This window comes from Dromaius novaehollandiae, chromosome Z (assembly GCF_036370855.1).
Source record: "Dromaius novaehollandiae isolate bDroNov1 chromosome Z, bDroNov1.hap1, whole genome shotgun sequence".
In the NCBI taxonomy this organism is placed as follows: domain Eukaryota; kingdom Metazoa; phylum Chordata; class Aves; order Casuariiformes; family Dromaiidae; genus Dromaius; species Dromaius novaehollandiae.
In genome coordinates, this window is record NC_088132.1 from 27,916,824 (window position 1) to 28,061,002 (window position 144,179).

General features: G+C 39.8%; 1 protein-coding gene across 4 annotated transcripts; it reads left to right on the forward strand.

The window, feature by feature from the left end:
• Positions 1-13,098: 13,098 nt before the first annotated feature.
• On the forward strand, positions 13,099-115,739 carry LOC135325129 (transducin-like enhancer protein 4). 4 transcript variants are annotated; one of them, XM_064502739.1, is made up of 21 exons: positions 13,099-14,133; positions 14,407-14,504; positions 15,398-15,461; positions 16,840-16,884; positions 46,244-46,306; positions 56,260-56,334; positions 70,742-70,946; positions 71,355-71,371; positions 101,225-101,344; positions 101,895-101,948; positions 102,592-102,744; positions 103,996-104,128; positions 104,368-104,561; positions 104,752-104,828; positions 108,487-108,736; positions 109,818-110,065; positions 110,993-111,140; positions 111,699-111,849; positions 112,162-112,238; positions 114,033-114,473; positions 114,926-115,739. In XM_064502739.1, the coding sequence occupies exons 1-20, from the start codon at positions 14,089-14,091 to the stop codon at positions 114,138-114,140; spliced, it is 2,325 nt and encodes a 774-aa protein (XP_064358809.1). In that variant the 5' UTR covers positions 13,099-14,088; the 3' UTR covers positions 114,141-114,473; positions 114,926-115,739. The 4 variants fall into 4 exon arrangements, with proteins under 4 accessions (XP_064358809.1, XP_064358810.1, XP_064358811.1 ...); XM_064502740.1 differs by having other exon boundaries at positions 70,745-70,946; XM_064502741.1 differs by lacking the exon at positions 56,260-56,334.
• The last annotated feature ends 28,440 nt before the right edge of the window (positions 115,740-144,179 follow it).

Here is a 144,179-nt window from a genome sequence, read left to right on the forward strand (position 1 = left end):
ACCTTTACTGCACATGGTGATGTTCAAAGATGTTCCTTGTTTCCTGACAAGTTTAAGTATTGGCTGACACACCTCAATCTGGCTACAGCTGTCAACACGGGGATATCACTTCGAGGATTCAGGGACAAAACTAAGCATCCAGAGAACGTTTATTCCATCATCGGAGCAACTGAGGGATCTGAGGCACCTCTGTCTTAGCAATGCAGGTGTTCAGCTAGTTGCAAGTGTGGACTTAGAGGCTAACTGGGCAGCAAGATACAAGATGTAGATGTCTAAAAATCAAGATCCACGAATGTCTCTTCACAGGGTGCCAAACCTTTCATTGAATCTATGGCCAAAACTGTTTTGTAGATGTAGCTCTAGCACCGGACTTTTTAAAAATGAAGTTGATATAGTTTCATGACAAACAAGACTCCTGGAGCTGAGACTAATAAAAAAAATACCAAGTACTGCAAGACTGGAGATAAAATTGCAAGTGCTGAAAATATCATGCTGAAATTCTCACTGCCCCGAGCTCAGTGAGAAGTTTACTAAGGACCTGACAAGCTAAGGACTTCATGCTATGTTTTCAGCAGCAATATAAAACTTCAGCCTTGACCATATCTGTTCATTTCAGCCTATCTACTACAGCCCTGGAAACTTCTCAGCAGGGCTGTTTTTAAACTGGCATCAGAGTTTAAATACAGGTTGCTTAACTGCTGAAGAGCAGGCATGCCTATGTGTTTTTAAACATTTATGTCTGGCCACTGAAGCAGGCACTCCATTTAAATTAAAAGAGAAAGACCTATTTTCCAGAAAAACACAGCGACAACAGACAAGGAATGGGATCTAATATCTACCTTCCAGTAAGAACATGGGAGTTAACCCAAGGATCTTGGACATATTCCACTTCTAATAATTGCATTTTAGCTCACTAATTTCCCTCTGTAATTTCATACAGGTGGAGAATTCCAGTTTAGTCAGATGTAACTTCTCAGGTAGCTTCATTGGTATCAGCAAGTCAAGAATGAACATTTCTCCAAAGTTAGTCTTCTACTCTTCAACTGACATTTCTAAGATATAAATATTTTAATACACAGCAGTATTATCTTTGAACGAAAGAGTATATATGTGTTACTTTGAATAACAGAATATACATTATTCAGAGCACCACAAAAGGCTATGTGTAACATATACATAAAATGTATATTACTAACTTTCAGCAACATGCATATCTTTCAAAGCAAAGCCTGAACAGTTATCCTGAATTTTACTCTGTCATTTGAGTACCTTTTTTCTGATGCTCAATTTTTACTGAGTGCATTATGGACTTCTCCAGGGAGCAGAAAATGTGTTTTTTAACTAAACATAAAATGCTTTGATAAATCAAAACATTCAAATGAGATTGCTATTGGAAAAAAATCTATTCTGTTTTTAACTGAAGTTCTCTTTTTAGGATAATAATAAAACCCAATATCCCAAAAGGCTGAAACAAATTTTTATTCATTGTTGCCATGCCGCACACTTCCTACGAAACAAATTGTCATATCAAATGTAAATAACACATTCCCATCAGCTAATCAGAAAGAAGTAAAAAATTGCCCACAGCCTACTGAGCGATTGATATTTTAATGCAGTAATTAAAAAGAGCAGTGCCTTTCAAATACAAATATTTTACATCACAGATGTTCGGAGGCCTACGTGTTTACCTATTCAGCAGGAAACAAAGCAAATCTTAGCGCAAATGAATCACACAGCTTTCGAATATTGACCTCAGATAGTAAATATCAGACCCCTGCTTGGAATGGTGCTGGCTGAAACACCAGAGGAATGTTTTTGCCTAAAATACCTCTTCCTTGCTACATGTTACCTTATATTGTTTTAAATTACACCTTGGAATGTTATGGCTACGCAGAGATTTGTTTTTATGGAGATAACCCCCAAATCCCTACTTTAAAGTAAAAGCCTTATTTTTCAGCTTTCAAATACAGATTACAAGCTTGATACTGTAAGCCAATGTACACTGTTAAGCACTAACTATTGTCCGCAGCAGGCTGCTTGCAATTAATCCAGACTGTGGAAGATAAAATGTATGTTTCTATGTGCATTACTTATATACTGCATCGCAAAGGCTAACACACAGACATTAAAAGTAATATAGAGCAGGAGCCAGATCTTCATAAGATGTAAATCACAGTAGCCTCATTGCAGTTGGTTGAGGCATGATGATTTATACCACTATATGATTTAGCCTTGCATTACTGGGAGAAATAAAATAATTAAGTATGAACTACGAGAGTATGAGTCATGCATGTTAGCATTTTGAATGTTTAGATAGCTAAACAGAATTAGTTAATGTTTAGATAAGTAAAAGTACATGTGGATATTGAGAGATCTTTTGCCCCAAACTGACTTCCACAGAAATCCAAGTCCACCACCACTATCAGTGGGATGATAAATTCTTAGATCAGGAGATGATCTCAGCAAGTTTGAGAGAGATACCTAAATCATAAACCTAACAATCTGATAGAAGTCCTGCAAGGCATTTAGGCATCAACTTAATTTTAATCTAGTGACTAGCTCCATTGAATTAATAGTACAACTCATGGGCTCCAAGTTAAGCAAATGTTTAAAGCATTTTGGTGACTCAGTCACAACTATTAGATTAGAGCTTCTTGGGGCTGCTTCCCAGAGACTGCTAAATTTGTAGTTAGCGTGAGCCTAGAAGAAGTTGTGATGTTGGGGAAACCCCAGCAATTCTGTAAAAGCCAAGAGACACACAAATCTCATGGCTTTGCAGGGGTTCCTGAATTTGTGTGTACTAATCACAGAGCCTCTTACCGAAATACAATAAATAATTTACAGATTCCACAGCCTTGTACGAATATTAATTACAGCAAGTCTTATCACACTTCCTTATAGCAAAACTGAAAATAAATTGTCCAAAGTCAGGCAGTGAGTCAGTGGTGGAGCTGATCACACTTCTAATACCTGTTCTTACTCTCTGCTTTGATTTTGTGTCTAAATCAAAGGTCTGGACACTCTGTTAGACAAATCAGGCTCTGCGCTGAGGGTACTGCATTTAGCTAATCAGTCCTAGGAGGGGGAACTGAATTTTTTTCTTTTTTGGTGGGGGAGAGAGGGTTGTCTTTATTTTCTGGGGAGGACAGTAAGCTTAAAAACACACTCTGCACAAATTCATAGTTATGGAATTCCCTAAAGGTGAACAGCTAGGTTAGAAACAGCTTATGCGTACAAACACATTCCTCACAGCTCCAGAGTTAGTGATCACTCATGTACATCTCACTTAGGGGAGGCAACTCCCCCAGTTTAAATATGCCCCTAGTTTTCCTCTGTTACCAGAACTGCACATGTGCATCCGTATCTCTTCCTGCTTGAGACACTATTAATCCTGTGTCCTCATGAGTGCCTACAGGTTTCTCAGTACACGAGCTGGGAGCCCTAATATTTTATTCTATAAAAAAGCAGACTGAACATTAGCATCCAAAGCACTTCTTTATGAATTAATTAGCTTCACAGTGTTTGACCTCTTAACAAGAATGTGGTCTGTAATTTGAGGGTTATCATTAGCAGTCCCTATAAAACTGGTACAATAGATCTGTGAACACTGCCTCTAATACAGAACAATATTGTTAAAATTGTGCTTACTGTTTGTTTTTTTAACTGTGGGGAAAAGGAAATATATCAATTCCATTGAATGTCTCTAGTATGCATCTCCCCCTTGCTAGCTGGTATTGAGCAATTATAGAGCATTATTCATATTATCTGTTTGGTAAAGGCAATAGTAAAAGGTTGATGTAGAAAACAGGGATAATGTATTTTCATGAAATACCTCTGAAATTTGGTTGGTAGAAGGCTTTCATAAACTGCGGTTTCTTCTGGGTTACTGCATTAGGAATCTCAAAGCTTCCTCCAGTTAAGGTTAATTTATTGTTTGTAATAGCTCATATGCCTTAACAATGTAAAGAGCATTTCCCACAGACCGGTTAATAAGATGCAGCATAGAGAAAGGGCCAATGAATCTGTTTGTTACAGTCTACTTAGTGAAGCTATGGCTACAATACTCCACTGCTGAAGTCAGTGAAAAGACACCAGCACAACACAATCCAAGGAAAATGCAAGCTGATACAGCACAAAAGAGTCTTTGTCTAAGAGCTACAGAAATTTCCAGCAACTATCTGGACAAAAATGCAAGATAGAAGAGAATGTAATTAAATAACAAAACAAACCCAAACTAAAAGAGAATCATTATAAACCAGGACAAGGACACTTTGTTTTTAAGTGCACACAATGAATTTTAAAGATCTTTGTTCCGAAGGGGAAATAAAGTATTATGGAGGAGTGACACATTTGATGGATGGGTGGGTTCTGAAGAACCACATTATCAATTACTTTTTCTTGTTTGGCTCCAGTCCAGTAATTTTTATTTGAACAGGCCACATGCTAGCATGGTTTTGATTGCAGGAAGTGACTGACTGTTGTTAAAGGGGCTACTATTGCACTGACGATCCTAAGCTTTCCTCTTTCTACCCCTCCTCCGTCTGTTATGGCAAGCACTATTTCAGTTCTTACATGTGGGGGTGGGGGGGAAGGTATGTTTAGTAAACTGCTCCCTGTTTTGTTTTCAGCCAGCTCACATCCAGTTCAACCCAGTCTATATTGCAGTTGTTTAGAAAACAAACCCTTTGACTGCCCCTCTGAGTTTCCTTCCCAATCAGTTGGCCCCTCCGGGTCGTCTCCCTTTTCTCAGTTACACCAGCGTTCATCACTAAACCCCATGGAGTCGCTTCACTTGAGCTATGAGTAATTGGGGAGTAAATCCCCATTCGTTGTTCCCTTAAATCAACTTTGCAGAGTATTCGTGAGATTAGCTTATCAAAAGGATTAGGTATCAGGAACAAAATCTCATTGTTTACCTTTGAGACAGGTGTGGGTTAAAGAACTGCTGATAAAGTACCCGGAGTGGGGATCACTACACTATACCCGGCTGCAGAGATAGAAACCGTCCCTCAAGCAACAGTCAGTTCCTCTCTGCCTTCTTTAGCCGTGGCTTCATAAGATCTGTCCTCCAGTCCCCAGCGAAGGAAACTGCACGGTTTACGCTCAGTTTTCAACAAGATCAGACTGCGACCCTTACTATAAATCATACCTAGAACATAGGACAGATTCTCACTTCTCAAAGCCACTTTGCTCCACTCTAGGAGACGCATAGCAGCTTCATCCCATGGAAGATACTCTGGACTCCCCACGGGGCTCCTCCCTGGTACTGGGGGACAGGAGAGAAAAATGTGCCAAGGGCAAGAAGGGAAGATGATGATTTAATTCATGCCAGGAGAGTTCAGCTCTCAGCTCTCTAGACCCAGGTAAACTGGGATAAAGTAACCTCACACATTGCTTGGGTATAATCTGAGGACGTGACAATATTTTTCACATTGCTCAATATGTATATAATCCACAAAAGCCCAGTGTTGACCGTTTTCTGAAGAAATGACTGCTGTCTCCATGGATATTTCTACATCCACAGTTAGGGTCACTGTATGTTAATCCATTAAACACAGAAATAGAAGCACAGCACATTTCGTGGCTCTCAAAACCCATTTACTGTTTAAAAGTTTCAAAGCCGAAACATACCAAAAGTTCAAAACTGCCTGGACTCCAGTAAGACAGCAGGGAGTTTACACTGTAACTAATATATTTACTTAAAGCACATTCCTCCCTATTATTTTCATTCTGAATAATAACTGGAGAGAAATTATTCTTCCTATTCCTCAGGAACAAAAAATGTATTTAAGGAAAAACCCTGCTTGTTCATCAGCTGAAAGTTTTCCCCTGCTTTGGAAGAGCAAACATATATACAGCAGCTACTTGCTGAAATCGGTCTCTGCTAAGCACATAAATCTTTTTATATAACAACTCTGTGGCTACGAAAAGAGGTGTGTACATCTTATTCATGAATGTCGCTCCTAAGGAGGGAGTAAGGAAAAATAAAACTGTTTCACCATGCACAGAATCTAAACTTCTGATTACTACTGCACTTGCTGAGTCTGCAGTATAATAATAGCATGCAAGTCGACTTCAATATGTAATTGAAGATTAAAAAAGAAATGGTGTATTTACCCTTTTAGAGCAACCAGGAAATTTGCAGTATATGATGTGAAAAAGAGAAGTTCAAAATTTTATTTATACACTGAAAATAAGTTCAAAATCTTTTCTGAATTTTTGCCCTAGATAATATTTTTGTGCTTCTCACTTCACTCACTTTTGCCAAAGTAAAGAAACATTAATAGGGCCAATGTAAAAAACATTAAACTAAGGAAATATCACATTCATTTTCAATTATTTTTCTTTATTTTGACCTCTTACCTTTCCGTATGGCTTTCTTTATGCTAGTTAATGCACCTTGAACTTGTAAAATTTAATTGGTTTATATAGTGTTCCCTTGCATGATAAAATAAGTGGTTCTAATTGAAATCATCTGACAGTGTGAATTTCCAAAACAATGATATGTTCTCTTTTATCAATAGTATATGATGAAAATCCCCTTTTATCTTAATATTTGCCTAAAAAAATCCTAAAGTTCTGAAAAATGTGGGAAATTATTCATTGCACCTGAGAAATCTTGAGCCAAAAATGTAACTCCAAGCATTACATTTATTCAGTAATTAATATGCACTGGGGGCGAAACTGTGACTGTCATTAATGGTGCTGTGAGGGCACAGGACTGCCCCTGGGGTAGCAAGAGGACATGCTGAGCCCATTCTCCTTATCTTACAACACGGCTAGCAGACCCATCACACTGCAGTGAGCACTAAACCCCTGTTGTTAGGAAAGATGAAAGGCTGGGTAAAACAATAAGCCCACATGTTTTCAGAAAGTCGTCATTTCTTAGAGGGGTATCCTTGTTCTTGTCATACTGGGGGCAAATGCGTGGGAGGCTGTACTCTGTGAGCAGGTGACTTCTTCCATACTGTAACTCTGGCTTTCAGCAACTACATTTTCTTGTGCAACAATATGATTAATTTTTTGGAAGCTGAGAATACATTTGGATCCAATGCTGTGAATGAACTGGTTGACTTGATGTTACTGAGATTAACTTGGGCCCTATGCATAAAGTTTATTGAGAAATATTCCTGTATTCTCATTGGGGTTGCAATGTGTTATGTAGCTGGGTTATGACTATAAGGTATAATCATGTGAAAACACTTTGCTTAAGGCCAGATTTGTCAGATCTTGCCATACTTGTAATAGTTCCATGCATACGACAAGCTAGAATAATGTTTCTACAAAATCAGGGATAAATAGGTTTATGGCTACATCCATAATATTCTAGCTAGACCTTACAGAAAGCGAGGGGGTGACTACAGAGCACTCATATCTCAAATCTGATATTAAGGCATAAATGCAACTTTAGTGATGCACAGCCTTTTTACTAGACTTCTGGAAAGAAGGAAGTTTTCTTCCCAAAGGATTTTTCATGGTTTTCACAGAAACAAAATTATTCCTCACTGCTGGTTCATAGATTTCAGTGAGGAGTATGGCTTACGAAAAATGACTTTAATTTCAAATATCTGCCAAAGCCATTCTGCATTGCAAGAGTTTGCAGATCGAGCCTCTAGTGTACGATAGGCCCTAAATTGTTGACCTTTCAGCAGACAAAACTTCTGTTGACTTTAAAAGGGGTCTTCCTGCCACATGTCAACAAGTGAGCTGTAGATTTTTCTTGTAAGCAGAATTGTGTCATTGCAAGAAGTAAGGTTTGCATGTGATCTATCAATCAAGCATCCCTGCAGAAATGAACAAAATAAGACCATGAGTCCGAAACACCCACGCCTATAAAAGAACTAAATAAAATAGAACTTCAGTAATGTTAAAGCTAAAGAACAATGTAAAGGATTTATTAGAAAGAAGTTTGGAACACTCAGACTATTTTGCAAAGACTTTTTGTTTTGTGAAAGAGCTACATGTAAATTAATGTATGAATCACCATATTATTCATAGTACCATAAAAATCTCTTAATTTGCTTACTAACTACCACATACCCCTAAGATCGCTGACAACTAATTTAGAAAGTTGTACGTCAGAAGTGTTTTAAAAATGTCCTGAGATGAGGTTACTTGATAGCACTTGTAAAACACAAGAACATTAACCGAGTGTCATGCTGCTACATTCTCCTACCAGCAAAGCCTGGCTTAGCACCATAATTTAAAGTTTTAAACAATGAGAACTTGGTGCCAATTCAAGTGAAAACTTCAGTGAGTCTGTCTTTTTGTAAGCTGGTTACACAGTGCACTTCAATGTGTGGACTACCGTAAGATTTACTATGAGGCATTTTGAATTGACTGATTTATCAAAAAGCTTAACACCTTTATTTTTGTGAGTGTGTGTGTGTGCGAGAGAAAGTACATAGCTGACAAAGCATGGTGACCTAGTAGCTTGGTCCCCAAAATAAACTGCAGTAAGCTGCAGTGCTGGGCACAACTCTATTGGACTTGAGCTACTCTCATTCCAGGCAGGAAATCTGTGAGGTTACATACAAAGCGGCCTCAGGTTTGGGCGTTTTATTAAGGGTCCTCTGGCCCTGATAAATCTCTGTATTCAGTTTATGACTCGACTATAAAAAATCACCAAGTCTGAGAGTGAGTTACAAAAATCTTGGCATGAAAATAGTTTGTTTCTTTTACCTACCCTGTGAAATATGTATATAAACACATCGGTCCATTTAAAAACTTACAACTTAAATGTAATTAAAAATGGACTAGTTTAGAATTAATAGGTCTGAAATGACTGTTTGCTTTTCTTGATAATGGGAGAAAAAAAGTGGATGAGATATTTAGCAACCACTGGTTTCTCTACGATATTTCATAAGGGATTTTCTACGCCAGTCAGAACTCAATACACTTATTGTGCATATAAAAATGCCTAAATATTTCTTGCAGTTGATTCACTTGTGAGAAATCTTTAGCAAGATGTGTAAAACATTTAAAAACTACCTTCTCTACTTGCGAGATAATAGCTCAGGTTATATAACCTACCATAAAAGATTTTTCAAAAAAGAAGGAAAAAACAAGGAACTTTAAATACAAAACAATCTATATTTAAAGACCCATCAAGGTTGTGTCAGACGTGACAAAAGACAGGAAAATAGAATGACACTGCCATTCTGATCTCAATTCACATCACTTTAAAATGGCAAATTATGGAGCAGTTTCTGCTTCAACTTTGGAGTTTTATGGATCTTGCCAGAATGCTGCAAAACTCGATCATGATCATGCCAAAGGAAAAAAAAATGTGTACCTGCTTTACCTTATGCACCGTGATTATTCCATTAATTTAAGTATATACATACATACATCTTGCTAAAGCTTAGCAAAGCAAACTCTTCCTTGCTTAGCCACGCAAACTCACTGAAGAAGATGGGCAAGCAAGAGTGAATAGTGTTGTGTGGACACAGTTTGGATGAGCATTGCTGGTGAATCACTCCCCAAAGGAAGAAGAGGGGCTGCTTTGACCAAAGAGTTGTGTGTTTGCCTTTTAAGGTGTTCAATACACATGGTTTGGAGCTCTGCACCTCATGTCAAACTAATGCAGGGCTACAAAGAACAAAAAACCTGTTGTTAATTTCAGAATTTAATTTAATCAGATACGGTATTTATTTCATAACAAGACTAGTCCTCCTCCAGGCTTAGGATTTGATCCCAAAATTAGAGGCTGAGTCTGCCCAGTGCATTTTGAGAGATGCTTACAATGCTGCAGAATCGCAGAACTGTTCTGTTCTTACACTGCTCAACAAAGCTTGCATGCACACAGGTGATGGGCATTTAAGCATTTGCAGATTTGGCAGCTGTATTTCTGTATGTCAAGATTTGGTCCTCGCATATGATGAATGTCCTTATTCCAGAGGAGCTGAAGGTGCTCCACTGCCTAGCAAAGGATGCTCACAACCAGTCTTTTAAAAGCATTTTTGGTTCCGGAAGATTCAGACACACGACAAGTGGTATTATCAGAATAATACAGGTGCTTTTTGTCCACATCTTCAAATGTTATTTAGAGGCCTAAATCCCACAGGAATACAGATTCTGAAAATGTGAAAATTCCAGTGGAAATGAAACCTGCAAGTAGGACAAAGGCTCACTATTACAATGCCTCACGATACTTAACTTCTAGACGTTTTTTAGTCACAGAAAGACAAAAGATGAGAAGGCCACCTCTTGGTGCATTTCCCAGTGACTTTATTTGTTTAGGCAGAAATGACTTCAGCAGGAGAAATACGGAATGACAAAACACTCTAGATTCTAGTGGTTACAGCACTCACCACGTAGGAAGCAGATTTTGGTCACAAACCCTATTTCAAACCGAAGAGAAGAGGCATATCTATTCTGCGCTGCCTGCACCTCTGAGCCCTAGGCAACGGCAGAAGCTGGATGTCATGACCCCCTCTGTAAGCACCACCATTACCCTATTTACTGGCTGCTGGCCCAGTCCTTGCAGGTCAGGTAAGTAAGGGAAAACCTTGAGGGAACATCCCATCAAGGCCTCGAAGTGCTTAGAAGTTGCAGGCCTTAGCTGGAGAAAGGTGGGTGGTAAGGAGATTTTACTAGTAAAATAAAAATATTCATAATTTAGCTACCATTATTAGGGCACTGTTGCTGAGTGAAAGTTTTGAGACCATAAATTTAGAATATGGGCATCATACATGACTAAATGATTAAAACCACATCTAGACTATATTTGAAATGCAGGTTTAAACTGCAGCTCATCAGGCATAAAAACTGCTCGAAGGCAAATATCAGCCTCGGAGGCATGGAAAGGAAGAAAGTCTGAGCCTTTCCCTTGCAGGTGTGCCAATGCATGGTATCGTCTGCAATGAGGGTTGGCAGAAAAATTGTTCTGGGGTATTTTTAGGAAACAGCACTAGTAGGCGCAAATTGTATTACTGGCACTTAGGCTTTCGAAGTTATAGGCACCCTAGTGGCAGCAATGTAGACCTGCGACATGCAGGCCTTGGGAGGGAACACATTTGCGCGAGCCCACTCTCCAGCATGTGGACCGCAGGAGCCACTGAAGCCATAGCCTAACTGCCTGTAGGACTGGATATATCTATGCCTTTACATGGGTAATTTCCAGATACCTTTATTGCACCTTCAAATATCTGGCCCTTGGGATTGAGCAGTCCTTCTCTCTTTCGATGCTGATAGAAAAATGTTCTGTTGTATGTCAATGTACCTTCAGAATATATCGTTTAAAGGTCACATCTTTAAGCCTTACTCTTGTGAGTAGCTGAGAATAACATCCTTTCAGTGGAACCACTTCCAAGAGTGAAGATTTAGTCCCATAAGTAAAGCTAGTAGGAACAAGCCTTAAATTATAGTGCATTCAGTAACTATAAACATTATACATCTCAACCTGCCAAAGCCGTATTGTGGGACACCATGTAACTGGGCACAGAAGAAAAATAACAGTGCAGGAAGCTTTAAATGATGTGGGATTGCTTTCCCTGACATCAATAAGTATTTGTTTTATCGCCTCAGTTTCAGTGGCTTTGCATTTCAGATGTAAATAATTTAGAATAATACAGGATACAAGGTCTAAAGCGAGGCCTATCTCTGGTAACGCAGACTGCGGCGAGGTACAGCAATTGATGCACCAACACGGCGCTGAAGGGAAAGATGTCTGGCTTTCTGCAGGGTGGATGAGCCTCCCAACCAGCCAACGTGGTAAAAGATTCTCGAGTACTGCATGTTTGTCGTGCAAAATACAATGGGGTATTTTTTCTAAGATGCAGCGAGTCGAGCCGTTCTCCTCACAACGCAACCGTTTCATCAACGGCGACAAAAAGGCCGTAGGAGCACGCCGAAGGCTGCCCACGGCCCACGACGAAGAAAGCGGTTTAACGGGAGGCTGGATGCCTCCACGGCAGAGAAACGAGCCGTGGCGCCCGCCGGGGATGGGGCGCAAGAGGAGCGGGGCAGCGGCCGGGCCACCGCCTCCCCTCGCCCCGCCAGGTGCCCCGGAGGGATAAGCGCGGCCACGCTGCGGCGGCCGGGCTGCGCCCCTCCCCCCGCCGCCCGGAGGGGGCCGGCAACGGCTGCGGCGGCGACCGTTACGCGCGCGCTCGGCTCCCTCGCCCCGCCGGCACCGGCTGGGGGGGGCGAGAGGGGGCCGGCCACCGCGCACCGCGGGGAGCGCCGTGGGTGCTGCCCCTCCGCGCCATGGGGCCGGGGAAGCGAGGGGCGCCGGCCGGGCGCTGCCCGCCCCCCCGCTGCCCGCGCCCAGCGGCGCGGGGCCTCAGCCCCGTTCACAGGAAAATTATGCCAGCTCCAGCGGCGCGTAAAATTGATGTGAGCTGAAGGGAGCGGGATCAGCGCGATCCTCCCCCTCTTGTCTCAACAGGGGTTTCGGCACGTTACACAAGGCCGCGCTTGTCTCTTTAAGGAGACATTGCCCCCTAATTAGCGCGCGTCCCTCCCGGCGAGGGCGATACGGCGGCACCGGGGGGGGGGGGCGGGCCGCGGGGGGCCGCGGGCACCCCCCCGCTGCACCCTGCTCCCGCCGCGCCACCGCCCAGCGCACGGGATGCCGCGGGAGCGGCGGCGGCGACAGCCGACACCACCCCACGTTACTTTGATTGACAGCTGAACAAATGTTTCCCCTGTTCGAACGCCGGCGCTATGGAACGTCAGGAACTCAAAGCTCCACCTCGGGCGGCGGGGAAATGGTAGAGGAGAGGCGGAGGGGGGCGTGCCGCCGCCGCAGGAGCTGCCTGATTGGCTGCCACCCCGTGAAACGTTAGGTCCCCACGTGGGGGCCCGGGCCTGGGCCGCCCCCCCCCCGGACCTGTGTGCCCATTTGTCAGCGGCGAAATGATGGGCATTAATACAGAACGGCGATTAATGTGCAGCCGCCGCTGATTGGTCGTCGGCTACGCCCTTCATGGGCGGAGCGGCGGCGGATGCGCACGGGGGGAACGGGCGGCGCCGCAGTGCCTTGTGGGAGGAGTAGTCCTTGGCGCGGCGCCGTGGCCGCACGCAGGGGAGCCGCGGCCGGGATGAACTACAGCTCCCAGGCCGCCCTGCGGCCTTCCGGCTGCTGTGAATATGTATCAGAATGTTAATGATGTGCTGCTGCTAAATTTGGTCAAAGAAGTCACCTCGCCAGAGCGTGCTGTGGGAGCGTCGGGGAGCGGCAGCAGCGGCGGCGGCGGCGGCGGCGGCAGCGGCGGGCCGAGCCGAGCCGAGCCGGACCGCGCCGAGCTGATCCCATCCCATCCGTTCAGATCCGCGCGGCGCTGCTGGTGCTGCTGCTTCCAGTTCCCGGAGTTTCCGAAAGGCGAGGAGGAGGGAAAAAAAAGAAAAAAAATATAAATAAAGCAACCCGGACCGTATTTCTTTCATCCTTCTCTAAAAAAAAAAAAAAAAAAAAAAAAAGAAAAAGACTAAAAGAGGGGAAATGAAATCTGGCTGATAGGGAAGAGGAAAAACCCATCACAACAAAAGGTTACTGCACTTAAACCTCTGAAGACGCAAATACCGCGCGGGGGGAAGAGACAGGCGCAAAACCGACAGACAGCAAAACCTCAGCCCAGGAGGTGCTCTCTTCCTAGTAAAGAAAGGAGATTTTTGTTTCTTTTTTTTCGCTTTCTTCTTTTTTCCCCCCCGAACGCGTGTAGGAGGGATAACAGCCGAGACCAATAAAAGTTTGCAGAAGGGAAAAAACTGCGAGCGGGGATCCTCCGGGTGAGCCGCGCGCCGGTGCCGGCGGACGGGAGCTCCGTCCCTCCCTGCCCGCCGTCTCCTCGTCGCCCCGCTCCGCCGCCGCCGCCGCCCGGGGCTCGCAGCCCGCCCGCAGCGACCCGCCGCCTCGGGGACGCGGCCCGGCGCGGCCCTGCCCGGCCCGCGGAGCGCCCCCGGGGGATGTGGCAGCGGCCCCCGCGAGCCGGGGACGCCGCCGCCGCCGCTCCTCGCCGCCGCCGCGGGGGGTGCCCCGCCAGCCCCGGGGCGGCGGGGGCCGGGGCGCCCCTGCCCGCCGCCGCGCCGCTGCGGCCGCAGCCCATGAGCCCCGCTGCTCCGGCCGCCCGCTGACCGGCTTGGATGATTCGCGACCTGAGCAAGATGTACCCCCAGACCCGGCACCCGGTGAGTGCAGCGAGGGGACGGGGACGGCGGCGCCGCCGGCTTGGAGCCATTTTCTCATTGTTGTCCCCGGCGCCGCGGCGGCCTTTGCCTCCGCCGGGTCGCCCTCGCTCCGCTCCGGCGCGGTGCGGGCTTGGCCCCCAGGCGAAGGGCTCGGCCGCCGGGCCCGGGGCGACGCCTCACCCCGGCGCGGCCCGGCGCGGAGCCCCGGGGGGGCGGCGGGCAGGAGCGGGCGAGCGGGGGGCGATTAACCGACCCACTGTCGATCGCTTGCAGGCGCCTCACCAGCCAGCGCAGCCCTTTAAATTCACCATTTCCGAGTCCTGCGACCGGATTAAGGAGGAGTTCCAGTTCTTGCAGGCGCAGTACCACAGGTAACGGCCCCTCTTTACTTTCCGCGGGCCGCGTGGCGGCTCGGCGCCCGCTGCCCCCTCCGCTCCCGGCGTCGCGCGCCCCTAACGGTCCCCCGCGCCCCTAACGGTCCCCGCGGGACGGGACGGGCCGCCTCAGGGGGAGCGCCGCGGGGCGGGCGCCCGCCCCAGGCGGCTGGAAGCGCGTTTTCGATGTTTTTTGGCTTCCCACCGCACCCCGCCAGGCACTTATGGGGCGGCCGGGGGTCGTGGCCCGCTGTGCTGGCTGCGGGGGGCGGCGGTGCCGGCAGCTGCGCGGCGGCCCCGCAGTGACAAGCGGCTCTCGCAGGGCTCGAGCGCGCTCCCGCAAGCAAACAGCGGCCGGGGGGGGGGGGGGTTTGCCGCGGCATCCCTGAAACCGCCTTGCGATCCTGTCATCTATAACAGCCAAAAAACCAAACACCCCCCCCCCCCAACAACTTCTTGCTCCTTTAAGCAGCGATACGCGTTTGGTTCCTCTGTGGCTTGAATGAAAGCAAGAGGTGCTTCTAAAACTCAGATAAAAGCTCGGAGAACTAAATTACGGATTTGTAAGTGGCTTCCGAAGCTTTAGTGTTGTAGGTATGAACCAGTGTGTTCGCATTTTCTGTGAACCAGTGGGTTTCTTTTTTGTCAGAGAAAAACACTCTCTTTGCGTACTGTGTACAGCATGCTGGGGAGATGAGGATGTTGCGCGGTGTCTCTTGAGAGAGGAAAAGGACAAACCCCACCCTTAACTCCCAAGCAGGAGCTGGAATGTAGATTTATATTTGTTTGTTGGAGAAATGCTTGGAAAGGGGAGCAAACGTGTGCTTAGAAGAATGTCAGTTTTGCATTATGAAGTACTCATGCTTTTTTCTTTTTTTGGTCCTGAACAGTTTAAAGCTAGAATGTGAAAAACTGGCCAGTGAGAAGACAGAGATGCAGCGACATTATGTCATGGTAAGCAAGCTGCATAGCAAATTCAAAATGCTTATTGACTTGGTATACTGAAACTGAAATACGTTTGAATTGCTGGAGGCGAACAGAAAGATTATAGTAGTGCTGCTGTTGTTGAGGTTGTATCAGTGTTTCTATTATAAATCCTTAGTTTCAGGGGTTTATAACTTCTCTGTAGCTATTAGTTTCTACACGAAATCTGCTTTTTAATGTTTTAAGCAACTGGGGATATTTCTTCAAAAAGCTAACAAATTACTTGGTCAGCCCTTTAAAGGCATGCACAACTTCTTGAGTATATTTACGGATGATGTTCTCACTTTTGATGACTTCTCACAACTATCATATCTCCGTAAAGCAGTTCAGGATAATCCTTTTTCTATGGAGAAGTTGAATCAAAATCTTATATATATATGTGTATAAAGCTGAAGCCTATTTCCTAGAAGAACTATTTCTTCTCAGCTGCTGGCTCATTGTTTCCCTAAATTCAGAATGTCCGGGATCTGAGCTATGAAGGGGATTTCCTCAACGGTTGTGGCCTGTCTTGTTAAATAACTTCCATAGGGAGAAATCTCTAAATACATAATTGCACGATGGATCATGATGACTCCAGAGAAGCTCGTGCTGTCTGCTGTCTTGTGTGTCTATGAAGGATTAGCTGTTTTCCATATGTATGTGACAAATACCGTTCTTATATTTACAAAAACAGCGAATATCCTTGAAAAAGCTGTTTACCAAGAGCACAAGCAGATGTTGAGGCTCGCATTTGTCTTTTTCTGATGTGCTCAAGTCTTGGAGATTGGTGCTAATGTTGCACACTGAACCGAGTTCCCTTCGACACTGAGGCATATGTAACAGGAGATATTTAGAACAGAGTAGCTGCTCTGGCTCTACATTTCAATGCTCTTTCTTTTTTTGCGTCCCTGCAACTTAATTGTATCTTTTTTTGTGTTTTTAATTTAAAATATTGAATAACTGGTCTGTTAGACATCGCTGATTTATAATGTGTATCTGGTTTCAAGCACTTCGGGCATTTTTTGGCATCTTCAATGTGTGCTAGCGAATAAAATGTTTAGCCTTTTCTATGAGTTTTCTCTGCTTCTAATCTTTAACTCTGGTTGTGATTATTTTTCATGATTTTTTTGTTGTTGTCTGTCTTTTGCTTGTTTTATGGCTGTTTGTAAATTTGACAAGAAGCAATGTTGATGAAACAAAAAAGAAAAGGTTGCTATAAAATGTGCTTTGAAATTCCAGGGGCTTTTCAAGGCTAGTAAATGTTTAGTAGGTCTTTATGTCTTTATAGAGATGATGCTTGATTCAAAGTGAATTTTGGAATGACTTTGATGATTTCAAGTTCTAACAGAGCCATTTTCTTCTTTCTTAGTATTACGAGATGTCCTATGGGCTGAATATAGAGATGCATAAGCAGGTAAGCAAATATTTTGTTTTGTGTAAGAATGTTCTGTGTAGTTTCTCCCATCAGTCTTAAAACAGATGTGTATTCTGTGAAAGTTGATTTAATTGCATGCTTAAGTGCACTGGATGTTTTTTTCTGTTTTGCGGTGCCCTGAAACTTCCATCTTGTGTATGATGCAGAGCTCTACGTAGGTTGCTGTGTTGGCTCCCAGTTGTGTGTTACAGTGTTGACTTTCCACATGTAATCTCTCCACATGCAAGTGGTCTTACTACAAAGAGAGTACCTATGCGAGTAATATGGCTTGTAGCTTCAGATCTATCTAACCTCTAACATTTGAGGTTTACCTTTTGGAACGATAGCTACGTCATAAACATCTATGAAGTGTAAAGGGTTGTATATTTGTGTACAGAAAAAGACTGTTATCTTCAGCTAACTTGGACAGATTTGAGCTGGAACTGCAAAAGAAATTGAAGCACAGATATGTTCCTGTTTCCCACAAGCTACTGACTTGGACCTTCATCCAAAAATAGTGTCTTAGTTACTCAAGCTCTAAAGTGTAAATGAGCTTTCTACGAGGATGTTGGCGTGCTCAGTTTTGTGCCTTGAAGTCTAGCACTTAGGCCATGATTAGCAGGAAGGAGATTAGTCGGATGGAGCATGGTAGTGTAAATCAGAATTTCTTTTCAGTAATGTGTGTTTTTAACCTTCTTTAGAGGAGAATGAATTAAACATCTGACCTCTTTTCTGGTGAGGGAACTTTGTATATGAGGGAGTTTAATACTGACAACTCTAAATTAGCAAACGGTGGAGCAATTCGGCAGTGTTGCTGGGTAGTGTAAACTGCAGAAATAAAGAAATGACTGGATGGGAGAAGAAACCATCTTAAAATTGGTTTGTACGTGTTTCTGTTCAAAGTAAGAGATTTGGAACTTCTCTGGGTTGTGGAAATAGGATTTCTTTATCTTGTTGAGAGCAAACATGTAAGTCAAATGTTTTTTCTTGTTATTTATTGTATTTTGTATCCCATTAACATCCCAATGCCACAGTACTGATTAGGACCATTTGTGCTAGATGGTGTGCAAATATGAAGACAGCGGAATTTTCTGCCTCAAAGCATTTTTATCTGGAGCTCCAAACCTATGGAACTTTGTACATATACATTATTTTACAGACATACGTAGCCCTGTTGAGCTCAAACATACTATTCCTGAATGTGATATCTGCCCATAAAGACTCAACAAGTGTGTTTAACAGTCGAGGGTAAAAGACTGTTCCTCTAGCTGATCAGATTCTAATTATATGGTTACTCTCTGGACCTGATTCAGGTCACTGGTAGTAGTAGAAAGACTGTTCATTAACTCTCAAATGTTTTGGAGCTGTTCTCAAATGAATAGCTAGATTATTGCAGGTACTATTAAAAGAACCTAAAGCAGTAGATGCAAAAACAATTCATAAAGTCCAGAGTCCTTACAGGCCACCTATGCAGCAAATTATCATAGGCGTTTGAAGACAACTATTGCAGTCAAACTTGTTTGCATATCTACATACTCTGTTTTTACAGCAATTAGTTACTTGTAGACTTAAACTGACTCCACAAAATGCTGTATGTAGGACAAAGTCTATATGCATGTGAAATATGCAGTTGTATTGTTTTTGAGGGGAATACAAACAAAACCCTTTTAATTTTTAAATTCTAAATCGTTCAGAAACTACACAATTATGGTAGTGGAAACTTTAACTATTTAATTTCTCCAGAACATTGTTAATTACAAAGAAATGTGGGGATTACAAAGGACTGAGTTTTAATTAAACACTGTTTTCCAATACTGTTACTCTCGTGTATTTTACTCTCATGCAAAACACTTAAATACTTTCGTCAGACGTTGATGCGAATTAATTGCAAGTAAGAAACTTGTTTGCTATCATTCTTAAATCTGATGTTAGTTTTATATCTTTCATGTTTTCCCTTTGTTGCCACAGCATTTCTTTTTCCTTTCTCTTTTTGTTTGGCAACTGCAAAATATTTCCCATTTTACTTTAGGATCGCAGTGTTAAGGCCCAGTTTTTGTAAATGTAGTGTCGATTGTTTCATTTGATGTGTGTGAAGCTTTTTTAGCCTTCCACCTTAAATTCCCTTTTCTTCCTCCTCCTTGATCTTTGAATTATGCCTAGCTGAAATTGAGCGATTCACTTTTTTTTTTCTTTTTTTAAAAAAGCTTTGTAAATTCAATCATATCAAAAATCCTGAGGGCAGTTTATCACATTATGAAATACAGACAGCTCTGCAAACCACCTACTTATTATATTTTCTTTCTTTTTTTTTTTCACTTTTGCACAGAGGCATATCTGTCTTTATTTGTTTTTCTGGGCAGACAGCCTTGGTTCCTCTTAGGTTCTTTTCCAGATGTACTCACTGGATGCCCTTGTAATGGAAAGCAGGCAATAATGCAGTGAAGTTGCCCTTCGGCATAATTGGGCCTAGTTCTCAAGATCAGGTTAGGCTTATTCACTTATTAGTTTTGCGTCTCAAAGGGTTCAAGAGCAGGACTCCCTGGAGTCCTTGGAAGTACCCTGGTAATTGGTGGCCCTGATATTTGAAACCTTTGTATATTTTTCTGTTAAAGCTTCTGTTCTTCTTGGCTGCTCCCAGCCACAGAGTATTTATTTTTAGAGAAATTTTTCACTGGAACAGAAAATGATGGCTGTGATGGAGTCATGACTCTGTGACTTAGCAAATTGATAAAAGGATAAATGCACAGAGCAGTGATAGTGTGTGTGCATGTGTGTATTGGGGGGAGCAGGAGGAGGGATGAAGAGCGTTTCTCTTCCCACCCCTCATGTGATACTCATCATCAGTCATCCTGTGTTGATTTTGATAGAAGACTATTAAAGTGAAACCTATGGGGAATTTGTCATTCTGAAAGGAAAGCTAATGTAATTAGTACCAATTAAAGTACATTTAGTAAATTGGATTTAATCTTAATTAAGCCTGCATAATGTTGCCAATTTTTAACAATTATGTTTGAGAACATAATTAATTTAAATTTTGGTAACTGAGTAAATAACATTAGACTGGTAGAATTAGTCATTTGTATTTTTTAAAGACGTGTGGGGTATGTTGTGACATGTGGCGTTATAGTCTAAAATCTTAACCTAATTTTTGAAATTCTGGAGCAGGATCAAGGAAGCTTCAAAATAGACACATTCAAAAGAAAAGCCCAAAAGGTAGGGTTTGTGGGTTGCAGTATGAACAGATAGTTCCCTACAGCTTTAAATTTCAGTATTAGAATAAATGTGAGCGTTTGAATGAGCCTGGAAATGCTCATTTCTTACTGAGCTGCTTTTTTTAACGTTTGTTTTTAAGAGGCTCAGTGGATAGTTTATGAATGAATAGTTGATGCGCTGCTCTATGTTTCTAACACAGCGTTGCTACTTGCTGTTGTTGGTCATTTGGTTTAATTTCTGAAATGAGGCAGTTTTAATGTTATGGTAAACAGTTTATTTAAATTGCTGTAATCAAACACGCTTTCTGAAGGTTTTAATTCAGTATTGTAATTATCACTTAAAACAAGTGTCTGTATTTGGCTACAGACAACAGACATTTGTGAATGGGACTGATGGAGAACATAAATAGGATACAGCATTCACTTTTAATTTTGCTTATGTTTTTGGAGGTGGCAGACCGTAAATTGAGATTCTTTTTGGTTACACCTCTGTCTTTGAACTAATTGTCAGAGAAAAACTGTAGGATTTTAGCATTTTTGAGAGAAAGTTCAGATCTTCGAGAAGCTGGATATTAAAAAATAAATGAAAAGACTTTTTTTAATCACAGTAAGAAAACCCCCTGTTTCAGTCCAATCCATGTAAATTTTATTATGAGACTTGGGCAAGAACCATTTGAGTGCTGCTAAAATATTAATTGGATAGAAATGAAAGGGCTCTACTAGCTGATAGGATATCATAATCATAGCTGCAGTAGTCGATGGTAAATGATGATAAATGGCATTAGGAACCTTTTAGCAAACTGTAATAACTACGAGGAGGGAAGCGGTATGGATTTGCATTATATCTGATACCCTCTAGTACCAAGTGGATTGCCAATACTGCTTGTTTAGCATTTTCTAAGGGCAATAGGATATTGATTTCTGACTTACAAGGAACGGCTCTATTTTCACCATTGAAAAGTATTGCAGGTTGTTAAGAAGAAATTGACTTGAAGAGGCCTGACTGCTGCCCATCATGGAGCAAATAAAGCAAAACTGCCGAAGCATGGTGGAGCAGCGAGATGGGGCCCTCAGCAATTTGTTGCTATTAATTTACCATGCTCGACAGCAAATCAATCGGCATCTACTTCATCTGCTGGAGAAAATGCTGTCCAGGGCAGATAAAAGGCCCTGCGTGGTGCGGGGAATAGACTGGATTGGCCAAATGGAGGCTGCAGTTAATGTGTAAATAAGTGAAATCAAGGCCAGTGTTGCCAAGAAAGCTGTTTTTAATTAGGTTGAGGCCTTATAGTGAGCTATTTAAGAAAGTAGTATAGAGCTTGGAGAGTGAGGGGAGATTTATTGTTGACTGAGTTAATATATGGTTTGTATGACATCCCAGCCTTGAGTCTGCTTGCTTCTTGTGCCTTACTAAATTATTTTGGTAAAAAGGTAAAGATGGGAATCAATTTGTTTAATTTAGAGATGAGTTTTGACCATTTTTCATCTTCATGGCCATAAAATCCATATATCACAGAGAATTGGTCTGTGCATGTGCTAAATATGTAGCAGAAAAGTACTCTTCTTTTTTATGGCGAGGAACTGGACTCTGTGTGAATGAGTGTGTGAATGCACATATGTGTGGATGTCTCTCTCTCTCTCTCTCTCTCTTTTTTTTTTTTTTTTTTTTTTTTTTTTACGGCAGTCTGCAGTTGAATGTATACTGTCTTCCATTTGAAGAATAGCTGGAGACCCAGCTAAAATTATACGGGCTGAATGTGTTCTCCACTATAAACAGTAGGAAAGATTTAATAGAGATACAGGCAGTGGGTAGTCAGAACTGAACTGGGAAACTTCAAAATGAGAGAGATTAGAATTGAAATTTTGAAGACTGCAGCTTGTACAGGACTACTAAGGAGGGAGAGAAAAACAAGCGGCTTTTCTGTCAAAGTCACAAAATATAAAAAAAAGGTTGTCATATCAGTTTGACAACTGAGGCTTGTTTGTCGCAGTTTTAGGTTATTTAGCCTCTGAAACCAGCTGAATAGCTGAGAAGCTTATGAAAAGTTGGAGAATGTATTATTCTGCAGTTAAACCAAAAGCCTTTTGCCTTGTAATAACTGCTAAGTTCTGAAGTAAGATTCTGTGCACTTTTTTCATATTAGACAACCTTTCTGTGGAGAGAACTTGTTAATTACTGAGAAGTTTGCTGTTGCTACTTGTCTCCGAGATACTGTTGAAATAACCTTTCCCTCCACAACTGCAGAAGAACGTATATTAGGACAAGAACTTCCATTTCTTTCTGGTTTTGCTGTGCATAAGCAAACAAAATTGTCATTTTTTCCCCCACTTGTTTTGGCAATTCAGACAGATGCTTAAGACACAGGAAATAGCACAAAACATGCTGAGCAAACTTTTAAATTAAGACATATGCTCTGTTTTTACTGGCAAAGGGCTATACTCTACAGTGCTTAAACATAAAAACATTTTTCTGTCTTTGAAAGATGCTAATTGCCATGATGCTGCCTTACTGACTATGTTAGTTTATGGTTGTGCTTGTAATTACAGAGGGAGCTGATGGCGACCCTATGGCTAGGGTTGCCCAACACTTTCCATTATAGAAAAGGTTACGGCAAACATTTCTTGCAAGAAACTTTCTCCTTTATTGTTTGCAATAAGGGACATAGGTTGGGGATTGCTGCCAGGACTCCTTGGATAAATGGTGGGGGAGAGGAAAGGAAGGAGAGAAAGAGATAATGTGATCTGGGCCAGACTTTCCTTCACCCAGCTCCTCAACACTAAGAGGCCTCTGTTCTGCTTGGCACTGCCATTAGCTCCTCCTGTCAGCTAATACAGCTGGAAATGTAACTCTAGCATAAGATTCGTGCTGAAGAATCAAAACTTACCACCTGCAATAAATCTGACAGAGGAAAAGAGGGAAGCTATGCTATTAGATATAACAACATTTGCACCATTTTGTGTAATAACACTTTCTTTCCCTTTGGAGGCAAAAAAGAATTGCCTAGGATGTTCAGTGCAGGAAAAACATTAGTTAGCAGATAGGTTTCAAAGTGAGGTACTCAGATGCTAGGATGTCTGAGGTTTACGGTGATTTCTGTAAGCTTGGTCCTGCCCCATTGTGGATGTGTGCTATGGTGCAGTTTTTGGTTACACACTCACTGATCTCATTACCAGTTTTCCCAGAGGACTTCTCTCTGTGCACAGAATAGACATTAGGAGAGCAGAAATAAGGCTGTAGAGATAACTAAATCTGGCTTTAAAATGTTTGGCTGCTTGATTCTGCAACTGAAGTAACTTTTAATATAAGGATTCAGACATGTGAAATAATGGAGATTGTAAGTTCCTCAAGGCAGGGATTCTGCGTTACTTTTGATGCTGTACGTAGCGAAGGATGCTCTCGCTGGTCGGTCACTGTGCATACCATGCCATTGGTTCATTGCAACAAGGAAGTAGATTCTGTGACTCAAATACTAAGGTTGTAAAATGCTAGGAATTCAGTGTTGTCAATTTGGTCTTATTTTTGTTTTTCCATTTTAAATGAGAAGCTATGATGTGCTATTTGTGGAGGTACTAGAGAATTCGTTATGTCACAAACATGGGCCAGTTTGTGGACAGAGTGATTATAATTGCTACAGAAGTCACTTCTTTTGCTGTCTACAGATTGAGCAAATCTGTCATCACTGACTTTCAGAAAACCAACTTAGCCACAAGGCACAGAGGGAGCAGAACAAAGATGATAATGCGAAACAGAGGAAGTATAAATGGATACTTGCATTAACTAACTGATCACAGTGCTCTTGAGTATGGATAGGCTGGGCTTCAAGTACTCCCATTCTAGGAAAGAGATTCAATGTTTGAATGAAACAGTGGTCTTTATTTAAAATGTCAAAATTTGAAGAATTTTTAAGAATATCTATTTGTCTCTCTATTTTTTTTTACAGGTTTTATTTTAGTTCAAGATGACTTTTGCAATTTCACTGTTGACTTCAAGTACTTCTTAGGTAGAACATTTCCCTTATTGTTTGTCTTAGCGGTGATACAAACTCTATACTTAAGTGCAGTGGGAAGCATTTTGGCACATGATCAAGAACAGGTGTCTGTAACTTTTTTATATATATATTTATATATATAAATATATATTTTTAAATACAATTGAAATATGTCACAAATAGTAAGCATGTCACAAATAGTAAGTAGAACTCTTCTGGGTTGTGTCCATAGGATTTAGACATAAGGAATCATCTTTCCTAGCCCAGGACAGATATATAATGTTCTGGTATTGAACACTGTGATGTTATGGCTGAGATGTTTAAATGCACAGATGTCAGGCAAGTCAAAGTTATAGTCCCCACAGTAAACTTGAATTGGTCTCTTTATGGTTATGTATTTGTATGGTATGCTGTATTGCCAGTTCTAAGTGTTAAATCATGCCAGTCCCAGAAAATCATGAGATTGGCTTAAAATTAATCATGAGATAAAAAAATAAATGTGGGGTTCTTTTTATTTTCCTTTTAATTTTAAGCTGTCAAACTGCATTTGGCTTGCGCTGCTTAGTTTTTCCTCTAGCATTCTCCTATAATCACTTGTCTCTAGTAAAGAGATTCACAATAAAATCAAGGGAGCAGGGTATGTGATGTTAAAAATACGTGTATGGTTGGCACTTTTTGTCATAATTTCTTGTTCTCTGAAAATGTGTGAGGCATACTCTACTGAGAAAAAATAATACCAAATTAGAAGAAGTATATATTCTTTCTGTAATTGCTTGTTAAGTTTTTGTGGATTTATGTATCATGTGATGGTACAACCATGCTGGTGGTGATTCATTCCTCTTTGTGTGGTAGAAGGGGAACACAGGATGGAGTTTTGAGTGGAGGTCTTCTACCTTAGCCTGTTTCTTTTGGTCTGCTTAAATGGTTTCTACAGGATCTTATGCTGCCAGAGGTTTCTGACATTTGCTGGATGAGATTCAACTTCTTCAAAGGAGAAAAACCTTTCACTGTTATGTTTGGGATGTTGGACATTGGCAATGAGAATGTGTGCTTTTCTTTTTTCTTATATTTGCTCAAAAACCTCAGCAGAGCATCTCACAGTTGAGCAGAAGTCAAAAACTGTCCCATTCATGCTATAAAGAGCCTGCTGGGTCCTGCCACTAGACTTTGTTTGGTTTGCATCGTGTCGTGTGCTGCGTGCACATTGTGTATGTTCACTGAAAGCATTTCGTTTATAAGAACATTCCTTTCATCCATCTTAAATACAATAAATCTCTTCTCATTTATTTACTGTCTCCTTTTGGGACTGGATTCTCTTAGTGTCTCTTGTCTCTTTCTTTGGCTGTTTGGAGAGTTTGAAAATGCCAAATGCTCCTACAACCCCTGTCCTCACTTCCCCAGTAAAAGCAATATAAGCCCTAGGGCTGAGTCGCCAACAATATACTAACACCCGCTGCATTTGGTATATAAGGGGTATGGTAAGTCTGTGGTTAATCCATCAGCTGGGTTTCAATTACATGCATAGCCAGTGATACAGATTTATTGTTTCAGAAATAGACCTTTGGCAGCAAAGGGACCCCTTTCCCCCTGTCTTTTCGGAGTTTGAGCCCGAAATTAACAAATCAAAAGACAACAGGGCCAACATATGCTCTCTGCAAAAAAGACCCGAAGCTGGAAGGGAACTTGGATGATGGTGTGCTGATTTCAGTGTTTGGAAAATCTGAGTTGCAGGATGTTCTTCTGGACAGCCATTTGATGACCGAAGCCATAGCTCATCATGTTAACATAATGACATCATTTAAAATTAATCATAAGGCATACTGGAATGAATTTGTAGCCATGAGTTGAGGGAGAAGGTGGTGTTCTGATCACTCATTTTCTTCCTTCATGTCTCTTTGCTTCACGGCAGTAGAGGTAAAACCTTTTTTTGCTCGTTCTTCATGAAATGGATAGCTAAGTGTGGACTTCTAGGTTTATCAGTCTGGACATCCAGTTAATGCATCTGTCTCAGTAACTTTTGTCTGGTGGTCAAGGAATTACTCATGTTTAGCACTTGATTCAAATTTTAATTTCTAAAAATGGGGAGAAATTGAAGCAATCCAAACATGCTGTCACTGAGGAAAGTTTAATCTTTGGCAGCCACTTTTTCCCCATTTGTAACCTCTTCCGGGGACGAATTAAGAAGTTTTCAGCAGTGCTTCATGGCCAAAACACTTCTGGATTTCATTTTGAAAACACAGTGGAATTCTCTCCCCTATTAATACATGCAGGAAAGCCAAAATAACTGCAGTGCAGTTCAGCTAAGGGTTGTGGAAGGGAGCAAAGCTTGGACTCTTCCATGTTTGTCCACATGTTTTCATGAAAGCCACTTCACTAGGGGCTGCCCCAGGTCAGGTTCCTGTAAATAGCCTGAGAGGTTTCTCTGAGTGGCTTCCTGTCTGACTTCGGAGATTCCGGGTGGGATTTGAGGTGGATAAACCACTGTCCAGCTGCTTGACAGCCAAGAAGTCAGTGGCAACATGAACTCCACAAGGTCTTTTAATTCCAGTAGTTAGGCCAAACGGGACAGATACCTCTAAAAGCTGAAACCACCATGTATCTGTGTTCCACTGAATTTTTATGATAGCTGCAGAATGAGGAGGTGTGAATTCAGTACTCATTCTTCATGAAGTACTGAGGATCTGAAGAGAAAAATCAGTGTTGGTATTTGTGCTGTTTTGCGCTCTGGATGCTCACAAACATCTACTTTTGTGCTTTCTTGGATCTAGGGAGATGGTTATTTAATTTAAACCATATGACTGGAAAAATTAGCAGTTGTGATTAGCCAGACTCCGAGTATGTTCCTCCACACTTTCTGAAAGTCTCTTACCATTTCTCAGCGTTGATATTTACATGACAGAAGTGATGCAAGATTTCATTTGTTAACGTCCATTATTAGGTGAGAGACCCTAGAGAGTCACAAAATACTGATTAATATATATTTGGTGTGGAGAAAAGAACGCATACTCCAAATCTATGTCAGCTTTTCTAACAGGGTCCAGCAGTGCATTAACTGTTATGAAATTTTATCTGTCCTTATACATCAGAAGTTACAAGTAGATAACACTAAAGGTACTTCAATGCCTGTTACTGTGTTAGTTGTATTTGGAGATAAATGTTGGAAATGGGGGGGGGGGGGGGGGGCTGGCTCTGTGATAACATTTGGAGAGGGAAGGCAAGGAGATTAAGGCCTGCGCTGACCAAAAAGCATGTGCTAGACTTTTGGTTTAAGGGCGGAGGCAAAGAACAAGGAGCAATTGGAGGAAACCACTTAATTAATTAGTTTTCTTCTCACATCTCGTATTTCCCTGCAGTACCATTCACTCTGTATGACAACCATCCAGCTTCACAGTAGCCCCTTTGAAAGATGGCAACCTGCTGATGTGTGAGAGTCAACTACAACAGCACTACTGCCTGCTTGTTATAGTTTTATAAAGCATGTGACTTAATACAAAGCAGTTACCTCTTCTTAAAATATCAGTCCCTAGTGTCTGAACAGTGCAAAAAGATTGGAAAGACTTTGTGCGTAAAGTACACCCCATATGCTTGTATTAGTGTATTAACAAAGAAGAGCTTGTGTATTATTATACCTGGTTTAACCAGTAGACTTTCTATCCGAATTGCAAAAACCTGTTGTGGTGTGAACAGGTTGCTTATTTACAATTTCCGTTAGTACTTCTTCATTTCTGGCAAGAAGCTGTCTGTTTCTTTTCTCAGTCTTCTGCAAAACAAATGAAAAATCTGAGCACTGATATGAGACTCTTGCTTATTTGTTGCTCTAAAACAGCACTTGTGGAAGAGATGCTGACCTCTCCAAATGTCCTTTTTTCTTTCTTTCTTTCTTTTTTTTTTTTTAATGTGGGAAGTGTTTGCCATTTATTTGTCCATACGTAAATAGGAAGGTGTTACTCTTAGAGAGTAAGTAGCATATAAACTGTTGGTTTAATACAGTCAAGCGTAACATCCTTTTCCCTTTGCATCTCTCCATGGTCTTCTAGAGATGGCTGTAAGGGGAGACAGAGCTAATAATAGGTCTTTAAAGTGGACAACATGAAGACAAAGACATTTTCCATGCATCTCCAGAAAACATTAAACTCTCTCTCCCTCACAACTTTTTCTGGTTAATCTTTACTGATTGGAGACACCAAAATAATGTTTCCCATTTCAGTTGGCACCATGAGGTAAATGTTACAATTCTATGCCTGTGGCATCCTGAAAATTTCTGAGGAACAGTTTGTTTCTGGAGCTTTTTCTAAAACCCTGTTTGGCTGAAGATAACAGTTGTTCTTATTCTGAGTTTTGATGATGTACATAGAGATGTAAAGAACACCAGCACCACAATATTGTACAAGAATAGAGTCCCCATGAGGACACATGTGAGGTGGGTTTTTCTGAGGTTGTGGGTTTCCGTTTTCCGTTCAAGACATGTTTTGAATGTGCATACAAGATGCTTTTCAAACTAACAGTAGCAGCCTTGTTATCTCCCACTTTCAAACCCTACCTCTGTTACATAAGAGTTTCCTTTGAAGATACAAATGCCCAGCTTCATTGCATATGCAAACATTTTTTTTTTTGTCCCCAAATATACCTTTAGTAGAATGGACATATGTGCCGTATGGACATAAAAAAATATAATATTTTGTTCTCTCTCTAGATGCAATTTCTGTAGCTCTGTTTTCTGTCCGGAACTCAGGTGTGTTTCTTCTACAGCATTGATTTTAATAGCTGTTTCTGTGTGGATGAGAAGAATCTTGGGATAATCTTAGCTTACGCATTTTCAGAGAATAATACTGCTGTAAGTATGCACTGTATTAAGGGTTATGAGGTTTGTTTAAACCTGTGACAAACCTGGAGAACTTGAAAATCTGTAGACACAAGAAATACCTCTCAGAATTAATGTGAGGCAAAGCAGCAAGCTTCCAGGTAGGTGAGATTCAGCCATCAGGGTCTGATACTTGGGGAGATCCAGCTGTGAGTTTCTGTTCTGCCAAAGACTTCTGTGAGACCTTGGGCAACCTGCTTTGGCGGCTGTCCACAAAGAGATTGAAGCAACAATGTGGAAACTTTCGCACCACTTACCTTTGGGTCTGGCAGAATGAAGCTTACAATGCACCTGGAGAGTCAAGTGATTCGGGATGGATCCAAAGAAATACAGCACATACTGATGGTAGCAAACAGGGAAGAGTTGAGGTCAGGGGTGTGTCTTAAATCTAATACTGCTTGAGGGCTGAGCCACCTAACTGGATGCTGCCGGAAAATGCTGCCTTTGCTTGAGAGTTTCAGCTTAGAATCACTTTTTGAAGACTGGCAGATAAACTTTCTTTCACAATCTGAGCATAGTGCTGCTTTTTTTTTTTTTTTTTTTTTTAAAGTCAAAACTGGAGTAGACAACCTATCTGCTAGCCAGACCCACATTTCCCTTCTCCCAGGAGAATGTTGTAATGACTGGGAATATCCAGCAGAAGGCTGTTCACTTTGCATAGGATACTTTTACTGGCTTAGAACCAAGAGAGATGCATAGTCTGCCGTGACTTTGGGAAATCAGTGGCTGACTGAAAGGAGTTGTGCTGAGTTCCAGTCCCTGTCTCAAATCCATCTGTGTGTTTTAGCCCAGGGTTGTTTTTTCAGGTACAATGAATCTGAGTGGGGACTGAAACAGGGACTTTTTTGCTACAGCAGAAGAATTGGGACTACTCCCCCCCCCCCCCCCCCCCCAGAGTTCACAGTAGATGGGGCATTCTCCTGGGAGGTAGAAAGGAGAAGTAAAGCCAGAATTGAAGTCATGTATATAAAAGCTCTGATTAAACTCTTTAACCACTGTTACATAAATGTCTCTCTGTTTCCATCTTTTTTTTTGTTTTTAATGTGACTGCTCTTGTGTTTTATGTGGGAATAATTCTAGCAGGGATCCTCTGCCCCCTCAGGGAGATGGGTGGAGGAGCATCGTGTTGGATGGGGGTATTTGCCCAGGCTTAGTTGGATGCCAAAGTGTTTGGCTTTATCAAGCCAAAGACACTTTTGAACACGTCTACAAAGGGAACCCAGTGGGGAGCTTCAGTGCTGGAGATGGAGACTCTTATGTGCTTTTGGTGACTTCAGCATTTTGTCGTTTCCCCAAGTGGGTAGACAAGGGTGAGAAGATTGCAACATTGGATTTTAATGACTAAATCCTTTTGGTACTCCAGCCTTTGTGTTTGGCATGCCATGTTTTTGTTTTTTTAAGGTGCAAAAGTACGTTTAAGTATCTACAGTGGTGGGATAGGTGCCTTCTGTGCTTAGGCATTCTTGAAAATCTTCTTTAGCATTTATCTGTTACTGACTTTCTGCATGAGTAAGGTGTGTCATCTGCTTATGCGTCTTTAAAAATCCCATTACATGCCTTCTTGAGACTTCTGGTCTGGCCTTCACGGCCTCAGTTCTCTGTCAGAGATATTATTACATGAGAGCCGCTTAAAAGTGGCTGTGTTTATCTTTGTAGATTGTAAGATGCTTGGGGCAGGATGGTATTTCCCAAGACAGTTTTGTCGTGTTTTGCCTCCCGTGTTAATTCTGCTGTCTTCTCCATCCCAGCTGGCAATTAGCATGCTTCAGGGATGTCTCTCATAGTGGTAAAGCAGTCAATGCTTTAATTTGTATGAAGATTTGTCCCTAGTAATCTGTCTTCTCAGCCTCTGTTTTCTATCTGGAAAATGGGATAATATTATTTTCTTACCTTAACAGGATTTTTGGAAAAGAGGACTCTTCTTACCTTGTGATAATGCATCTCTTCCTTCTGAATGCCCCCAGCCTGGCCTGGGAGGGGGTCATGCCCAAACTTTAGGAAATGCCAGAGATGGGGCTTGAATACACAGTGGCTGCAGCACAGTGGGATCTTGATTCTCTGGTAAAAGCAATTATATTGTAAAGTTAAGGCAAATACCGGTTTCGTTTAACCCTTCTGTACCTCCTAGTTTAAGCACAATTAGTCTGGGATAAGCTGTTGGTGTCGATCTAAAGTACCTAGTTTCCCAGTCCCTTTTTTAACCTTATCTTAATTTCTACCTGCTCATTAGAATAAGAAGCTGTAACAGACTCTTGATTTTTTTATTGCAGAGGTTGGAAGGGGATATTGGCAATATGACTTGTGAAAAGATTAGGCAAACCTGCTTAGTATTAAATAGTGAGGATCACAGCTTTGGTTGAGTCTTCACTCCTGAGCATGTGAACACCCACACGTGTAAGAAACTGTAAATGTAATTTTGAGGATAAACAGAAGTTGGATTTTGGAAAAGAAATGCTAGTCTGAGAGCTGTCTTCAGTATAACATTGGAGAAAGGAGCCAGGAGCCTGGTTTTCTTATTAATTGTTTGGCATGTAAATGTTGTAACTGATCTTTTCAGAAATACTTGATGACATCTATATACACACACGCATGTTTTCTAATTAGATTGATAGGTTGTGAAATGTGTTGGTTTGAAGTTGAGTATTCTCTGTTGAAGCACTGCTGTGCTTTTCCACTTGGGTGAAGCAGTGGGATTTAGGAGGTAAAGTAGGTCAATTCCTTGACCTGATCATCACTTTGCCTTTCTCAGTTACCCTTCCAGAGAAGGGTGCTAATTTTGGAGGGAGAACAGCTGTGAATTTAGTAAGACTCTAATATCTCTCAACTTATAGTCTAGCCTAGTCGATAGAGGTGAAGAAAACCTAATTTACAACCAGATCAAATGAACTCTACTAAGGCTCTGCAATGCATATTGAGAGTAATTTTGTGTAGATTTAGGCTGCCTTGGTTGAAAATGGCATCTGCTTTTTAAACTTTGTTTATAGGTAGAGAGTTGAGGTGCGTGTTTGTGGGATTCAGGAGTGTGACCGAGGTACTCGCAGGCATTTCTCACCACCTTTGAACAAAGCTGCTCAGGTCCTGCTAGCTGAGCAGCCCAGGAGTCTGGAGGTCGGCAGGGTTTTTCTGTGCTGTGTATTTCTGCAGCTTCTTGGGCTATTTTGCAGCTGGTTTAAGGCAACTTCAGTTATCTGTATGTGAGCAGAAGTACCCTGTGATGGTAAAGTTGATGTGCCCTCTGTGGGTGTCTGCTTAAAAAATGAACTTTTTCTCTCATCTCTTTCCTTTGCCTTCGCCTACACAATGTGGTGTGTTACAGCAGTGAAAACTGAGTTTACTAATAAAGAAATCAGTCATTTTAAACTGGCTTCCCTTTATATTAAAGGTTAATCTCTTCCAACTTGCTCTTTTATATTCACTGAAGCCCGCACAAAGGAAATGCAGTCTGAGCTATCCACTAGTCATCAAACCTACTCCCCCTGCCCCCCGGCTTTTTCCGTTGTCTTTGTGAATAACAGATAGTGATTATTCACAAACAGGTTTACAAACAATCTGTAGGTAGTTCAGTGATTTTTTTTTTCAGGTTTCCGTTTATATATTCTGGCAAATTTCTAATGCAAGCAATAGCATAACTAAGTCTCTAATTGTCATGGGAAGCTACTGTTTATGAAAAGGAATAATTGTAATACTTTGCGCAAAACAGACACTTATAAACAAAAATAGATGCAGCCTTTGTGTATCTTTGTGGGTAAAAATATTAGGATTTGAATGAGTCTTTTTCATATAAACACTTGCCTCAAACCTGTCTGCTTAAAAGGGTGGCAGGATTACAGACTTCGCTAACTAAATACGGAATTAACAAGCCCAGAGACTGCATTTTGGTAAACCATAGAATTACTCCGTGGCAAAAAGCCACAGATCCATTAAAAAAAAAAAAAAAAAGAAAGGCACGGAAATGTGGTTTTGCTGTCTGTCACGCTGTCTGCTATAACTGAAAAAGCATACGTTGTTTTATGAGTTTTTTTTCATTTGCAGTTGTGACCACAGCATTTAGTTTCTTCATCAGATTGCTACCAAGCCTGTACACTCATCACTAATTTACAACAGTTTTTGTTCATTTATCATTTTAAATTCACTGTGTGATTGTGTATTGGTGATTTGGTTTACCAGATGATCTAATGCCTGGCTGCAAAGACAAGTCAAATGCTTGCAACTAAATCGATCTTGGTGCTAGCCCGAGAGGTGAAAAGGTTATGGGGTTGATTGCAGCACGGCTTGGTTGCGGGGTAGTGGAAGATGTGACACAGAGTGTCTTCCCATGCCGAGAAGTATCGGTATATGTCACAAGATGAGTAGCTTGCCCAGAGCGCTGCTGTGCGGTTTGCTCTCTTAACCCTGTTCTTGTTTCCTAACTTAGAGGAGGAAGGTGCTGAGTGTTCACAAAAAGTCTCACTCTAGTAGTTTTGGGTGTCTTACTTAGACTGTAGCTTTCTGTACCCTTCAAGCTGACAAAAGGTGGCCTCAATGCTGAAAGGGGGGTGATCCTGCCTTTTACATCCTCTGCGTTGACCCCATGGTGAATTAGGTCTGAGAATGGTGTTTATGTTAAAAATAACTTTTTTTGGGGGGGGGGGGGGGAGGTGTTAATTTGGCCAAGTTCCTTGCATGGTTCACCACATAGCCACAGAAATGCTGGTGGCGTAAGGGTGGGATGAAGAGGAGTAGCTGGAGAAGGGGACAGCCTCCTCAGTGGCAGTGCCACCTTTCAAGCCAGCTCAAAGTGCATGTGAAACTACAGCGAGAGCCTTTTCTCTGTCTCTAAAACAGAGGCAGTATTATTACTGGGAGCGCAATCCTTTTTTCTAATCCAGCTGGTTTTATGGCAGAATCATGGACACTGAATTGGACAAACCTTATTAAGGCACCCTCTTCGAGTGATGCCTTTTGTGATAACAAAATATGTCTGTGGAGGGGTGCGTTGATTTTATTCTCACACGGTGATGAAGGATGGTTAATCAGTTTGTATAGAACGGATTATTAACTCATTTCCATTTGCTTATGCTTGACCTACTATACATGTTCTAGATCTGTTTATTGAAGTTGATATATGCAGTACAATGAAGAGCACGCTTAGCATATAGGCATATCTTGAGCATTTCTTTGAAATTAATGCAGTTCATAGTATCTCTCCACACAAAGTGTGCCCTCACAGGGAGTTACAGCACTGGAAAAGGTTTTATGAAATGTATATGACATGTATTTCTCAAACAGAGAATTCTCCTTTAATCCATACCTCCTCTTCTACTTTTTATGGCATTTTCTTAAACTTTGTATATGGTTTCTTTAAAAAGTTTATTTTAAGTTGAAATCCCTCTTGTATGAAGAGTATTTGAAAACTTCAGTAATGCTGCTGTAGTTTAATGAAAAACATCATGTAGTGTTCCTTGACTCGGAGTCTGTCTTGGCAGGAGTTTTACTGGGGGAATGCCATTCAAATGAATTGAAAATCAAGATGTACTTAGTCTATTCAGCTGTCTTGGACAAGTGAATTTCCTGAATGTATTTCAGCATTCATGTCTTACAAATGTCTTAACATTTGCTTTGCAAATGTATCTCCTTAAGAAGGTTAAAAAGGGAATCGTAAACCACCTGATTATTTTAGATGTACTTCACAAGTGAAACTACCACTTGTTAAATATTCACATTTTGAAAGATAAAATTACCTGATTCTTTCCTTGTCCTCCTCCACTTAAAGGCAAAAATGGTGAGTGCTGCAGGAAACCAAGTTGCAGATAATGCTGAAATCCAGGTAGAGTTATTTTCAGCAGGGGTAGTTATGATTCACAATGATTGAGATTATGAGCTGTGACAATTTATATCAATATTTTCTCCTCAATAGGATTCAGAGCTATAGACTGTTATTTTGTTGTTGCTCGCTAAAATGCAACATTCTGCTACATGAAGAATCCTTTCCTGTTGAGCTAATAGTCACAGAGCATGTTTTACTTGAAAAATATGAATATGAATCAGTATCATTTGATTGGTGATAAGGATATGTGCAATGCTGGGACTTTTAGTGTTTTATTTTTGGATAAATATGCTCAGTTTGTCACCTCCAGGATATTGTCCCACTTAATCTGAGCTAACTATGTGCTAGAGAAAAGGAATTGGGATCCTGTCAGCATAAACAGTACTACATAAGGCCTGGGTAGCTCACCCATCCTTAGGGTGCTACAGTGGAAGCTCACAGCTGGTACTTCAGTGGAAATCTGGTATTGTCATCTCAAAACATGAAGTCATCAGTCAACATCTCAAGTTTAAACTTGCATTTAAATTTAGAGTAAAAGAAAATGTCCCCTGCTCATACACCTGTAGTGTTATAGATAACTTTCATATGTTTTTTTTGAATGTCAAATTTTCCTGTGTATGTTTAAAAAAAAAAAAAAATTCTCCAGCTGGGAAAGAGATAAATGTGTGGTAAATGAAATTTGACTCTCAGATAGTCACTTGGTTCCAGAAACTAGGATTTTACTTAGTACGAAGCATTTATTTATTTTCAAGAAAGAATTAACAGATATCATACTTTTACTTGGTTAAAATCCGGAGAGGGTAATATGCTTTATTTGAATTTGTGTCACTGCAAGGATCTAAAGTTGATGCTTGATTATAGCCTTGCTCTAAAATCTGCTGCACTATTCTTTTGTCTTTTTCTGGGATTTTTTTAAATTTTACTGTTGTGTGATGGGCTAAAAGGGGCACGGTTTTACTTATCAAATTATATCAAATATAGAAATGTGTTACCATAACTCAAGGGAATCACATCTGCATATTGTCCATTTTCATAATGCAAGAGGAAGATGCAACAGAAAAGGAGTTTTGTTTCCCTAGTGTATTTCCAGGAAAACTGGTCTAAATACGTATGTTTTGCTAGACTTTGATAGCTAGCCACCATATGGTACAAAATCACTGGTTGGGAAGCAGAGATGAGAGATTGATGGTTTGAAAATGAAACGTAACATAGTTTTTAAACAGTGCAAGAAGTCTTGTCACTAGACCTAACAAATCCACCAAATAGCTCCATGTGCTGATTCATAGTATCCAGTGTGCTGATTCATAGTATTTACCTTTCTTAGAAGAAAACACAATCAAATGTAATTATTGATGAATCTAACAGGCTGTGGGCTCCACCTCTCATGACTTGCAGGGTTGAGGCTTGAAGAGAAATAATAGCATAATTTCTGATGCAGAAAGGATGATTACTGGCCTCCAGATCAATCTGGAGGAAAATAAATTGAGTTTGCTAGTCACATTGCTTTTCCTGTTTTTATGGGGGACTTTTGGTTGCCCTTTATACAAGTTATTGATTACCTTTACCTAGTTCTCTAAAAGCTGGAACAACACTTGCTGGAGAAAGTACAATTTCTTCTTTTTTGTCTGGAGAAGAGCAGAATACAATGTGATAATATTGGTTGCCATGTTTTTTTGCAAGCTTCGAGATTGAAACAATTCGACCTTGTACATGTAACTGGAAGTCTGGCACAATCTTCATAGTTCTCAACCTGGATAATATACATCTTCTCAGTGATTAACATTTGGAGCAGTATGTAAGCACTGTAACCATAATATAAAGAATAGATGTCGGATAATGGGCCTGTAGCCACCTTTGGATCTTGCTTTTTGTGTATTCGTAAATGAAAACTTGAAGTGCCAGTGGGAATCAGAAGTGACAGTTTGGCACTACCACCCATGTTTTGTAGGGGAAAATAACTTTAGTATTTCTTTTCTGGTAACATTTAAGAACAGCATCGGCACCCCTCTTTCCAAAGTGCTACTATGTATGTAAATTTTCTTAGTATGTTTACTTCTAGGTTTCAGCTGCTAGAGATTTTCAGCTTTTGATGAAATGCAGGCTCCCTAATTTTTTTCCAAGGCTTTTAGACACCTCAAGGTAAATGCAAGTCTACTGAGAATAGTTTCCGACTCTGTCACCTTTTCTTGGTTTTTTACAATGCACATATTGAAACTACTCATCTGCAGTATTTCGCTTTGACTGCTGTTACTTCTATCACCAAAAACCAGAGTGTGACCTTCTAGTGTAAATAAATAGGGGACTTATTGCATCCAATTAAATTTAAACTGTATGTTTTATGGCATGTTTACCATACAGTAAAAACATGCTATACGTATAGCTGTAAGGATGGGTTCAGACTGACTCATTGTGTCATTTCCAGTAGGCGTAGAAGAACTGTGATCAGAGGCTTCGGAGGGATATGTGAGGGGAAGAATCAAGTAGTAAGAGAGCAGTGATTGTGCATGTGCAGCTGCATTTCTGTTTTTATGGGCAAAGACGGGAAATTCTGACCTACATGCAGTTACGACACAGGCAAAAAAACCTGAGCTCGAAACAGAAGCTGCCTTACTGTGATACCACAATTTTATGTACACCCCCTCCCCTTTTTTTTTAAACTATGGAGCCAGATTTCTCCAGTTCATAGAGATGGAAACTGCTCATCCCTATGAGGCCATATTTCACAAAATATGTGTTGCTATGAAATACACTGAGGATTGCTGGTAAGTGACAGGCAGTACTTAGGAGGACTATGGAGCTGTTCTTATGGCTCTCCTGAAACACGACATCCCTTGGCAGTGTCCACTTTTTCCTTGTTTTTGTCTGCTTTTTTGAGCAAGCGTTTCCTGCTACGTTAGTGAAAGGCAAATTGAAGCCAGTTTCTGCTGTTTAAATTCCATTTGCAGCCCCTCTGGATGATCTGTTGGTGCATATGACAGTGGCGTAAGGCAGACTATAGCTCACTGCTTGGTGGCAGCTGGAAGAACTGAGGGTGTATGTGAAAATCCAGGCTATGCATTTCTATGTCCCTACTTGCTGGTAGGAATAGATATTTAAATAAGTGTTGACTTCCTCAAGTGACAGGTTTGAAGTGCGTTTGTATGTCACCTTACTTGATTTGCTCTTTATTGTCTTAATCATGAATGATATGAATGATTCAATATGTATCTTTTCTTACTCAATTGATCTTCACGTGGTTCTTGAGACCTTAAATAAAAGCCTTGTCTTATCGGTTGACTTCAGCAGCCCACAGATTGGGATGTGCATTAGCAAATTGATTCTGAAAATTCTGCCACTCCAGCTTATTGCTCGTGTTGCTGTCTGCAGCACTCTGTGCACAATAAGAGTCTAAATTAATTTATAAAAGGATGAGTATCCAGTTTACAGTACTTGAATTTAACCGGGATGTTTATCGAGAAGGTTGATAGCAAACTAAGGTGGAGAAGGTACCTGTGTTTATTTGACAGAGTCTGATGGTCACGCTTCATTCAGCTCTCCTGTGCATTGCTCATTGTATAGAACTAAAAATTCAGTCTCCTTAGCCTGAGCAATTGGTTTATTGAAGAAACTGTTTTCTCACTAGAGAACTTTCCCGCCTTCTGTGTGACTGTAAGACTTTGTGGCTCAGTTTTCAGACAGCATCCCTCTATGGCTGAAGAGAAATTTTATATTCAGGGCTTGCAATATTTTCTTCAGTTCTGTAGAACTGGAGTAAGCACTTCACAACAACAGTCTGTGATTAAAACAAAACATATTCTTCTTTCTGAAAGAAGAGTTAATTTTCTGTGAATACTCAAATTAGCTTTTTTGCTTGTTTTATTCAGAATCTTAGTATGTCTCATACAGTGTAGTAATCTTTTTTGTTCTCACTAATTTGTGAAATGCTTTTTTAGATATTATGGGTGTGTGCATGTGTTCTTGGTAAGCACTTAATAAACTAGATTGATCTTTTTGGTAAGGGCTGCATTGTGTAAAACAAATTAAACCTGAAATAACAGTTGTTTCAGATTATTTTTCTGAAAGTGTAATTGCATATATTTTTTCCTACTGGCTGCTGAAATGGGTTTCCCAATAGTGTTTTATTATTCTGTTTTATTTCAACAATGCATATATAGTAGTTTTGTTTCCATTCCGCTGACAGACCTACAGCCTCCAGTGGTAATTCTTTACCAGCAATTTTTTATAATTGTAATAACTATGTAACTTTATGAAATACAGTGGAAATATTTTCCTAAAGTTCACATACCATAAATAAAATCCCAATTTTGTTTTTTCTCTGCTAAAAAGGAGTGCAAATGGAGATTTTTAAGCAAGAAATTGACTCTGAACTCCCTATATATTAGAGCATTTCTGAGTATTTTAATATCTGAAGTTTATATGACTCTTGCTTCTGTTTTCAGCCCCAGTTGTGCTTAGAATTCAGACATATGCTGAAATACTTATCAAAGCACTTAAGCATATTCTCATATTTTACTGTGTGTTTAAGTCTCCAATTTTAGCTGCGTGCAACAAGAGTAAGTTAAATTAAACTCCTAAGTGCCATCTTCAAAGGGATTGAGGAGTCTAATAGTCTGTCCACATGCTCCCTTATATATACAGTGTGGCTGTTGCTCTGCAGTAGTTGTCTCATGGACACTCTTACCCCAAGGACCAGCCTGTGCTGAAAGTGTGTTCAGGGGCTGGGTTATCTCACGGGAACTTTTGTGTAGCCTTGCCCTCAGGCTTGTCCTTGGAAAACGTTTCAAGAATTCCTAAGTTTTTATAGGCACTTACATATTTAAAGGTCAGATTTTGAAAGATACTTATCTGCGTATTTAGGTAATTAAATACCATTTAAGCATCGCTTCCTAATTGCTTTGGTCAATAAGATTTTGTTAGCTGAATCATGGACTTGAGCAGTCATTCTTGTATTATTTTCCTTCAGTGATGGTGAGGGACTACTGTTAGATACAAATCTTCATTTCTTTATCAGGACTGGATTCTGGCACAATTATTTTATTGTTGTCTCCTTATATGCATAACAAAACATAACAGAAAAGTTATTAACATTGTAGTTGATAAATATTTATTTTATTTTATTTTTTTAAAGCAACCAGATAAATGGTTATGGAAAGAGCTTAATGTTAAAATAGCGTCTATCGTAGATGTCTCTCAAAGGATGCAGACAATACAGGCCTATGTTAGATACCATAAATAGTAAGACAATTCTAGCTCAAGGCTTTGCTGCCTGCCCCTCCCTCATCTTTTCTGGTTGAATGTTGGTGAGTTTTTATGCAAAACCAAACATCTTATTTGTTTAGGGAAAGGAGAGTAATAGAAGTGTCGATGTTTGTTAACATATTTGACAAACTATGGCAGCAAAAGCAATCCTTTTTATATTTTGGCATGAACAATTGCCCTTTTATTGGGCCATTAATGCTGTTTCAGAGCATCATGCTGCATCCACAGGCAATAATTTAGCAGCTGTTTATCAGGAGCTTTCATAAAGCTTTGAATAGTATTATAACATTCAGTAACCCTAACAACAGCATTTCAGAATCTGTGCCGGTTTAAATGGGATATCTGTGAATGTAGTTGTTCAGGGATGCGTGACCCACATAACCTATAAATTTGATTGGAAGTTACAGTGCTGGCATAGGCTGATGGATAGCAGATTAGAGCCCTGATTAACCATGTGATTCGCAGGCTGGGAATATATTGTCCTAAGAAAGATTCATCAGATGCAATCAGAATTTCAAGTGGTCAGATGAAATTCAAATGTGCTGTGTGCTTTTTTTTTTTCCTTGTGCTTTTCTTCTTAGGTTGCCCTCTGTTATTTATTTATTTATTTTATTTCCAAAGCTGAAAAATACTTCTTTGATGAATCTGCTCCTCACCCTAAAGCTGTCTGTCTGTTATTCATCAGAAAGCAGGTCGCAGTTCAGTGAGCAGAAGAAAAGATTTTAATAGAAGCTGTGCCAAGGGCTGTAATGCATCATTTTAGGGCCCTAATTACATTACAATGACAAATATCAATGGTGACAACGGCAATAACCTACATCCTTTAATGGCTATGCTGGAAAAGGAGTTTGGGCGCTGCGCCATTAGATTAGACTCGGTTTCAAAACATAGGCCATTAGAAGTGTGTGTCCACAGTATTATTGGCCGATAACTGAAGCCCAGTGGAAAGGCCTGTAAATAAATGATGCCTCTCAAAAGCTTGGTCCCATGGGACAAAAGAGGCAAAATTAGATGACCGTGGAAGCAGCAGTGTTTCCGAGGCAACTTTAGCTTTCAATGTGAGGAATTGGCTGCCTGATTTTATGAAATCATACTTTTTCCTTCTCCTGCCAATTAGGTTGATCATGAAAACCCCATTGGCATGACATTTAAAAGAAAAGATCTTAAACTAGTTTTTGAATGTAGGTTTTAAAACACAAAATAAAATACGCATCTACATTGATGCAGATTTTTATTTTGCATGTTATGCAAAGAAGAGTGCAGTAGGAGTTTTAAGGCTGGATCTAATGGCAGTAAGAGGCCTCCTGCGATACTAACCTACATTTTCAGAGTCTCCACCTTCAGGCTTTAGGATGGCCTAGCTAGACGCCTGTGCTAAGCTAGTGTCAGATGATTTAATGGTATTTGGTAATAAACAGTTAAGCATGTTGCTGTTGTATTATTCCCTAAAGTTCATTGCAGAAAATGTTGCAGTGTCAAGACAGAGAATACTTTGTATTTATTTCATGTAAATACCTGGTTTAAGACTTTTTGCATTTGATTATTTTATCATATTCAGCAGAAAATACGCAAAAGGTATGTTTTGGTTCTTGAGCTGTTATGTTTTGGCATCATTAATTTAATACCTAATACTAAGCAAGGTTATGAGGGATACATTCTAGCATCACAGAATTTTTGTTAACTGTTACATTCTGTGCCACTAGTACTGTTTATTGAAGACAGTATTCCTGGTGCAAGGCTGGCAGTATCCTCAGGCAGTCCTACTACTGAACAAGTTATCACGTAACGGGATACTTAAAATAATAGGCATTCGCTTAAAGCTGCCTTATACCTTTTCTGTTTAGCTATTCAACTGTATAGGGAGCATCAGAAGACTTTTGTGTTTTAGTTGCATGGCTTTATTTTCCAGGTGTTCTCTGCTGTGCAGAGAGGCATTCTGAATTCTGAAATCAAGTTAGTCTTTTTTCTCCTTCCTCTGATAATCTGCTAAGTCTTATAGGTTGGCACATGTATTGTGTGAATATATAGTTTGGCCATGCTACTTACTTTAAATTCCTGTTGATGGTTAAAGAAACAAATTCCTTGGCATGAAATTATTATTCAGAGAAATTATTTCTATGACAACTTAAAGGAAAGAAGCAAATCCCCCTTAACATTTTGCGAGCTGCTTTGGACATCTCATTTCAGACCCCAAAACTGGGCTTCCTTCTGCTACTTGAGTTCTGCATGGGTGCAGCATCTCTCTGGGGTATCAGAATGGTTACTGCCTGTAAGAAGGGTTGACTTTGCAAGGCTTTTGGTGCGTATGACAACAGCTTATAAGAGCACGAGGTAGCCTTAACATAAACCTTGAACCTACGTGAACTTTGGACTGGAAACTGTACCTTACTTTGATTTTTTTTCTTTCCTGATCTAAGTAAACTTGAAGTCTTACCAGAATAACTTCAGGCTTTAGAGGGTTAATGATAAGGAGCTAATCCTTTTCAGAATATTTGCAAGACTGAAATTATTAAGGCTTTTATACTTGATTATTCAAGAGTAGCTCAGTGTCTTGCTTTTAGTTTTCAAAATCTGTTCTGGCAATACAGAGAGCCCCCTAAGATAATGTTCTGAGGATGTTCAACTGCAATTGCCAGGCTGAGGCATGGCGGCCTATAAGATTAGTAAAGTAGTGGATAGTGTATCCTTTCTGAAGTGTCTTTAACTCCGGGAGACCAATGGAGACAAGATATTTTAAGGTTTCAGTATGCAGAACTGTTAACATCCTTCCTAGCGTTGGTGCACATACGCGGTGTTTTCCTTCTTGCCTTCCTGTTGACTGTTGTCTCCGGCAATAGGTAGTACGTGTCTCAGTCCTGTTGAGTCTGTTAGCTAAGTACGGCCACTCAAGTCAAATGATTTTCTTCTTTCTGACTGCCTGTGAGCTGCGGCAGAGTCTGATTGCAGCCCAACATTGCTGTAGAGGAGGGACCTGCTTTGTGGAAGGTGAAATGCCCTGCTCAGTGCCAATATTTTGGTTTGCTGTTCATCAGATGTGTGTCTCATGACTGCTCAGGCAGCTGCACCCTGGAATAGTGCGTAACACTTCTTGCTGCTTTCCTTTTTCCTTATGCTTTTCTTGCCCAGGCCTTGTAGTCATCTTTTTGCTCTGCAAAGTGACTGTAGTCCCTGAAATTACTGTAAATTTTATCAAAGTGTGGTGCCACTGGGGGTGACAAAATAGAACTGTACACACAGCCACCAAACTAAGAATGGATGTTTGTTGTTGGGGAAGATAAAGACAATTTTAAAAAAGAAATAGTGTTAACACATAGTTCTGAATAGCAAGGGTTTCTTAGTTCTCTTCTGACTGGCCTAGTGGGGTCCCTTTCAACTAGCTAAGAAATGCTGCTGAGGGATGTCTCAGCATCTCTTGAAGCCATTAGCAAACCCTTTTCTTCTGTATACACTGCATAAGAGCTGGGTGCTATTTTGATCGGTTCATTTTTCTGCGTACAACATGAAAAGACTTTCACTGTTTTGTATTCCGGTCGGATTAATACCGAAAAGTTTATTAAAGTTGTAAAACTGTTGATATTTGATCACCTGTTTTCAGTTGCTTGTAAGTTTTTGGAACACACTTTTTAGCCTGACATTTCCCAGGCTCTGAATCTGCCTGAGGTAAATTCTGTAGAAATATTGAGTAAAAATATTTCAACCTCTCTTTTGCCATAAGAAGAGTAGGAGAGACATGCACTACTTTGGAGGGAACGGGGAGTGATTAAAAAAACCACACACCCTTATCATAGCTGAAATGTGGTGTTGAATGTTGAAATTCAGTATGAACGTAAACCTTAATTGAGGAGAAATGCCTTAAAGTATTTTGGATATAATTGTTTTGTTGACTAAGCTGTGTTCTAGCAGAACTGGAAATTATGGACTCGATGCAGGGTTCAGTGAAATTTTACAGCTTGTGTTACTTAGGAGGTCTCCTGAGTCACATCAGGAGGTCTGATAAGACAATTGTGATAGTCGCTTCTGGCCTTAAAACGTATCAGTCTACAAACTTTTTAAAATTGCATTCTAAGCATTTGCATTGCACTTTATACGAGTTTTAATTTTAGTTCCTCAATAGTGCAGTAAAGCTATCCAAGCTAACATAGCTGTGGTGAAAAGTGTTCTTCTGCTGAGTATGGACTGAGGCAAAGGCACACCAGAAACCTTTGGTTACTACATAAGCTGACTTCAGCAGCTATATAGGAGTTGGGTAAGGTTGCTACATGCATTTTAAAGATGTGTAGGAGGAGTTGTTTTGTAGCAGAAGAAAGCATGATAGGCCCTTTATTACAAAGGATGTTCTGTGGAACATTCATCTTCAAATGATTTGTCGAGGACAGAAGATGATAGATGCTGTGTTAAATGGTGGGCTAAAGGGAGCTCTGCCCAAACCAGGAGGTTGCTTTGGAGCTTTCTCTTCGTTTGGAAAAGCCTTGAAGAGCAGGAAGTGTAGTTTCCTCTTTGGTTTTAAGGCCCTCAAGAGATTCCTTTTAAAAAATAGTAGCATGGCTGAGACCCAAAATTTGGAAATGCTTAAATTAATGTTGCTTGAACAACTGCAGTACGGCTTCTTTGGAGCTTTGTATTGTATTACGGTCTACAATTCCATAATCAAATATTGTTGCTCAAATAATGCAATATTAGATCATGCAGCCTCTCTTGCTGAAGCTTAGACACACATCTTATAGTTCTCTGTACTGCTTTATATAACAAACAGCTCATAAATCTCAGTATAAAATAGTATAGTACATGCTGTTTTTTTAAAAGGGTATCTAAGTTTTACACTGTAGACTATCTGATATAGGCATATGTAGACCTTTGAAATTAGCAGGTAATTAAGCATTGTGATGAACTGAATCTATTCCCAAGTGTCACTTAAGATGCCTACGCTGCTGAATAAACAGAAAGTGTATGGTAGATGAACAATGAAAATGTATTAAAATGCATACCTTTAATGAGACAGGAGCTTGCATAAGCAGTCAAGACCAGTGAGGAGGTACTGGGACAGTGTAACATTGAAATTGCTATATAAATGACCTACAGGAGTTTAAATGGATTTCAAAGAAATCAAGAAATTGTATTGTTTGAGAAAGTATGTGTGTGTTAGCTCAAGTGTATCACAGTACGCACAAGGGGGCAGAGTTAGTTTCACATGTACCCTTAGCTCTAGCATACCATGTCTTCTGGTTATGTAGCTGTGTAAAGTAATATTTTTTGAACATAGATTTGTTTTACATGTAGTTCTCGCCTTTTTACTGCTTTTCTGAGCCTTTCTGTTATATAGGTACGTTTCTAGGGGTTTGTCATTTAAAAGGCTATGCAGCAAAAATGCTGGAAAGGTGGCTGATAAAAGAAGGAAGCCTAAATTGCACAAGTTTGTATGTACATCTTTGTCATACAGTTAGTGACTTCAAGAAGAGCATACTGTCCTACCATATAATGAGGAACTGACTCAGGTTTTAATTTATTATAAGAAATTCTATGTGGCTGTAATTCTTGTGTTATCTCTCCAAATCTCTTCTGGCTCTATTGAGATTTGCAGATTAGATATACAGAATAAGTATTGATCTGCAATATGAAAATAAAAAGTTGTATATGGACCATTCCTTATCACACTAGCCATGTGAAAGTAACTAATATTAAGCTTGGGTTGGATAATAGCAAAAATATTAAACAAGAGTACAATATTTTTTCTAAAATGTGTGGTAAAAATGATTATCAGTGATGTTGCCAATTGTGTTGCTAATGGCCTCATGATACACAGTGTTAGTATGGAAGTTATTAGTTTATTTGTTCCATTCACTTACACTTATGTTGTTTTAATTTGAAGTGGTCCTATTTTTTGCCTCATAGGAGAAAGTTTAGTGTGGTACATAGTATCATTTTTTTTGTTCTTTTTACATCTGAAGACTTAGAGAAGAATAAATGTGCTTGATTTCCTAAGGAAAATGAACTTTTCTTTGTGTCACATGGAACTTCTAAACTGTATTTTTATAAGAAAAACCTTTTTACCCAGAAATGATTAACAGTAGCTGTTATGTTTTGTTGAATTGGTCTCCAAATGCTTCTGTTATTTTTATAATCTATCCTGGCTAGAGGATGACTAGAGATGAAAACAAACAAATCTGTGTTCTGTGTTCATGGGTGACATTTGAGAATTTATATAATTACACTTTTTTCTTCTTGTCACTTGCAGGCAGAAATTGTCAAGAGGCTGAATGCTATATGTGCACAAGTCATTCCCTTTCTATCCCAAGAGGTAAGGTATTAGTTTGTACTGGTACTGATCTAAACAATTGTCTTATCATATCTGTTACAAAAGTAGGACTATGTGTTGAGACTGTTTCCTTATGAATCTCTTGGCGCTTGTAGATGACTTTCCACTGTGCTGTTTTCTTTGTAACTTCATTATCTTCTCCAGGTCCATTATAATATCATTTAAATATATTTATTTAATGGAGCGTGTTGTAATGTGCTAAGCAAAATTTTAGTTGTTTAAATAGTTTGCTCTCATGTACAAATGCAGTGTTGCTCAGAATTATGACCTTGTCAATCTGGAATCAGAAGATAGCTTGCAAAAACGCTAGAAAGGCATGATTTGTGCTACATTCTTGGCAGTGGGCTTTAAAGTTCAGCAGAAACTTCTGTGTTGGTCTGTTGAGTAGTGCTTGCTTAACCCAACATACTACTGCAGCCTTCTTTCTGCCTTTTTTCCCCTCTCTCCATCCCAGATTACTTACTACGTTAAAGCCTTTAAAATTTCCTGTGTATTTGGGGAATATAGACAGAAGATTAAAGCTTGCTGTGAGCTAATTTCTCTAAGCACTAATTTTCTCAAAATTACGATTTTTGGGTATTATCTTGAGAGCACTGTAGATACTTTGAGGGGAACTGGGATTTGGGGGAGTTCGTCGGTGCTAGCGAGGGAGTCCTCTGAGGCATGTGCAAAGAAAAATGAAAGTGTGGTTCACGAAAGGAGACCTCAGGTGCATAGCAGCTTCCCCACCCTACTGGAGGGAAGGGATTGGAAAGTGGGGGCTGCTGGTACATGCTGGCATGCATCTATGTAAGGTGTGATTTCATTTCAGTAGAGTCAGTAGCCAAGAGGCCAAAGCTATAAGCTGTATTTCTTTGTAGTGCATCCATAAAACATTGTATCCCTGCCTGAGAATATGCTAGGACTCCTTCTCTCACCTTTTCAATTGTTCCATAAAGTGTCATTGCTTTTCAAGTACAATACCAGTACAAACTACTGGTTTGTAGTTTGCTCATCCTGCTATGTACCAGAGGCCGCATGTTTGATATTAGTGTTCAGCTAATGCTCTGAATGCACGTGTGTGTCTATGTGTTTTTGAAACTATGAGAATAACACTGCCAAGGCTAGACCCTGACATTGTTCACATATGCTGTGGTACTCCTTGCTTATAAAGATGGGTTTGTGGAAACTAAACGGTGTGTAACGATCTATACCAAGCATCTCTAGCTATGTTGCTGGAGGACTGGAGTTCAAGTCCTGCCCGAATCTAAAATGAAAATCTGTTGATTGTTTTGTACTTTGCTACAGAAATGCTATACATCTAGTTATTGGGGCTTTTTGTTGTCATTCAGCAATAGCACAGCATATAAAAATGAGGTGTAAAACTGATTCATCCTCATGAGCACTAAATGACACAATGTTGAAACAAAGGCAGGAGTGAGTACTTGGCAGGCAAAGCTCTGAGCTTGGCAAAGGCATAGGATTGGCATTTCCATGACAGTGTCATCTTTTCTAGAGTACGTGGTGCAGTATTTAGAAACTTTGCACCAGTTTACTGCTACTGATAGCGATATCGCTATTTTCAGCTGCAAACCTACAGAAATCTTCATTTCACTACACAAATCACATTATTCTGTTTTTTATACTTCCACAAAGCTAGCCCATGTTTTCTCTTAGGGTAGGTATGTTTCTTGCCCATTAGACAAGCAAAAGGGGTTACATGAGCTTAGAATTAGAATGTATTTGAAGGGAAAATGTTTCATTTACAATGCCTGGCAGATTTGGCCTTTGATTTTGAAAATCTTAGCCTCCACCCTCTCAGGGTGCTCGTGTGGAATTAAAAAAGAAAAGGTAATAAGTTTGGGGGGGGGGGGGTAGTTTTAATGTTGTCTGATTCAGACAAGCACAGATTCTCTCCTTTTTCTCCGCTCCATATGCCTTGTGCTCTCTTGTCCCTGGAGCTGAATGACCATGGAGTCATTCTCCTGAAAGCTAATATTGGTACATTTTAAGTGCCTGCATTGAAGGCAGGAGGCATTGTGAAGGCTGCACATCATATTTCTCAATTTTTTTTCAGTCAGGGAGAATCTCTCTTTTGGGGTTCCCATACAAAAACTAGTGAACTATGAGCCAAGGGCCCTGATTGCTGTTTAACAACCTCCTGGCCGTGAAGCTAGGCATGGGGAGCAATTTAAAAATAATTATGAACTTAACCTTTGCAGCAGATTCTCATTAATATGCTTATTTTAAGAACTATGTAGTTAGACAACTGAGATGATCCAGATGGTAAATCTACAAAATGATGATGCCCTGCTTCTGTTACGGGCACAGTACCTCCCAGGGAAGGCTCAAGCACACCAAGTTCAGTGTGCTTAATGACTGCTGTTTACTTTGTTAGATTTTTAGATCAGACCTTTGAATTAAGCCGTTTTAGAGCTGAAAATGAGCTCTTGTCTAATTTCCGTGCTAGTGGACCTCTGCTTTTTAAAACCTTGGCCCACGAAGTTTCCTTCACCTGTTCACACGTCTCATTCTTTTGCATTTAGCAAGCATTAGAGCTTCTTCTGTGTGTGTGCTGTCATAGTGTCAGAGCTCTATCAGGCTACAAAGGAAATGGAGAGTTCAGAAAAAGTTCACGACTTCAGCATTTTCATGTGCATCTACAAAGAGAAAAGGGAACACTTCCAAAAAGTTGGTGTACGCGTTTGTTTTGCATGGAGGCAAGTGTGTTTTTTAGCTCATTTAGTGAGAGGGGATAGACAGGACAGAGGGTTTGAAAGGGAAAGCATAAAAAAAAAACTTTTAAAATGTCCTAGCAGTGCCACTGATTATAGCAGTTTTCATATTGGGGTTAAGAAAATTGTGGTAGTTGTATGGCCTCCATTAGTAGCAACACTTACTTAAATCAGGTTGTATTGGCATATGCTGATGAGGCAAAAGAAAACTGATCTCCAGTTTTGAATATTCTGCTAGTCTTGGTTTCTATCTAATTTCTGCCTTTAAAAAGTAAGTGTCTTAATGGAAGCCTCTTTATTTCATCATCTAGACTAATAGAGAATTGAATTGCAGCATGCTTTTGCTGTTTATGCATTTTGCATACAGTCTGATTGTGGAACAGTGGCTGAAAAATGTGATCAGGCTCCTTTGTAGTGTGCCTGAGGGGAAAAAAGAACAGAATACAGCAGTTACATGCACCGATGGCAACATTATTACCTCATCGTAGCACCAGGTTAACTTGTCTTATTGCTTGTTAACTTTGTAAGGAATCAATGGCTTGTGATAACTCACTCAGAAGTAAGAAATTGTGGCCAAAATCACGTGAGATCTCATGAAAAGATTGCGATTATAATATGTCACCATGTACTACGTGCTTTGTTTCAGGGGCAATTCAGTAAAGTGTTTAGAAAGTTCTCTACTTGCAGGGCTTCGGTCAGTTTTACTGTGCTGTCCATTACCAAAGTTTATGTTGAAAATAAAGTTTCTGACCTGCCTAAATACACAGTTAAATGGTGCCCTGTTTTCATGTTGACTCCAACTTGGGGGGCAAGACTGTATTAAAAAAAAAAAAGGCAAGCTTCCCATTTTGAGATGAAAGAATGACTTTGTGGTCAAGGCATGAGATGGACCTTGGGGCCGAACTGCGTTCAGTTTCTGCCACTGTTACAGACTTCCTGTGTTGCAACAGTCGTTTGCCACCTCTGCGCGATGTTGTGAGATATCAGCGTGCTTGAACTACTTCCTATTGTGTAAGGGAGTTGGGGGGTGTCTACACGTGTCTAGGTGAAGACTTGGAGGTTGTTAGTGCTCAGTTAACTTGATTTTTGCCTACCGAAACCAGTACAGATAACAAAACAACATATATAACTGGTATGGGTACAGAGACTTCACACCATCTAATGATGTAGCCAGTGAGACGCAATTCAGTTTGGGTTTGACGCTGTGGATTATGCCTCTGCTATTTTTTCTAATTTCTCAGCAGAGTTTATCAGTTACAGCAAAACGCGACACTCGTATAACCCTGCAGCCTTTGAGTCGAGGCTGGTTCCTGCCTGGCCAACACAGTGGACATGGGTGGGTGCAAACTGGCTAGCTTTGTTTAACCCTGCTGGCATGCCTTGAGTGCCAGAAGACCTTAGGTACCTCGTGTGCTTGGTAGTCACGTTTGTTTGGTGTGACCAGAGATGTTCATATATCACAGTTACTTTCTTTTCAGTAAATATTGACTGTTTTTATACTCATGCAGACACATGCAAGCTGGTTGATTTAGAGCTAACAGTGTAGTTGTGGCAACCCGGAGCTCAGCACAAGCTGCTTGAGAAGCCAGATAAATGTTTGTGGGATCATTCCCTGGCAACTTCCATGCCCCACTGTCAGCATTAGGCAGACCAGAGGAGTATACAAGAAACTTCTTCTGAAGGTGCATGTTCCCCTCCAACTGCCAGTGAACCTGCTAAAAACAAGCTAGAAAGCTTGCTCTTTAATAGGGAACTTCAGCTTCTTATGCAAAATAAGGTGGTGAAATGTACTTAGAAGTACCATAAGATGTCTAACACATGCACACGCGCATGCACTCCCTCTCCCCCCTCCCCCCCCCAAAGGGAACGCTTCTGTTACCATATACAGTTGGGGCTTTTCCTGGCAAACACTTACTATTGGTGGATGGTGGATGGTTTCCCTTCTGCAAGATAAATATGGGCTGTAATGCGTTTCCTCTTCGGTGTATGTACATTCCCTAAAGGTGCTTGTAAAGTTGTGTAACTTTGGATGAAGAGGTGAGATCCGTTACATTGAAGCAGAGCACGAGTCATTCCACATTGTTCAGAAGGAAGCATTCGTTGGTCTGATATGTGAGAGGCTGAAAAGGCCTCCCGCAAAAAAAGCTTCTCCTCCATCTTTGATTTTCCCAGGACTAGGTCTGAAGTAGTACGTAAGGAAGCTGTCAGAAGTCTGTAATCCTACCATGGAAGGCATCTTATTAGCAATTTATGCATATATTGCTAGTAGTTTTCTTACTGTTTATGAAATGGTTATTATATCTTGTCTGAGTTACAGTGCCTGAATTCAGTGACCCTGCTGGTCCCTTTTAGTTTTCTAAGTGTGTGCTGTACTCCACTGTAAATGTGTTTTTGCTCTTTGGTTCTCACTAGTGTTTTTGGCACTGCTTCATTTTATTATGCTGTCTCCTAGATCAGTGACACTGCTGCATTTCCTAAGTAAGACCTGGTCTGTACTTCCTCTGAACAGATAATGCAACAACAAAATAATGTGAATAAGACATAGGAAAATCTCCTTGCTTCTGCAATGTGAATTTTTTAGTGAGTTTTGCGTTGGATCTCATTAGTGGTGCTGGAAAAGGGCTGAAATTAGATGTTTTTAACGCCGACTTCTGTGCATGTGTGTGTAGGGGGGGATTTCTACTGCTCTGTTGCTGTCAGCACAGCTCCCCTGTCACTGGAAACAGCAGGGAGCTCTGAAATAGTATAAAAAGCCCAGGTATTTTCCACCGTACTGCAATGTATGTGCTGGAGTCAGGGCTAGATGATAGACCATATGGTGAAACAATGTGATGGTGAAAACGCCTACATCCTTCTTGTGGTCTCTGCTGTAGCTACCCCCCATGAGACTGAAAGGAGGATATTTCCAGTGCAAGGCTAATGCAGACACCACTCTTTAGAGAAAACTGAAAGGGATGAAGAGAAGACACAGGGAAGAAGTTAAAAAGGAGAAATGATACTAGTCTGCGTGACGGGCAGGGCAGGGCATTGAGTTCATCACCCCAGCCTGTTTGATGCAATGCAATACTGTCTTCTTGTATATGAAGAAAATTGGTTTGTCTTTCCTTTGTGCATACGGAAGAAGGCTAGTATTAAAGCGTGTGTGAAAGCCGCAACCCTGTGTCTGCATGCTTTTACTTGGATGGGAAAAAAAGTACTATTTTTTTTTTCCAATTTTCACTTGACTATAAATCTTTACTTGATCACTTGATGGGCAGGCTGTTGGATGCTGTTTGGTTTTTAACATAATGCTGTTTGTTATTAGAGCGTCTGCAGGAGAAGACATTTAAGCACACGCTAAGAAGAAATCAATTCTTTAATATACATGTGGTTTAGGCTAGCCAGCTGGCATCCTATTCAACGTCTGTGTTTCCTTCCGTTTGTGTGTTGGTTTCTTTCTTTCTTTCTTTCTTTCTTTTTTCTTTTTTTTTTTTGATTATGCTGGATCCTTGGGGTTCTATCATGTTCCTTCTCGTTTGCCCTACATACAGGGCTCTCTATCCATTATTGGAGTTGTAATCAATAAAATGGAGCCCGATTGCACTTAAAAAGGCTCAAATGAGTACCATGGCCAAAAAGGTGCAAGGGTAGCCATGAAGCTCCTTTGGAAGCTTGTATTTTCTTCAAACTCTGCCACACTATCCTTCACAACTGGAGAGGGAGAAGGAGGTGTAGTACCTTGCTGTGCAGTGCGATTATTCTGTTTTCATTTATTTTAATGCATTGGTGTGTGTTAGTTGCACGTGTGACTGGAGGTAGCTTCTGGGTCATTCAGGCCAGACCCTCAGTGGGGTTTCAGGAGAGTTCAGACGGAGCCTGCCCAGATCCTGTTGCAGTGCTGAGGTGGAAATGACAGAGAGGCTAATTACAGACCATCTATTTTGGGTGTTTTGCATACTGTGCTCCTGATTGATGTTAAAGCAGCTGGCAATAGGAGAGTTTTAATTGTCTCTGCCATACCTAAGGAAGGTTCACTGTCATAAGGCTCACGAGTTTTTTGCTCTATGAAGCCTTGATCCCAAACCTGTTAGAATCAATGAAAGATGCCTCATGTGACTGCTTAGGGAATTTGTGTCTTACTAGGCCTGCTCAGAGTTTATTTATAAGCTATATATGTAAAAAAAAAAAAATCTTAAAGTGAAATTTTTGAGTACTCGACCCTTCCACTTTTTCTTCCCCTCACTTGGGAAGGAAATATTTTTCCCAAATACTCCTTGGAGCCATCCATTATATGCTCGTTGAAAAGGAAAGAAAACCATATAAACAGTTGTGGCGTTGGCTTATTTTTCCAAAACTTGGATGAAAATTGGAGTTACTTCTACAATAACTTAATTTTCAGGTCAGCCTTCTGTAGGTTTCTAAAGTTCTTTTTTTTTCTTTTTTTTTTCTTCTTCTGCCCATTGCCCTGGGAACAGTATTTAAATAAATCAGTACTGGAATTGGAAAACAGAATGATTACAAAGAAATATCACAAGATAGATTGTTTTCTTTACCTCAGTGCAGAAGGCATTGTCTAGGAAATGGTAGGGAATGCAAAGATGACTAAACCTCTCGGTCAATGAAATGTATTTATTTATTTCTTTATTTTTGGATGACACAATCAAAAATGCTGTGACCCATTTTTTGGTGTAATTTACCACCACCAGAAAATGATGGTGTGACCTTTTGATTGCCTTCTTGCTGTTTAAAGCAGTGTGTCACAGATAGGGCTTTCAGCTACATAATTGATGTAAGCTGCACCTGTCCTTATCGTGTGATGATCTGGAGATGATAGCGCGTGATCAGGAACTTGAGGCTTAAGTATTGTAATTTCCTTTTTACTGGTTATCCATGATGGTAACAAACCACTGCATTTTTTTTCTTTCTTTTTTTTTTTTTCCAAATGCCAAGAACACATTTGCTCATATTCAGCCTGCATTTTGTTCTTTACATTGGCTGCTTATAAGTGACAGATTTGGTTTACGTTAGTACTGTTGCTTTAGAAAACTCTAAATGGGACTGCTGTGATTCTGTTTGCAACAGTGTGTTATTTGCTCTCCTGGCATCTCCTTCATTTAATTTTTCTTTGCTTAAAAACAAACAAACCTTAAAACCATTTTCTTCCTTCCAGAAGTGTTTCTAAATTACCTCCTTCATTGTTCTTATTTATCCTTTTTTGTTGTTGTTGAGGTCAGCATTTCCGTTAGTTAAAGATGGATTTTTTAGGCTTGCTTCTCCTCACCCTGAGAGCTTTTATGGGAGAGAATTTATAAGTGAAAATGCCATTTTTGTTTGTGTGTTGCAGATTCTGGGCCCTTTTAGTACAGAGCAGGGGAAGGCAGTAAGAACTGATATATCTGAGAGTGCCAGACCCCTGAGCTCGCAGGGCCCTTCCTTATGACTCTCCTCTCCCAGCTCACTGTTGCTTAGAAAGCATTTCTGCTGCTCTTTAGGCATTCTGCCTTGGAGGAAGTCCTAAGGATTTGGGTTCCCTTCTTATTTTATGTTGTCCCTGAGACTGTAGTATGGTCTGCCCACAGATTCCTATAGCTGGGCCCTGCTGACCTCTCTCACAGCAGATCGGAAGTTTTCTGCTTCCTCCCTTATTCTACATGCCAATTACCAAAAAAACCCCCCCACCCACAGTGATAATAATCAACATGTATGGGACCGATGTGTAACTCCAGACGTGTTTGCTTGTCAGAAGCTGAAAACATAACTCTGAGTTGCACAGTTAGCATAGGTTACGCCCTTAGTTATCGTATGATAATATGAGCTGGTCAAGGTTTAGTCATCAGCTGGCCGTGATAGGAGAGGGGGGAAGTTTTCTTTTTTTCTGGAGAGATGTCCATGTGAAAAACCAGGAGTTTTGCTTGCTTGCCGTTTACATGCAAGTATTTCACCTTGTGGCATCGAGCAGTAGAGGTAGAGCCTGCGCACACAGTGCTGTCTCTGGGGAGGGCAAAGCAGGGGGCAGCTGTATCCCATGAGCTGAGGGCTCTCTGGGTTCATCTGCCCCATTCGAACCAGCAGCCATGGGCCCAAAACCTGGGCTTCGTGTTTAGGAGGCCTTAACAAGATGCCCTCAGCCCCTTTCTTAGCTCTGCGCTGAAGAAAATCTAGACAGGAGTTTACAAACGCAGTACAGTGCTGGCATTTCACCATTTCCCTTTCTATTAGAGCATGAAGGCCCCGTTATAGTTTCAGCACCTCTTACTCTAGGCAAAAGCTCATGCTTTACTTGTTCAACCTATGGCGATAGATCAGAGGTGACTCACTCCCCGTACAGTTCGTACAAGCTACTGCAGTTCTCCCCGACATCCCCTTCGCCCCCTTGCACCAGTTTGTCATCCGCAATCCAGCTTCGGCAAGGCTACCTGTACAGACAAATTTGCCACCGGCAGAGCTCCACAGGCATGGCTCCCAAAGCACAGATGTGGGGGCAAGATTAGGAACTTACTTGATTTGCAGTTGATGCTTTCAACTAAATATCAATCAGTTCTCAGCGTGCAGCAATTTTGAATTGACTACAGGAATACAGTATCACTCAAACTGAGATAATGTAACCACTGAAGCTTGTAAACTGTGTTGTTAATTAGACCATGTGTTTTTGATGGACTTTTTTAAGCTCTTAAAATTTACATGTTGGGGATTGAAATAATTAGTTCTCTTTCACGTGTTTGACAGAATTGTGAATGGCATTTTAAATTTTATTCCTATGGTTGAACTGCTTTGAAATGTATCAAGAAGGAGAATCTACATATGCTTCAGTGATGTGGGCACCATGTGGCTTTTGAAAATACATATCTTTCTTTTTTAGTATGCTTTTTTCTTTTTTTTTTTTTGCCTCAAAAAGTTTCTGTAGCTGTAAGAAAAGTGGCCTGCATTTTAAGGTGGCATATAAATTCAAGCACGCACTGTGCTGATGAACCAAAGGAAGGCAGTTCCCCCTTATACCCAGGTTGTAAAATAGCTCTTTTTGGGAACAGGGTATATAATTCCTGGCAAGTAATGGCATGAATAAAATCTGCCCCTCACCTGCTACCCTTGCACATCAACACAGAATTTGACTGTCTGTTAGAGAACAATTATTTCAAGCCCTGTATGTGATTGAAAAGCAAAAAATAAAATAAGGGAAAAAAATCTGTGCTTAATAATTTAGAAAACAAATAATTTTATTCTGTTTCTGATCTTCATTTATAGCACCAGCAACAAGTGGTGCAGGCTGTGGAACGTGCCAAGCAAGTGACCATGGCAGAACTGAACGCAATCATTGGGGTATGTGGTCTTTCTGTTTTAGCTGTAATAGTGTTTGTAATTAGCTTTCTTTTCCTTTCTTTCTTTCATGAACTCATTTCCATCCAGTGGGCAAAGTTGGTGGGCGGTGGTGAAGTTCGGTAGCTTGATCTTTATAAACGCCGATTACTGCCTGGAAACTTTTACACTGTGCGCTGTGCTGAGAAGACCGATGGAGTATTGTCTGTGTTGTGTCCATTCCCCCAGGATGAGTGGATATCTGTTTTTTATTTTGTTGTGCTTTTTAAGGGACATCGTGACTGCGTGCCAGTCTGCTTCTGCAGCCTCTTTCACAGGTAGCCTTCAAATGACACTGTGCTTTACCAAGGGTTTTTTACCCCTCACTGCTGCCCATGCAGTTTTCTGTATGGTGGCCAGGGACCATAAACAACCACAACATTTTTTCTTGTTACATAAAAAAAAAAAAATTTAGTTGATTAAAAAAAAAAAAAAAAAAAGGAAAAACAACCCTTCACTAGCGTGGTCATAGGTGCTCTGCTCCCAGTTGCCTAAAATCACAGGTGTGTGGAGCCCCTCTTGTAAAAAGACTTTGCTAGCAGTCATGTTGGCTCGGTGTGGAAGTCCTGCGAGGTTTATGGGCATGGGCAGCCCTAGTGTGTTTACATTTTATGGCTGCAGAGGGAAGGAATAATAAGGAAGCCTTGGCTGTTCGCACTACATAAAATAAAGGTGAGAAGTCAGAGCTTAATAGCACATTATTCACATGTATAATTATGCAGCTGGTGCAAGCAGTTGTTTAAGTTATTCTAATGAAGATGCTACAACTGTACTTCCCTTATTCTGCCCCCTCCCAAATGCTTTTTCTTTTGTGTATAGATTATACATTAAAGTCTTTTTCTTTTTTTTATTCAGTGTATCAAACACACTTTGAAATGCTAATTATTCCATTTACTTTCATTAAAATTCAAATTGCTGAGTGAAGATGTGGATAAGGGTCGCCGAATAATCAATCTCAAGTGAAGATATTGCTTCAATTATGCCTCTGTCTTTTAACAAGGAAATCAGGACTCTCTGATCATTGCTGACAGTAGTGGAGAGCCATGGTCTGATTGTAGCTTGTTTTTAATAGGCTGTCTCTAACTCTATTTTGTATCCCTCTGACCACAAGAAAACACTGGTAGTCAATTAGAAGATATAAATGGAAAAGAGTAACCTTTATTTCCTCTGAAGTGCCCGTTAGAAAGAAGGGGGTGAATCAGAGCGAGTCGTGTAGAATCATGAATAACATTTGTTGTATGTCTTTTACGCTCCAGTGGGGAGAGTGGGAGATGAATAATTTCCCAATTAGTTTTCATTACCTAACCAAAAATATTGCCTGCTATTAACATTCTTTGCATAAAATAAGTTGCTAAAGGTTGGCTTCTTTGGTAAAGAATTTCTTCTATATATGTGCTGCATGTACGTATGTAGTGTTTGTGAGTATATGCACGTACATGTGTGTGTGCATGTGTGCAGGCATGAATAAGAGCACTATATCGTGTGTTTGTGTACATTTTTGTTATTTACCATTACATGTGTTAGAGGGACGTCAAAAAGTCATTTGCTTTCTAGCAGAGAACAAGCTCATTGATGTAGAACGTGTGATGTTCGAGATACTGCATATTGCACTTTTTATTTAAAGTTTGTCCTGCTGTCATGAACCACTGAAATACACAGAATAAACATAAACAGAGTAGACCCTTGTCTGGGAGCCTGGCATGGATATCCGTCAGTTGGTCCTCCCCCACCAGGCAGAAGTAAACTTTCCATTTTGTCTGTTGCTGCCTGCATTATCTTTTCAAGTCGATTGAGATTCTGTTGCTTCAAATTTTCATAATACCTGAGTTTTGTGCGTGCGTGCATTAAAAACCGATAGCTCTGACCTCCCTCAGAAGAGTGATGTTTAACTTAACTCTGCTTCCTGTTTTTGCTCTCCTCTTCTGTACTGGCTTGGGAAATGCTGTGCAGGTCTCTCTCTAGTTTTAGACAAACAGCAACAATACTGGCCGAAAAATTCGTGTTCATCAAGTTGAAATCATTATGTAAGAGAAGTAATCTAATTCAATCTTTAAGAGATTTATTGGAAAAAATGAATAAATAGGATAGCAAAGTATCAGAAGAGCTTAAGTTCTAGCTGCATGAATACTCACGATAATTTTATATCTGCGCTTGAACAAAGAGAGAATTTAGAAACAGAAAACGTGGCACGGACCTAGAAAAATCTTGTCATACTTGTCAAAATGAATAGCAATAAAGAAAACAAAGAACATAATTAGAAATTACTGCTTTTTTAATATTGCTAATTATGTTCTTTGTCATAAATTGTTTTGCAGTTTGCTAAGTCTGACAGAGTTTGTGTTCTTGTAACACTGCTGTTTTAAAAGCTTCTAATATTCGTTTGCTCTTTACAGTTTTTTTTAATATATCTTTTAATCATTAAGTGTGATATCAGAAGAAAACAGAAGCAGTACTGTAGTTTGAGGTTTCTAAAATAACTGTAGCTTAAATTTTTCTGTGGTTTTGGGGAGGCCTGTTCAGTTTGCCTCGCTCATGTTCATCCTCTTTAGTTTGAATGGAGGAGTCCTTGGTTAGAATTAAAAATTGGTTTTATCAGAGCAGAATATGGCACAAGAAAAAATAGAATGTGCACAAATCATGTCTCTCTTTGTGTCTCACATATATATTTTTATACGAATGTACTCTGATTTAACGGAATCTGATGAAGCACCTTTTTAGCTTTGCAGTATTATTCTATCTTCATTGGTAAATGAACCAAATCACTGATCCATGCAGTTTAAATGCAAAATACTGAAGTGAGCCTGGAACCTGGAGAGACTGCTTGTTCTCTTGACAATAAACTAGTTGTGTTTAATGGAATGAAACACAGTTATAATGACTTCTTTCACAGGTCATGTTCAGTTTAAAACTGTTGACAGACTGAAACAAGTTAAATATATAATCTATCGTCTTGAGAGATAGGGGGAGAAAAACTAAAGCAAAACTATATATCACAAGCATATACTGCAAGAAGATTGTAAATCTGCAGGCATTCAGACTTTGCATTTGATATTTGCCCTGTAGTGCTGTGTTGTACAGCGTTCTTGCTCTACATGATTTGTAGCACAGGTTCTGTGGTGCTCCTTTCCAGGTTGGCTGCAGGGGGATGAGCAATATTATGCATCCAGTTGATCTTGTCATGTGTCAGAGCCTCAGTGTTTTTAAATTAGAAACTGCAAGATCACACTGTTGGAACAATACACAAATTGTAGCCTTAAATCAGTAATATGATCTAATTAGGATTGATGTTTTCATTTCCTGTATTATTAAATTGAGTCATCTAACTCTCTTAAAATTTTTTCCCTTTTTTTTTAGCCATTATACTATATAATCGGAACATGCTGTTGAATGTGGTTATGTTTTAATAAGGGAACCAGGGAATTAACTTGCAACTTTACAAGAATTTTATCAGCCTGTTTTTTTTTTCCCTGTTTAAAATAGTCAGTTTTCGACTGCAGTTAGGCAGTAAGACAGAAATGAAGGCTACTGCTTGTGTGCCTGTTCATCACACACAGAGAGATAAATGTACCAAAAACTTAAGAACAGGTATGTGATGGTGTTCAAAGAAAATGCAGTTTAGCACAAGAAATGCTGAACCTCAATTTTTAGCAGTGACATTTTAATGATAGGAAGCCTGCAAAATTATTTGCCATCAATTGTGAAGGCAATAACAAGCCTTGGTGGTTTTTCACACTCTCTGTGTTAAGTGCTTTCAGAATGACAGCGTAAACTGTGTTAGAGAACTCCAAGGAAGTAAAACTGATTAAAATGTTCATGCTTGAATGGTGCTGATGGAATAGTTCATTTGGACTTTCTCTACCTCCTGCAGCTCAAGCTGAAATATTAAAATTCAGTGGATTTAAATCTCTCTCCCCTCAGCTCAGGAAAAAAACATTACATTTTAATAGGTTTTAAACTCATAATTCACTGGTTTGGAGAAGCACTATTAAATCTATTTAAATATCACTTGTATTACTAAGGAAATGATTTAAATGATTTTGCCTTTGCCATTCTATACATTTGAGTGGAAAAAAGGGCTTTGGTTTAATTTTTAAGCATTTTGTTTTATTATGTCAGTTTTATTATCTTCTTTAAAAATAAGCAAATGGAGTTACTGGAAGAAAGGACTCCTTCTGTACTGTGACATATAATTATCAAGCTATAAAGTTTCTTCTTTAATACGCTGCTGTCAAAATTTCTGTGCTGTGTTTGAGGCTGAAGCACTAGTTTGTCCCATCTTGGAAGGTGTATTTTTTTGTGTGTTTTTAAGTGAGTAGTCCATTTCTATAGAAGCGAAGAACAATGCCTCTTAAAAAAACAAAATGTCATCCTTTATACATTCGCAGATGTGCGAACCTTAGAAAGTAGCGTGGTGCAGATAAGTGCACACAAATTCTAAGAAAAATTTAGCATCAGTGCATGCTGTTATTCCCGTGGTGCCAGGGGTCCAGAGCACCTGCCACTAAATGCTAAGGCGTTTTTTTGCATTGGTGCTTAACATATAGAATTTTTGCCGCTTCATGCAGAGTGGATGCTTTCTGCCTTACATGTCTGCTTACTCTTGTCTGAGGAAGAGAAGATTTTTTGGTCAAACCACGGTAGTTGGGGAGAACAGATTTGCAGCTGATATTGCTGGTTATAACTTGAGAGAGGAAAGCTGAGGATCTGGCCCTGAAGCTTTACAAGGAGAGGGGATGCGCTTTCCCATCTGATGCCAAGTGCCTAGACAGACTGTTTAATAGATGGAGGTGTAGGAAAAGTTTTTCCTGGGTTAATTGTGAATATTTTAATTCCACTTTGTATAGTAAAGTCTTTCTGCCAAATGTGCACATTTGAAAATGAGAGCTTCAGAGAGGATGAGGAGGTGCAGTAAAATTGGTAAAAGTGTTGTAGCATGGGTGCAGCCGTCACTTATCTCTCAGGCTCTTCGGTATTGTTTGATCAAAGGCTGCAGTTCTCTGAAGCCGAGGTTGGAGCTTAAAGGCTATAAAACAAATTGGCCACCTGCTGTATATTGTACACAGATTGCTATAGTGGGAAGGTGGCAGAGGAGGTTGACTTAATGGGTCTTTGCTTTGAGTTGTGTTTATTTGCACTGTGTGCCTAAAGAAATATTGAAATTCATTCCTCCCTGTTTAATTACTCTTATTTATTGTTTGAATATTGCGAGTGGGTGATGATTTTTTTTTTTTGACAGTATCTAATCCCTGAAATTGAATTGTAGAAGGAATTGTAGATGTAAAAGGCTTTTGGATGAATACTTTGTTTTCAGTTATTCATCTGAAGTCTGGCTAAGTTAGACTATGCTTTGGGTGGAGGAGATGTTTCATGGGTTTTTTTTCCTTCTCCCCTCATTCCCAGGTGTCAGCTTTAGAGTGAGCTTTACAGTGAGGCCTGATTTAAAGAAGTCCCTTCCATATGCAGCATTATCCTGAACTCAGAAAAGCTGACACGAGGCACACAAGGTCTTTTTAAGGATTTTTGAGCAAAGTAATGAGAATGTAAATAATTTGGGGTTCCATACTTACTGGAAAACTGCACTGAATGTGGATTGTAAGTGCTCTTGCTACGTTTGGAATGAGTTGCCACTATCTTCCTCCTTACACAAGCTGTTGTAGCTACTGAATTTATATTGGTCTATCACTGTAGGAGCAGTCAGTAACATGTTGCAGTGCGAAGCGCAGAGCACTTACTCCATCCCACTGCCAATACGCTGATGCCAGAGGCCTTGCACGTTATGCTTAAATCAGTGCATATGACATGAGTGTTAAAACTCACATTCAGGGGACCGAGCTTCTGCCTTCATATTTTGAAGGTCCTCCAAGCCCTGACACCACAGCTATGTGACCACCATACTTTTTTCTTGAATTGGGATTAGTCACTGCATATACGAGGAGTCCTGTGGAGAGTTTCCTTCATTCTATAACATCAATGCATGCTGCAGTATTTTCTGACTTTTTGCACACTCTCATTTTGCGTGCAGGAGAGAAAGAGGAGAAAACACTGTTGCCAAGGTGGTCTGTACTCCAGTATATGGAAGCTGTCTCCAACCAAATACAGATTTGTCATACCCCATCGAACTCTTAGTCTGTTAGGTATTATATATTTCCTTCAGTAGTGACCTTATGCTGGTGCTTCAGAAGAAAAAGAAAAGTCTATGAAGGCCCTCTTTGGCTGTGAAAGTATTGGGAAGTCTAGGAGTTTCCTGCAAACACTTCACTGAAAAATTAGCAGTGTCTATGTGTTCAGTGGAAATGCGGTCTGTTTTATTTAAATATCCTTACCATACAGTACAGACTAAAGTTGTTATTATGTCCTGGTTTCATACCACAGGGTTCTGAAATCACCGCTAAACAGGGTTTTATAGTTGTCATTTAGACAACAACATTTTGTAGGCTGTTGTTGACAGCCATGAGTGTGGACCAAATCTCCCTACAGCAGATCAGTTAAACTTTTGCTTAACTTCAGGTACATGGGTAGGTCTTTTGGTGTCTTCAGTCTTACACATACGGTAAAGTGAGGGCATTAGCGCTTTACTGGGATGATGTCTAAAATATTGCATAAGGAAAATATTTACAGATGTTAAGCTAGTCTGGGAAGAAGGAATTTAAGAAAACTTTAATCTTTAAATTGTCTGAGATTTTTAAATGTTTGACTTGTGTTGGTGAGACAATTCTTTGCATATTGTTTGAAGGACTTCTCACAGACATTGCCTTACTATATAAATGCATCACAAGCACTGATGAATTTATTCCAGTAATCCATTTCTGAAACAAAGGAAGTACTGCTTTCCCCATTTTACAGGAGAGGATGAGGCACACTGAACAAGTGCACAAGAGCTGTGACTTAAGTTGAGATTATTTGATCCCAGTTAAGACCTTGCTTCATCCAAGTTGCTGTAACTGGGAAACTGCACTAAGGCCAAAAAAAAAAATCTTTAAGTTTTGATTATTTGACTAATGAGTACTGCATTAAAGAGATTAAACATGAGTGGTGCTCCTAGTGATAAGGAAACAAAGCTCTCATCAAATCTGGTTGGCAAGAGGTATTTGGATCTGCATATCCTAGCACCAAGTTCTGTTCTGGAATGGATCTGCTCACCACCAAAAAGAGCGGGCATTGCAGTGGCATGCATAGGTGCGGAGCTGTATCAGAAATACCCTGTTAGCTTCTCAGCACAGTGCAAGCAAATGTCTTTACAGGTACAGAATGGATTGAAAAGAAAGGATCAATGCCAGTTAACCAGTTTTTTATGGTAAAGACAGACAGTTTGCTGAAATTCAGCACAGTGGGTACTTGTGTACTGTAAGCATTGCAAAATATAACGTTAGCACTTAAAGAATTTTGGAGACTGGGCTTATCCATAAAGCCATCCAAAAATGTGGCTTACTATGGATTGAGTTTTAAAAGATGCATTAAACAAATCCATGTTTGAAATGCATATTACACACTTATGCAAAGACTATGTGGCTCTTGTTGATGACACTTCATGATAAAATTTAGATTAAATTACTGTCATCATAATAAAAGCTCAGGTGATAGAACTGCCTGTAGTTTTACAACTTAGGCCTGTGTGATCAGTGGCATTACTGAACCTTCCTCGTAGCTTTTAACAGTTGTACTATTTGACTCAGATGGTAGTTTTGTCACCTTTTGGTCGTGTTTATATAGCCCAGGGAAACTTTTTCACATGAGGACCCTAGAAGAAGGTGGTCTAAGCATGCTCCAAAGTGTAGAGATTATTCTCCTCGTCTAACCATAAAGAATAGAACCAAGATTTGCAGAGTCACAGTGGACAGTGTTGTCGTGCTTCCAGTCCAGATGAGAGACAGTCTCTCCCCAGCGTCCAGGGGTAGGACATGAATGGAGCAGTTGGGTAAATTAGGCATTTCAACCAACGTGCACCTGTCTAGGGGCATTTTTTGCCATCAGTCCGTCTGCATATAAATGCAGATGACCCATTGCTGCCATCGTTATTCTTTTCTCTGTATTGGCCTATGTAGAAATGTCTTGAAGTGCAGATCTGATATGTGTGGTGGTTGTGAGGTCCCCAGTGCTCTGCACGGTAGGACCTTCAGCACAGCTAAATTTGGCACTTTCTCCCTTCTCTTGCAGAAGAAATGATTTTTTTTTTTTTTTTTTTTTTTTGGTTAGCTAGCGGGTTGTTGTGGGGGGGGGAGGGAGAGAAGAGAGCTTTAAGTGGAATGATTTATGCAAGCATTTCTGCCTTTTATTAAGTGATAATAGAAAGTGGTTCTAAAGAGCCTAATTCTTCCTCCTTCCCCTCCCAGGGTGAAAATGTTTGAAATAGAGAGGAGTCTTGCGAGAAGCACAGTGAACTACTGAACTTCCAGATTCTGGAAAAAAAAAAAAAAAAGCACTTGGCATTTTGCAAACGACTATATTCTTCAGTAAAATGCTGGCCTCTTTTATCAGGTCTTTTCTATCATGATGCTTTTATTTCCTTCCCGCCCCCCTCCCCCCCCCCTTTTTGTCCTCTCTGTGGCTGTTTCACTGAGTGAAAAACAGTCGTAAGCGGGGGGGAGGAAGGACAAATGGTGAAACATGTATCCTGACAGATAGTCCTATATATATGATTAAGGATGGAAATGTTCTCTGCATATATCGCCTTTCAGGCCACAGTGTGATTCTGGAGTTGATTTCTGTGCCTGGATCACTTAAAAGATCTTGGAGGCAATTTGTAGAGATCCGATTCTGATAGTTTCTTTGTTATTTATGTGGGAGTGCTAAATGCTCACCTTCTGATTAATGACAGCCATTGATTTTCCCTTCCCCCCATAGCTTTCGCTACCTAGCTTGCTTTCCTCCTGTAGAATCGACATCCTCAAAGACAGAAATTCCTGGTTCACGGAGAATAAGAACCTTGACATTTGCTTTTTTTTTTATTATTTGTCTTTATTCTTTCTTTCCTTTTTTGTAGTTTTTAACTCTTTTTCCAGATTTTCTCTTACGCATGCAGTCATTCCCCTTTGTGAAGAGAAATGCAATCTGTGCTTTCCAGCAGATTAGCTGCATGTGAGTGTTTAGCGTACCCACCAAGCTTTAATACCATCCTTTCACACCAAGCGCGCTCATTTGCAGATGATCACTCTCGAAGAGTGACCTTAAGGATAGTAGGCTGCTCCACCCTACCACCAAGGTACTGCAGTATCTTTATGGCAAACCGATCCTATGATATATAGGCATGTAGCTCCAAGACCGTTTAACTAGAGGAGCTACTGCATGAGTCTCTTTGTAGACTCTTGCCATGTCTTAACATCGGAAAAATCTGTTTTGTGACATTGTGCCAGTAGAGAGAGAACTGTGTGAAGAGGAAAATAGTGCTTATTGTGTCAGGTGGTGCAAACAGGCATGTTATTCAAAAACGCATATAGCCCTAAACACACCCTTATCTGTGTGTGCCAAAGTACTTTCCTTTCTGTTGTTTTTCGCCCTGATCTTTGAACCAGGTATTGACATTGTGTACTCCTGAGCCACTGTTTTTCTCTCTTTTTCCTCTTCATCTTGGTTGCTGTTTTGTGTGTCCTATTTTACTAAAGATTCACTCTGAGCAATCAATCGCTTCCCCCCAAAAAATTCATGGAGCAATTTAATCCAGTTATTTTGGGGGTCCCCCCTGCAGCAGTATTGCAGGTACATGTAGTACGCACGTCCTTGTAGATCTAAAATATGTTTTTGAAAGATTAGTTTGTTAACATTAGATATGCCTTCAGGTTACAGGAGTATGTTCACGTTGTTTGGATAATGGCTGTGAGCTTTCAGGGTCTATAAGGGGAAAAGTAGTAGATTACTGTGACACAGAGCCGCTTGGAAAGTATCCAGTAAAAACTTGAATCTTTTCCAGGAAAATAGGCTTTGAATGTGCTGACTCAGAGAGCATTAGAAGCTAATTTTTTAGTGGGTTTATTGTGACATTTTACTTTAAATTTGATCTCTTAAGATGTGTGGAGAAAAGAATTAAACTAAGCATCAATATTTAGAATTGCAGTTGTGAAAATTAGTGATACTCAGATAAGAACCTTTCGCAAAGCATTTCTACCCATTTGTTTAGCCAAGACATTGGGAGTTAGTTGTTTTACCCTGTGTTACTATAGAATATATAGAAGAGTACTGAGAAAATTAAAGAACAGTTTACTAGCAAACAGATGTTATCTCTTATTTGATATATATGTTAATAAGTTTTGGAAGTTTTACTTCAGTTTTGATACTGTGCTGATTTTAAAAAGCGTTTTTGTAAACTTATTACAAAAAATACATTTTTTAGCTTCTTTCTGATTTCTGAGATTACCCTTGCTTTTATATTTTTGCCTCTTGGACGTTTCTTAAAAACATTGCAATCCAATAGCATTGTGTAGGATGCGTTTCTTGGTAGCTAACTGTTGCTGTTTTCATTTTTGAATAGTTTAAAGCCTGTGTACTGCCTTCACAAGTTATGCACTGATCCTGAAAGCACATGCCTGCTTGATTTTAAGCATACTGTGTACCGTAGTCAACTGTGCTAGGATTGTCTAAAGTTAACCACACGCTAAGTGTTCATAAATGACATGAGTAAGGATAGTACATTAAAAAGCGGAGAGGGGGCAGAAAAAGGGAAAAGCGTTACAGCAAAATCAAAAAATTTCATGGTTGCTCAGTTGGCTCACTTTCAGGCTTTCCTTGCAAGTTTTTAAATTGTATCAGATTTTATGATCTCCTAAATTCATTATATAGGCAGAAACAGGTGTAAACTTTCTTCCATAGCAGAATATTTCTGTTTGGGGAGAATAGCTGACAGTGTAAAACCGGCTGTCTTACTGCTCTGTATCTCTTTCATTTTGAGAACTACAGAGGGTACTACATTTCCTAGCACTTTGTAGCGCTAACCTGATGCCCAGTGGACAAGATAGTACCCCATATTTTTCTGACTTTTTCTATAATGAAGCAGCTGTGTACAGGTCACCCTGCAAGCTGATATTCCCTGATGACATGTCTGGGCAGTGAAGAAGCCAAACCAAGCTGTGAATGTTGTGAGAATTTGAATGTAGTAATGGATTTCGAAGGAGAGGTCTGGAAATGGCAGTTGGAGATGAGCTATCGCTTTCTATCTCTGCCACCTTGAATGCATGTGTTAGCGAATGATGCTTAATTATGTGACCATGCTACTGTTTTCTTTTTTCTCCCCCCTCTCTCTCTTTTCATGATTACTGCCAGCTTTGTCCCCACAGTGGGTTGTACTCTGAGGGAAAAAGTCTGCCCAGTGTTTCATTTGGCTTGCCTTCATTTTATTTTTGGACCAATGTCTCCCTTTTGCCATACAACGTTGTGTATCATGTTAGAGGAGGTTATGATCCTTCCTTGCACCAATGCAATCATCATTCACAATCCTCCTCTTGGTAAACTTATAGTCCCATTCTAGTCCCATTCAAAATGAATGACTTTCAGGAGTCCCATCAGTTTGTCCGTGTGTCTCTGGTTTTATATGCAGGCATCTTGGGCAATAATGGAATTTTGCATGCTGTTTAGATTTATTTAACAATTTAGTTTTCATACCAGGGTGGTTTTTCTTCGTATGTGTGTGTGTGTGTGTCTGTCTCTCTCTTTCTAAATCAACCCAAATATCTGCCATGCCAGTGAATGACAATTTCGTGGCAGTGGGGACCATGTTCTTTCCAGATGTCAAGTTCCCATCACCTTGCATAGAAGAGCCTGATCTTTTCATAAAAGCTTGTGTGTATGGTTTTCCATAGCAGAAAGACTGTGGGTTTGTGTTTCTTTTTTTTTATTTATTTTGTTTTGTTTTTTCCTCTCTTCACTTATTTTTAGTGTTCTGCAGTTCAACTTGCAGGGAAAATGCATCAGTTCTTGGCCAGGAGAGTTTGGGTCAAACATGATATTATGGGTGATCTCAAGCTGCAAGGCACTGTCAAGCCTAGGTGTCATCACACACAGTACTCATAGCATCCATATTATTAATGTTAACGTTGTTTGGTACATCAAAGTTAGTAAGACAGCAGCACAGGCTCTGCAAGCTATGTAGAGAAACTCCCAACACACAGCAGTCAAACAAGGATTGTATTGGTGATGCAGATTTTTTTATAGCTCTATGCAAACCGTCCTGTACCCGTAGAGGAGGTCAAATAATGCGAATTGTGTAGCTCAGTGGGCAGATCTGTGTAGCTTGTGCAGTACAGTGCCATGAGTGTCCCTTATCTTGCATCCTTGGATCAGTGGTGATACAGTTAATGATGGGAGCAGTGTGTCACTGCTAATATTCTCAGGCCCTTCTCAAAGCCAGTGCTTCAAGCCACTGGCAGATTCAGGCAGGCATCTTCTTGCTTTGGATTATAGCACGTTCGCAAACGGGAGCTGGAAATTCCATATTTAAAATGAAAATTGAGACTCCAGAACACAGGATGTTTTGTCCGTTTCTCTTCTTCCCCTGTTCCCTCTTCTCTGTTTCTCTCCTTCATGCCACCTACCCTGCTCCCTCCCCCAAATCCCACATGCCAGTTTGTTCTGTGGCTGTAAGGCAGCCCCATTAAGCCCCTGAAGCTAAACAATACACAGTTGGCTCTTGTTCCATTTTGTTGTAGTTAATTTTGAATTCTGAGCAATGAAGCATCCTTCCATAAGAGTATCAAACAAACAAAATGCGTTTGATACATTCTGCAAAAAGGGGAAACTACGAGGATGACATAGGCTCGCAGGCAGGGAAAGGACTGATTCTTTTCCACCTAGAAGAATCTCCTTTCTGTTTTGTTGTGTTTTTCTCCCCCTGCCCCTTCCTTCTTGATTGTTCCCCTCCTCTCCATGGCTTGGGGCTAAGTTGGATGACGTACACTTGACACTGGCATTCAGATTCCATAGTGTGGATTGTGTTTTGAAAAGTAAGGAAAGGATCTATACATTCATAGCAAGGTATTGAGAGATTGCATGTAATGTTTTGCACGAGCTGTGTATCATGTTGTGGGTGACTTGCATTCTTTTACTTTCAACTTAAATAAAAATTCATGCTAGGGAGAGAAGGAGAAAACCAAGTGAACAGCATACTGTTTTTTGATTAAAGAGCTGGGATGTGAGGTGGGAAATGAATTTGGATTCCACTGAAAAACAAATAAAAGTAGGACCTGAGCCTTCACAATTAGGAATTTACAATGGAATGTTTTTATGTAAAGTCAATTTTTATTTCTTTCTTATCCAAAGCCCTTTACGAAGACATGCGGGGGAGAGTAAAATCCTAGCAGACTTTTGATTTGATTTACCGTGAGTCTGGAGAAGTGACAGCTTAAAAACTAAAAGCAAGTTTTAAAGCTAGCAACTGTATGAGCAGCAGTTAGTTGGATGGTTAGTGGGCAAGCCTTAGACCTGAACAGATCTCTCTCGGGATATATTTAACCTAACTTTTTCTCCTGCTCATTTTTTTTTTCTGCCTTCCCATTCAACAGCAAGAAACAATCTACCTACTCCACAATGGTTAGTATAGCACAGAGCTTGATGCAGCCTTGGTTGAGGTCAAGCACTCCAATTCGAACCTCTCAAGGGCTTTCTGTATGTGTTGCCAGTGTACTGGTAAAAATGACTTTAAACTCTTGTCAGTGCAGTTACTGGTGCATGCATCACAGTCCCACTCAAATAAACCTGTCACAACACAGAGTCAGCAGCTAGAGAAGAGTACAAGGGCAGGCCTCTAGCTTTTCATTCGAGCATCACTAAACGTGCACAGAGTGCCCAATTATTTCAGCATTATTGAGCAAGCCTACAGGAGGACCCAAGCCTTGCTACATTAGATTTTCTTTAGTAATTTGCTCAAGTACCGCTGAGGACACTTAAAGGGCTTAAAACGGTGGCTGCAACCAGTTTCCTTTTCTGGATTGTTAATTCAGGTTTTCTCTTTCAAATTAACTCTCACTGCATGCTGTGCAGTAGCGCTGGGAGAACTGTTTAACACTAATTTTCTCAATTTTCAGCTTTTTTTTTTTTGCATTATATAACTGCTTTTATAGTTACATATGTTTTGATTAGACACGTACGTGGTGTGTTTCTGCTAGGAAGAATAAAATCTAATAGCTCTGTCAGAAGAATAAGAATTTCATCAAAACTGGAAAATTCCTTTACTTCAGTCTCTTATTTTTGTTGCTGTTTAATTCAGTGTGAGGTTCACAGATTGTATTTTGGACATTTTAAAAATGCCAGGATATTTGTGTGACCTTACATCTGTTTGGATCAATCAGGTGTATGGACTGATCTGATCAATTACATCTGATGTACGTGATCAGTTGGACAACCCCCTGCTCCCTGAACAAATTCAATATCTGCATTTCATTTTTCACAGCAGCAACAACTCCAGGCTCAGCATTTGTCTCATGGACATGGTCTCCCCGTGCCTCTCACCCCGCACCCCTCGGGCTTGCAGCCTCCTACCATCCCACCCATTGGCAGCAGCGCTGGCCTTCTGGCACTGTCTAGTGCACTGGGCGGGCAGTCCCACCTACCGATTAAAGATGAAAAGAAGCATCATGAAAACGATCACCAAAGAGGTAGGCGCTGCCAGATGTGTGCATGGCTTTGTTCATTTTTCTTTGCTTCTCTTTTTCTTGTCTTTTAAACACACCTCTTAAAAAAAATCGCAGGAACTCCTAGCTAATTGCTTCATATTTATTACCCAGTTGTAGTTGGAAAGTGCATTCAAATGGTAGAAATCAGGTTTTATAAATCTGGCTGTACAGTATTAATAATTAACTGTACAGAAAACTTAACATCTGTGCAATTTATTATTTAACAGACATCGTGATTCTTTCTTCCAAGTAGGATAAATGTGTAATTTTATGTAAACTAACTAGTACTTTTCTCTTTCTCTTTCCCCCCCCACCTCCCCATCCCCTGCTGCCGCTGCTGCCACCGCTTCCTCCTCCCTTCCTCGCCTGTTGTGGCTGTTCTGCTTGCAGACAGAGACTCCATCAAGGTAGGACTCCATTTCATAGGTGGAAGGAGGAACTTAAAAGAGCTGCACACTGCATTTTATTGAAGTATGAACTGGAATTGTGGAAAATGTCACAAACCGAAACTGGATTGTGACATGTGTGGTGTTTAGCAGAAATGTACACTATGTAATACGTCTAGAACATGGCTGATTATAGCATAAGTAGGACTGCACATGTCTTGCTATCCGATGATCACATCTTTGCTCATAGGCTGGCTCTTCAGAATTGAGGCCCTTCCTGTGCATGGGAAGGGAAGGCTGTTCTCTGTGCTTATGTGAGGTTATGAAATAGAAAGAATAGTTTTAAAATTTCAAAGACTGAAGCTGTAATTCTGATATATCCTAATAATATACTCTTAATGCAGATATAGCAAGATCAGTCACTCCCAGGAAGGAAGTAGAGTCCTATCCGCTATTGTTTTAGAAGCAGTTAGCTCAGTGGGAGAGGAAGGGTCTGTTATTTTCTAGTCCACAGAAGATGGCAATCACATTAAGGCTCTTGTATTCCACTCCCAAAAGTTAATTTCCAAACACTGAATGACTTTGTAATGTATGTACGTGCACCATCCTGTAAATGGTAATGTTTATGAAGAGACATAATATATAACTGTGGCTCATACAATTTGGAGCATTCTGTGATATATAGTACTGTGACTCAACGTATGTGCCCGGATGCTGGTCCGTACTTGAGCTGTCAAATTCTCATGGAGGCTTCCGTGGTTTTAATGCTGCAAGTGGAAGTGCATCTTCTCTCTGTCCTCTCCTAGCTTGTTCTGCTCTCCTAGCTGCCAGTGGCAGCTTGCCAAGTCACAGCAGACCTGGTTGTGGCCAGTTACACAGTTATCTATGTATTTCTGAGTAATTAGATATATTTATGGATCCAAGCTTGAACAGATCGCACAATTTTTAGGAGCATACGAGTAAGTCTTTTTAGGTGATGGTGAGTGTGAAATAAGAGATGCTTATCTCACGAAGAGTAAGACATGTGTGTCCAACTGACTGAACACTTGGAACCAATTTGTCAACTTTTCAATAATATTTTTTAGAAATAAGTAATTCATACTTGGTTAAATGGCAGAAGAGGTGTTAATTAAACAAAATCGGATGTGTATTTGACAAGATTACCATATAGTTGCCGGGAGGATGTTATGTGTGTGTCTGAGGTAGATTGGGCAGGAGGATGCTGCCCAGGGTTCGACCTTGCCCCAGCCCAGGGATCTGCCATCGTGCAGGCTTTGGTATGATGGGGGGTCCTTTGCTTTCCTGGCAGCTCCAGGTGGGGATACGTCCCGTATCCTTTGCCAGCATGTCTGTTCTGCCATCGGCAACTTTGCTGGGTCCCAGCAGAATGAAATTGAGCTGATTTTTGGCAGTTTTACTTCTACCTACCTGGCTCTGCATGAGAACCAGGAGCTGACAGAAACTGTCAGTTTTCACTGCGAGCTGCAAAGGCACCGAAGCTGTCTATCGGCAGACATAAGACAACAGCGCGTCGATTCTCACTTCAGCGTCTTTGTTGCGAGGGCTTGGCACTGGGAGCCTTGTTTTATGCAAACTGTGCACAGCTTAATGGTGATTTTCTTAGAACATCCCCTGTTCACCATGGACAAATAGGTCAGTATATTTTCCCACCTCCTGTGCCCAAACAAGCAAATAAAGGTAGGGCAGATCTCTAAATCTGAGAGTGTGAAATACCTGGTTTCCTTAGTGAGTCTGCATACCTGTATAGCTGGAACCACAAACATTTCACTCAATAAAGTGACTGAAGAGAGCTGTTAATACATAGGGTATTCTAATCACTATTTTCAAAGAAAATATGTTAGTCCTTTTCCTCTAATGACTGTGTGATATTGAGGTATTTATGCTGGCATGCATATTACAGGGAATATTTATAGCAAAAAGTTTGGTTTTGTTTAACTCATCTGCAGTTATTTAGAACAACTCAAATGCACAATTATGCCTACAGCTTTGGGGACTGAGAGGAAGGTGTGACTACTTTGTACCGATTTATTTTGAAACGGTAACTATAAATAGATGTTTGTCTTGTTCCGCGCTCAGGCTGTGAGTTGGATTATGTGTCAGCATATGGGGCTTGCAGCCAGCTTTGCAAGGTGAAATAGTTTGCTAATTTCCTTGAATGTTTTCAGTGATGCCCAGAGTAGCAGTTAGTCGCTTGTTCTATCGATCTGTCCTCCCTTAAGTGGCTTCTGGTTAAGAGAGGCTTTTTATGATTGTCTGCTGTGTGACTTGAGATGGTTTTTGTCAGCCAGAACGTGCCAGTTGCCAGCAGCTGGAGTCTGTGTGCTTGTATAAAATAATTTATTCATGCAGGATAATGCTCCTTAACATTTAACAGGTAATGAATGTGACATAAATTTCCTTCTTGCTTTTAATTTTTCCCTTTTCTCTTCTAATGTGCAAACAGGCAGCTCTGGTACTCTAAATAATAAGTAATTTTTGGCCATCTGTCAAAAGGAAATTTCAATACAAATTTAAATTAATGGTGCCTGAAATTTTTTATAGCTCCTCTAAAAGCCTCTAATGTGCAGAAAATTCTGAATCTGCTGGTAGTAATTAGTGTAGCATGTAATGAGGATATGGGCAACGTTATACAGTCCCAGTGTAACGTTTTGATATGGTAGCAAAATTTTGATTTATACAAGGTTGTGGCTAGGTTTAATTGTGAGAGACACTTTAAAGTGTTTTCATGCTGATACAGATTATTAAGCAGGGAAGATCTTAAAATAGCTCATGAAGTGTGAATTTAGGCTTTGCTGTAGGATTCGGGTAATCATGGTACCCCACTCTCTGGTACGAAGAAAGTTCAACTGCAGTGTTCTGTTCCCCTCTTGTTGGAAATCTCTTGCCACTAATTCCAGTGCTTTTGACTTGTCAGGCAGTTTTCTTCATTAAACTTGGTGTCTCTAATTGTGCTTTTCTTGACCCTCCTTTTAGTTGAGCATGGGGGATGTAGGCAGCAGCTGATTCACCAGCACTCAAACTTGAGACTTGCCTCCGAGCAGGGGGACCGGCAGTACGAGATTAGCCCCTTCAGACGAGCAGGGAGTGCGGGTGACGGAAAGGGCTGTGTAACACTTCTTGCGTGCGCGATTTTACAGGCTCTTCAGGGAGCATGGTGGAAAACTCATTTGTGTCACTGCAGAGCGCTGAAGCCAAGAGCAGCGGTTGGAGCCACAAAGTGAGATAGGCTGACATCAAAAGCCAGTTCTTCGGGCACGGTCCTATTGCAGTTTATATCACCCTTCTAAACGCAGCATTTTCTGCCTGATAAAACAAACTGGGCTCGCTTCCTTCCAGACACCTCTCTGCAGTGAGCAGTTCGCTGCTGAAACCAAAGAGGGACCTTCCTGATATCATGAGATGTCCAGAAGCTACTGCTAAATAATAGATCAGCGTCAGCACAGCAGGGTCTGCGGAAGAAAGTGGTTTTGGGAGCTTTCTGATTTCTGTGTTGGGTTCATTCCTCAGAATCCTTTGCAAAGTTTGAAGTGTGGGAAAACTCTACGCCCTGTAAACTGGGTCACAGCCCTTCTCTTTGTACAGCTAGTAAGGCAGCACATCGGACAAAAGGAAGGGAAGGGGTGGCAAACACGAAGGCTTTTCTGAAAGTGTCTTAAGGGCTCTGAGGGAATACAGTGTGTTTAGACAGACAGACAAACAGCTCCGCAGTTAACTGTGTGGCTTTTCACAAAAGATTGTGTGACGCTTTTTCATAAGCAGTAAAACCTTATTTGTTCATTTTAAGATTATTCTTCCGTGGATTCTTACTTGCAAATCATGCTACTCAAGGATTTTTCCACCTCCCCTAAGACTTGTTGGTAAGAGACGTGTTGTTTGTCACAGCCCTGCTCCTCACCTACCCTCTCTGGGACAAGTTTGACAAAAGTTTCTCTGGTCCCTAACAAAGTCCATTCTGCAAAGACGTTAATCCTGTGAAGAAACTAAAGAAGCACTTTGTAGAAAAAAGTATAATCTGGCAGAAAGTAATTTAGCACTAGCAGTTTCTTCCTGTGACTCTTGCTGTCTGCAGTGACACCTGGAGCAAGGCATCCCCCTGACGCTACTTGAGTTGTGGGTCAATCAAGATAGATAATGAAGCTCTTAAAGTGTTTTCAGAAATTTCAGTCTTTCGAATCAGTGCCTTGTACAGAAGGTCGAACTCATGTAACTTTTTTCCACTTCTGCTGTTAAGTTAGTTCTATTGTTCGTTATACTCATCTGGTGCATCACCTTTTTTTCACTTGAATTGTGAATCACTTGCGACAAATCATGTCTGTAGTAAGGCACAGTGGAGACTGTGTTCATCTTGGTGTTGGGGCTTACTGTTTCTGCAGCAGTAAGAGCCCGTAATTACAAGCTGCGGTCTCATTGCAGGGATAAAATAGCCTGTTTGAGACTCCTGGAAAAAAGGCTCAGTGGAGAGGATAATTTTGCTTCTGATACGATGCATCGACTGTATTCATGCACGTTTTACTGGAATTTCTGCCCAGTATGTTAATTAACTAGGAAGAGTCTGTCAGGACAAATTAAAGTGCATTTAGCAGTAAGATTACTTTTGCCTTAATCTGTGTGAAGGGCAATAGTTATATAGATGTGGCAAATACAGTGAAAGTGGACTGATGTGATTCCTGTGTTCCGTTTAAATTTCTGTTGGCAGGTGCTCCAGTGCTTGCTAAAACCTGAGCCTGTCTCAGTTTAGCTCCTTAAGTTGGTAGCCACTATTGAATGTATAGGCCTCTGTTCATTAGTAGGTAAGTCACTCTTGCAGTTATAATTTGATATTTTTTTTTAAGTTTTATGAATATAATGCTTCTGGAAGGAACAAAGTAGTTTAAAATCAAAAAGTCCAAAAGATAGTATTGTACTTTTGGTATTACCAAATGCAATTACACTGCTGTGACTTGAATCTTTTCTGCTGGTAGAGGAAGACCATGTAAACGGACTTGATAGACCGCTGCAGACTTTGTCGAAATAGTCACGTTTCTTTAGAGTGAGACTTCCTCTAATGGCATGAGTCTCTCTCCAGATTTTACTACATCCAGTGTGTAGTTAAAGAAGCATGGTTATCTGTTACACATCCAAAGAAAGTTACAGATTTTATTTCTGATCATTTTACTATTTTGCTATGTTAGCACCACTCAGTTGAAAATCATTTCACGCATTTGTTAAAATTAAAACGTCTCACATTCACATCACGGATTGTGTGTATTTCTCCATATTAAAAACAAGGCAGTGCATGTATTTAGCTTTCTGTAGTGGTTGTTTTACGTTGAGCATGTTTGAACTAAACTTTGCTCCACAAGAGTTGTGTTTAGCTCTTCATGGGTGTTTTGGGGGCAGCATTATCAAAATATAATGAGTAACTTCTGTTGGCTTGCAATACAGTAATTTGTTCAGTATTAATTGATATCTGCCTTGGGGCATGTAAACCGTGCAGAATGTAACAGGTGTCCTAATTCCAGAAAATGTGTTGTAATTGTTTGTTTGTGGAACAGATGAATAAATATCTTTGGGGCATAGCTGGTCCTCAGGTGGTGAACGTGAGTGGATTAACGATGTGATCGGGTGAGACATGCTTGTTTGTTGCAGGCTCGTCCAGTAAGTGTCTGCTGAAGCAGAACAAATATTAATTAGCAGGGTCCTGTTTGTTGTCTTGGTCTATCTTATAGAGACAAATTTTTGGCTTTTTTTTAATAAACTTTTCGTGGGTAGATGTGTAGCAAGTCATTCGAGTCTCTGTTTTCAACAGATTTTTAAAACATGGACCTGAACCCTGGGTAAATATCTCCCTGGTAATTTTTTTTTTCCTTATTTTTTCTTAAACCTCAGTTTACATTTCTTTTTTTCTTTCCTTCAGTGTCACATCATTTGCCTTTTTAATAAGGTCGCCTGGGAATTTTAATTTAGTGTAGAGTATTCCTATGAAAGTAACGGCATGTACTGCAATCTCAAAGAATTAGCTGCTCCTGCCATTTTGGATGGCTTCACCTCTCCTACACAATAACTTTTTTCCTGTTCCTGTATATGAGTTGTACACCAGCCTTACCTTGCCTGTTACCACAGGGTGACCCTTCTTCAGCAGCATGCCCACGTTTGGGCAAACTCCTACAGTGCGTCTCCCTATCAAACTTTGTTTTGCCACTCAGTGATTTAGAGTAACTCAAATATTCTCTCTCCAGATGCTCTCCTCACCCGGGAGGCAAACGCTTACATGGGTTGTAATTTCTAACCTGAGCAGTCATGTCTAATTATTTCCATGGCAACAGACAGTGGTGTTGAAAATATAGGCTTGTGACTTTGCCTCGTAGAGTAGGAAGAGGAAGTTTGCTGGGGTGAGGAGGTGAGTGGAAAGGTCTTCTCCAGCACAAAGTCTTCAGGAACGTAATAGCTGTGAGAAAAGGGCTAACGGAGGGAATGAATCTGTTTCTTGTCTTTCTTGATGATCTCCTTGTTGTAATGTAAGGGTGCAATTTTAATCATCCCTTGGATGCTGGCATTCGTGGTTTGCAAGAACTTATGGCAAATGTGGCTGGAGCAAAGTGCCTGCTTGCAGTTTGGGTTAAATACCTTTTAGTCTAAGTAATGAGAAAATAGGCAATAGTGATGACATTTTATCAAAGCCGGACACAAACTAGAAGGCTGTTTTCTGCTTTATAGATTTCTTTTGGCTTGGCGATACTTTTTTTTCCCCCCTGTACAGAGCAAGTACTGTTTTAATTTTAAATTGTCTTTTAAACCTTTAAGTTCAAAGTAATTTGGATCATCCCTTATTTTAATGCAAATTAATGAATTCATTGGGTATTCTAATTGTGTATTAAAAGAGAGAGAAAGAAAAAACAGATTTCCTTCTGAAATCAAAGGGTGGCTGAAATGTGTTGCAACTTTCTGTCTTCTGGCTAAAAGTCACTGAAAGCTAATAGTCGGTTAATACTTGTATTAAGTTGCTTTTGGTGCCTTTTCCCCACACTAGGAGAGAACTATATTCCCAGTTGGAGTGCTGTCGGTTTCTTAGGTTGATTTTAGAGGAAGTTGGAGGAAGTGAATGGTCTGACTGATTGATAAATTATTATGAGAGACTGATAAGTGCGCTGTGAATTACAAAATTTTAAACATGTTTTTGAGGGAAGTGTAATTATGCTGGCCAGAAGGAATCAGCCGTTGAGAGGAATTTGCAGGAAAGTTGCACCATATCTCCTCTCTCCAACACGGTTCTAATTAAGTCAAATAATTAATTAAATATCTGCAGCTCGATTAGCCTCTTTTACAAAGCAATTTGAAAAGTTCTGTGTTTTCTTGAGCGACATTTGGCCTTTTGAAGAACAAAAAATTGGAAATGGCTAATGTTTTTCAGCCAACTAAGGGAAGAAAATAAAAATGTCTCCATAGCAACAAAGCTTCTTTCTAGATGGTTTCCTAAGATATGCCTGAACTAGAAGCAGATGTCTGATTTGAGAATCTTGCCTCCTTCAATGTAAACAAATAACTTCTAGGCAGGTGTTGGAAATAATATGGAAATCCTATTAAGGGGCCCTGGGTTCCTGTCACTCAGGAAGCCCCTGCCACAAAAGGGTTGGTTGTCTGAATAAAAGAGACAGAGTAAATTCTCATTAGGCTTTAGCTTTTCCCAGGAAATGATTGTCTCTGCGTGTTCTTTCTCCTGTGAATCTGAATGTAAGCTGTTTCGTCTATTGATCTATTCTGCCAGCCCTCGCTTTCTCCCGCTCGCTTTTGGATTAACACTTGATATGTGCTGCTGCTCTAAGAGTTGTGACAATTGTGATTTTAACCCCCAACCCTCCATCTCCCTACCTCCTCTGATAAAACAACAAGTGAAAAAGAAACCAAACAAAACGCAACTTGGGCTGCGGTGTCGCAGGCCTGTTGAGAGAGAACAAGTTGGATTAAGGCGAGGACAGAAAATCAGTGATGGGGGAGGCGGAGCAGCAACGGCAGAGGTGGCTTATTGCTCCTGCTTGTTTGTGTGAATTTATAGATTATGTTGTAGTCCTTGACACTGTAACACGGAGCATTGCTTGAAAGAAGGGTTTTCCTTTCTCTTTTTTACAGGGACTGCAACTTTGGAAGGGTTTGATAAAGGTTCATGCTTTGCTTGATTACTGATGATACGCTTTGGGATGCAAAATGAGATTACAATTTTTTTTCTAACGTGGCTAGGAAGTCTGCGCTTTTTCTTTTTTCCTTTCTTTTGAAGTTACTGAGAAAACATGTTGTGTCTGCAGTTAATAATTTGTAATTCTAATGTATCGCTTGTGCTGCATTTGCACTTCATAACATCAGTTTTGGCCCCAAAGCCCATTGTGCTAAGCACTGTACAAACACAACGCTAGCATTTATTTACTCACGGCCCACAGGTGAAAACTTTAACAGAGGCCTTTCAGGGACGGACTCTTAGGATGTGTTTTCCAGCGTTTCTAGGTTGGAGACTGAGATCGTATTCCCTGCTCCTCGTCTCTGCTGCTTTTTTCTTTTTTTCATTTCTTTTTTTCTTTTTTTCATTTCTTTTTTTCTTTTTTCATTTCTTTTTTTCTTTCTTTTTTTTTTTTTTTTTTGATGCGCAAGATGTGCATAGTGATGCTCTTAATAATACTCAGAGGGTTAAATGTGGATAAACACAAAACAAGGCTCCTGAAAAGCCTCACTATTATCATGCAGCGTTTCTTGGACTATAGTCCCCGAGACGCACTTCATAAAGCCAATAAAGCGCACACTGGTGGTCTCCTGTTGCCCTAGCAACAGACCATAGGGCACAGTGTATGTGAAATGCATGAACATCTGTGAATTAATCTTTTTTAGTTTGTTCTTTTCTTGGCACTGATTGGGCCACTCCGGCTTGTGCTTGTGACATTGCGTGAGGAGGGATAAGCTGAAGAGTCCCCCTGGGCCCTGCCCTAAGTGGTTGGCAGAATGGAAAGTGAAGTGAGATTTATCCAGGCAGCGCTTTCAGTAGTTGAGGGATTTAGCCTGACAGCACTCTCGGTGGGATGTTATTAGCTTACTTTTGGCTGCGCAGGGAAATGAATAAAAATTTTTCTAGTAAATCTAGGCATTATTGGGTTTATTGGTCTGCCATGAAAAAATAATCTGAGGGGAAAATTGAAATAATCACTTGTGTTTATACTGCAATTTACTGGACTTTACCACTCCTATGGTTCACTCTCATTGGATTAGAGCGAAAATAAGAGAATAAAAATCGAGGGCTCGTTTGTCTCGGGGAAACCACAAAATGGGAGACGTATAACTAAAATCAGCGCCAACAACCGCCTCAATGAGAGGCCCGAGCATGACTGTATCGTAGAGGTTCAAAACTTGAGAGGCGATTTCTGTGAGAGGCCGTGATGAGCTGGAGAGTGTCTCCCCGCGTAATCACCCCGCGTGTCAGCGCGGAGGTAGTCAGCATCCAACTGTCCTCAGTCTGGAGGCACCGGGTCCCCTTCACCTCCCTGCCGGCCTCCTCCAGCCCATGGGCGCCCTGCGCTGCAGGTTTTGTGCTCAGCTCCTAATGTCAATACCAGCTGCTTGCTTGCGAACGCCTTGGCTCACCCGTGCCACCGTTTTCCACCGTCTCTCTGAGAGGACTGTAGGGGGAACACTGTGTATGTCATATAATCAGCTAATGCTGGATGCAATCAGTATTTTAATGAAGTATTGAAAGTGAAATGCCGCTTTAATCTGCTAATTGCATTAAGAGGACAACAGATTGCTCTGTATCGCTTCTTTTTGAGCTAGGAGCTTATCAAAGAATACTGAGGTGCTTTTAAGTGAGGTATTACAGCCAGTTGGACTTGTTTGCATACGAATATTAACAGGCACAGCTGTACCTCTGTTTTTCTGTCTCTGGAGAGGCAGTGAATGCAGCTGTGGGAGTTTCCTTAATGTGCACTTGTGAGTAAGTGGGGCTGAGGGGAGGGAGAACGGGAAAATTTCAACATGGTTTGTTCCTTTTTTTGTTTTTGTTTGTTTACAGGGTGAGTTGTCTGTTGTGGCTTGTCTGCAAGGCCAAAGAGTTCAGCGAAGCTGAAGTATTACACGTCACTATATTTTCGAAACAGGATAGAAAATATTTTCTTTGCAATATTAACCTTGGTAGGTCAAAGTAATTTAGCAGCTGGGCTTTATTGACGGCATCCTGTTTTGTGAGACTGGCGTGTGATGCAGGGGCACAGCACAGGTGGATGGAAGAAGAGCCAGGAGGGGTGTCTTTCGCTTGCAATTTCACCCAAAAGAAGGGTTGTTCATAGGGGCTGGTGTCAGCAGTCTGGCTCAGGCTGCAGACGGTACAGAACCTAGTGGCTACAGCAACACATTGCTTGGTCCTTTGCTCATTTTATTCTCACAACAGAGTGGCCAGACTACAGAGAAATCATTGTTCACATTGAATTAAAATGCAAGTGTTGATCTAAATAATAAGCATCACATGCCTTGTGATGTTACAGTGCCCAACGTTAGTAAATCATTGTGAATGGCTTGCTGTAATTATAACTCTGTGGTTATATTTCTTGTCTCTTCTTGCTATGCATTTGCTGAATTCATACCTGTTGATGCTATGTTTCCATCCCACCTCTGTTTTTCAGGGTTGCTTTTAAAATATCAAGCTGCGATTATTTTTTGCCTTAGAAGAAGCAAATACTTTTATATACCTTTTCCTTCCCTGCTTCAAGAAAGTAATTTCTTACAATGACCTGCAAATACAATTTTGTAAGTGAGCTTTGCTGTCCCATACTGCACAATGCAAGAGGAATTGTGCATCTGACTAATTTAAAAGTAAGCACTTGAAAATCAATTACCAATAAACCTTGTGGAGAGAGAGGTACCATTTTTTCTGCCCTTCCCTTGAAGTAAGGTATTATTCCCAGTGCCCTGTCAGTATACATAACTGGTATTACAGTAGCAAAGGCACCCAGCTTTTGACATAAAGACATCCTGTCTGGGGTCGGTTTCATGCCTTTATGAAAAGCACTGCATGCTCACCACCAGGGTACCCTAAAAGCTTTATGTCACACCACCAGGTGTTCGGAAGCAATTAAGCATTTAGCAGGCTGTCTGTAGGACTCTCACATGCTTCATGAAGGTTTTCTGGTGACTGTGTTGTCTCCAGCCATGGCAAAGGTTGGAAATGCCTTTTTCCATTCTTCTTCCTGCTCCATGGGATGAGGAATGGGAGATGCATCTGTGTGGCGTTTTCGCTCTTCCCTGTTCTTTTTAGAGTATTCAGCATAGGACTGTGCAGTTTTTCCCAGTTAACCTGTGCAAGTTGCAACCTGTTTGATACCAAATGCTTTCTGTGCTGTAATACCTCTTTGCTGTGTTTTTGATCCTTGTGGCCCCTAAGCCATTTACAAATAAAGCTAACTGACTATGCCAGTGAAGGCATTAGTCTTACTAATGCTGATGAACACACTTAGTATTGCATGCACTGGTAACTTAATTTATGATGGTAGATGTGACTGAAGTTGTCCACCAAGTAGAGCAGGCCTGAAATATGTAGGAACAGCTACCCTGACCACAAGGTGACAGAGCTGCAGCTGCTTAATAACCAATGTTTCATAATTGTTTTGGACTGGAAGAGGAAGAAAATTTTATTCGGTTGAAGATGGTTCTTTATGTTGACAACACAGAACTCCAGAGACCTTTACAGTGCGATCAATACTGTTCGTTTTACAAACAAAATACGATATGGATTTTAATTATAAAAACTAATATATGTGTTTTAATTTGACAGAATTTCTCTTACTCTTTTGCTGAATCTCAAAACTGCCAGGAATTCTCTTTGGAATACTAGATATTCAGCATGCTACTGTGGATGTCAAAAATAAAATATTTGTAAGTGTATTTGATACTGTGTTCTAGCTCAAAATATGTCTCTGTCCAACACTGAGCTGTGATGTATATGTAAACTGTTCTTAGAAAAAAACGGTTGTTCATATCCAGAGTTACTCTTGCCAATAGCAAGATTAAATCAAAGCAAGCACCACATGTTAACTACCTTATCCTTTTCATAAAGTTTAAAAATAATTTGTTAATGTAATTGTATAGTGATGACCAAAGCCAAGGAAAACAAGGAAATTAGCATCAGAAGATGGCTGCTTCCTCCACTAAAGAGAGAACTGATGTGAAAAATGTAATGTTTAGCACTTGCATTCTGCCTCCTAGGACTGGTTTATGCTGCTCTTTGAAAATGTAAACATCAACCCTCCCGAGACCTCTAGAGAAAAGCATGTGAATATTCATCTTATAGGTGAGGAGAAAGAACTGCTAAGGTGTGTGATTAGTAAGAGATAACATGAGAAGTCGAGACACAGATGTGGGGATAGAGAGACAGATGTGGGGATAAATGCATGTTTCCTCTTTGTGCCCACCTTACTAACTACTGCGCCTAGTTTTCTCTACATTTTACATATCCCCTGGAGATCAGTCTCTTTTACAACTTGCAGGAAAAAAAAAGAGGAAGAAAATTCATAGGCAGCAGCCTTGTTTATGCTGTAAAAAGATCAGGCAACTGATAGACCAGTGTGTACCTAACACTCTTATTTAAAAAATAAAAAAGAAACTTTTAGTCTCTATACAATGACAGCAGAAGCTTTGGCTAAAAAAAATCATGAATCCTCTGAACATTAAGCTTTTTAAGATTACAGGTTACCAGTGCCCACTGTTATGTCAGAATTTGTCTGATGTCTCCTTTTCTCCGGTCAGACATCTGGTAGTTCCTCGGAAATATTTGAAGAGCCATCATTTAGTAGTTTACATGGAAAGCCTTGAATAATTCACACAACAAATGATTAGGCGAGCGCTTGTCTATCTAACTGAATTATTCTGCATGTTTGCTGAAGCAGTAAAGCAGGAGAAAAGCATTTCCTTCTCTAGAGGGTTTACAGTGGTAGTATTGACCCACCTAGTTATTGGGTTTCAGCCTTTTGTTGACACTGTTGTAAATGAAAGCAGCCTGGACAGGCACTGAGCAGCTGGGCTGGATAATTGTGAAGGATTCATGCTTGTTGCTGTTACCCCCGGTGTTTGTAGTGGGTTGTTTGCTTTGACTTTTGTTGAACTGTTGACAAAAGCATTAGATACAAATGGGAACAAATAAAGTGGTGAGATGCCAGGAGGGCTTGGCAGTAATGGTGGTTTTCATTCTGACTTAAATGGGGAATGTCGACACTTATCTGAATGGGAAATGGAAGGTATGTTTAGTGTTTGTGTGCTTCCCCCTCCCCTTCCTCCTGTTTTCCATTCCTGTTAAATATGTTTTTGGCAAACACATGTGAATAAAAACGGAGCAGAGGCAATATCGCCATTGCCTTAACTCTTTGGCACTGCATTTTTTGAAGCTCTTTCTGACTGTGGGTGTCTTGCTGGGCAAATCTAGTTCCTGGCATGAAAGGATTAAGTATAAGAAGAGAAAAGAAAAAAAAGAAAAAGAGAGAGGGGGAGGCAGAAGGGGTAGAGTTGGGAGAAGGGAGGATTAGATAGAACAGTATACACTGAAGTAGTATAGCCAGCAAAATTGAAGTCATTTACTGGAACGCTTTTAATTTGGTTTAAACAAAATACTCTTTTGTATATTCAAATGGAGAGTAGCTCAGCTGTTGTGAAGCCAGAAAATTAATGGTATTTTTAGTGAAATAGCAAAAGCATGTCAACAGCATAGCTGTGGATGATAATGTTGGCATTTTATTCATGAGGAATTATCAATGCAGGTTACTGGACAACATAGTGTGACTGCAATGATTGAGCACAGGGGGGAAGCGGCTGTCCTTCTGTAAGATAATTTCATTTTGCATTTAGTCTTTCAGGAGGAGAGGAAGGAGCATTGAAAAACACGTATCTAAGATGTCTATCCATGTGCTTTCTGACTGCCAGGGTCTGACCTTTTTACCTCTGTCTGACTTATGGTTTTGTCACTCCTTTTTTGCCAGCTGTCCTTTCATCTTAAGTCAGTATTGAAGGATGTCAGAGAATGGAGGGAGAAGAACAGAGTAAGTTTAGGAAATCTTTGCTGAAAAAGTAGGTTTGGCCCTGGATAAGCTGCAAGCTTATTCTGGCCTTCTCAGGCTCTCAGTTTTGTCCCTGAACGTTGTTTGCTTGGGACCCTTAATGCATTTAATGCACTGTGAAAAACAGTTACCTTGGCTGGTCTTGGAGGAAGTTAGTATATGATCTGGAAAGTCTTATCACTTAGCAGGAAAGGTGCTTCATATTTGTTATTCCAGCTAGAGTTTTCTTGTAGCAATCAATCTCAGAGTGTGATGCAGGTCAACTGGAAAGTGGCAAATATAGTTCACAGGGTTGAAGTCACCACTACAATGAAACAAGAAACTGTGATTTTGTGTGGCTGTCTGAAAGCATACAAAGGTATTTCTTGCCTCTGCTTGTACTCTGTGTGTCTGGTAGTATCTGAGATGCCAGTAGGGGTTCAAAGCACCAGAGCTGTCTGATGCAGGAATTCTTGTCGCCTGCCTTCATGCAGTTTCAAGTTTTCCTAAAACAAAAATGCCACTGTAGCAAGGTAGTTTTGGCATTTATGGGTCCCACTTTGAGCAATCACCCATGAGTGGTTTTTTTGTTCTCCATTGTCCTCATTGCCATATTGTTCCTAGTCTCTTCACAATAACAACAAAAGGGCAGCACAAAGAGATAAGGAAGAAATTGCCTTTTACTGCTGCCATTACTAAGGCTTCTTGTAACATGCAGTATTTTTATTGTGCCAACCCAGAGCCCTGTGGACGTCAGCAAGGGGCATTTTGCCCAGGTGTTAAATACTGTGGGATCAGGGCCTGAATTTGTTATTAATCCTACAAATATTAAAAGAAAGTGAAGAAATATCAAGCTATTTCCAGCAAAGATGTACGGGGAGTGGTGTTACTGTAAATATCAGCTTGTGCATGATGAATCCCCAATTCTTTTCCTCTCTCTCATTAGGGAATACCCTGAACAATTCTGCAGGGGGCTCAAGAAATTCTCATAGCAAAATTCAACCTTGAGTGAAGGAAAAATGAGAAATTTCTGAAAGGTAGAGACTTACAGCCCAGTGAAAACAAATATATGCCATAATCATGTCTGCACAGCATTTGGGAAATCCAAGTACAATGCTCACAGATCTGTAAGAACGGCCCCCAAGCTGTGCTTCGCTAGGAGAAGGCAGAAGTTTCAGGCAGCTGGAACCTGGAAGTGGGAAAGTGCTTCTGGAAAGAATTTGCACTGGAGTAATGATAGTCATGAATGATTACAGCATTAAGAAGGAGAGAGATAAGTGCTGTATTACATAGACTGAGATTGGATTTGGGCTCGCTCAAAATCACGAAATGATTATGTATCACAGTGCAAGATTTCTTATATAGTCCGGTGTCAGATAGTAAGAAAATGCTAAACTGGCCAGGTAGAAATAAGAGCAGAGGTGGGACAGGGTGTTAAATAATGTGATGTAGGAAAGTGTAAAGTAATGAGATAGAAGTAGAAAAATGACAGAGAGATTATGCCCTAAATCAGTGATGCACAACATTCGGCACAGAAGGTCTTTACTGGCAACTTGCCCTAAGCCAGTGGGCTACACCTATTTTGCATGTAATTTACATTGGATTTTAATCAGATAAGCACACACCCTGTTTGTTTTTTTATTTATGGAGTGCGGTAAGTGCAAACACTGCCTAACACAATAAAAGACAACGTGTGCTTTATAGGCTGTAATAAAAGCAGTGATGAGGGGACGACTAGCTCTGTATTTTTGAAATCCGGTTATATCTCACAGATGGCTGTCTTTGAGATGGCCTTCTGCATGCTGAAGTACAGGTTTGAGTTTATTAGGCAGCTGCAGGTTTAGCTTTGTTCACATTTCAAATACATAAGGTTAGTTTTTGAAAAAAAAAATCATTCCAAAGACAGACTTCCAGATAATGGCTTTCCTGCTTAATTCTGTTACCCACAGGTAATGGGGGAGGGGAGGGGAGAGTTTTTTTTTTTTTTTTTCTTGAAATTTTGTTTGGGGTCTTAAGCTGTCACATCTCAGATATAGTGGGTTTAGCTTCTGTGAGTTTAGCTGATGACAATTTTGTATACAATGCAGAAGTGTTTCCTCTTTTACATTTCCTATGTTTGTGTGATATAGATTTATGCAGACTAAGAATGGGCTAAGATTATTACTTGCAAACATATTAGTTGCTGGACTTTAATATAGGCACACTATTACAATAATTGGATTGCTCTAGTTGTTTTTTTCCTGATGTAAGAAACACTGATTTTCTTTCTTTTTCCTGCCATATTTGTCCATTTCAGTCTAACGTATTTAACGAATCCATCCTCATAATACTGGAGTACCTCCAAATCTTTAATACATTAATCATCACAACAACCCTATAAGGGAAAGAAATGCTCTCTAGGCATGTGAAATTATCCCTATTTTACAGATAATGAACTGAGGCATGAAGAGGCTTAATTGACTTCACAAGATCAGACAAAAGAGCAGACTACTGAGCCTAGATTTCCCAAATATAAACGCAGTTTTCCATGCTTCCCAATTTTAGTTTCTTGCTCACATTACCTTATGATCCATTTCTATCTAATTCTTCCCTTTAAAACCTCTCAATGGATTTGAGTCCCATTCATGGCAAGTGAATCCATGCTTTTTCCTATCAGCTCATAGTGGGGTTAGTTTGCCAGCTATATCCTTTTGGGCTAATTAGTGTTTCAGCCAACTACCTAATCTCTATATGTTTTCCTGAAGAGAAGCTTTGTTTGAATGTTCATATTTACTGGGGGTTTTGATTACTTTGCTCTTTTGTGGGGTACAAATCCTTCGGTACGGCACAGGGCTGGAGACGTAGCAGAACTGGCGAGAACCCCCTGGGGTGCAGTTGGGAGAGTTGTGGCCAGGGGAGCACACACGGGGTATCTCTCTGACTCGCCCACCGCGGGCACCCCAGAGCTGGTGCTTGCCCATCTTGGCACTCATGCCCTAGCTGCTGCCCATCACATTTCCTCCGGCTTGGGGCTACGCTCGTGGGGCTGTGCTGCTTTTGCCTCTGGGGTGATGTGCCCAATGCAGGCTGGTGCCTGGCTCAAAGGCTCTCCATTTCCTCCCGTGCTGTTGCAGATGGAGCAGCCCCATCGATGGATGTGTGAATGTGATTTTGCTACAAATGAAATTGCCCTGTGGGCAGAGAGTGTAGGCACAGAAGAAGGATTTCCATCTGCAGGCTGGAGCTCTGGATACAATTGTGCCGGCTGTGAAAGAGCTTGTTAGATTTTCTCACTGTAAGGGCTCCATCTGGTGCTCTAGGTGTCTTTAAATGGGAATTTACATTTACTGTCAAACCCAAAGTCTACACACAATGAACAGTGATGAACTTATCAGTCTGAATGAATTCTGTAAGCCCTTCCTTCCCCTCCTCCCCTATAGCATATAAGACGGTGAAATAGAGGGGGATGGAGAGGTCATGTTCAGAAAGGAACAAATTTAGCCTCTAATGGTAGGAAGCAGTAACGAAGGCCCGCTTCAAGATTAAAGATTTTCCGACTTAGTGATTTGGGCAGTTTTTAACTCTTACTGAAGGCAGCCAAGGTGTTTTGCAAGGAGGCAGTCTCTTGCTCAAGCAGCCAGGGTCTTATTCGGTAAACAGCGTTCTGACTTACAACTCGGCTTCTTGAATTCCAGCTAGAAACTCGCTGGCAGCATTTTATGTGTTTTCTGCTGATGCCAAAGTCCAAGCTGGCATTTGCAGAGATCGTGATAATAGTCAAGTCTTGCATTAGCAAACATGGCTAGCTATTGGAAAATCTGCCTTGAAAAGCCATGTTTTTGCCAGCTTCTGAGGGGAAGAAATGTACTGACAAAAGTGCTGCAATCTGGGATTTAATAAAGTTTCTTATCTGAGAAACTCATTTTACAAATTAGAGCTGTGCGTCTTTATGTATGCCCCCAACTCTTTTCTTCTTGCCTTCTCATCATCTAGCTTCTTCAGTCTCATCTGGATCAATCCCGTCAAGCTGCTAATACTTATCTAGATTCTCACAACTCCAATAGTTCCTGCCAGTATGTGAAATCAAGTCGCTTGTTTAGATGCTCGTGAATACGGGGGTTGGTGTTTTAACCTACTCCACACAGAACTAAAAAAACGTTCCTCTCTGCTATTGCGTTAGCCAGAGTGCATCGTAGGTGGAGGAAATTTTCTGAATTGTGGTGACTTGAGAAGGCTTTTGCTTAACTCTGTAACTCCTGGGTTTATTGTGCTGCTTGGGCCTTTGATCTCCCTGTTCTTAATTGGCTCACGATGTGGTTATTACTTTGCAATCAGCAAGGAAAGTACCTTGCACTTGTCATTTTAATAAACTAGTTACGTGTCAGCTTCTCTAGAGGCATCCCAAACTGAAATAAACATCTTTCATTTTGCTTTATAAATAAATTTAAAAAGTGGTTTCCTAGACAACCTTGATGAAATGTCAACTTCTTCTCAGATCTAAGCCCACACCATAGGTATTGTTATCTCCATCCCTGCTGGGTAATTTGTACACTGCAAGTTTGTTTGGAAACATGCCTGTTGTTCTTTAAAATGTACTTAATGCTAGATTAGAGAACATAAGACTTTTTTTTTTTCTGTTTCTACAAGCTCATTTCTAAACCATTTAAAATAAAGAGCTTGAGCATGTATGGTATTTTAAAAACCTTTCACATGATGTTTTTGAAACAGATCAATTTCAGCATTAAAATGTTAGGAATTCAGCCAAGGAAAATTCAACTCAGGATTGTATAGCTATAATGATAATGTATTATACCCGTCCTCCTTGAAAATGATTGTAACAGTAGAGTTTAACCTAGTGAATTACATAATTTAGGAGCATTTGCCAGAATGCTGCTTTAGGGGGATTACTGTAGTCTTTCCTTAACAAAAGCAAAGGGAAAGATGGATCATTTTATGAAGTACTTAAATGAGAGAGAGCAGTCTTCACAAATTAGCTAAGATAACTCATTTGAATAGAACAGAAGGTCATGTGTGTGCATGCCAGTTACCACATTTAACTACTTGGCAGAGTGCAGGGGGAGTACAAGAGAGGGATTTTTTGCTTTTCCTCTCCTCTAGCGTGAATTAAAAATGTATTGGCTGCTCATTGCTAACATCAAAACATTTCCAAGTAGCCTGAAGTTAGTACTTGATTGTGCTTTTAACATTTAAAAAATTAACAGCATGACCTGTCTAATATAAATAATGAAAGGCCCAGCAAAATAAAAGCTACTGCTGCTTCTCTTGGCAAAGCTCTGAGATGTTCGCGCGTTTGTAATGCATCTGAAAATCTGGCAGAAGGATTGTGTGTTTTACTTTCTCAGTCTTCAAAGTAGGTGTTTTATGTATAATGTACCATTATATACTGATGTAAATGCTTTAAGGCTAATAGGAGAATCTGTGTTACCACCACTCCTCCATGAATTGCGCTTCCCAGCATCCTTGATTTAAAGAGCTGGTTTAGGGACAACTATTTTTGTAACAAGCTAAGGTCCTGATCAGGGATAGCACGTAGTAGGTGCCTAAGGATCAGCACATCCATACGTTCCTCTGATTTCTTCATCTACCTTGTGACTTCTCCGAAATCAATGTGTGTCCCTCAAATCTGGCACCCGCTTCAGTGCTTTCCTGAATAGGAAATAGGATAATTTCCTGAACAAGGGTCTTGGGAACACAAGTAAGTGAGTGTAGATGAAGTGAGGCAGATGTAATGGGCTTGAATGCTGTTTGGGCAGAGAGGCAAACAGTAGTGCTCAAAGGTTACTTTCTGGAAAATATTTTTATAGACAGTTGAGAGTGTGTTTTGGATCAGGATCCGCACAAACTGGAATTTGCTAATGCTTAATAGCACCTAGCCGTGTTTTACGCACCTGCCCAATTAACAGACTGGTCGGATAATTAATTCTGTTTTTGCTGGGTGCTTAGCAGTGACTCTGGCTTCCTGAATCATGTAAGGTACAGGAAAAGCATAAAATATATTGGGTCTTTAGAAGCCATGCAAGATCAGACAAGGGAGGAGATGAGCGAGTTGCTAGCTTTTTGGTTAATACCTGGGACAAACGTGAAACATGTTTCTTCTGACTGAAGCAATTTGGAAATGAAATGACTGTTTCTTTTCAATTCAGGGTGTTTGTTGTAATCGTGGGAGCTTTTGAAGTTCTTCCACCACTTCCCCACTGATCAGGTTAGGGAAAAATAGGATTTTTAAAAGGAGGGACAGAGACGAGTCAGTGTAGAAAGAGACGATTCGCTCTCTCCTTGAAATACTCAGTAAAAGTAATCATTTGCTCAGTTTTTGTACTGATTCCTAGGACATCTCTGCAGCAAGACAACTTTAAAATACTTTAAACAGGCAGAAGGAATGAAAATGAAAGTATTTTACCTCTCCCAAAGTTTTCATACATATGTGCACAGTGGAAGATAACACAAGTGTGAAAACTTAAACTGATGGATTTGCCATGGATATAACCTATGTTAGATCTAATCAGGACTGAAAATGTGGGGCACTGAGGCAAAGTAGCTGATCCGAACGTCTGTTGAAAGAATCTAAATGGAATTTCTTATGAGGCTGTCTTCAGGAATGATTTGTGTGGTTTTAAAGCAACAAAAAAGGCTAATTAGTGCTAGGTTATATCCATCTGGTCAAAATTAAGAATTAGATAGGGAATGTAAATCTCAGGAGAAAATTGTTAAGACCTATCACTTGAAAAGTGAATCCGCTTAGCTATCCCTGGAGAAGGTGAAGCTTAAAACTTGGTTGTTATTAGTTTGAAACCTTTAATATGGAAATTATGGGGGGTGTAGGTGTGTGTATTTTTGCCTTCTAACCTCTGTTGCTGGTACTGACGAGATTTTTATAACTCCTGTGCCTTGACAGCTGCGGGAAAGTGTTCACATTCAGCTTGGCACAGTGCCGTGCAGTCCATTTTAATCACTGTGCAAAGTGAAAGGATAACAGTTTTACTGTGGTACTCAGTCTGAAAAGAGGGCTCGAAGCAAAAGCTGGTTGTTCTTCACAGGGATTTCTTGATTTTTACAGATACTTTTTAACAAAGTGTAGCATACTGACACAGGCCTTTAATGGGCAGCATTCCCTCTTGAGTGTTTTCTTACTAGTCTAAAAGTACCCAAATTACCATGTATGTTTTGCTTAAATTCAGTTGCTGTGCAAATGCAATTAGTGTTAATATTCTGGAGACACGTTGGACGTTAGGGATTCTTTGTCTGTGTAGGTCTTCGTCTTTTGAAGAGTGCTCGCAGGCAGCAAGTGCTTTTCCTTGCCTTGTGGAGCACCGCTGAATCAAAGCCCGTAATACAGGCTGGTGGTTATCGTTCTATCTATCTTTCATGCTGGTGAGCCCACAATTAAATTGCTGCATTGAATGCTCCAGCTAGTTGAGCTTTTTCTCTTATCCTGTGATTGCGCGCTCTGGCGCGTGCTCTCTCTCTCTAGCTAACTCCCAATACTCCACTTGCCTCTTCTGTTTCTATTTTGCTGGAGCTGCTTGAACTGTCTCAGGTCTGTACTGAAGATCAGTAATTGGAACCCCAAATAAATATTTGAGGAGTGGAGAGGTGCAGTCCAGAATTTCCTTGGCACCATTCTGTTCTTCAGATTTCCAAAAATGATTGTTTACCCTCCATCCTTCTGCATCTACGCAACTCAGCATCCTTTGACCTCCCTGTTTCAGCATGTCTGATTTAAGTTAAAGTAACATTTAGGATTTTGTATGCTGTGATTACACAGGTTTGTCCTGGATTTGGGCATTTATTTTTTCAAATGCCAGCAGCAGACTTTTCTCTGTCTGGTAGCATTTCTGCACTTCCACTCCTTTCTTATTGCAGAGGGCTTATCTCTTCTGGCATCATTAGGGACAGGATTCCTTTGCAACTCGCCTGTGCCCCCAGGCTTGCTCACTGTATTGCCTACACCAGCTGCAATTTGTGCGTTAGCACCTTCTCGTAAATCTTTTCATTCTTTCCAAACTACCTGCCCCCTGCTCTTGTGTGCTGAATCAGGGGGGCTCAGTTTGGAGGCTGTTCAAATGGGAGGAGATCAGAGTGATGGAGTGAGGGGTGGTGAATGGTTGGCGGATTGGCTGGGTTGCTTTATGGATTATAAGGGAGGATGTTTGACAATGCCTGGGTTGTTCCCATCAGTTAAATTCAATATTTACGAGTTGGCAGATGTGGACAAGAGCAGATTTGATGGTAAATGTAATCTGTGAACTTTGAAGCTTCTGTAAACCTATCAGGAGCATTTAACTCCTTTCCCTGCCCCGTCTGTTTCTTTTACTTTTGTTCCTTCCTGCAACCAGGTCCTTTGTTCAGACTGTCTTGCTTACCAAAGGATGCTTGTTATTCCTGCTGCACTCCTTGATTTCACTACCTTCATGTGCTTGTGCTAAGATATCCTTTAACCTAAACCTGTCTTTGCTTTTTGTCTCACAGCTGTGCTCCTCTACGATTTCACTGCCTGTACTTAAGCAGCATCGTTTCTGCTCTCCATCCTCTGACCCTCACAGTATCAGTAGTGATTAGGCCTAATGTGTGCTATGTTCCTCAGTCAGTGATTACTGGAGAAGCTGTATTTTGAAGGATTTATTGTAAAAATCCATCTGTGAAGGGCTAGCCAGCAGCCCTCACCATTGCTTTAACCACCTACTTTCTTGCCACTGTGCACCTGTATGCCAGGAGGGGCCAGAGGAACAGTAGCACATGCTGGCAGAACTACACGCCAAAATTGCTAGGTATCCCTGACTTCTGCTGCGTAGCCTATGTAGCTTATAGCAAATTGGTAAGTGTATGTTGAAATACTTGACTGGATTTAGCATGCAAGCTGAAGTGGTTTATTGTTCGTTTTACCATTTTATAATGTCTAGACTCTGGTGCTTTTAATTAGCTTAGATTAAATGTCATAGTGGTACCACCAGGGCAAGCAGATCACCAGTGTAAATAGTTCGTATTGGTAGTTTTAAAGAAATTGCAAACGTAAATGTTATATATACACATATATGTACTTTTATTTAGGTGAAAGTTTTGAGGACATTGTGTTTAGGAGGCTAGCTGCTGAGCATGCACATTTTCTTTTTATTCTAGATTTTTTTTATGGCTGTTTAGTTCTTGCAGCAGCATTGCACATCTAGACTTTGATGTTTTATATGACACTCTTATCCACTAATTAACTTCATTAATTTTGCAATTAGTGAAGTTAATTAGTGGGTAAAAATGCTATATAAAACTTCAAAGTTTGCATTTTAATCATAGTTTGTATTAAAAATAATTATCACACCCTTGATTACTACACTCAGTCCAATTAGCTCAGACAGGGTCATGTGACATTAAAAATAACTTTGTTCTGTATCTTTTTGAGCTAGTTGGTAGCATTTTTCACCAACAATTACTGAGACTTTGTATGGTATCCGAAAATGCAGCTACAGGGAAAAGGCAATGAATGAGACAAATAATGTGATCTTGGTACGGCTGAGTGGAAGTTGTGTTTCTGTTTGGGTACATAGAGAAACAAGTTGCAAATAAGAGGTGAAAATACAGAAAAAGTTCACTGTGACCAGTGATATGTGTGGTGACAATACTTGGCTACCACGCTTGGATAATTCGGTGAGCCATTTCTGAAGAGCCGTGCTCCAAGCAGTGCTGCCTCCTGCTTGCATCCGTCAGTCTGCCGGTGACCTGCTGTACATATCTGAAAGGAAAGACATGATAAGGAAAATCCAGTTGTCTTAATGAGGAGAGCAAAGGGGAGATGTTGGTGAATCAAAGCAAATATCCCCAAATCGTTGAGACCAGAGCGGATACTGGGACTGTTTATAAATCAAAAAGCAAAAAGCATCAGTGTTAATGGAGGTATGGTTGACCTCAGGAATACACTCATCTGTAGAGCAGCCCACAAAATGTCACTCTTTCCCTCAGTTTAATAAATGTAATATACATGTATGTAAATGTATGTATACATACATGTAAATGCATTTACATGTATGTAAATGAATATATTTTCTTAAACAGAAGGCTGTTCCCTTACATTTAGATCCAATACTGAAGGTTTAGTATGTGGGAACTTTTTTTTCTCCTGGGTATGTAATGTGGGCACAGCAGACTGTTTTAGAATATTTTCAGCTGCCTCTAAAAAGAGAAGTTGGGCTGAAGGTGAAGCAGTAAATTTCATCATTTTACATATTGGGCAGGAGGGTCTCTTGGACTCATTTAACTGTCTCTCACCTCTCCTAAACTCAGTGGTGGTGGTATAGGATTTGGGCAAGCCTTTGCATTGCCCAAACCCTGCGGCCCAAATGTTTGTCGTCTGAGACCTGTGCGAAAGTGAGTATGTTTCTCCCTTTGCTTGATCTGATGCAAGGCCAGAGCCAAAGGGAAAGTATGTCTTTGCTCTGGGTCTGACGACCCACCTCTTGCGTACTGTCTGCAGCTCTGGTATCCGTATCTCAAGGATGACATATGGAGCTGGAAAAGGTACATGGAAAGGTGACTAAAACAGTCAAGGGAACGGAGCAGTTGCCTTACGAGGAGAGACTGAAAAGGCTGGATCTCTTCACTTTGGGGAGGAGAAGGCCGAGGGAGGATTTGCCTGAAGGTTACAAAATTGTAAGATGGTTGATGAGATGAATGCAGAACTGTATTCAATAAATCCTGCAGTACTAGATTTAGGGGACACTTGATGAAACTAGTAGGAAGCTGGGGTTTAAAACGGGTAAAAGAAAGTAGTCTTCACACAGATCTTCTGAAACTCATTCACATAAGAGGCTGTGGAGGCAAGGCACTTACCAGCAGCTTCAGAGAGGGATGAGATAAACCACAAGCACTGAGTCTACGGGCAGTTTCTAAAGGAAAAAGGCAGCGTGTGCCTCTAGTAGCTTTGATCCCACAGTTGTAGATGTGGGAGAGGCTGGAAGGAAATGGGCTGCCGCAAGTGGCCATCCTTGCATGCCCTCCTTAGAAGCCATCGCTGTTGCTGCTGCCGTCATATACAGGATGTGAGCCCAGATGGGCTGATGAGCTAACCCAGGAGCATGTTTCTTACGTTCTTTTCTGCTACCTGCCAAGTGGGAGCTTTCCCACCTCATACCCCTAGTTATTCATCAAAGCGATTTCAGTTTCACCCCTGACTTGTCAGAAGTAACAGCACTTCATTTTTTGTGTTTCCGATTGAAACATAAGGTTTTATCTCAAAGAGTTGAGAGCGCCAAGCCAAATTCTGGAGCCATGCCTGAATCTTAACTTTGGCTTTTATACTTCATGTATAACATTGGCACCAATCAACCAAGCAGCATTACTCTCAGGTCATTTCCATGTGATGCATATTGTATCCATTTTTATAGTTTCCTTTATACTTTCGACAGACTTTATAACAGCAGTAATGTCATTCAGATAATTATACTGTAATTGACCTTAGCGTTGAGCATCCTTGGCTTTTACAGCAGTTTGCGTAATACTTCAGGATGGTCAATTATCTCATAATTCCCACTTTGTTGGGAATTATTGTTTTAATTATTACGCTCCAAATACATCATTGTGGCAGAGTTGTAAAGTTACGCTAGGGAATGGTCATATTCGTGAATGCTTTAAAGAGTTACTAGCTTCATCGTGTGGGAGAGCTTTTCATCCTGTCATCTCTAGTCATTACTTTTAACAGTGATTTCATTTAATTATCACTTCATCTACCCAGGCCAGGTCTTCATCTGCAGGAGATACCATATAGGGAGTCAGGGCTTACAGGGTTTGAGAGTGGTTGGAAGGCTGCATGGTCTGACCGTGTTGTTTTTCTCTGCTGTGTTGCAGCGTGAGTCATCTATCTAAATGCAGGTAACTTTCAGTGGAAGTTGAGGTTAAAATGATTATAGTGATTCCTGGATTTTTCAAGAAATTTTAAGTATTAATTATCCCAAGTAGCCAGCATACTGATGTTTGCATTGCTACTGGTGAGAATTTTATGGCTGAATAAGAGGTTTATATTGTCATCTTTATGATAATTTAATTTGTGTGTGCCTGGCACCAGTATTCCACCTAGAGCAACTCCGGATGAATGCCGGAGAGAAAACACATCACTTTGTGAAAGTCTGAATGGTCTTTGTGATTTTTTTTTTTTTTTTTTAAACACTGTGCTCAACACTATACAAAATACAGAGTGAAGCATCGTGCTTCATGCTTTACAGTCTGGTGTAAAAGATCCTATATATTCAGCACTAGAAACTGTTTCACTTCCTAAGCAAATTATATGAACAAGGCAACATGCTCAGCCTTTCTATAAATGCATCCATTGAATAGGTTTTTGTCAGCATTTTGTGGTGTATTTGGCATGAATAAAAATGTTCTACCTAAGCAGAAAATGAAAACCTGGTACATTTTGCTAAAACTGAAGCTAAATATAACCCACTTTCACCAGAGAGTATTTGTTTTCCTGTGTTTTATCTAATTATTATATGTGAGCAAAATTGGTGTTGGTTAGTGGGAAAATGCTACTCTCTCTAGTAGATTAAAACATTTTATTGAAGAAAACATCAGTGTGGAAAGACTTTATTTCTGTATAAATTGTAATAGTTACTAAAATGAGAATTCTGGCCCATTAAGTTACAGCCTTTCAAGACATAATGCTGAATCACTTAATTTTTCTAAGTGGCTGTCCTCTTCCAGCTTCTTGAGGGCAGCTGTTAGGAGACCGCCACTGTTTTAATCGAGGAACAGAGCAAAGTTTGGCAGATAAATGCTGTGTTTTGATTGAGGTTTTTGTGTGAAGTTTGGGAACGTAGGTTTCTCTCTGGGAATACATAGAGTTACGTGCTCAGGGAGAGATTTGTGTGGGTACAGGCTTACATGTAGGAATCTGATGTCAGTGGAAACCATGATGTTCAGGTGTTTCTCACTTGAAAATCCATCCTTACAGCTGCTTACAGGCTGAACTGCTACTGTAAACCATAGTAGGAGCTCGGTGCGAATAATAATGTCCCTTGCACACTGGGGTTAGGTACATTAGAAGATCTAGACCATAGCTTTTTGGCTGAGCAGTACATGGCATCTTAGTATAAGAGATAATTTTAGATCTGTCAGCACCAGTCCCAGAGATCCCATGAAGTCAGAGATTTTTATATGGCAGATGCATTATATATTGGACAGAAAAAAAGCCACTATTGCAGGAGCGTTGCTGGGTAACTGCCGTGGCTGCCATGCAAGAAAAGGGAGAAAACAGTTAAAAGTGAGAATGCTTAATTTGTTCTGTAGTAATTGATGCTTTAGGCAAAATAATATTAGTCCTAGTACACTAGCCAAATTCCAGTTTGGGAAATGAAATTCTGCCTGCTTTCCCCACTCTGCTAATTTGACCCCTCTTCTCACCAGAAATCAATAGGCTAGCTGTCTGCGTTTTTCTTCTGATGTAGATGGGGCACCATAGCAAGATTTTTTCATATTGATACCAGGTCTGATCAGTCTTTGAAACAATAAAACCACTGAGCAGTAGGCATTGCCCCAGTGCCCAGTGTGGTGCTCATCCTTTATGTGCTAGTGATAATTAACTGCTTTATCATTCTAGTAGGGAGCTTTAATTTATTACTTTATTAAGCAGTGAAATCAAAGATTAAAGTGGTATCTATAGCATATAGCTAACTAGATTGTGAAAAATGAAACTGTGTGGTTTCAAATTTATGGAAATAAATATTTCTATTTAACTAAGTGCAGTAGTTTAATTCTTTAGACACTGCTCTAATTTGTAGTTTACTGATGATTATTTTTCTTTGTTTTAAGGCAAATTGCCTTCTGCATGGTGAAGTTGAGAAATAATGAATTGAATTCACATTACAAACTACTGCTTCCCAAATTGTAAATGAATATAAATGTAATAGGAGTGTACTGTTAAAATCTCTTGCAAAAGACTATGCTGTATCATTACGGTAAACAAATACATTTCTCAAGCCATCAGTTCATTTAACGTTGCCTTTCTACTTGGCCCTTATTTTAAGGGCTTCTGAGCCTACTGTCACCACTGTCTCCAAATGCCTTAACATGTGTTGTCTATTCAGAGCAAACAATAGCACTTTTATTTATTTTTTTACAGCATAATAGTTGCTTATAATGGCCTGCTTTAAATGTAAATCAGTGAACACATTTTAAGATGTATTTGTGCAGCAAAGGAAATCCTTGTCTACTCTTTTACAGTGTTGGAGAAGGCTGGAGGGAAATAGGAAAGACAAAGGCTGTATTCGGCACGAGCTTTGTTTTAAAATTTCCATTTCCCCTCAGCACTGTTAACAGTTGACAGTCAAAAATAGGCAAAAGATTTTTGCACTTGTTAGTCTGAACTGCTGTTAACAACAGTTGGAAGTTTTAGAGAAGTGACGTGGAGACCAGGACTTTGGTGCTCCAACGTGGAGAAAATGTTCTCTCATGACTCAAGCCACAGTGGCAGCTTAACTTCTGTGGTCAAGTGTTTTTGATCCTTACCAGAAGTTTGTGGTGCAGTAGGTCAAGGGAAAGAAGTAGTTCGGCAATAGAGATGGAGCAGAAGTTGCATTACGTAAATGTGAATTTCTTGGTCTGCATTCCTGGTAGCAGCTATACAATAAGTTTATGTGTGCACTTGAACCAAAAAACCAAATCAACGTGGAGTATTGTACGGTTTTATGTAAAACAACAGCTGTCCGCATGCATGGAAGAGATCCCCAGAACCAGTGTTTCTGGATTAGGGGGAAGGGCTGAAACCCAGCAGTAAGGACTTACTTCATTACTTGTTTTTACCCTCTTATATAGGGAAAATAGAGAGAGGGAAACAGTCAGCAGGGTTTCAATTGAGAATTATTTTCATCTTCCTTCCTGTCAGTCCTAATTCTGCAAAATGCCTGAACACTTCCCTACTCTGTACATTTAACCATTGACTTCAGTGTGAGATACATTTTAGCACATGCTTAAATGCTTTCTTGAATTAGGGCCAAAACCTGATGCTGCTGGTAGAATCAATCCTAAAGGAAACTTAGAATCTTTCATTTCTTCCTTGTTTGTGTATCAAGATGCAGATTCAACCAAGCTCTGGAAATAGGGTAACAGTTGATAAATACTGCCTTTCTGGTTTAAAGGAGTAGAGTAGAATTGTAGGACAGTGCACAAAGTACAAATGATCTTCTTTTCTCACCTGTCCCTTCAGCCTGTTCTGTAGTAACCGTTACTCAGGTAGGGCTGCAGAACAAGGACAGACTGCCAAAGCTGTTGCATTCCTGCCTACCGTTGGCACCAGCCTGCTTGTAATTGTACAGTGAGTTAGATGTTTGCCCCCGCTGCTTTCTCCTGTTGCAAGACTGTTCAGGACCTTGCTTCTCTCCTTGCTAGAAATCTTCTTTCAAGTGTTTGCTGGAGTGTGATTGACTTTGAACAATCTTTGTTGTTGTTCTTGATTTCCCACCCCCTGCCCCAGGAGGTCAGTATTGCATTAACCCTGCGTATTTATTGAGTAAACAAGCCAAAGCCAGGCCAACATACAGTATTTGTAAAATGGTCCAAGGTAGCTCTACTTTCATTCTATTAACACTGCAGATATCAACTATTCAATGAGCTGTTAATTGATATCCTTTATCTGTGTCTCTTGCAACGCATTGTGCACTCTCAACGTAAAAAAAATTGCTGGGTAGCTATCACTGATTAAAACCCAAAGTGCTATCCATCAGAACAACTTCAATGACATGAGGGGTTAAGTTGTATTGAGGCATAGCGACAAATGAACTGCTATTTCGAACGAGCATACGATGATGCTTTTTCTTTCTCTCTCTCTCTTTCCCACTTGTAACTGCAGAGCTCTTCTGTATCTCCATCAGCCAGTTTCAGAACAGCAGAAAAGCACAGAAACTCAACAGATTACTCTTCAGACAGTAAAAAACAGAAAACAGAAGAGAAGGAAATAGCAGCTCGTTATGTGAGTAAAACATTTACATTTTGCATTGCTGAACTTGTCGCCTCTGTAACTTTACCAATTTTCTACTGCATCCCTAATTTTAAATTTGCAGGTCCAATTTTAACAGGTACTTACTGTCTGCATCTATCGTTAGGCTGAGTGGAAGACTTAGGTGCTCAGGATTTATAGTATTTTTGACCATATAAATACAGAATGCCTGGAGGCAGGTGGCAAGCACTGAGCCTTTGGCTAGAACTTAGTAGCTCTGGAGTATGGCTTGGTTCTGCTTCTCAGTGCTGTGCGACTTTGCACAAGTGTTTTCATCCTCTGTCTTCGTTCACTTATGTGAAAACTGGGAAGAATGCTACAGCTGTGACATCTATTGAGAAGAAGCACTATAGGAGACCTAAATGTAATTTTATTACCACATAAAGCTAGGTAAAAGTAAAGGTTATATTGCATAACGGTGAGAAGCTTTATATTTCATCGGATTTTTTTCTTTGTACTTAAGTGACTTCATATATAATCAATTATTTATTTAATTTTTACACATTGTGATTTGTCATTGCAGGACAGTGATGGTGAAAAGAGTGATGACAACTTGGTAGTTGATGTTTCCAATGAGGTACGCATAATGCTATTTTGGTACCTTATAATAGCAAGGCGGGGCAGGTCTTCAGTGGTTTCCATGCATATTAGTTATGTGAATAAGCTTACAGTCTTTGCCTTCACAAAGGAGCTTGAAATTCCTGAGGGAATCCAGTCAGGTCTTCTTTCTGTAGAAAGCAAATCAGATCTGTAACACTTTTTTTCTACAAAAGAGCTTTTGTTTCTTGCACAAACCAAAAGTCTATTTTGAGATATTTGAAGCCAGCCCAGCACAGCAGATGAGATGCTGCTTGTAGTGCTATCTGTGTTTTCGTTCACTCTGGTATTGACTTCTTTTGTGGGCGTAATCAGGACTGCCAAGTACCTCAGTTTGCCACCTGAAAAATGAGAATCGCTAGCCTATTTGAATATTCAAAGGTTTTTAACATTATTTTTCATGGCTAATGGCATTCAATTTTAAGACCTTCTTTTAAAAAAAGTTTTCTTGGATTATCCACCTTGATTTTATAATTTTATCAGCTAAATCACTTACAGATTGAATGAACACGCCACCTTTTAGGACAGATCTTCACTCCAAAGTGTAAATTGCTAAAGACAAGCGTTAGTGGTTACTATGTTTATTTTTTTTCTTCCTACTAACCAATGCTGTTGATGTTTAGGATCCTTCCTCTCCCCGGGGAAGCCCAGCACACTCTCCACGGGAGAACGGCTTGGACAAGACTCGACTGCTGAAGAAAGATGCACCAATTAGTCCAGCATCTATTGCATCCTCCAGCAGTACTCCTTCCTCCAAATCCAAAGAACTTAGCCTTGTAAGTGCCTCTGAATGCTCTTCGCCTGTGATAATATAATGAAACACACGTTAACCAGATTTGTATCTAGGCACAATTTGGATTTCTAAAGCTATCAGTATCAGGTATGAAAAATCAGTATAAAATTCCTTTCATTTCTGTTTTCAGGAAATCTAATGAAATACCAAGGAGAAAGTGCATAGCCTTTTTTGGGATGGGGAAGAGGTTGTTTTAACCGGTGGTGTGGATAGATGATGGATGTTCTGTGCTGAGAGATGTTTTTCTCCTCCCCCATATGAAAAACTGTCATTCTGTGAATAAATAAGAGTACACAGGGGTTCCTTGAGCTGTTTTCTTGTGCTGTGGTTTATAGCAAATTCAGTTCCCTGCTTGGATGTGATTTGGTTGTTAGCTTTGTTTGAATTACCAGGCCATATACAACAACAATAATTTTTATTTTCTATCTAAAAAGTAATCTGTCATTTACAAGAGCCTTCCTTGACTTGCATCACAAATCACAATGCAAAAAAGAGCTGCCTGCAAGTCGGGGGTGTTCTTGCCTATCCTGTTTGTGGCTGTAGTTAATCACATTTCTGAGCTGCACCGTAACTCCGCTCGTAGTTCTTTGCAGGTCAGGGTACATGATTATTTAAAAGAAATAAAATAAAGTAAAATAAAACCCTAAAGTGATGGTAGTGCTCAGGAAAGGTGATGGAATGACAGGCTCAGACCCAGGAGTCAGCTGTCTGTCCGATGAACAAGCTTCTCACAAGAGTGGCACTGTGCAGTTCCTGACTTTACACTCATCGCTGTCTCCAACGTATGTTATCAGCACCACATATGGGGATGAGTTCTTGGTTGGCTGTGGGTTTTCTTTTGTTCTTCTTGTCCACCAGTCAGTGCTTCTCTCAGAAACTCATAATGTGAACAGGTCCACTATAAGCAGACGGAGACCACCAACAGATTTTGCATATGCTGCCAATATAATTGTCAGATGGTAATGATTTTCAGGCATTGACCTTATTCTGAACCATATTGTTGACCCAAATGAGGAAAGCTATGAAGGCTATAGTTAATTCCCAGAGCTATTCTATCCTTTTAAGTGTCTCTGCATGCTTCTCTTCATCGCCACTGACTATTAAAGCCAAAACCTGGGTTTCACTGATCACACCACACTCCATTTGTCATCTGCTCTCTTTCCAGCCACAATTTAAGAAGCCAAAAAGTAAGATAACTGATCAATTATCTTTCATTATCTTTTTTGATGATTAGAATGAGAAATCTACCACACCTGTATCTAAATCAAATACCCCAACTCCACGGACTGACGCTCCAACTCCAGGCAGTAATTCCACTCCCGGATTGAGGCCTGTGCCTGGCAAGCCCCCAGGTGTTGACCCACTAGGTTAGTATCAGTAAATTCAAAACTATATGAAACCATAGCCATTCATCCCTGAACAGTTTTCCTTTAAATCTACAGTGGCAAAGCTGTATATTACAGCCGCTTAAACTGAATGCTGAGCTGGTTCTTCAGCATTTTAACACAGCATTTCAATACGGCACATTTTTTTACTGCTTGCCAACTATATTTGATCTGTCTGTGTTCGACTGGCTGTGTAGCTTCTTTTTTTTGGCCCTCTATAGCTTCAGGTTTAAGGACGCCTATGGCAGTGCCATGTCCTTACCCAACTCCATTTGGGATTGTGCCACATGCTGGTATGAACGGTGAGCTGACCAGCCCAGGAGCTGCCTATGCTGGTCTACACAACATTTCCCCTCAAATGAGTGCAGCAGCCGCAGCAGCAGCAGCAGCCGCAGCTTATGGGAGATCTCCAGTGGTAAGCGTTTGCCATTAAGGCATTTGAGCATGAGAGCAGTTTATGTTAAATGTTTGACCTGCAGGGTTAAATCTGATTCAGTCTGTTTGTAAGTTGGGGAGTAGGCTTTGGAGAATATGGACTAAACTGTCTTCTTTTGTGTAACTCCATCTTTAATACAGCTTTTTGTTTTGCTTGGGGAAAACTGCAGGTTGGTTTTGATCCTCATCATCACATGCGAGTCCCAGGCATCCCTCCCAATCTCACAGGCATCCCAGGAGGAAAACCGTGAGTATCAAACATTCAACTTTAAAAGTTAATGATCTATTGAAGTTGTGTTCCCTTGCCAATTGAAATTCCCTTTAGCTACTGAAAATTATTGTAAGAATAAATATAGCCATTTAGCAAGGGAAGGAAAAACACTGTTCAGTTTTAAAATGGTATTTATAAATTTGTTTTGAAGACTAATTGCAGCCAACAAGTACTGGGTGGTATAAAATCAGAGGAGACAGTGATAAATGCAGAAGGGAGCTGAATTTCCCGGTGTTGCATGCTGAATCTGGCTGGTTGGTTTAATAAAGAAATGCAAAATGGAATGGGATCTCAGCTTTCCATCTCTGCCGTGCTCTGCCTCTCAGGTTAAGAAATAATTTCTTTGTTCACAAAAGCCTTGCAATCACTTGCAAACTTATCAGCTGCTATAAACAGCAGTGTGCAGAGAAAGGAACACTGAAATGTTTTGTTTGATTGAAAATGCTGGAAAGAATTATGGTATCATAATGTTCAAATTCATCCTTGATGGAACTGACCGTAAAAGGTGACCTACTCTACCAGACTTTGCTTGTTGTGAGCCTAGGAAAAAGAATTACACAGATGCGAAGAACACTCTACTTGCATTCCTCTTGAATTAGAGGGCAAAAAAAAAAAAAAAAACAGTGATGCAAACCCTATTGATCCAGATTCTGCATAAGGGCCCTCAAGTTCCACTTCTTGTGTGACACTCGCAAGAAACTGACCCACTAGTATAGGAGGGGTTGAAAGGCAGGGGATGTAGTTTGTGCCATTCCTTCTCTCTGTGTCTTATGTATGAATGTGTTTGTGGGGGAGGGAGTGGGCAGAATATTCACACACCTGCATGCGTGTGAATAAATGCATATGTTTGCCTGCCTATGCGCTTGCAGACACACAAGATTAATAAGACGTCATGGGAAAAGTGATCAGTGCTAGTTCCTGTAAGTTTCCTTACACGAATGTATCATACAAATCATAACCTACATCCCACTCTTTCAGACTTCACACATTGATTATCACCTCAGTTTGCTCTTCTGCTAGTTACTCTGCCCTGGCATATGGCTGAGTAAGATGATTTTGGGACTTGCTGTACAGTAGTTTCTAAGATCAGGTGTTTGGATTAAAAATTCTGCGGGGCAGAGATCTTCATTCTTCACGTGCAGTGGGTCCATAGAAATTTCCAGACATAATGGTCAAATAGTCTTAATGTTCAGGCTCATCCTTGGTGGATATAGTGGCCCAGAAAGGGTGACCTACTCTGCTAGGCTGTGCTTGTTGTGCCTTTAGAATGGAAAATTCTATGGATGTGGAGACCACCCTACTTGCATCCCCTTTGAGTCAGAGAGGGGGAAAAAATAAAATGATGTGGTGCAGACCGAAACCAAACCAGTCAAAGATCTGTTGCATCTCGAAGACTTCTGAACTGCATTGACGTACTGATGACTGTTTTAAAGGACAGTAGCAACTAAATGTTTGTCAGCTGTAGGAATTGAAACTTTTGAAATCTATGGTCATTTTATCATGATCACGTTGATTTCTTACGTGCAGTATTTTTCACTGTCATTTGGGATTGTTGCTCTCTCATTTACTCTTCCTCTTCCCTTAAGGCAAAAGTTGTGTAAATTCTCCACACTGTTGAGTGTTTGCTGAAATGGAACGAGCAGTGTGTGGCACATCAGGGATCTAGCTGCCTAATAACTCTCTCTCTAGTTTTGAGATGCATCAAAAAGTTGAGGACAGTACATTACCTACATAGAAGAGGTAGCTAATACAAAAAGAAGGAAAAAAAGGGTTCATCAGGTGTTTATAGTGTCAGATATTTGTAAGATATTTAGAATACTTCAAATCAGCAACAAGTAGAAGCAACAGTTAAATCACAGGTGCTGGTAGGGAATGATGAATAGGGCGAGACTAGTGTAGTCACAGATCACTCCAGAACTAAGCTTTCTTTTTGTAATTGTTCAAATATATTCCCTGTGTACTTTATAAGCATGGTAAAAATCATCCCTGTGGCTAATGAAAATATCATATATTAAGTGCTCAGCATGGCTCTGCAGAAAGTGACTGAAACTTTTTGCTGGAATTAGAAAGGATGATAAAAAAAGTTGCACTTGTTTTGTTATAGATTTCAGGTCACCACCTGCTTCTTCTTTTAGTACCTTTACTTCAGGAAAAGGAATTAAGGAGATAATGAAGAAGATCTTTCAGATTTCTGTAGTGATAATTGAACTCAAAATTTTATGCAGTATAGACAGTTTGCTGCTTCCTGAATGTGTTTAATGATTAAAAAAAAAAAAAAATGGAGGTTGACAATATGATCTGTCACTCAGACCTGCCAGAACAAGAAACAGAGGGCAGGATTAGGAGAGAGTGAAAAGCTGTGGGAGATAGGGCAGAAAGGTGAAAATGCAGTTGTATTTTATCCTGTTGAAAATTACTGCTCTAATATTAATGCAGTGTGAATCCTAAATAACAAATGAATTCTGAAGTCTGCCTTCTCCCATGGCTTTCAAGCAACAATTAAGGAAACAATCTTTCTAAGTATTCTGATAAAATGATATTTTTGTGAACTATTCTTATCCTCACCATTGTGACAATGGATTTTTCATTAGTACTGCTGTGATTTTTTTAGATCTAAGGAAATTAAAGCCTTCCATTAAGCATGCATTTGTATGTGTAGGTGAACCCTCTTATAAAGTTTGTGCTCTGTAATAGATGTGATGTGTCAGGGAGCATCTAAGAACAAGACGATCTCACAGCCTAAGTGTTCTCCCTGGAAAATATTTTGAGATGAAGCTGTTGATAGGTTATTCACAGGTGGCATAACTGGCAGTCACACAACACATTCTTTCTCAGTGAGAGTCCTGATTCTGGCAAGAGAAATTGGGATTTGCGTTTGTTGTGTCAGTTCTACAAAAAAAAAAAAAAAAAAAAAATCCCAGAAGGAGGAAAAATTACCAGTGTGTTTTTGCTAGTCTGTCGTATCAGATGTCAGCAAGCATGCCTTGAGGACTTAACTCCTTGACAGCAGCGATTTCGGTGCACCCTTACATACAGTGCAAGGCAGTTTCCCTTGAGCCATGTGGGACCCCTGGTACTTTGGGCAGCTTGGCAGCGCTCCAGCTCCCCCATGCTCGCTGAAGTTCACGCCTTAGAGTCAATAAGGGAACAACCAGATGTCCCCAGGCACTCGTCACCCCCTAATGTTCTGCAACAGCCAGCTTACTATTTCTGTCTTCCCAGGGGGCCCTGATCTGGTCTTCTTTCCCTTCTCTGTATGTGGTGTTCTCTCCATGCACTGGAGTTTGAAAATAGTGTCACGTATCTTTGCTCATGCCAGAAATCATAGCTGCGTGTGCTGTAAAAGCTCCTTTGGTTAGTAGATAGTCCTGGACTTGCCACATCCAAAGGAAGAGTACCCAAGTGTATGTTCTGATGTCCATACTTTAGATATCTAAGTAATTTTGTTCTTCAAATTAGTGTAAAAATTGCAAAAGGCAGCAGGTGCATAATGTGAGTTCCCACAGTGGAAAATAATAGGCTGTTGATCTGTATACACAAGTACCGCACACACATCTTGTTCTCTTTTCTTAAAGAGGCTTGAAGAACAACTTAAATCACTGTCCTTCTCTCCCCTTTCATTTTTTTTCTTCAGAGCATATTCATTTCACGTAAGCGCAGATGGTCAGATGCAGCCTGTACCTTTCCCTCCCGATGCCCTCATCGGTCCAGGAATCCCTCGCCATGCCCGTCAGATCAACACTCTGAACCATGGGGAAGTCGTGTGTGCGGTTACTATCAGCAACCCCACGAGACACGTGTACACGGGTGGGAAGGGCTGTGTCAAAGTGTGGGATATCAGCCACCCTGGCAACAAGAGCCCTGTCTCTCAGCTGGACTGCTTGGTAAGTGAACAGCTACATATGACGGTGGAAGAAGGTAGCAGGTTGTGTTAAGATGGAAATTGTGCTGTTAAGGTACAAAAAAAGCGGTGGCTATCTGAGTGCTGTCATTGGTATCAAAGCTTGATCCTCCATTTGTAATTTTGTTGTTTCTTCTAGAACTGAGTTTGAACTATGTTGCTCGTAGTACTTGTGCTTCTCTTCCCGCAATGAATCAAAACATCCTTAATATCCTAAAATTGTATTGGTGAGGGGAAAGATCAAAGACAGCACAGTGGATATTGTTTATAAACTTTGACATTTGTTGGCAATCTTAAAGCTTGATATCCTATCATGCTAAAAATTGCTGTCTTGCAGCTGTGTTCTCAGAGAATATTTGAAGCTTGTGTCACATATTTTCTGTCTTTGTATGTGTGAATGCATTGCCCTGTCTTAACGTGACAATTAAAAATATCCCTGGGTGTTATTCACAAATTATTTGAATGTGCTAACAAGATGAACCATTGTTAGCAGCTTTTTTAATGTCATTTACCAGTTCTTGGTAAGATGTTGCTTCTTGTTACAGAGGCTGTTAAATGAGAACTGTGCAGCACGTGTAGACATATAATGAATTGCTACACAAATTGCTACACAAATGAAGAAAATTGCCCAAATATTTTTCTCTGACATCTCCTAGATGGTGGCAGCAAGTCTCATTGCAACAGAGGGGGAGGTATGCAGGGAATTTGGTACTCTCCCATGCTGAGAGGTTAATGTGCTGAAATAAACAGAGTATGAAAATGTAACTTTCTACACAAGCTGTCGAATGCAGCTATCTTGAATTGTTTGGGGTTGGGTTCAGATCTTTGCATTTTGATGCTAATTAAGATTAAATATCTCTCACTACTGAATTTTGTAGATCAAGTTTAAGCACTTCCCTAATGTCATGTAATTTTCTGGCATTAATACACTTTATCATTGTCGTAAGTATAAATGGCTCATTAAAACCAGGAGGGAATACAATACTTTTATGGATTTCTGCTCTCATGTTAATGCTGTTTTCCTTTTCTCATGAGTAATCTCTTGATGGCTTCTGTCTCCACAGAACAGAGATAACTACATCCGTTCCTGCAGATTGCTCCCAGACGGCCGCACCCTGATTGTTGGTGGGGAAGCCAGCACGTTATCCATTTGGGACCTGGCAGCTCCAACTCCCCGGATTAAGGCAGAGCTGACATCTTCTGCTCCGGCTTGCTATGCCCTAGCTATCAGCCCTGATTCCAAGGTCTGCTTCTCTTGCTGTAGCGATGGGAACATTGCAGTGTGGGATCTGCATAACCAGACTTTAGTAAGGTAGGTCAACAGAACTGGGTCATCAGATTGTGAAGAATTAATTAGACATAGCGTTACATGCTCTTCTGGTTAAATACGCTCTTGTCTTAGTGGTGTCAACATAACTACTTTCAGTATTTCCTTGCTAGGCAATAACCATGGTAATATCTTGATAAGATTGTATGTGATTGTTTATAGGTTTTGAGACTCTCATAATTCCAGGCCCATCAAGCAGCCCCAGAACTATAATTGCCCAAGATCAGCTGGTGTTGACATTGCTGGGGGTTCTTTGAACAGATGGATTCCTTTGTTTCCATGCAGTACAATGTGCTCACATGCCATTCTCTTTAATCAGTGCTCTAGCAAGCATCTCTTGGGTAAACGTGTGTAGTTCACTTTATTGTACACTTCAACATCTTGAGAATGAGTTGCTGCTCTACACCAATATACAGATGCTAGGAGGCAGTAGTACAGAGCTTCTGCATACACTGCTGCACTGTGTAATATATTATTTCAATATTACATGTAAAGGTGGGCTTTTACCAGGTGATGCTCCCATTTTAGACTGCTCTGTTGTAAACCTTGCCATCTTAAAACAAGTGAATTTTGACTACTGTGCTGCATTCCTTCATGGGCAACATGGTATTTCCTGTCAAATGGTGGATATCACACAGTCAGCAGCAAAGATCCCCAGGATATCTGACCCTTAGTGTGTGCTTCTAAAAAACAAAATTAGTGCTCAGCTGTCTGACCTGATTGCTTCATAAATTCATCACAAAATTCACGTGGTTGTCTCAGGAATTTAATCTGAATTGCTCTTAGAGTCTGTGTTACAGTTGTCTTTAATGGATGTGTGTACAAGGCTGAAACAAAAATGAGGTATTTGAGTATGTGCTCAGAACTGACTGTTTCCAATGTAAGAATGTATCTTCTTTTTGGTACTTTCAGGCAATTTCAGGGCCACACAGATGGAGCCAGCTGTATTGACATTTCTAATGATGGCACTAAGCTCTGGACAGGAGGCTTGGACAATACAGTCAGATCCTGGGACCTCAGAGAAGGGAGACAGCTACAACAACATGACTTTACATCACAGGTTCAATCTCAGAAGCTTTGGCATGTTAAGAAAAATCTGTTGTGGTTTTCTAAAACACACACTTTTAAAAAGCAGACTCAAAGAGAACTCCAAAAGAATTTTTCACTTAGTCTCACACTCTTTTTTTTTAATGTGGCAGCTAAACATCTTTCTGGATTATGACTCTGTTTGACAGATTAGTACTTCTCCCATGAGAGCAGTGGAGAATCATTTTTGTAAAAGAATTGCCAGATTAAAGTGTTCCTGTGCACAATCTGTTACTATTTCTGTAGATCCTTGTTCAAAAATATTTTACAAAAATATTTTTAAATGCTGTCAGATAAGCTAGGACATTAACTTTTATAGCTTGATTCAGTGCTTTATTCTTACAGTTTTAATTGAGCTTTGTTTACATGAACTAATTTATCTTGATTACTATAGTAATTGGATTAGCATGTTTTTAAAACTGTAGCAGACCAAAATGTGTTTTTGCATAGTGTTAACAGTGTAGCAGGAGTCGGGTTTGAATATCTCAAGCTCATTCCTTACTGATTGAAGCATGTGCTGTGCTAATTCCAGATCTTCTCGCTGGGCTATTGTCCAACTGGTGAATGGTTGGCAGTAGGAATGGAGAACAGTAACGTCGAGGTGCTGCATGTTACTAAACCAGACAAGTATCAACTGCATCTTCATGAGAGCTGTGTGTTGTCACTCAAATTTGCTCACTGTGGTAAGCAAAGCTTTCTTTGCCAGTATTTTCTCTCGTGAGAAATTTATTCAATATCACCTTTTAATAAAAACAGAGAAATTTAAAAAACTAGATGTTAAGTATCAAAATTAAAAAAAAAAAAAATGACTGCATTTTAGCACAAACTGCTTATGTTGTGATCGAACGTCTTAGTTTAACTGGATGAAGACATGACTGTTTTTGGATATGGTTTTCATTAATGTGTGGATGAATTGCTTTAATGACTAATCTCTTTCTTGGGGTGCATTCTCTGAAGACAAAACACAACTGTAACATTTAAACAATCTGTTGCAGGCAAATGGTTTGTAAGCACTGGAAAAGATAACCTTCTTAATGCCTGGAGAACACCTTATGGAGCCAGTATATTCCAGGTAATAATCTCCTAAAAGCTATTTTCCACATTGCAGTGCAGTAGAGCTACACTTCTCAGGGTCTGCCATTAGCTTAAGGAGTTCTTAAATGGAAATTCTTGGATAATTACTATGTACCTTTAAGACTTTATCTGTAATTAAAGAGCGTACACTTTTGTCCGTACTAGCATTTTAATAATTTAGCTCTTACCATAAAGTAACCCTTTACTCTGAAATTATTTTTAATACCCTTCTTTCTGAGCCTGTATCTTTCTCACCTTCTCGTATGTATTGCTGTAATACAGCATCCAAGTCATGATTAGCTTAGTATTCATTGAAGGTCCAAAATGTAGTTAAAATAATGAAAGTCATATTCAAATGTTGAGGAGACAAATTAAGGCTAATGAGTGCTTTCTCACAGCTTGTGTGTTTGAAGTATGTGGATAAATAATATTAAGGTGTTATACCTTGTATTAACACTGGAAAGTCAGTAGATTAAACTGGTGGACTCTTGAGCTGAAGATTTGATCGTTATAGAGGAGTCCTATCAAACGTAACCGGAAGTCATAACCTTTCTCTAATCTTTAATCCCTCTATGCCCACTTTATTAGAACTTCACTGCCTTTATAAAAAGTGGGATTTTTGGGATATCCCTCTCTTCTTCCTCCTACCGTTACCTCTATGTTGGGAATTTTTTGAACTATGTTAATCCTGATGTTGTGGGTTAAAAGGTCAGGTCTCCACTACACTGAAAACTGTAATGTCTCTGCCTTTTGGGACAGTGCAGTTTGCTTTGGCATGAGAAATCTGAAGTCTGAGCTTTCTTAGTGGAAAGTATTCTGCAACAGCATCCCACGGAATGCCTGAATAATCCTTCCAAAAACATCTTCCTTAAAACTATGTAATTCCCCAGTGCAGCTTTCTTAATGAGGGGCAGAGAAAGAAACTGTTGTGCTGTGCAGTAGAGGTTTCTTTGCAGGAGCTGAGCATGATTGGGAGGTATTTAGTTCTTCCAGTGCAGGACAGAAAAGAAAGTGTGGGAATATATGTTATATAGAGAAAACATGCACTAAAACTGCAAGTAAAATGTGACAGCGTGCATGCATACGCGTCATCTCAGGAAAGATCCATCTCCATGTTGATAGAAAAGCTGGGGGAGATTAAGCTACCGTAACCTGTCTTCCATTCACCTGCTGCATGCTGTTGCTTATTGTACAGTGGTATCTTTTCATATTTGCATCCTCCCTGGGAATGTAAATTCCTTTGTGCAAGGTTTTTTTTCCTTTGGTGTTAGAGAAATACTGATAGGAGATGTAGTTGTTTCTTTGAAATCTCTTTTTTTGTGCTTACAAGTAGGTAGGGCTTTGTAGTGCTTCTCCATAAGGAATTCTAGTTTAAAACAGAAAAGAGAAGGAGGAAGAAGAAGAAGATGGCTTTTGATTCATTTTTATGCAAAGACTAGCTTATAAAATTTTAATAAATACTCATTTCTTGTAAAGTGTATAGAAGGGACTGCTTGTTTTTGTTTGATTGGTAGGTTATCTCTAGTTCCACAGTATTAAATAAAACATTCACTTCCTTTTCTGCTGCCCTTTTTTGTTGCCATAGAGCTTTAGGTGACAAATTTGGAGGAACAGCTTCATAACAAAAGCTGCCACCCTTTTAGTTTTTACTTTTGCTTTGAATTTACAGTGGTGATATTTAAATGAGTTTTCCCTTGCATTCCCTCTCTGTAAAATCTTCTGATTAATCTTCAAGTCCTTTTATGGATCGAAAAGAGTTAATTTATATATTTTTTTTCTTTTTTTCTTGTAGTCCAAAGAATCCTCATCTGTGCTTAGCTGTGATATCTCTGTGGATGACAAATACATTGTCACTGGCTCTGGGGACAAGAAGGCTACAGTCTACGAAGTTATTTATTAGAGGCAAATCTGAATGCAGACAAGACTCCTCGTAGCACTTTGCTGTATATTCCTTTTTTTTTTCTTTCCCAAACTGAGAACTTAAATGCTCATCACAGTTATGGAATTTATTTTTCCCCTTTTAACTTGCTGTTGAATTGTGAATGCTGATTAAGAACTTGTGATACCAAATCATCAGATATCTACTTGGAAGAAGATGGAATAAGCATACTTAACAGTGAACTTGACTCTTTAATTATGTATTATAGCTGTAATGTATTTATTTTGTTTAAAGAAGGCTTTCTAACAATGAACTGACTAAATAAAGCTGTCTGGCCCGGCTTTGGTTTGAAAGGTGCGTTGTATATTTTGTGGTTTTGCTGGTGGATGACAGGGATTGGGGAGAAGGATGTTGTGGAGATAGTAAAAGCTACACTGAATAGACTCATAGCTTCTAATTAAAAAAATGGGATTTGCTTAGTCTTATTCTTTGGTGAGGCCTCAAGGTATTATTACAGTATAATTATTTGGTGGGGAGGTGCTTTAGTTTAACTATTTTAGACAGGCTTGGAAATTTAGGAGATTGCAACATACAGCCAATGATTTACATGCCTGTGATGAATTGCAAGTTCAGTTCACATCTAAATTAAATAGCTTTTATGAGAATGTGCCAATTTATTTATTTCCAATGTCAGTAAAGCATCTTCTGATCATATTTGCTCTCAGTGTTTTTCTATTGATGAACGTAAAGCATTTTGGTGTCAATGTAGCTTTTTTAATATAACACCTCTCTCTGTTATATTGTAGAGAGAAGTACAATAAGTTGCCTCAAAGAATCACCTTTATTACTTCTGGACACTTTTGCCACGTTTCTTTGAAAAGGGAGATATGCGTCTTTGGGCAATTTTTCAATTACAAGAGATTACAAAAAATATTTGATATATTCATTGGAAACTGCACTGAAATAAGAACGGATTTCTACCAATATACAAACTACAAAAGCAAGGACCTCTGAGGTAGGATTAACAAGAGCACTCATTCTGAAGTACAGTAAAGGAGTAGATTCTCACTTGGGAAAGGACTTGCTTTGTTTGCCACCAGTTCAATCCAAGTATATGATTGGATGTCCCCCAAAATGGACGCAGGTGGAGCCATTGTGCCAGAGACATTGTGTTATCTTTTTATGTTGTTGTTGTTGCTGTTAAACTATGATCTGTGACATTTTTTTTTTTGAATGCTTTAAAAAAATCTTTAAGTCTGTGGATCTGCTGATGTACAGTGCCTTTGCTGCTATGGATCAAAATCAAAAGACCCTGTAGATAAATCTTACTGTATAAGTAGAAAATTACTTAATTTCATACTAGAAATGGATTGATGCTGCAAGTTAAAATGGACTGTTCATTGAAGTTCCAAATGTGGTAGCAAAAAATGGTGTCTTAAGTGCTTAGTGTTTGATGTCATTAACAGTTTCGTAATACTCTACAGTGTAGAAAGATTTTGATACTAAACTGTGTCATTGTACATAGTTCTAATGCATTGTATTGACCACCAGTACTTCTATAACGGTAGATTATTGTTTGTGCATTCAGACTTTTAAGCATTAAACATAAGTAACTTCTAAGATATATTTTTCTAAGTTTTTTCCTCACCCTCCCCATTCTTTTTGCACATGCTAATCTCTGTGTGCAGAATACAGTTCATTATGAGGTGAACTGGCATTCAGTCATAGAGCATGCCACTATGGATGTTTTGAGATTTTATCATTGAGAGGTAATGTGTGTTTTTACAAAAATTTTCCCGGCCAAATCAATGAATTTAGAATTTCTCAAGATATTTGACTGCAGTGTTTCTCAGCTCTCAGAGGCATCAGCCATGAGACTTCAGTCATACCGTCTAAGAGCTGCCAGCTCCCATTTGTGCATTTCTCATCTGATACAGTGTTTGTGTTATCTCATACCTCAGTGAGAGTGAAATTCGGAATAATTATTGCTCCACGGCCTGCCAAAGTACACAGAGCCCTGTGGGATATAGGGAGAGATGTTGCACTGGAATATAACACATGGGTTTCCTCATCAACTTGATATAAAACCTTTTAATGTCAGTAAAAAGATTTCTCTTGACTACAGTAGGGTTCAGATTAAGAACTTAACCCAGTTTCCATTTTGTTAAGGCACAGGTTAAAATGATTTAGGGGAAGCGAATTTAGTTCCCTATTCAAGGGGAAGAAAGTTGTGCTCTATGTAACGGGAGAAATGGAAATCAAAAAAACTAAATGGAATTGTAATTAAATCCTTTTCATGTAACCAATATCTGAAAAGTGACATTGTCCATGTTGGAAGCTCTTAGCCGTATTAGCCTGTCCTGTGAAGTGCCAACCCTTGGTCACCACTTGGTACATGAACTCCAGACTGAGAAATTTTGTATTTCTAAAGTACCAAAAGCAGACTTTGCCTGAGTAGGTCATTTATTTACCTGTACTGTGAATGCTTGGGTAATACTTGTTACGCAGACGAGCGTAGAGGAAAGTATTGAAGTTTTTTTCCCTCAGAGCTATCAAATTTCTTAGAATTATGGTGAAGAGGAATTTTCCAGATGTCTGCCAAAATAACAAATTTTCACTTATACAGAAACTCTCTGCTATTTAGAACAATAATATTTCATAAAGGTAAACATGGTACAGATGTTTTCTGTTATTTGTTACTCTTGGATGAACAGATATAATTTACCTGTTATAAATAGATTATTTTGGAGAGACCTATTTTCAAAGCCGTTCACAAATTTTAAAAGCTAGAGTATATTCCATTTGCTAACAAAAGAGCAACCACCTACTTAATGTTTGCAGAGGATATTGTATTTTTGTGAGGTAGTTCAGGCATAAGAGATTACTTCAAACCCCTAAAATAAAGCCTTCCTTTAAAAAGAATAACACATTGCATACTCCTGAATTTGTACTAAAGCTAGTTTTGACAGCAAAGTAATACACTTTTAAAGCAGTCTGCCATATATCTGCTTATTACTGTTTGTATTGATGGTTTGTAAACAGTCTAGGAAATTAAATGCCTTAATCCAGGATTACTGTGGTTGAATGTATAATCATCCTAATTTTCTCCCTTCAGGGTTCAGTGCAAATGAGAAGTAGTATAGAGTTACTTTCTTTTTTTCATCTAAGCACCCATCAGGTCACCTTCCCTTTTTCATTCTTTAATTTCTCTAGCCACTGCAGGGCACTTTTTTGTGTCTTGTGCAAAAATGTTTTTTTACAAATATTTTCTGCACCACAAACCTGTGACTGGCATTCTTCATCTTTAAGATGTAACCATTGCACTGTCTGTATGCCTTTTCAGCACCTGATGATTGTTTAATGCAATGATACATTGAGAAACCAATATCTTTCTAATCTTTCCAGCCTTTCTGACTGTCCAGTATAGACATGTTTAGGGGAAGCACTTTCCATCAAAATTGTATTTTCTAAAAATACACAATTTTAAATGATATTTCTCTTGCTTGCTTTCAGCCCAAGGTGATTTTTCTCTCCTGTTTCTTTTTAAACTACTCAGTTAAGTATGAAAAGGATGATTTTAGCAGCTGTGATTTTTCCATATGAGGGGTTTTTTTGGTCTGTATAGGAGTAGTTCAAATCATATTGTGTATTTGTTTTTACTGTGGTATCCAGAGCATATAAAATTCTTTCTCCTCCCTGAAATGTTGAAAATCTAGCTTGCTGTCTCTTGCATATGGGACCCAGTCAACCCATTTGGTTTTTCTGACAGTTTGGTCCTTTGAGCCCCTTCTGATTTTCTTCTAGCAGGTTTATTTGTGATCATCCTAACTGAAATCCTGATACGGCTAGCTTCTGCTCAAGGATTTATGCTCTGAAAGAAAGAAAAGGAAAAAAAATGTTAAATAAAATATAGTCAAGCTTTTGTGTGTACAGGAGTCAGGAAATTCAAAGCAGTAGCTTGGACTGCAACTGTTTCTCATTTGCATTGAATATGCTACATCTCTATTGCACCAAATTAATACTGAATACAGCAATAGAAAATACGCATAAGAGCATCAAGTATGGCTACTGTGAGAACTGACGCTTTGAATTTTTCAAAGAAAGTGCATGTTGAAAAGCTTGGCCATAGAACTGCACTTACGTGGGATATGTGGGAGGAGTGGTTACATCCAGTATTGGAAGAACTTTTCTCAAATTAACATTTTGTAGTGACCACAATGGTATTGAAGTAGCACGGGCAGAGTGGGCTTGATCTACACCTAACTGGTTCTGCCATATATTTACATGAGAATCCCCTTCCTGGGCATAGCAGGAGATGAATCCTGAAGTAGTGTGCTGCAGATCATCATCCTTGACAAGCTCTTAAATAATGCACCTGCAGTGTCTGCTTTTGAACCAAGAGTTACTGAACATAACCCTTGAGATTTCACGTTTCTTCCGGTATTTGGAGGACAGCATTTGCACCTCACAGCAAGAAATTTTTATGTCAAAACCAATAAGTGTTCTTACTCTTACCAAATGATTTTCTGTCCTGGTTACAAGGAAACAGTATTATAGTGTCTTTCTTTATTATTAAAAAAGGCGTAGTCTGACATTTACAGCATGTCCATAAACCTGCCATCAAGTGCAAGGAAGATCTTCTGGGGCCACTTAAACTCACGTGGATCTGTTCTAAAGTATTGTTGCATAAACACTTTTTTTTTTTTTTTCATGTTTTGGGGGATTAACCTATGATATCCTATGCATAATATACAAATCAAGGGAGAGACTGTCTAGTAGCTACTTCTGTATCTGTGGTTTGGACTTAGCTAATTACCTCAGTATCCTAAAATGCACCTGAAGGGTAAAATCAGTAAGTACAAATATTTAAGGATTTTTTAAAAAAAATCCCCTGTTCTATAGTAATTATATTGACCCAAACTGTCTTTTAATGTCATATCAAGGTAAGCATCAGTATTACACCTTCTTTTCATATTCAAATGAAGGGGTGGAGGAATTTAAAGCTAATCTTTATCTTTCAATCAAATCTGTTCTTTAAAAAAATACCCCAACGTTAGTGCTTGGAGGAGTAATTGCCTGGGTTGTACTATCATCATTCTTAAAGAATTTTATAAAAAATGTGCTGTGGAACAGTAATGCCATAAATGGGGATGAATGATATGGTTGCTAATGAAAAATTGGACTTTGAACAGTGCTATCGGCATTAAAAAGTCAGTGTGATTTGGTGATCATAGGTGTCACCTTATTTCACAAGCAACCAAAGTCTGGATTTTTTGGTGATACATTTTCAATGCATTTTGATGTCTTTCCGGTATGGGTTTTGGAAGTTTGCTGTTGTTTCTCAGTATCCTATAGTCAGAATGGTTATGGTGAAAAACGGAGGAATTCACCAAGTCTTCATGGATTTCAACAATTCTGTCTCAATATTTTACTGTAACTTAAGATTTGTTTGAGCCAGAGAACAGTACTTCAGTGATGAATAGGAGGCCAAGGTCGGAGGAAGGAGGTGCAAGGTAGAGTGGCTGCCCCACTTCTATTTCCAGGCTGTGCTTTCTGCTGTTTGGCATGTAGTGAAATGATTTGTACACGTCCTGTGTAAAGTGTTTCTGCATTCTTCTGGATGAAAGGCATTATCTAAATGCTACATATTCTTTATTTATAAAAATGTGTCACAGCTGAATTGAAATACAGAGAGACATTTTCTGTTGGGGAAAGGAAGAGGAGGACCTCTGAGGAACTGAGCATTTCAACCCCTCATCAAGCAAGATAAGTGTGCAAATGAGGCGGTTGCACAGCTGCTCTATAATCTGTCAGTCTTCTGCCCAATAGCTGGAAGCTGCTAATGGGGTGGGAAAAAATCCTAAAATACATGGTATAAAGATAATAGACTTCCTTGTGTTCCAACATGGCTTTAAGGCATTAGGTATGAAGTCCAATCCATGTGCCTTCTAAAATAAATGAACATGAATGCTTTTGTGATTTTAGCTATGGCTGGCTGGCTATTCAAAATTTTTTCATCTCACAGAGAATAGTGAAGTTGAAAGAATGAAGGAGTTTACCAGGCTTTCTCCCCTACAATACATGAAGCAATATTGTACAAAAAATTGTGCTTATTTTACAGTATGACCTCCTAGGTGTGGACTGCAATGTTAATATTTTCAATGAAAATATTTTTCCAAAGCAACATTACTGTCATCCTCATGTTTCCCTATGCACTCTTTTGCTTGATTTAAGAAGTTCACACCTCCCTTATAGACTAGCTTGTTTCATTTGCATCATTTTCCCCTCAGACCGTTCACAAGTAATCAGCATAGCTTCTCTGTATCATAGCATTTTTAATGACTTTATTCCATGACAAGGCTGCTATTTTCCCACTCCTTCCTCCCCCATTAAGAAAATTGTGGAAGTTGGTGCTCAGCGCTCAAGAGCTGCTGCAGCTTGTAGCTGGGTCCTGGTCTCCTGGGTCGCTCAAGGAATGAGAGTGGAAAGCACTCGCAGGATCTGGACGGCCGTAACAACTGCTGTGACAGCTGTTACAGGCTCATTTATGCCTCTTTATTCCTCTGAGCAGTCTTAAATAAATGGACATGATCCAAGCCGTCCTCTGTCTTGCTGACCCTTCTGCTTTACCAAGTTTCACAGATGCTCATCAGTTGGAAGTGACGAGGAGGAGAAGGACCTGGGAGTCCTAGCTGAGCACAGCACACCAGCGTGGTACGGCCATGAAAAAGACCAATGTGATCTAGGATGTGTCAGGAGAGGCATTTGCAGCAGAGATAGGGAAGTATTACTGCTATTATACAAGACACTGGCGAGACCTCATCTGGAAGAGTGAGTACAACTCTGGTCACCCATGTTCAAAAATACTTAATAGAAAATTAGACTGGTAGAAGGGCCTACTAGGAATACTGGAAAATCAAGGGAATGGAGGGCATTTCATATAAGAAGAGCTTGCTTTATTTAATCTAGCAAATGAAGACTGAGAGTAGATATGGATGTTTTCTGAAATGCTTTGTGTGTCTAATCTCCAAGGGACTTAAAGGTAATGCTGGCACAAAAAACAAGTGGGGGCAAAAGGTGTAGCCTGGAATTAGAAGATCCTGTTGGAGCAGGGGGAGGTTAGAGCAGCTTTCTAATCCAGCTTTGGGGTAGAAAAAAGCAAACTGCTTTTAGGATGGAATATGATACATTTATGAAAGAGTGTGTGTGTGATAATAGGGCACTGGAGTCCTCAGTATAGGCCTGGTAGCTCTCCCCAGTCCTTGCTACATGTTCAGATTGCACAAATACAAGGTGTATAATGGTGATGAAATGAACGGATGTTTATTTTGCAAAAAAGTTCGGTGTGAGGGAGGGAAAGGAGGAAGGTGGGAGAATTGGGTGGGAGAAGGAAGAGCTGTCAAACAGAAAGCATTCATTGGGAGTGTTTCTCTGCAGCTGAAAAATGAGTACTTCTCCCCGGACCTATTTATTGCAACACTGCTTACCTAAAAAGAATAGTTAAAAAGAAAGCCGCACATTATTCACCTTGTTTTAACCTACTTAAACTCACTAGGTTTGAACTCCATCAGCCCAGACAGGTTTCTTTTATGAGCCAAAGAGTTTGGATGTTTTTGTGCTTGGAGAGGCTGCAGGTGCTGCCGCTTTGTGCTGTCGACGGTCGTGTCCGTAGCACTTGGGCTCAGCGGGTATCTCCAGCTGCTGCGATGCAGGCTGATACCTGGAAGCTGCTCAGAACAAGAGCAAGGGAAGAGGGGAAGGTATTTTTTTTTGCCGCACAGAGGGGAGGCAGGATGATTACAGCTCTGGGCAGTCGGCCGTACTGGCTCCTGGTGTGCACTGTTGTGAGAGATGTGGCTTGAGGACAGGGATTGCTGAGGATCCCGTCACCACATCAGGAAGAGTAGAGGAAAATAGCATTACCAGCCCAATTGCTCTAAGGGAGACACAGGTAGCTTTCCCACACGAGGCTAAATCTCACCAGCCTTGTCTTCTAGATTGGGAGTTTTCTTAATGCCAGCAAAAGGAAAATTTCTGATATCCTCCTAGAAGTATTTATATACTTTGGGTTGGGCAAGGCTGCAGCTGGACAAATGTGAACATAAATGTACAGGCTTGATGGATCACCTTGAGAGTTGTTTTATATCTTCTAACTTGTTTTTTTCTTTTCTCAGACATAATATTTTCTTAAGCTGAACATCAGTCCACTGGAGAAATTATTATCCCATCATCCTGCATAGCTTTCCAAAGAACTTGTTTAATGTATAAATGTGCATGAATATCAACACAAGAATGTTGTGAGCTGAGTTTTGAGTGGCCCCACACCAGTTTTAGGTATGAAACAAAAGAAGTTTGATGCAGTTGAAGTTAGGCACATGATTGCTTTTGATGTTGAGATACACCAGATAGGTAGAGGGGCACCTAGAAGGGCACAAAAAAAGCAGATGGATTAATTTTCTTATGCTGAAAATAGCCACGGGGCTGATAGTAGCTAGCATACTCAAGAAATGAAACAAAACAAAACAAAAACACTCTGTTCTCCTGCACCATGAATATAAAAGAGACCATGCACCTGCGCTTGGTAGCTCCTGTGTAACTTTTTATTGCTCTGTTACCATGGCTTATGCGAGGAGACTTGCTGAAGACTGTTCTGGGGGGCCTAAAAGGATAATGTGAATACTGCTAGATATGTGGTAACACTTATTCCTGACATCCTTTAGAGCAGCTTCCCCTCAGGGAATAACCTGAAATAACTAGTGACATTTATATAGCACCTTTGTTCAGTGCACTTGATAAACCACAGGCACAGTCTAGGGAAAACTTTATTTATTGCTGAGCTCCAGCCATTGCTGGATTGGCAGGAAGCAGCTATTTAAGAGAGGAAGCATGCACATTAAAGAACAAATAACTTGCATTCATTTGAAAATGCGGAAGAGCTACATTTTGTCATTAGTAGGGATGTGATCTGTAATACACTTGTTCGTGTGAACAGGTTTTGATAATCCTTCATGACTCTCATCTCTGTTTCTGAACCCATGCTTTCCCACTGTGTGAGTAATATTTTGTGAGAAGGAAGGACAGGAAGTGATTGTGGAGCATTTAGGTTTCTCTTGCTGATCTCTTACTGAAGTAGTGGCCTGTTTTGATGGTACTAAAATATCTGAAACGTAAAGAACATGGCATTGTTCTTTTGTCCTCGCTTGGTGTTACATGACTGGGTACAGAGGGACTTCTGCTTCTGGGGTGTAAATACTGCATGGCTTTCACCCTGGTGTAATCCTGATTACTAAAATGTAGCCTTCTCCCACTGCATTCACCTGCAGCTCTATGACGTCCAGTTTGATGGGCATTACCATGCCAATGGTAATGGTATGAGAGTCAAGACCTTTACCTTCCCTAAAGGACCTGAAACTGTGGAGTGGATTTCTTGGGAGATGGGAGTATTTTGAATCCTCGCAAGGGCATTTCTCAATCATCTCCACCTTGCCTGCAATATGCCCTTCTTCTGAGCTATAATCATGGCAAGTCTTTCACAGAAGGGGCTTTGTCTGTTCTTTTCTATCCCTTTCTGATAATCTTCTTCCATTAAAAAGTAAATTTGATGAAGGCCCTTCAGCTTCTTGGTACAGATTTCCATTGTGTCCAACCAAAACACTACAGTAGTTTGGCAGCTTCTGGTTTTGCTGTACTTGCAGTTCAACCAAAAGTACAAGTGCTTTCATTGTTGTTTTCTCTTTCTGTAAAGACTGGCATGATTGAACAAGCGAATGTAAGAAAGTTTATTTCCTGAAGAATGTCACCGAATTTATTCAAAACTTGTGGCAGTCTTTCTACAATTGGAGGTGAAGGGAAATATTTTATTTTTCACCCTTTACCCAATACCTATGTGGTGCTCTAGCCTAGTGTAGGATCATGGCAACATATTCTTTAGGAGAAAAAGAAAAAAAAAGACTTTTTGTTCCAGGTTAACTGTTCAAGCCTCTCAGGGGTGTGACTCCATCACGGGATGTTAGCTGCATCCTTCTCTTGTCTGGCCCATCTGGATGAATGTCTTTCTACTATCAGAGTCTTTTTCCTTGGTTTTGAAACATGTCCTTGATAAAGTTAGTGGTCATCCTTATGTTCAGTTGTCTCTAGGACTGCAGATGCATCAAATTAGACAGTTACAATGTTAAAAAGAATACAGAACAACAAAAAAAGAAAAACTAGAAGAATGTTATCTCTCTCCCCTCAGAAAAACTCAGATAATGGAACCTAATTCATTTTTTAAATTGAAATTTATATTTTAAACAAATTTTCATCTGGAAGCTTTCTCATGACTCCAAATTAAATTTCTGCTGAAATGAAGATCTCCACTCCTGCATGAGTGCCCATATGGTTTCAGCAAGGAAGATACAGAAAGCCCAGGTTCAATTCCCTGCTCTTCTGAACACAGAGCAGGAGTTTGAACTCTTGATATTGCCAACATGGCAGGCTATTGATCCTAGCCATCAGATTATACATCTGCAGGTCTACCTTTTTCCTATCTCGCTTCCTAGCTTATAGCCCCATTTGGAGTTGGGGACTGGCTTATGATGTGTTTATGCAGTGCCTGGGCCTCTTGGAGATCTTCAGGCTTTACTAGAACTCCAGTAAAAGTCAGATTCTGGTTGCAGCTTTCCAGAGGGACCTTTAGGAGGCCCACGGTTCACTCTAGCTCTCTAAATCATTAGCCAATTTTTAGTTATAATAAACTTTCTCATCAATTAAATATTGTGGGTCTGGGTCTCCTCTTGCTGTCTGGGGGTTTAGGAGGCATAACAGCAATCCCTATTAATCCTATTATGAGCAAGCTAGAAGATCTTAAAAGCATATTTGACGCTGCTTTCTGTTACCTTGCGTGTGCCCACAGCTGTGACTGCAGTCACAGCAGGGAATATTAGACTGATGTTAATCATGTTCCTTTCTTCTGTAATGGTCATAATGGATCAATTATTCCACAGTGGTTAAATATTCCGATAATACCCTCCATTAATACCTATAAACATTTTTCTATGAAACTACTTTATTTTAGCTTAGGTTTTATCCATTATTAAAACATGATTGATAAATATGTTTCTTTATAAGACACTTTGATATCAATGGATTAAAAGTGGGAAGTTTGACTGTTATCTTTTACTTAGGGATTCATTTGTAAGCTACATAACATAGCGTTGCAGTGGATGATTATATAGAGAACAGAAACACATTTTTCACGTCTCTGCTTCAGGAAATTTGAGACCAAAAGACAGGCTAATGTGAAAACCTGACACATCTATAGAGAGCCCAGAACCCAGAAAGCTTGCACGTTGTGTCTCATTATGCAGTATCATGTGTAAAATGAGGTACCTCCCTGAGGGATATCATAATGCCTGTCATTTGGCATTTGCCTTGCACTGGGATCTTACTCTCAGGTGTACTAGTCTCTGAGGAGGGCTTAATGTAACATGGAAGCTTGGAGGAGTTTCCCAGGCAGACCAGGAACTTAAATATGAAGCCTACTGTGGGTCTCTAAGCAGCCTTCTAATAAATAATGATCACAACTGGAGTCTCATTTCTCCTTTTCCGAACCCAGATTCTAGATGCAGGGTTTTTGCCAGAAGAGTGTACTGCAGTTGAAAACCTTCTCTGGTCATTGCTATGTGAATAAAAGGTTTATTAGCAAGTGTTTAACTGCCCCCCCCCCCCTTTTTCTTTTCTTTTTTTTTTTTTTTCCTGAGTGCATCTTTGCTCATCAGGTAAAATAGCAGGTGTTGTTAGTTGCACAAATTTGGTGCTCATATGACACTTGGAGTCCAGTATATTTTCTATTTAGTGAGTTAGTGTAAAAGTGCCATTTTCTGTGGGTGGAGATGGTTAAAGGTCCTTGATGAGGAGTTGGGTAGCAGTTGGAAGGTGCTTCCATTGATGTCAGCTATTGGCATACTTGGCTGCGTTTCTATTCCAAAGACTGCTTTATAAGAAACTGGTAAAAATGTATTTGTTTTTATTACAGACACTGTTTATATGATGATATGAGGCCAAAATTGTGTCAATAGGCAAATATTGTGCAAAAAGGTAAAGGAAATGCTGAAGTTTGCCAGAAATGATGTTCCCTGAGATCTGCTGTCACTTGCAAAGAGTTTGAAACAGCCTTTTAGTAATCATAGGAAAATCTGTGATTGTTTACAGAGAAGAAGAGTTTGAAATGCTATTATTATAAATTATGTGTGGTGAGTAGCTACGTTAACGTTTGCAGTAAAACTCTTTGTCATGGTAAGAGAAAAGGAATATTTATAATTTTCTTAAAATGTATTTGGTTTTCAATAGACAAAAGTTGTTGAAGTTATTTTTCTGAAGAGAAGTGTATTTCTTGCAGTGGTTAAGCTGCTAGTAGCTATATAAAGATTGTTAGCCTAGTTGAGTGTTTTGCCTATCCAATGGTCCTTTCAGTTGTACGCAGATAAGCTAAAAATGAATGACCGGTATAAAGTAAGCATTTTATCTTGAACAAAAAAGCTATTAGTTTTATTATGTGTAGCTTATAGTTTCCATTGTCCGTTATGTTTTTCTGATGGTTTATTTATGGCTGAATTCTTGTTTTTTGTAAGTGAAGCATCACTTCATTAATATCAGCAGCACAAAGTTATGTGGGCCTTTCTAATCCGAGAAGTCAAGGTAAAACATGATTTTCTATATAAGTATGTGTAAATTTTGATGGACATGGGTTTTGGCTTGTGCAGTATCATCTCTGGGTGGCCTAGGTGTTAGCACGGATGTGTAGCTGATAGTCGAAGTAAGTGATGCTCCATGTTGTTCTGAGCAGAAGTTATGAAATCCTCCAAACGCTGTAGTCTCTTTTTAAAGGAGCAATCAGTTGTAATCTGCCTTGCTCTTTGCTGCAGGCATCCTTATTTTTTTGCAAGCTACTGCTATGAATGGTATTTCCTTCTGGAAAGGAATGTTTTGTTCCACTTTGTTTTGTTCTGCCTGTTTTTCCACAGGACACTGGTTTTACCCATACCCATATATCCATAAAATAGGATGGTGGGTATAACTGCGAAGCTCCTCCCCAGACGTCAGGGAGACCTCCGTGTAGCCTGTCGGTCCTGAGACTGCAACGCGAATTTATCCCAGGCAGCACAGTTATGCTGCTGGACAGTAAAAACGCGGTTGAAATTTGCTGTTGCTGCTTTTAGCAGCTGCCTGTTTGGGTCGGTGCTGACTGAGTGGTTGATGAGGTACCTGCCTCTGCTTGCCCCTCCTTCGCCTCTCATCTTCCAAAAAGAAATCTGCTATTTATTACTGAAGTAATTGACACAGTAACTGTTCTCTGCAAAATTCCTTCGAAATTAAAAATGAGCTGGAGCTCTCAAGTTGGGTTCTTTTACATAACACATAAAAGGTGACTATGTATACTAACAGAGTAGATGTGTTCACTCATTATGCTATAATTCATTTCATGTCCTATTGTGATGTGCCATTCTGTTTAATATCTGTAACTTGCTCAACTGAAGCACAAAAGTAGCAGAGCTGTAATGCAACCATCAAGAATTACACAGAATGATGTATTTTTCTTAAAAGGACAGTCCTCTGATTGCCATCTAATTTCACTAGGGCAAATTACCTTTTACTTCCATGTATTTTTGCCTAGGGCAAAAAAAAGCCTTGGGTGTAGGGCTGAGATTACAGTATACAAGTAGGCTTTATAGTTGTACTTTTAAACAACTTTGGTCATATGGCTCTGCAACTAATAGGGAGGTTAGGGAAATGGATTTTGCAAAGTGCTCTCTTGGAATTTTAATAAGAATAGTCAAAGAAAAAAAACTGTTTTCATCTTCACAGAACAAAAAATGGTCGAAAACTGACACCAAGCTTTGGTTTATTTGCTTTAGAAGCAAATGAAATGTGAAATACTATGTAGGTGGGAAAAATGATGATAAAAAACTTATTCCCATATAAACAATATGTTGCTGAAAAGAATGTTCAAAAATATAGTACATATGTAAATATGTATCTGCAAAAGCAAAGATACAAATGTGGAGACAGTTTTTGTTTATATGGACTATACCTATATACAGACAGTTTGGTCTGCACTCTCCAGAAAATACGTGAATGTTGAATTGCAATCAAGAGCAAGGAAAGATTCATAATTTAAAAATAATTATTATGGTAATTGGACCAGTTGGTAAGGACACAAGCAATCTTCAAGATAGTTCAATCTCTAAAACTAATTGCTGGGAAACACTTAAAACAGACAAAGCTCACAATTGAACAAGGAGCTCCTTGTTTAAGCCAAACAAAACCAGAATAGGATTATTCTGGTTATCGGTTCTTCTCTTTCTAATATCCAAAGAAAACTGTCAGCTGAATATGGTTATAAAGCTGATTTTCTCTCTTCAGTGTTCATTTCTTTAAATAAATACCCCAGACACTCCAAAATGGATGAAGGCCTGCAGACGATTCCCCTTGCAATATTATAAACAGTCGTTTTTTAACAGGGTTTTTAAATGTATTTTTTGTGGTGATGGGAGCAGGAGAAGACACACAGGAATGTGAATAACACTTCTCCAACAGATTTAGTAGAAGTATTTTTTCTCCAACAGAAAGAGAAAGGATAAATGCTGCTTATCTGATCTTGTTCCCTGAGAATTCTTGCCAAAGGCCTTAAAGAAGGCATTTTGAGGTTTTTTCAGCATTCAAACATCTACTTATTGATTATGATATGGTGTTTTGCTGTGTACACTCACCAGGAAGCTTCACCTGAAATGCTTTTAGGTCGAATAAAGCAATTCGCTGAGACCAAGAGCTAAGCCATGCAAAACCACACTTGTGGTACAAGTGGCTGTAGCTTGAGAGAATGAATTTTAGCTACAACTATGCTTATTAACAAATAGCTACAACTATGCTTCTTAACAAAAGGGTGGTTTATAAAATTTCTTGTCTTTTTCTTGTATGAGGATGATAGAAACCCTGATGCTGTGGGATGAGCTTGCATGGGTGGTGAAGAAATGCCAAGCAGTCCTTCCAAAATACGGAGTCACGTTTTGGAAGTCACACTGGGGTCCTGGTAACCTATTTTCTCAAAATTGCGAAAGTTGTGAGCATATAAGACTCTTCCCAGCTGCTACCAAGCACCAGGTCATGTGCTGCAGCAGCAATTTGCTTCTTGGCAGAGCAATAGGCAAGTGTAGAAGGTAATTTCTATCTCAAATTGCTCTTAATCGGTGGAGAAAGAATCTCTTTTGCCCTGCTCTATCTACTGCTACCTCACAACTTTTTCTGCATTAAGAAAAATATATTCTAAAGGCTGTTTCTTACTAATAGTGTGCATTTTGTGCTGATATCCCAGCCTGTGTTTTGATTTTCAGCCAGTATTGCTGGCTGGCAGAGACTGAGGGGAAATCCAAAGAGATGGAAGGAAGAGACGTTGCACTGAGGAAGACTGGAGCGATGGGTCGGATTAGTGGGGCTACCTGGTCCTGGTGCCATTTGCCGGTGTTTTCAAGGAGATCTTTAATTGCAGGAAGGCAATAGAGGAGGAGGATTATTTTGCAACATTTTCAAAGCTTCAAAAGCTATTGAGAGATGTGCAAAATTTAGAGCAATTTCAGCATCTCATCCCTAATTTAGAGCCATCTATAGCATGTTTCCAAGAATGCTCTGACCATTGCAACAGTCACCAATACAATGCTGAGAAAGCTCCTCTCAGCAGAAAGCAACCACATTAGAGAATAGCTCCTGCTATGGGCCTAATATCCATGCTGGCTGACTGCCAAGGGGCAAAGTTTTTGGCAGCTCAGAAAAAGGATCCACAAAAGAAAGTCTGTTACCACAAGAAAGACTAACACTTGCCCCTGGAAACATATCCTGGTTTGTGAAAAGCCAATTAAATATAATCACTGATCCCTTTTAGTTTTTTTTTCTTTTTTTTTCATTTGCATGGATTACATTAACAACATTTTGAAGTGTAAAAACAGTATTTTTGCCAATGTGAATTAAGAAGATTCTACAGACTTACTGTAGGTCATGCGCTATCTATTTTATGCTATTCACATTGTATAAAAATATATACGATACACCCTGGAAGGGAAATAATGAAAACAGTCCTTTAGCTGGCTTTTGATTCTTGTTATTTTTATAGCAAGTATTAATTACAACAAAATTTTAATTAAGAAAAAACGGTTAGGGGGGAGGTTTTCAAAGGCACCTGGCCACCAAATTACCATCAGCTTAAGATGGGAAGTTTGGCAGCTGGAGTACCTAACTCAGTTGTGCTTTGATAATCTCTCTCTCACTCCCTTTCCAATATCAGCATGAAAGTGAAGGGGCAAGTGGCTTCATGTGAGCATTTTGGAGCTTGCTTTTTTAGAGATCTGAAACATGCTAAGTTGCAAAGACTTCCAGTATACCTTGCAGGCTACTCTTGCTAGTAAAGAGATGAGTGCTGATTTTACCCAGGGCAATACATAGGTTTCCTTACTGAATATGTTTATTTTAATATATTTTTCAGGGCTGTATGCAGTATTGCATTGTTGAACTTTTCTTGCAGTCTAGAAGAGAATCACTAGACATTTGTCGCATGTGAGTAGGTGCTGACTTCCCACGCTCACTTCCTTTGGAGAGCTGAACTGCATCAGGCCGGCTCTGTCGTTCGAATCTGTTTTCATTAGAAGCTAGTAAATGTCTTGAGATGTTTAACAGGGGCTGTCAAACAGTGCATTACAAATAGAGGCTGTACATAAGAAAACAGAGCAGCGTACAAGTCTTGATGGTAGTGATACACCTTCTGGTTGCGATCTCGAAGGGGTGGAATAGATTAAACGGCGTGGACACCTCACATCGTAACAGATGTGTGTACTCTGGGGGCAGCTGGTGCCAGCCACCTCCCCAGTCTGCTCTGATTGCCTTGTAAGATTTTGATTTTTTCAGGTGTCAGTTTTAATTGATAAAGATATACATCTTTCTCATGGCTGTCTTTTGCCTTTGGCTATTGGGAAAGTCATTGGCAAGAGTTTTTTTAGATATCAGCTTGCTGTTATGGTTCATCACTACCATCCAGTTGTGGTTCATCTAGCTCACATAGGCAGTGATGTAGTTTTGTCATCTTCTGAGATGTGTTTATCATGTGAAGCATCATACACCATATTTATGAATCTAGTTGTTTTTCACTCTTTCCATCCCACTTCTCCCTCTTAATCTTTGGAAACTTCCAAAACTCCTTTTCTCTTTAGCGATATGAGAAAAGCAGATTGGTCCCAGCTCCCTGACAAATGTTTTTTTAAAGCTTTGGAAAACTTATTAATGAAACTCTTTAAGTAGACAGAAGAGGGAATGCCGGTGGTAGCTGTAGTTCCAAAGCGATAGGTCAGACTCTGAGGTTGTGACTCAGGTTAGTCTTCTTTACAGTAGGCCAGATGGAGCCACACGAAGAAGGAAAGGCGGGCTGGGGACAGATTTCTTTGTTACTCTCAGCTAAATTGACATTTTCAACCTGACTGTAACCAGCCTCCTGCAATTGCTCAAAGGGTTCATTACAAAATATATTTCTAGACTGGTTCAGATCCAATTTAAAGCAGTTTGACTCAGCAGATGTTATTACTCTTCCTTTTTAACTCACACTTGTTTGCATTGCTATAATTTATGTGAAAGCAGGTAATTATAGTGTTGTTGACTAAATACATATATTTTTATATACATATATATAAAAATAAAAACATTTCTTTCTTTCTTTCTTTCTTTCAAATTTAGACTTCTAAATCTGTTTAGATTTCCTAGGGCTTTAGCCTGATTCTGCAGTTCAATCCTTGTGCTCTTTCTGTTGCAAAATGAAATGGTAAGTCAAATATTTTAGAGAATGGTGTCTTATCTGAGTCCCGTAACATGGTGACATTTGAAATGCAGGCAAGACTGAAGTGATTACAATTCTCAAAAGTCCAATCTTAATAAGAATAGTTAGGTCACAGAACTTTTGTGTTATAGTGGGAAAAGGAGAGGGGAAACATTCCTCATGTTGGAAATTATTGTTTTTGGTGTTTTATCTCTGGTAATGATGAAATCCGTGCAGCCTGCAAAACTCAAAGTTTTATCATGGAAGAGGACATATACTGTTTTTTTTAATTAGACTCATCTAAGGCCCAACTTCATGAAATTACTCAAGTGTATATTTTGATCCTTTTCTATCTGGGCAAAATCTGTATTCACATATGAAGGGAGTTGGCTGTATGTTCTATACAGCTTGTCCTTTAATGCAATATGATATTTCCCTGACAATTGTATTTCTTCCTCATAAGAGGTATTGCAGTGTTTGTATTCCATATGTGAGTCTTTGTGTGTTTTTTTTCATCAGAGTGGAAGAATGTGAGATATACAAATCTCCTGAAATTCAGAAGAGAGATTTTACCTTGCTCCTTTATATTTAGATGAATACCTTAATTCAATATTGTGAGTACTAACAGGAGATAAGTTCAGAATTTCGTTAGTTTCCTGAAGATCCTCTACTTTGAAGACACTGATGATCAACTTACTAACTTTCTTATTTTGAAGAATTTATGGTTTTCAGCCACACTTTGGGGTGCTTACTTGCATATTCGTTACTCAGATGATTAAACTGTATGGTCCTGAAGCTTGTTGTCACTGGTGTTCTTGGGGCTGCAAAACTCAAAACCAAAGTGACAAGCAAAACTGTTGAAACTGTGTCTGGTGCTCATATAGAATGTGACATTCTGGGAATAAAATCAGTTTTCTTTTGATTTGGTGAATAAGTGTAGCTTTCAGAAATCTTAACTTATCTGAATTGCAACTCTGCTCTTTGTCAGCTTGAGAAAGTGTTTATGACTGTTAAAACAAGAATGAAAAATATGAGCATGAAACAGATGTTACTTCTGCCTGCCAGACCAAGAATTGGCTAACACTGAATATACCTCTGTCTAGTTACTACAGATACTGCAGGATTTCTGAATGAAAAGGGTGTGGATTTGATCTCAGAAAAGACTTTTAAATTTTCAGATATATAACTGGACTTTGTAGTTCTTTATACAGATTTAGATGGGTGTTCTCTGAATAGTCTGTGTTCCTTTTTGTTATTCAGTCTATGTTTGTTTAGTGCACCCTCAAAGTACCGCATACTACCAGGAGAGCTTTCAAAAAACAGCTCCCTGTGCATTCTCTGTACCCCAGGATAATTAATGTATTTTGTGAAAGTGGAAATCATTCCGGAATAAAGAAAGATAAATTAACATTCCAGAATAAAATACCTCTGGAGGCACGGAGGTATTCCGCAGTAACTAAATCAGTGGATTTCCCCATATAGACAAGCTCTTAGTGTTTTGTCTAAGTGAAGCATCATCTAAAGCATGTCTAAAAGACTCCAGCATATCTAAAGAATGATGTAGCCCAACACTGCCTTTGTTAGCAGCTAACGAGAGCTAGAGTATGGACAGCCAAATTAATCTTTTCTTTTTTTTCTTTCTTTTCTTTTCTTTTTTTTTTTGGTGAGAGGAAGTTTGTGTTTCCAGTAAAACACTGGATTAAGACTGGTGAAGCTGAACTAGATTGTCCTGTGCCCTGTGACTGACCTCAAGCAACTCACTTGGGTCACAGGTGAGCAGAACGCTTGAGCACAGATTTATGTCCTGGTGACCCTGAAGCATGTGGCTTGTGGAACAGAGGCAATGATCCCACCGCTGCTTAGTTTCTCTCCTGAAAAATGAGGAAAAATACCAACACTTTTCTGTCTGCCTTTTTCTGTCTGGCCCACTTACATTGTCAGCTTTCCAAGACAAGGATTTTCTCTTTGCTGTAGAAGTGCATCCTCTTCATGAGGCATCTCTGCCAGGTGAATTGGTTCATGCTATCAACTGTCATCACCAGCTCCCTATCAGCGGTTACTTCTCCCTGAGATTTCCTGGCACAGCTGTTGCGTGAGTCTTCTGTAACCTGTTTCAGCCAAATGACTGAAAGACCTACTATTGAAACTGCTTTTTGCAGCTAATTTGGGTAATTTGGGCTCAGATAAAATGCTCATCTGGGAGCAGCAGTGTCATCTGTCAGTAGGTAGTACTGAGAAGCAGGGGGTGGTTTGCTCTTCTACTGGTACAGCCAGTCAGGAGTTTTTGGGTCCAGGGCTCTCCTGCTAAATACAGTGCAGCTCTTATGTAAAGAGAGACTCAAATTGTACTGCCATAGATCCATTTGTCTTGCTTTTCTAATGGTTGCTCTATCGTTAGGCTAGTGATCTTAATTTTACTTGCTGCATTTATGGTATCTTAAATTTTTTCTTACTTGTATGTTTTTTGTTTTTGTTTATAGTGTATTTTAAATTTGGACACACGAGATTTTGGAAGAGCTGCATGTTTATTTCTGAATGCTCAGCCAGAGTATTTCATATCCCAAAAACATACACATAATTTTCTCCTTTAAAGCCATAAGAAGTTATTTGTCAGTCAATCAAAATAAAAATGTCAGAAATGCTAGAATTTTATTTTCATGATTGAAACTGCCAATCCCTCTTCCAAGACAGTAATATTACATTTCAGTCTTACTAGCTTTCTATTTTACCATTTTAAAAAATGTAATTTCATACAGAAAATATATTTAAGAGCAGCATAAGATTGCATGATTATGTTCTGAAAAGCCAGGAGAACCAAATGTAGCATGCAAGAGCATGACCCCATAAATGTCCCTTGCTGTATTTACGCCCCAAATGTAATAATTTAGGATCAGCTCTTTGTGTGAATCTCCGTATGCATCCTTTCTTGTAACGTCAGCCTTTGAAATGGGAAATTAAGCTAAATGATGGATTTCTAGGAGGAGTGGAGAAAAGAGAGGTCACTCTTGGTTCTGTGATCTTTCATTCATTCTGTCTGTCTGCAGCCAGGCGCTTGGCCTCATTTTCCAATTGAAGTTATTTCAGGGCCTTGAGTTGGAGATTGCCGATATTTTTTGACTTCATGATAGATAAGGTCCATAACATTCCTGCTTGTTGCTTATAAAGACGCTATAAAAGCGAGATGATCTGAAAGTCGTTGTCTGCTCTTGAGTTTTCCACCAGCCACAGCATTCCAGATGGCATTCTATACATAGGCTTGGTTGGCTATCGCTGGAGCCTCTCTGATATTGCCAACTAAAAATCATCTTCAGGCAAGAGGTGTTGAAAACCTCCAATTATCTCTGTGCATTTTGCTCCATATTCTGTTTTAGTGTTGACAAGGCATTGCTGTTGCACGTTTTCAATTTAGTTTTTAGTTTAGATCAGGCAGCTGCATCAGATCTTTCTCACTTGTCTCAATGCATTTTTTGCTGTTGGGTTTTGGTTTTGTTTAGATTTTTCTGACAGTTGGTCTTGTTCTTAACTTATTCCCTTTTACTTTTTTTTTTTTTTTTTACAATTATCCACTTATGTACAGACATGTACCCACACTCCTTTTCTTAGCTTTGAGAGAATAACTTTTTATTTTAATTCCTTCAAACACATACTATATTTTGCATCATCTGTCATTCGTTGTAAAGTTTCCAAACCTTTACACGATATAGCATATGCAAATTACAGATCCCTGAACTATTCCTCTTCATCTGGTTGATTCCCATGCATGCTACTGTGCAATATCTCCCCATCACAGTGGCTGATCATGGAGACATAAGCATATATTCAAGTGTGCGAGCCTGTGTGTGTACATCACACTCATAGACCTGAAGACATATCCACTCCAGTCCACTGTATTATATCAATCTTAATGGGTCATCTTCAGTGATTAAAAGGTCCATATATTTCTTTTTCAGATCAGAAACTAATATGACAGTTACGAATGGAAGTTATTTTCATTTCAAATATTATTTCAGGCCCTTTAAACAAAACATTTGTCATTTTCTTTAATTTTTAGTTATTCTTACTATCTGCAAAATAGGTTATTCCAAATAAAATCACTCCTTTATCTTTCTGAGAGGCTGTACTTGGAGCTGGGTATGAGTGGAAGGAGGAGGAAGGCAAATGTGAGGGCTTCAGAAGCAGCTGTCCCCCTGCCTGTGCTAAGACTTGCATCTTTGCCCACCTTTTAGAGCTTAGTGTCTCCTTTGTATTGCTAGAAAAGCTGTTTACATGAGTGTTCTGTGAACTGCTTCCGTCCAAATTAGTCAAGTTACCTCTCAGTTGGTAGGGTGTACACACTTTTTATCTAATCAGCCAGAATTTGGTGTTTAACTTTTCCACAGCTGTGTACATAGATCCCGTATGGTTTCTGGCCAGAAAGTTGAAAGGAACTGGAATTGTTCATCTTGGTGTTATTAAATTTAATGTGAGATTTCCTGTTGATCTGATGAAATCAGGATTAGAGCTCTGTGTAAGCAATAATACTATATGATATGTCAGTTTACTGATGATAAAACAATCCTACTATGCACCTGTAAGTGCTTTCTAAAAGAGAAAATATGACAAACATCAAAGGGAAGGCTGACACTGGTAAACAATCATCAATTATTCAAAATACTTCTATGAAAACCTGCAATACTTTATTAGTTTCAAACAGAAAAAGATAGAAAAATAGTTATTTTCAAATCGCCATCACCTGAAATTGAATTTTGAGGAGAATGTTTCCTATTTAAATTAATCTTCGTGGAAGCTGTTTTCGTTCAATACTAGTGAAATTCTTTCCTGTATTATGTACTGATTCTGTGGGAAAAGGAAGGTTACCCATCGCTCCGCTGCATCTCCTGGAGAGTTTTGATAGGTATGTTCCTGGCTTGGTTTTAAAACTATTCAGAATCTCGCACAACCTTGTTTGTGCATGTTATCCTTAAAAAAAAAAAAAAAAAAGGAGTGGTTTCATCAGACAGGGCAGACGTTTTTGGTTCATTGAGAATGCACCCCACTCAGCTCCAGTTTTGCAAAGGTCCTTTACGCAGCTATATTACTTTTTGAATTCAATGGCACTCTTTGCATACCTAAGTGCAGGCTCAAGTACTTTGCTTACATGTTTCGCCTGATACTAGGCTTGATCCGGCAATCTGTTACTTTCCTGAGTGCTGCCTGTGTTAGAAGTGTCTCTTTAGACTCCAAATGAGTGAGCACTGCTTGTAAAAGTGAGTGTTTCCAGGACTCCACACTTGGAGTGTGTAACAAGTATCCTGGTTTCAATTGTATTCGTTGTGCCGGGTGGCCATGTAGCTGATGTGATGTACTGTAGCGAATACAGTAAATAAGCCAGCAGGCTGGATTCTGCAGCCCTTCCCCTGCTTATAGGAATAGAGCAAGAAGTGTTATGCACTTAATATTTTTAGTCTTCAACAACGTGTAAGGCAGATACTAACTTGCTTGATCAGACATGTGAAATAAAATAAATAAATAGAATGGGTTGCATAAGAATAAAATAATGTATTAGCCTTTCCCTCCTCTTCTCCATGAGAAATTTCTGCCTTAATATAAATAACTTGCTGCTAAATTCTTAAAATATCTCTGGTTTATAACAGCCTATAAAAAAGAAAATAAATGAAAGTTTTCGAAAATATGGAAAGTTTGCTATTTTTTATTTGCGGTCTTAGCATTTTTTATGCACATGATAGTTTAGCATGATAGTTTGGGGGATGACATTAATGCTGTAAGTTAGTAAATCTAATTACAATTGACAACTGCCACCTAAGGAGAGGCAGAAAGGGCCAAGATTTCTGGACAGTGGGAAAAACCCACCACCCACCCCCTTGCAGTGCTTAGGGACAGACCGTGGAGACATTTAGCTCTCCCTTAATGCTTGTCACCTGTGGAGCCAGGGCGCCTTGCGATGGCCAGCCGGCATGGTGCAAAGCATGCAGAGGAGTGCGGGAAGGCAGGTTTTTCGGAGATACCCAGCACCTCTCTTCCAGACGGCAGCTGATGAGGACTGCGAGGTGCTCAGCTAAGCTCTGGCCTGGTCATATGGACACACAGAGAGCCGTAATGGTACTATTTAGAAGATATTTATTCTAACGTTGCCTTCACAGTTAACAAGCTAAATCTGCCAACAACGAAGACTTTTAAATATTTACTACTTTGCTTCTAAGGCAATTATTCCTGACAAGCCAGGAAGTAGCATTAAAGCACTATGGAAAATGGTTTATAATCCCCTTACATTTATCACCCACATTGCTGGGGTCAAAGATGATGGCATTTTTCAGTGGTTGCCAGCAGCCATATGCTCTGAAATTACAAATATTGCAAACAGGAAACTTCGTTCTTCAAAAAATTCACATTTTTATGCAAGTGCTTTCTCTATGTGATCTTCCAGAATTCCATTGCCCCCCTCAAAAAATAAATAATAAATGCTAATCCTTTTAACCTCATTAATCATTGCAGAGCTGTAAAGTCCTAGCGTTTCAGTCTTCATTCAGTTGTTTTCTAAACAGCGTAACATGCCGCTTTTAAAAATTGCATGTGCCCAATATTTTGTCTAATGTCAAAGATGTTTTCTTTATAATCATCCATTTTCACCGTTATAAAGGGATGAGACGGCAAAGAGAAATGTATCTGAGTGTAAGGCATTAGTAAGATATTCTTGTTTTCTGCAGCAAATGTCACAGGCTGTGAGTCAGGGAAGTGGGCAAACACGACTTCACTTGAAAAATCTCTGTTCTTAAGCTTGCACCTAAGGTGCTTTGCAGTCAGTGCTTAAATTTAAATGTCTGCTCTAGCATTCATTGAGTTGGGTTAATGGTACACACATATCAGTGTATTTGTTTAATGAATTATTTTGCTTAATGTACATTTTTCTTTTCCATAGCTAACTAAGCCTTATTTATTTTGGTTCCCACTATTAAACATTTGCTGGTTTCACAACAGCTTTGTTTCAGGAAGGACAGTGCTTCTTCTCATCCTGCAACATCATGATTGCGAGAATTCAGTTTCCATCACAGCAAAGCCTTTGAGAATTTCCAGTGTTAGTTGCCCTGTTTTTAGTCTTGTCATTTCAACTTCACTTCAACAAAAGCTGGTTTTATTCGTAAACCAGCTTAAAATAAAATAAAGGCGATCCTGAAGTAGAAGTAGTAATTATAAACGCGGTGATTGTCTGCATCACTGCTTTGCGCATAGTAGGTAAGCTGCTCCAAGGTAAGAGAGCGATTTGTTTTGGAATTACCAACCACATTTTTAAAGGGGGATAAATTACATCCGTGTAAACTGTCTCATATCAGGCTATCGAAGCTACATCAGCCACGTGAATATATTTCGGCACTCTGGCAATATTGGTATGGAAAGTCTTCTTATAGGCAAACCCTTAGTGGCTGTCCCCAGGATGATGGACTCGGTGTGGATAGTAGGCAGGGGTGGGGTGGGGGCACCGCTGCTATTTGGGCCACAGGGTCGGGAGAGATGTGCAATACAAGACAATAAATGGGACGTGGCACTTCTGCTCCTGACTGTCACCCCAGCGTGTCCCTCTCTCCAAGTAGCGCACAGGATTGCGGGCCTCCATCGTGGCCCACCTGGAGCCTGTTTTTCAATCAGCTTATTACTTCACACCAGATCAAAGCGTTAATCTTGGCTTGAATGCCAGCTTGTATAAACTACTTTTACATGCCCCGTAGCCCTTCCATTAACATTCCTACACATTTATGAGAAAGTTCTTTTATTTGTAAGCTTTCAGGTGGCCTCTTCCAGACTGTAACTAAATGAAACCACCAAGAGAAATATTGGCTTGTGTGGTTCTACTGTAAATGTTAACGCTACTAGGGGAAAGCATCATGTTCGGCTGTTAAATTTTTTAAAAAATATAGAGAGGTACAATTGCTTCTCACAAAATAAAAGAAACAAATGAATTTCCAGCAAACAAATACAAAGTCCTGCTTTCCTGATAGCAAGACTATAAAAACTATAGAAGTACTGTTTCTTTTGGGGAGGCAAATACGTATTAATGAAAAATGCAAAAAGAATCTTGAAGCATCACTGTGGCTCTGTGTGATGTATGTCTACACATAAAGATCATTTTTACTCTGTAACTTTAGTTAAAATACATGAAAATGTAGTATCAGTAGTGAAAATAATACATTATTAGACTAAATGCTGGTACGCTGAACTCCATTTGAAACACATTTTTTGTAGCAAACCTATAAACCTTTGAAAAAAGGCTTAGAAGAGAAATATTTGCAAACAGGTAGTTAGTCACTTCATTGAATCTCTAATAAATTCTCTGCAGTACTTTAAGTTATTACATTACCATGTTTATTCAAGATCAATATAAGTGTTAATTTACATCTAATATGCATTGAAAAAAACCTGCTATTGTTAATCTTTCTGGTCAAACACTAATCACTTCAGATCATAATACTGCATTGCAGCACGGCATTTTAATACTGATGTAGTTAAGGTGTTTGTCACTATTATCTCTGTATTTATCACTTCTTTCAAATGCATGTTGATAGGTAAGAAGCACAAGTCGTACAGGCTGACATTTAACCCATGCTTTTGGGTATAAGACCATTGTAAAATTAGGATATGGAGTTTTATGTAATCCCAAATAAAATTAGCAGTTTGAATAAACACCATTGTGTGATTTCAAGTAAGACACCACTCTGGCATGTACCAAAATCCCATTCCGCAGATGTGCAATGTAAATAAATCCCATAATTCCTCACCAGAGTTCTTATTTCCATCTAAATACAACAGGATTTTCTGCTTTTGTGAACTGTCTTGGAAGCCTTTGTACTGAAGCATGACATACCTGAAACATGACCATCACTGCAGTCATCTTCCTGGCTGTATCCTGGAGTGCTCCCGTTACCTCTGCACCTTTGGAAGTTGAGTTTTTGGAATCACTCGTGGATGGTTGACAGCACTGGCTTTTCTGCCTGATGACAAAAGAGTGGTTCTTCATAGCTGGGGATCTGAAAGACAAAAGGTATTTATAGCTCACCTGTCATAGTGCAATCTGGGTCTGTGGACTAAGCGATTTTTGAACTTTATGGATTTTTTGACCTATCAAAAAAAAAAAAAAAAAAAGAAATTCTTTGATAAATGTTATGGCAGAACATTACCATTTCTGTCAAAAAATGTGAAGCCTTGAACAATGGAGTGACAGGTGTATAATGTTGTTATGTAGATTAATTTACACACATGATTTTGGTAAGCTAGCAAATTAAGTGATTTTCAATCAGATGGTTGAAACTGGATCAGAGTTCTCTCAGGGAAATGTTAAGTCCTTAATGAAATCACTAAAAGAGGTTAAATAACTGGGGAAAGAGATGCAGAATTGCTATTTGTTATATCATTTAAACTACAGCGTTGAGGATCCAACTTCATGAAAATAAATAAATTAAAACAAACAGAAATGTTCGGCTTTCTACTTATGAATAAAAAGGAGCCAAGCTGCAAAAAATACATTGTTTCAGATATTCTGGTAATGTTAGTTTTAAAGCTTTTTCTCCAAAATGCATTTAAAAACATGGTACAAAAACAAAATGAAAACTGAAGATATGCCAGTTTTCAGAAGTCAAGAACAGAGCAGAGAGGTAAGGAAAAGAACTGAGTGACAACCTTTTAAAATTCCTTTTGCTATAGTTAGTATAAATGAAAACACTTGCCATTATTTTTTATGGGTCAAACCTGGCTGAATACTAGAAAAATTATCTAGCTGTGTTTTCTGAATTCTAGGAAAATGTTTTGTTAATTTTATATTTCTTTGTTATTTTGTAAACTGCAAAACTGCATTACTTAAAATAGATACACCTCTGATAATAATAAATCTTAACTACTTCAGCTGAGGAACTATTGGTCTTTTGCTAAAAACTTGCTATGTAGACAATTTTTTTCAGTGTAAGTGCCTTATAGATTTCAGAACAAGCCTGATCCTTACTGACTTTTTGTTTTAACTACATGTTGACTTAGTGAAATCAGTAGATTGTCTATTCATAGAGGAAAGGTCATCATTAAGCAAACAGATTTTACGCTGCACAAAAGTAGGCGCTCTTCTCTGGAGTCAGGTGACCTATTTTAAAGAGTGGAGTCAGCTTAAGATGTCTTATAATTAATCAAGAAATTGTATTCATTTTGAATATACCTCAGTTTCAAATGCCTAGCAGATCTGTAAGTACCTGGGAGTGGCTGCAAATATCTGATGTTCAAAAAATTAAAAAATAAACCTCAGAAGTTGCAATTTGTACATTTTATGGATTGAATTGTATTTACTGAGTACGGTATATTTGTTCCTGCCCTTTCAAAATGTGTTGCAATTATTTTTAAGAGTGTGTGCTTTGTACACAAAAGAGTATGTTAATTGTTCCAATAAAACTTTTTTTTTAACCCACAGGAGTCTGAACTCATTGTTTCTCTTGAGTAGAAGGGCAAGTTCCAAAAAACCTTGAAAACACTTGTTTTCCTAACTATACTGGAAACTTGCTTTCTAAACCAAACACTTAAAAACCGCACAATGGCATGAAACATGAATGTATTGTAATCCGAAGCATAAGATTCAAGATTCTGCAACAACAAAGAAAGAATGACTTCTTTAAATTATGTCATTTTTTTTAGGTCAAAGTGACATCAAAGCTGTTGCAGAAACTCAGGTTATGGTCTGTGAGTCATTGTTCACTCTTCTGTTCAAAATAGTTTTCTGGCTGGACTTATGTTCCTCTGCAACTGTAATAGAAAAGAAATAAAACTATCAACTATGAACAGTCTCTTCTCTCTCTTTCCCCACTGATCTATTAGATAAATAAACATCTTACATCTAGATTCTCTCAAAATATATCTCTGATAAACTAATATGAACTTGCATTTTGTACATGACAAAAATAATGTGTGAGCATAAGATAATGTCAGCTTTGTATTTCCATTCAATTGTAGGCAAAATCTGAGTTCAAAATCTATAGCAAAACATCAGCAAAATTATTGAAAGCCCAAACCTTCAAATAGGGGGCAGAACGTTCTTTCCAAATAAGGAAAATATTCCTTTGGTTTTGGGGGAATTGTGCAAAACACCATTGATCAACTCCATATTAGACACCTACTGTGTCATGAAGTCTTTGGTTTTAATGAGCAAACAAACAGAAATCCCTGTAAACGAGAAAATCATCCCATGCAGCACATGAGGTGTGAGAGACATATTATAACACTGAAGAATCAATCTGAGTTTGAATATATGCTTGCAATAGGTTGATATATTTGCCTCTGAAAAGTAAGCAAATTAACCTCCTTGCTGTCCATGGAGGGGTAGGCGGTCGTACTGCTCTTAGCAGACAATTAGAACATGAATGAACAAGCAGGACTGAGCATCTCTTTTCCTACATAGCGGGCAAAACAATAATACAGTTAATCAATGAAAAGGACTCACTATCGCATTTAGTTTAATTTGTTGTCTCAGCACAAATGGAGCCTTTGGTGTCTGTCTTCTTGAAACCACTTCTTATTTAGGTTTTGTGAACTGTTTTGGCTTAGCACTAACGGAGCTCTTATTCATAATGAAAAGATCATTTATGTCTGCACCAGGCATGAGAAGCTGACTTCTTTGCAGACTATACAATGTACAGTCCGTAGGATGTTTGGTGTCTGCAGCTTCTGCATGTAGAGAGCCCTGGAAGGCTTGAGATAGGTGTGGATTAGCTTTGGTTCCTATGTTATGTTTTCATCTTGTTTCCCCTGCACCATTTCTGGAAGCCAACCCACCAAAGCTGCTGTACCCAGGGGCAGCTCATGCTGAAAGCTGGGTGACATCTGTCAGGGGAAGACAAGCAGTGGGGAGAGGAGCCTCCCCTTCAGAAAAGCACTGGGGGAGATTTCCAGAGGGTTGTCCTGAAGAGAAATAAGAGAGAGACCACTCCTGCTTCGTAGGGCTTGAAGCCAGGGAGAGGCAGGAGAGCAACCTTCCTTATATTCCCATACCCAGGAGTTGATTAGACTTTAGCTGCTGGAAACACCCTTCCTCAAATCTACTACCAGAGGGTTGGGATTTTTTGGTTTATTTAGTTACAATAAGTGATGTGACCCTGTATTATTGCTATGACTGGGTTATATGTGTCTATCTGCAAAACATGTTTTAAACTCCATTTTATAAAGCTGACAAAAAAGGAAAGATGTGTGAATGACACTTTCTCCATTACAGCAAT

Bases quoted from the DNA above. Each gene is read 5' to 3' on its own strand.
- LOC135325129 (XM_064502739.1), top strand. From the start codon at position 14,089: ATGATTCGCGACCTGAGCAAGATGTACCCCCAGACCCGGCACCCG. The intron at 16,885-46,243 runs GTAAGCAAATAT...TGTCACTTGCAG, and splicing joins ATATAGAGATGCATAAGCAG to GCAGAAATTGTCAAGAGGCT. The intron at 112,239-114,032 runs GTAATAATCTCC...TTTTTCTTGTAG, and splicing joins ATGGAGCCAGTATATTCCAG to TCCAAAGAATCCTCATCTGT.